This window comes from Thunnus maccoyii, chromosome 4 (genome assembly GCF_910596095.1).
Source record: "Thunnus maccoyii chromosome 4, fThuMac1.1, whole genome shotgun sequence".
NCBI lineage: Eukaryota > Metazoa > Chordata > Actinopteri > Scombriformes > Scombridae > Thunnus > Thunnus maccoyii.
The window spans coordinates 9,542,044-9,686,222 of record NC_056536.1 but is presented as its reverse complement, the minus strand read 5'-3'; the positions used below and the strand labels follow the sequence as shown (position 1 = coordinate 9,686,222).

The 144,179-nt window shown below is 39.5% G+C and overlaps 2 protein-coding genes and 4 long non-coding RNA genes across 8 annotated transcripts in view; 1 reads left to right on the top strand and 5 right to left on the bottom strand.

Annotated features, from left to right (window-relative positions):
• Positions 1–1,525, bottom strand: part of LOC121895991 — a 4,704-nt gene extending 3,179 nt beyond the window's left edge. Inside the window, exon 1 of the long non-coding RNA XR_006095884.1 lies at positions 1,200–1,525. This is a non-coding gene — a long non-coding RNA (uncharacterized LOC121895991). The remainder of the gene's footprint in view (positions 1–1,199) is intronic.
• Positions 1,526–6,488: 4,963 nt separating this feature from the next.
• LOC121896163 lies at positions 6,489–8,801 on the top strand. Its single transcript, XR_006095933.1, has 2 exons — positions 6,489–7,219; positions 7,385–8,801. It is a non-coding gene; the product is annotated as an uncharacterized LOC121896163 (long non-coding RNA).
• A 16,332-nt stretch (positions 8,802–25,133) lies between these two features.
• On the bottom strand, positions 25,134–26,391 carry LOC121896199. The gene is made up of 2 exons (XR_006095938.1): positions 25,922–26,391; positions 25,134–25,408 (listed from the first exon to the last, which is right to left on the bottom strand). It is a non-coding gene; the product is annotated as an uncharacterized LOC121896199 (long non-coding RNA).
• Positions 26,392–76,103: 49,712 nt separating this feature from the next.
• Positions 76,104–81,003, bottom strand: LOC121895116. The gene is made up of 5 exons (XR_006095681.1): positions 80,927–81,003; positions 80,712–80,828; positions 80,480–80,529; positions 79,638–79,689; positions 76,104–76,935 (listed from the first exon to the last, which is right to left on the bottom strand). It is a non-coding gene; the product is annotated as an uncharacterized LOC121895116 (long non-coding RNA).
• Positions 81,004–107,627: 26,624 nt separating this feature from the next.
• LOC121895315 (transmembrane protein 26) lies at positions 107,628–113,600 on the bottom strand. The gene is made up of 5 exons (XM_042408343.1): positions 113,328–113,600; positions 112,397–112,913; positions 110,089–110,299; positions 108,998–109,142; positions 107,628–108,368 (listed from the first exon to the last, which is right to left on the bottom strand). The coding sequence occupies exons 3-5, from the start codon at positions 110,280–110,282 to the stop codon at positions 107,628–107,630; spliced, it is 1,080 nt and encodes a 359-aa protein (XP_042264277.1). The 5' UTR covers positions 110,283–110,299; positions 112,397–112,913; positions 113,328–113,600.
• Positions 113,601–114,765: 1,165 nt separating this feature from the next.
• On the bottom strand, positions 114,766–141,316 carry gabrd (gamma-aminobutyric acid type A receptor subunit delta). Of its 3 annotated transcripts, XM_042408960.1 has the most exons (9): positions 140,917–141,316; positions 127,393–127,508; positions 124,373–124,440; positions 120,442–120,662; positions 119,030–119,112; positions 118,623–118,760; positions 117,977–118,132; positions 116,775–116,986; positions 114,766–115,882 (listed from the first exon to the last, which is right to left on the bottom strand). In XM_042408960.1, the coding sequence occupies exons 1-9, from the start codon at positions 140,982–140,984 to the stop codon at positions 115,559–115,561; spliced, it is 1,386 nt and encodes a 461-aa protein (XP_042264894.1). In that variant the 5' UTR covers positions 140,985–141,316; the 3' UTR covers positions 114,766–115,558. The 3 variants fall into 3 exon arrangements, with proteins under 3 accessions (XP_042264894.1, XP_042264893.1, XP_042264895.1); XM_042408959.1 differs by lacking the exon at positions 140,917–141,316 and having other exon boundaries at positions 114,768–115,882; positions 127,393–127,803; XM_042408961.1 differs by lacking the exons at positions 127,393–127,508; positions 140,917–141,316 and adding an exon at positions 126,097–126,175 and having other exon boundaries at positions 114,772–115,882.
• Positions 141,317–144,179: the final 2,863 nt, after the last annotated feature.

The window sequence follows — 144,179 nt, the reverse complement described above, 5'->3', positions numbered from 1 at the left end:
AAAAGATGGCTGAAATGTTTAGATCTGGTTGACATAGTGGGAATAAGACCAGATAGAAGACAGTGTTTGCCCAGTTGGTGATAAAATTTGCTACTTTGCCACCAGAAAGGCAGTAGGTTACGGCGCCAGGTTGATCCACAAATCTGATAATGGAATCACCTAAACCAGAACTTTGGGCTTATAATGTTTCCAGTGCCACTGTACACAGAGAACTGCAGTGGAAACTGGTGATTAGCAATAACCACGCTTGCTATGCTAGCTGCATTGACATTGCCTGAGAAGGTGGCTTCGTGGTCTGACAGCGGTGTGGAAAGGGAGGCGTTGGCTGTACTAGCAGCGTTACTGTGTGCCCGAATGGAGTTAACTCTGGGATTAATACTACACACGGATACTGAGGCTGATAGTTGGGGATGTTTGCCAATGGGCAACCCAAGGGCTATCCCAGGAGTTGGATGTGTTAGGCAGGTAGCGCCTGTTGGTAATTCAATTTTCTTTGAGAGCATGAGAAAATGAGGAAACTGGGTCGTTAGTGACCTCAGCCAGAGGTGTAAAGCAGTTGAAGAGCTGAGGAGAATCATCTTCTCCATTGGGGTCGTAAATAGGAAGGGAAAGCTTCCTCTGCCTTTCACCACCGTTAACAGCCAGGTGCGGGGCTAATGCCACCCCCTTGTGGCGTTGTTGCTGAGACCAACGGGTACTGACAGCCTGGCTGTTCTAGATAGGGTAACCGAGAAGAGAGCTCCATTTGTCGCTGGAGAAGATCCATGATAAGAAGCTCAATGGATTGCAGCTCAGTTTTTATGTCTGTGATTGTTGATGTCATAGCCATTCTTTGGGAGGAAACTTCCGTCGGACAGCCAGAAAGACAGGATCGTCAAAGTAGGTAAGGAGATTGACCCAAGTTATTCTTCTAGTAACGTCAGCTGTCCATTTAGGTCACAGACTCACAGTCAGTGTCAGCAGGGAAATGGGGTATATTGTAGTATGTTGCATGCAGTTAGGCTGAAAGCAGAGCACAGAAAAAAAACTGCAGGCAGCAGTGTTGAATTGTACGAAATGACTCAGTTGTTTACTTGGTAGCAGCCATAGCAGTCAGGAAAACAACCACCATAAAATAAGATGCTGTGGTCCACCTTCAAGGACAGCAATAAAACAACAGGACTGGAATCCCTGAGAGTGCTTTCCAAAACAATACTTACCGGCAACAGACCCAGATGGCCTGACTGCGGTGATCCAGCTCCATGTTGGTGTAGCTTGGTTCCCAGCTAGCCAACAATAGACAATAACTTCTACTTAAGGTAGAGGTCTGGTGGGAGTGTAGACAGTTGGCTAAAAGAGTGTGAAGGACTGCAAGAACGGTTAATGGAAGCCTACTGGCCGATTAAAAGGATAAAAACACAGCAGAATGCTAAGCATGGCAGTAGACAGGAGATACTGGCAGCAGCGATCTTCAGACTCGTGTCATGGATGGTGCCATGCATAGATTTAATTTTCTTGCTTTTTAATTATCATGTTGTCTATAATAATAATAATAATAATAATAATATGTATTCATACTAATAATAACTACACTTAGAAATGATATTCATTTATAATAGAATATATACATTATACAGTATATACTGTATGGATGGATGTGTACAGTAGTTATGACTCATAAACTGAGTGATAAGGATACTTTATTCATTCATTTATTTATTTATTTATTTGTGCCATTCAAGTGTTAGATTAAGCCAGAAGATTCATTGTCATCTGCAGTCCCTGGACAGATTGATGATTTTATTTTTATAGTATTATTTCTAAATGTACTGTATTTCAATGTGCTTATTTCAATTGAGGGGTTTGAGTGCATTTTCTAAGCCTTCAGTGTCTTACATGCTCTTTAGAATAAAATGGACAGACACACTGACAGCTTTAAAGCTGCATTAATCATTTTTTATTTGGTCATTCGTTTTGGCTCTTTGGCTGTTAAATGCCCCACTATGTTCACCAGCTTGTTGCTAACTTTGTCTGTTTGTGTCTGGTGCTGAACAAATAGTGTACAGTGAATTTCAATACTTTTATTTATTAATTTATTGTGAAAACAGCTGCCTGCTGCTGCTGGAAATAAGGTTGATAGAACCAGAGATTGCTGGGCGTAAAATCAGAAAAATTAGCAAAAATAGGCTAAAAAGCTCCATAGAACTTAAGGGCCTGTTTCTATGAGCAGACTTTATCACATTATTTATAGTCTTTTGGTCCCTTGGAAATATGAAAATATTGATTGGTGCAGCTTTAAGGGTAAGAAAATGCCCTTTCAGTTATGGGATTGTACTGGCAAACAACAGACTTGTCTCCCACTTCCATGCAGCAGAGATAGCAAGTGCAGTGCATTGCATTTACCAAAGGAAAAAACAATCCTGAATTACTATCTCATAATTATGAGAAAAGATCTCATAATTAAGAGATCCAGATTTCATAATTACGAGATCAGGATCTCATAATCACGAGGAAACTACTGTATCTTATAATTATGAGACAGTTTTCTCGTGATTATGAAGAAAGATTAAAGTGGTTGAATCATCACTATTGCAGTAGACAGAGGCATGATGGCATTATCTGATTTAATTCTCTTTTATTTCCTCTTCGGTTTGAGATAGTGAGAGATATCAATGTCACTGAGTAATGTGGATGGTATTATATTGTGTGATATTCTATGTCTTGAGTGAATAACCAATTACATGGTCCAAATGGCATAAGGCTGTTATGTATGTGAGGTTGGTATGTTTAAGGACATGAAATAAAGCAGCATATCCTGCATATCCTTGTCAGTGAGTTCATGTAAGAGTGACAGTACAATTAGCAGAACAATTAGTATGTCAACATTGCATATCTAAGTCCTTGGGATTGATCAGGCGGACAGCAGTCCATCCAGGAGCAGCTTCATGTATAGAAAGTCATACATCAGAAATACATCCAAACCATAAAAACCGTCTGGTAAAAGCTATCAAAATAAAGTGTGCTATGAAGTATGATAAAAATGTTTGTAGTTTGCAATATAGCTGAATTCCTAATTAGATCACAGAATCTGATGCGTCTCAGAGTATAGTTTAACACCTGTTATCTCATAATTATGAGAACTTTTCTTATGAGATCTTTTCTCGTAATTATGATGAAATGCAATGTGCTTCCATACTGATGCTGTCTTTTTTCTTTTAACCCACAGTCAGGGTAAAAACAAGACAACCTTTTATTTATTCAGTCAACAGTGGTTTTAATATATATGAATGACATTGCTTGATTATATTGATGTTGGAGGTACATCTTTTTAAATCTAATAATATATATAATAAATAACCATCACGTCATTGGTTTCAGAGGCCAGAGGACTACAGCTGAAAATCAGCCAGATTGCTATATGCTGTCCTTATAAATAAATGAAATTAAATTTTGTCAAGTACATGAACAATATGAAATATGAGGAAGAAGAATAAAAACTGCAAGTATTCTCTTGCTGACTACCAAACAAATAATAAATAAAACTTCCTTTACAGTAAATGAAAAACAGAGTACAGAGCAACTTGACAATGTTATTGAAACCTCACCACACAGTTCCACAATTAACAGATACATTAAGAAATGTCTTAATGTTTAAAATGTAATTATAGTCATACAGCAGCTCTCATTTTTCTAATCTGCAGTTACATAACTGCAGCAGCAGTATTATACTATATAATATTACTATAATGTAAACATAAAGTTTTGGCCATGTGGCCATGTTGCATTAATGAGACTAAAATCTGAGGGGATGATTTCATCTAAAAGTTAAGACTGTCACAAAAAAGTTCCGTTGGATGTTTAACACAATCAATGAGTTGACACTGGGCATATTTTCAAAGGTATATTAGGTTTGGATATTTTTTGTTAAGTTTGTTTAAAAATTTAATTGTTTAAAAAATTAGTGGGGAGCTTTTCAAATTTCATGCTAGACTATGTAGTCTGCTGTTACAACACTGGATTAATCGAGCATACTCAGAATATATATATTTACTGTAATTGAGTTAATTCTTGTCAAGTGATAACACTGTTAAGGGTCAGTCCATATGCTTCCATTATAAAATCACTTAATCTAGTGTTTTGACAGCTTTTCAGTTTTGCCTTTGCTTGATTACACAGGAGGCATCTACACTGTTTATGCAAAAACCCATTTAACCAGCCATTGATACATGTTTTAGTCAAACATTTAATGTATGATGTCACTCTGTAGTGTTCATGCTTTAAAAGGGAAAACCACATCTTCCTTTGAAGGTTAGTCTGTATTTGTGAACAAAGCAAGATGGCCCATGATAAGTTTCATATATAACACTTTACATATGATGAAATTTAATCATATCAAAAATATAATGGTAGATGAATATGACATGGAAAGTGGTTCTAAAAACAAAAAAATACAATTAGATAGTAAATCTGAAGCAGGAGTTGCACTAAATTGTTAACTGAGGCAGTTCTGGGTTCATTACAAGTGGAACTTAATCTTTTTGACTTTTGTCTTCATAAAGCAAAGCAATCCCTACTCAGAACTCTGTCACTCACTACTGTCACTTACTGTAAACTACAGTAAGTTGTTCAACCAGAGTGGCTTTCATATTTTACTTTTTTATTGAAATAATTATCAGCGGAGATCAAGAGTCTGAAACCTATTGTGAAATAACTAATATACATACAGTATGTCCCACAAATCCTTTTGCAACACACAATTATTCTACCACTGTGTGATGGGTCCCTTGCCAAAAGTTATGAAGCACAAACTCTGAGAACTTATTCTCAGGTTTCCAGCTTTCAAAGTCATTGCTAGTGGGAATTTCAAACTGAAATCACAAGCACAGATAAAATATATTGCAAAAGGCTGCAATATGAGCGTTTGTTAATTTCCTCTTCATGCTACTAGAGGGTAAAGTAGTGCCAGTCAGAACAGGCTGGCAAGACATGTCTCCCCTAAGCCCAGGAAAAGTAGTTACTATCAGGGGAGTCTGTATTTCTGCAAGCTACCTATTTTGAATCATAAAATGTGGTGTGAGAGCGGGGGTGGAAAGACAAAAATATCTTATTCAGGTAGTCACGTTGCTGAAAGTTTCTGTGAGTCAAAGTTGCATTAGTGGAGTGAAAATGAAAAAAGAACATTTTATATGAAAGAGAATGAATGTGCAATTTCCTCTTTCAAAAGTAGCGCCTTCATTTCAGTGTTGTTTCGGTTGATAACATACAATTCTCTTTTTTGGGTGGGGGTTCAAATTCAGTCTACGACCACAATAACAGCATGTCAAAAAATGCGCTGCTGTTGTTGATAAATGTATTTTATGTAAGGATGTATTCTGCAGTTATTGTACTTGCAGAAACAGGTGAACTGAAAAGTGCTTTCTGGGTGTGTTGTGTATTATATTTCTGGTGGAGGCTGGCCTGTATAATTCCTTGGAATTTTATGCTTACTTGATTTCTCCAGTGCTGATGAAAACAAATACATACAGAAAAAAAGTCGAGTGCAAGTGTAACGGATGACCTTTCCATTTAATTTGATTTATTGTATTATTTTGTAGGAAGCGTCACACTGAATAATGGCCACTTATTGATTTCTGTTGAGTTCCTTCAGTGTTTAAAGAGGGGGGGGGGGGCAAGCTTGGCTGTAGCCACAGTTTACATGAGGCCAGTAAAAAGGATCTTTAACTTAAACTGATAGACTGGACATACATACCGACATCAACACTCTTGATACAGTCATTTGCCATGGCAACTATACAGCATGTGAAAATCTGACATAATCACTATATCTAAAAGGCCAAAAATGTGGAGCATGAGACTGAGAAAGCTGATGTGTTGCTATGGCAACAACATCATTTGGATGAACATTTCAGTAGCTGGGATAAATATTCTTCTAACTTTCTGTGGATCTTTTTTTTAAAAAAAAAAAATTTTAACACATGAAATTTGTACAGAAATTTCAAGTAGGTGTATAAAACGGATACGGAGTACCATGAGACATTAAATGTACTTTCTATCCATTTGATCCTAACACTACTAAGAATGGAGGAGTCATTCTAAATTTATATTTCTGAATACAATTATAATTTGGAAAATTTGTACATACTGTACATTAAAGACATAATATATAACTTTTCCACATTAATATGCTCCAAAAACGACCAGACCTATGTTATATATTTTGTTGTGCTGATGTTGAGTTGTGTACTCACATTATCCCAAATGTTTTCAACAATGTTCAAACCCAGAGAAATCCTTAATTTTAATCAAGGTAATGGTCCGTTTCATTTGGTCGCCTGTTAATGGCGTCATATCCCCTTTACCCCCTCTTCTTTCTATAACTTCTGGGGAAACACGGGAAAGACCAGTAACGGTAAGTTAACGTTACGTTAGCTAACATTACTTGCGGCTATTTCATTAGAATGAAATGACATAATATTAATATAAGTATACATTACCTCTACTACTGTGAACACGATTTTGCCTCTCTTCTCTTTCTGTCTGAGTCACATCAGAACTATTTACTAATAAAATTTCAGTAATAATGTTACATTTACGGCATGATAAATCTGTACCAGCCTGTTGACTCTGATTCTGAACCTGAAAAGGAAGGCCTGGCTGAGGATGACAAATAAGTTACATTTACTGACATAACAGAGGCACTCTCCAATTAATGTGATGATCAGTTTTTTCTTCCTCCTCATCACAGATGTGCATCACATACAATCAACCTTATCTCGTCAATGATGCTGAAAAGTGGTTGTCAGCTAGTCCTAATATTAAAGCTATCTGTAGAAGTGGTTTTGCCAAGAGCAAAGTACCCTGGACCAAGGCAAGCCACTCCATAGTGGCTTCAGAGCTTGTGGAGGACGTCAGTCGAAGAAAGCTCCTGGTGACCACATTCACAAGGTAGAATTTTTCTATGAAGCAGTGTCCCGAATCACTGAGATCCCCATCAGTGACCTGAACGGCCTGTGTGTCAAACTGGGAATAAAGGGCTTCACCGACAAGGAGTACCAATTCCTAGGGGAGTATTGTGTTGTCATGAAGCCGCTTACTATTGCCTTAGACATCTTACAAGGGGAATATTACTGTTTCTATGGCACTCTCCTACTGACCCTTGAAGTCTCTGATGTCTAAGACACTTGCCCTGAAAGTCAGCCTTTCTAAGATGACAGCTGGCCTACCTGATGTTATTGTACAGGTGGGTCAAACAATGTGGTGTAAGCTAATGTAGTAATGTTACATATTTTGTAGTCAATTAGGACATGGTCATATGGTCATAGGTCATGGCAGCCTATAATTTGTTTAACGTTAGTCATAGGCTATGACTGGTACCTATTGAAACAAACTTTATTTAATATTTCAGGCAATCAAGGCCCGGTTTGCTGACACACTTGATAGCAGAGATGCACTTCTGGCTGCTGTAAGTTTGCAGAAATTTAAACTGAGGTGGATGAGAGAGGTGGTGAGGAGAGAACGCATTAAAGAGCTGCTGATGTTCAAGTGTTGCACACTGCTTCCTGACCCCATGGACACCGTCCTGGCCACTTCCCCACCTGTGCCCATGGCCAGAGTCAGAGGACATCAACTCAGCAGACAAAGAAGTGATGGACTATTTGAGGGCAGGGCAGGGGATAGAGACCCTCAATCAGTTCCCAAAGATCAAAAACATTTTTATGAAAGACAACACTCTCACTCCATCCAGCTTGCCTGTGGAAAGACTATTCAGCTTAGGGAGTTTGGTGCTTACTCCAAGAAGGAATAGACTATCAGATAGAAGATATGAGAAGCTTCTCCTAATGAGATATAATCACCATTTCAGTTGTGAGCAGTGAAATAGGCTAGTGGTGAAGCAATAGGCAATAAAATGGGTTCAGATTAAGTGTTTAAGCAGGAAGGCAAATAGCATATTGCCTATTGAATTTAACTTAATTGAAATCCTACCATTTTGATTTGTTCATTGTCTTGTGTTTTCAGTTTTAAAAGGCGGTCATACAGCATGCACTACTATTTTTATAAGTGAAACTTGAGGCAGTGCTTTATTTCATTCATGGACATCCCATTAATTGTTGTCGCCAGATATAGACCCACTGTATAAACTTATTTGGTCAGTGGACTGTATAAATTAAGCTATTCATCTGTTTAAATTGGGACCAGACAATTGTGTTAGTATTAACCCTCTATATTTCCTCATTAATACAGAATGTTTTGTGCCTTGATGCACTATGAAATAGCCTAGTATAGGTCTAACGGTTTTAGCCTACATTTTAAGTTAAATTATTTCTGTTATTATTGTCAGGTTAATGTTGCAGGGCAATTGTGACAAACTTAGCATGCAAACATGTACATTTGTGTATTGATAGAAATGTGTTGGTACTTGTTGGCCTCTTTTTCATCCTGCCGATGTGTGTTTGGGTCTACCCGTTTGAGCGTTTTAAAGATTTTATTTTGGTCTTAACTGCATTATGAAATAACAGAAGTTGTTCAAAAGATTGTGTCTCATCATCAGTTTGAGCCAGTTGTGCTTTTCATCTAGCCAGGAACCAAACTTTTACGGATTCATAGGCTGCAGAAAAAAAACTGCTAGTCTGAAGCCTTAGCTGCACTTGCTAGCAATTACCCTGACATTTACACAGAGGTGCACATGTGAAGTCTGAATTTTGAGGAGAAAAGATGCAATTAGCAATTTTGTGGGGTGTAATGGAAAAGTAATATAATGAGTAGTGTAATGAATTACTGTTTGCAGGGAGTAATAAATAAAGTAATAATTTTTGATAGCAGCAGAAACTGCATACTGTGCTTTTAAATTTTTAATATCAGGCTGTTACTGTGTGGATGGTCAGATAGGCAATCGTATTGCCCTGTAGGTCTTCAGCTCTTGGGTATTAATGGAGGACTGGGACCTGCAGAGTGGAGCGCTTGAGCCCATTTGGGAATCAGCTAATGACTGTGGGAGATTCAACTGAACAGAGTGGACTCGAGGGATCTGTCCACTCCACTTTGCACCAATGAGTGGCCTGTCTGGAAAAATAAGGATATTTAACATGAAAGGGGTTTTCAACTGCTTTAACATGAAGGCACAACGTCCACCTTTAGTTCAAATAACATGAAGCATTACCTGCATCATCTACTGCCCTCTCACTGGTCTATAAGAGAGACTAAATGTAGCTTACTGACAGTCTAGTCAGGAAGACTACTTCATGTTAATACTCCCTCTAAGCTGTGCTTCTCGGCTCACATCCATTCATATATTTTTTATTTCCTTCTACATTCCTGTCAGTGTACAATTCAAGTGGCAGCTCACTCTTTGTTAAAGGTGTAGTATGCAGGATTTATTGGTTGGTGTTTGTAAACACACAATATTCAAAGTTTGCCCCTCCTCCCAAGTGAGCAAGCGAGAGAGAGACAGAGAGCAGCAGTGGTCGAGCGAGCTATAGAATGAATTAAGAGAGCTAGCAGCACTGGTGAGAACAAAGCCGTGAATCAAATAAATAAAACGTTATTTTCTGATTGTTTCAAAGTGGTTACATTCTAAAGCACAAATAAACACGCCCACACCTCCACACAACCCTGCCTGAAGGTGCCACATTGCTGGATTTGGTGTGAATCTGCTCTGCCTGTGTTTAGCTCAGCCCCGCCCTCGATCAAGCAGACACACAGACCTGCAGCTCTTTATACATCCATGACACAGAGACAGAGAGCAGAGCGGAGCAGAGGAGAGAGACAGAGACAGCAATGTAACCTGGCTGCTACGCTATGAGTCCAGACCTCACACCCTGCGCACTCCTATTGACTCAGGGCTACACAACCACTGCCCAAAGGTTGACACCCAGAAACATCCCGAACATGGCAAAATAATGAATTACAGGCAGAGGGCAGGGTATGTGCAGATAAATGCACCACCACACACTTCTAGTGGGTCATAAGTGATGAATGAGAGGGATTACTTTTGTATGAGTCTATACATTGTTTTACATATACATACATTTTTTAGGAAAATCCTCCATAGTATACCTTTAACACTATGAAAACAAATACTGTACACTTAAAACTGCTCCTGTCCTCTCTACACAGAAGCCACAGTTTTGCATATCAGTGCACTCTTTGTTAACCTAGTTAGATGCACCTGACACTGCCAACATGAAGCACGTAGCATGGGTGGTTGTCTGTATAATGCAGTGCACTGTTTAAAGTGGTTGGGGTTTGCTGGAATGCATTTGATTATAAGGTGTTTAAAATTGACTTTATATATTCAAATTCATAAACTAGCCTTTTGCTTGTTGGGTAAATCATACATAATTTCTGCAATCTTCTTTATGTATTTATGCTGATTATAGTGGTTACCGCAGTTGAGGTTGTGCAGCACAGCTTATGGCCACAGTGGATGTGAACCGATTGTGATCGTAAGAGAATTAAGTTCGACCCTTTAGCCCTTCAAGTTAAGTTTCACCCTTAAGCATCTGTATGAGATGCACCAGGCTCTCAACACCAATGTAAACCCATCTGTGTCATTATTAGATTCTCAGAGCAACTGCTCTGGCCATCCATTCACTCCAATATTAACCAGACTGCGGCACTTTAAGATGCCGTGAGCATCAATCAGTGGGTGGACAGCAGGACCTGCTGCCAAGAAGTATTTTCCTCACTGTGTTAAGATTTTCTTTGAATATCTTTAACATTTCTCAACACAAAAACATCAAAGTGTCCTTGATAACTCAGCAATATGACAGGTTAATGTTAAGGCCATCAGTTTTAATTATTTCACCTTTGATTCTGAGAAAAAAAAACTTTTGTCAGTTTTTGATAGCGGAAGGCTAGGGAAGTGCATTGTGTCATGGGTTGACTTGGCGTATTCGACCCCTGTTTTGGCTAAAATATCTGAAATAAGCCAACATCTTTACTTTTTCTTAACATAGATCATCTAGATGCAGTGTAATTACTAATTCAGCTTTACTAGATATTTGATATATTCAGTAGATATATCATTTTACGACCCTATTTGCAACCCTGCTTTGCAAACCGGAAGAACTACAACTGTGGTGCTGTTGTATCAGGCTGCACGGTGCAGCTCTGGGGAATTGTAGTTTTTAAAAAATATTAGTGTTTTTCCTAGAATTGGAAGTTGTAAATACTGAATTGTGAGTACACTGAGGAGTTTAAGGGAATGGTAAACACATTTGTGTAGTCAGATTTTAAATATCTAATTGTTAAATGGGTGAAAATTCATTTTAACCCTATTTTACCCATATATGACAGTGCCCCCAGTCGTTGACTATACTTACATGGTAGCTGAGGTCAAGAGCTCTCTATAACAGTTAGTCTCATGTCTGAAGCCCCTTTGTTGCTGAATTATACACCTTCAAACATGCACCGAGGTCAAGGTTCAAAGGTCAGTATTTCAAAGCAGGTGTCATGTAGAATCTTCATACTGACATATGTTACTCTCCAGGTCGAGACCTTTCCAACGATGTATTTGGTTTAGCTCTACGACAAAGTTTTAATTTTTTAAAAAAAAATTCTTTAGTGGAAATAGTGACCAAAATGAGTCACCGTCCAACCCAATTGCCAGAAGAAAACGTTGGCATTGAAACGTGAAATACATGTCATATCAACATTTCTACAAACGTAGCACATTTCTACCCGTTGAATAATGATGTTTTATGGTGTGACAATGCTGTGGTTAAGGTCTGGTTAGGTTTAGGCACAAAGACCACTTGGTTAGGGTTAGGGAAAGATCATGGTTTGGGTTAAAATAAAAATAAAAAATAAAATAAAAAGCAGAAGCGGACATTGGTTTCGTGGTGGTCTCTAACCGTACTCTCTGCTGATTTCCAACTTGCTGTCAAGAAACTTACTAACCATCCACCGGCCCACAGTCACTTTGGAAATGTTGATATGATATGTTTTGTTGAGATGTTGACATAATATGTTTTGTTGACATTTTGATATGATATGTATTGTTGAAATGTTAATATGCTACGTATTTCACATGTTGAAACTTAGATATTCAATGTTCCTGTGGTTTGCAGAAATGTAAACTGCCAACATTTGCACCTTCAGAAATTACAATACTGCTGACAACCTAGGGCATTACTACAGACTTGGAGGAAGGGTTAGTGTAAGAGTTAGGGCTGAAAAGACCAACCCATTCCCAGGTCCTCAAATACCAACACATACATCAGCAACTATTTACACGACGCTGGAGATTTTGTGTATGTTTGTGATTCTTGGTTTTGGGATTTTATCTCTGAGTCAAATATACTCAGCCACATATTCTAGGAAATATAAAATTAAATGAGCAACTTCACATTTTACAATCACAGGCTATAAAACATCTTTTCTTGACAGAGATAGTAGCGTTTTGATTTGGGTTACGGCCAACTGGCAGCAATTTGAAATGGAATGAAGTTGCACGCGCCAAGTTCACCACAACACAATGCACTTCCTTAGCCCTCTGCTATCAAGAACTGAAAAAAAACTTCATTTCTCAGAATCGAAGGCGAAATATTAAAACTGATGGCCTTAACATTAACCTGTCATATTGTTGATTTATCAATAACACTTTCATGCTTTTGTGTTGAGGAATGTTAAAGATATCATTAAAAGAAATTGCACAGTAGATCGAGTGGAATAACAGCACCTGCAGATACGCTCCATTGAATAGGCTTGTTTTGCAACCTCTACAATCTGTGTTAGAGGATTGTACAACTCAATTCATAAGACTGTACAATCTTTATTCTTTCCATTGAATGGGGGATTCATAGTAGATCATGTGGTCGGTATCAGATATAGAGGGGAGTCACGCTCATAGCGTCCAATGTTGATGTGAGTGGAGCATGGATTTATTAATTTATTAATAATACATCCAAGAAGAAACTAAGAAGCACTCAGCATTCAGCACTTTAAATCACTTCACCTTCAGATACTGAATCATTTTGAAATAGATTATGTTATTACAGTGCAGGGTTTTGTAATGCAAAATGCTCTGAAGTTTTCTGTATCTATTCGCATCCAGGACTGTCTTTGTCTCCATAGCAACAGTGACTGAGGATTATGGGTAGTGTAGAGTCTCCTGTTATCGAATACTGACAAAAAACCTTTTTTTCTCAGAATCAAAGGAGAAATAATTGAAACTGATGGCCCTAACATTGACCTATTGTAATGTTGAGTTATCAAGGACACTTTTGTGTTTTTGTGTTGAGAAATGTTAAAGATATCATTAAAAGAAAACAGTAACACAGTGACAGCAAAGAAATTACTTCCCCCAGTCCACCCACTGACTGATGCTCACAGCGTCTTATAGCACCACGGTCAGGTTAATATTGGAGTGAATGGACGGCCCAAGCAGTTGCTCTGAGCATCTAATAATGGCATGGATGGGTTTACATTGGAGTTTGTTGAAAGTCTGTTTTGTCTTATACAGACACTAAAGGGTGCCTTATGCATCGGTATAAGACACCGAGGGGCATGACAAAGCTTTGGTATTTGATGCCCTGGAATGAGAGTGGGTTGTGGCTTTGAAGGACTTGTTGGAAGATACGTTTATTATGCATGGGAAGTACTATGCAGCCTTTAAAAACATTTGGGCTTTTACCAGGCAGGGAGGATCAAATGAAAGATTGGATGTGTCAAGAGAACTGTATGCTGTGTTCCTCAAGCTTCTGCATTTGGGACTGTAAAGCATTAGTACAAGATTTTTTTCTCTAGCTGAGCTGTTGACATCCTGCTACAGCTCTTTTCAGGCTTTTCAAATTTTATCAAACCTAATGGATCACATGTCAGTACAAGGAGTCATTTGGGGGTGTTTGTAAAATTGAGAAAAATGTATTTGTTTTACAGCTGTTCCTTTTATAATTATGTATGATTGTGTTTTCAGTCCAAATAGTATTTTTCAGCCAGTATGCATCACGTGATCCAGCAATACGGATTCTGACCACTATACCAAAATTGCCTTACAGCCCAAAAGTGAAGGATTCAGTGTTTTTGGGGCTTAACCCACACAAAAGACTATATATCAAGATATCTCTGCCTCTAATGGACTGATTTTAGTCATCGTTTTTTTTATTAATCTGTCTTTTCACAATTCCTTCAACCTTTGGAAATGCGATAGTAAATTGCTGTAGTAGCCCATACAGTCCATTTTTCACACATATTAATGAAAGAATGATTTTCTTGAAATTGTAATAATTACCTGTGACATCAGACTAAATTTAAAGCACAGACCATTGCTAATTGTGATTTGTTTGACATTATTTGTGTGACATTATTTGCTTACAGGGGCTGTGAGAGACAAGATAAAAGTATGAGCAAGTGTAAGCAGGGCAGCTGTTAGAGTCTGTGGATGAGCCACCTCCATTGATCTCCTGCCATCCAGGGCTGATGCTCGACTCTCTCCAGTAAGACTCTGGCATTAAGCTGGACATCTACTGCATGCTCTTATTCTGTGTCTTTGTAAGTACAGGCCCACGCACACACATACACACAGAAATAGACAAAGGCGCCCTGTCAGCACACTAGGCCGGTGCCCAGGGAAATGTCATATCTTCTCAATTCAAACACATGCAACAGATTTTTTTTTCAATGAAGTTTCAACTCACATTCACCTTAGTTTAAACGTAGTATTCGGTGTGGAAAGGTAAACAAAAAAGTATTTTTATTGTGCTGCACACAGGAGCAGGAGAAGTCTGTCTGAAACAGAACTGGCAGTTTATGTCTTGACAGATAGTTTGAAGATGAATGCTGAAGGAGGAGAGGAGGAACGACACCGCTTACAAAATGTACCCATTCACCTGCTGCGTCTGTCTGTAACAACTAGTATCTACTTGATACACTACTTTCAACTCTCTCGTCTGCTTTCACGCAGCTGTAGAGAAGTCGCGCACATTTTTCACATGTCAACCTGAGAGGCAAACAAGTTCAGACTGACACCCTCGAGTTGCAACTGTGACACTGCAAGCAAAGTTTTAAGTATCTGGGCCTGCAGATGGAATTAAGCTCATTTTAACGGGTATGAGAAAAAAAAAAGACAAAACAGGGAAAGGGAAAAGCTGACATGAAGAAGACTGCGAAAAGGAATATACAATATAATACAATGAACAATACAATAAACAATTGTTGTAACAATTGTTGTCTTTGAGCCACTAGCATATGTTTTCTAAAGCAAGCAGGATCTGGATCCTTCATTTGGCATCTATGGAAGGACATATGCCTGGAATAAGCGAAGAAATGCGACAACAAAGTGACTCGATCCATTTCACAGACTGTGTGGTCCCTGCTGGAAGTGGGAAAGATTGGCACATGATAAATCACAACAGTGCTTGAGTGTTTTACATGATTAGATGGTGGAGGGAACATTAAATCAAGCTCGATTTGCTAATTGACTAGCCGCAAGACCCTTATCCATGTGCATTCCAGAAGCAAGGATTTACCATGCACAAATGAAAATTATTGTCCGAAAAAAATGGAGCACATTGCACAAAAAAGATAACCCTTGATCACATAAACTCTATCATGAGCTTATTGTTGTAATGCATGGCTTTAAAGGCTGTTACAGCACATCTCTACAGCTGCAGCTCTGCGCCGCCTCTTACATTTTGTCATTCTGTTGAATCATACAAAGGCAGCCAGATAAATCAGTTAGAATTTGAGCAACGTCAGCAGAGCCGGTGGAAGGGAGAGCAGTGATGTGAAATGTGGGGAGCTGACCTTGAAGAAATGTTCAATTTGTGTTAGCGGTAGGGGCTAAATTCTGGTGAAGCAGGGTATTCTCCAACCTAAGAGGATGCCAATATATCCAGTGGTAAAGCATAATATTAAATATTTTGACGTAAGAATGAAATAATTTGAAGTGACAAAATGAAACAAAAGCATATTGAAACGAACTGCTGTCCTTGATCAGATCTTCCTCCTTTCCTCTTGATTTTTATCGCGTATAAAACCATTCCAGTCTGTTTTGCTCTACTTTGACCCTTTTTTATTCAGCTTAACACACAGAGACATAAGTATAAAGCCACTCTGGTAATGTCGAAAGTTAACACCTGAGCCTTTCTATGAGATATCAATGGAAATTTATTGAAGCACACTCAAGGACAATTGACTTACTGCTAGAATATCTCTTTTTAGTCTAGCAGAGGAGCTGTAATGATGAGAAATTCTTCCATGAAGCACTGTCACCCCGGCAGTACCTACCTGGAAGTAGAGACTGTGGGAGCACGGGAGTCATCGCTATGGAAACAAGCATAACACTGACAGAAAAGAGGCATATGCGTGGCATAACTTAAAGCAGGAACTGCGCCGCGGAGAAAAGCATGCTCTAATTGATTGGTCGATAGCACCGACGGAAGAGTAGAGAAATACCTCGTTGCATTTTCCCAGGTCATGAAAAAGAAAAAGGAGAGACATGGATAAAAGCCTGAAGGGAGGAGCACTGTCTGTGCAGTAGCTTCGAGCTACAGTCTGGATGTCCAACAGTCCAGACAGAAGGGTTTCTCTTTCATTTGATCGATCCTGTTATATTACCTTAAGGAAAATGAAACACTTCTAAGCATATAATGTAAGCCTCATTGGGAACTTGAACTTGACTTACCTTGTGAAAGTAAGACTATACAAAATGTTAGAAAGACATTTTTTTCTCCTTTAACGAAGCAAGGAGGATCGACAGACATCTCGGTTTTTTTTTGTTTTTCTGTTTTGTTTTTATTACCAGAGAACTCTGTGAGGTAGAACACAGGTCAGGGAGACACGCTCCTCACCTCCATCATGAGAAATAGAGCATGATGACCAGCATGACCACAAGGGTAATTTGATCTATTTCAAGTCACTTCGGTACCCTTGTCACCTGGAAAAATGCTGTCCTCTTGTGAGAAAATTTGAGCCAGAATAACCACAGTTTTCTGACTATTGGTGAAACAAAATACAGCTGGAGAGCAGTGGGTGGTGATTGGGAAGCCAGCACAGCCAATATCACACATGGTTGGCTTTGGTATTAAGTGGGAATAGATATCTATGGAGAGAGAGTCAGGGAGCAAAAGTGGACAGACCACAGACTACCAGTTATTGGTATTCTGAGAGGAAAGCCGATAAAGGACTGGCTTTAACTTACAGAAAATGGTACAGACGATAGAGAGATTGTGCCTACATCAAGAGAAATACATTTGTAGCCACTAAAAGCTTTACGAAGCTACGGGTGTAAGAAGTTGCGTATCTTAGAAATGGATCTTTAAAGCTACACTGGGAGCAATTTGGAACTGCAATATTCCTGGTTTGATGCCAGCTGAGGATGTTAATTACATGTCAGTTACATGTCTTTCTGTCTTAATTTCTTGTCACTCTCCATTATCTAACAACTTATATGATGCAGCTTCACCTTTTCTTCAACTCTCGTGTAGCATATGGTCATACTCACCCAGCATTTATTTGTCTTGTCTTTGTCTGTGTTAAAAACCAGGTTAAATTTTAATTGTAATTTTAAGAACAATTTGACCATAAGGTCCATCTAATAGCTATTCTGGAGCATTCAATCATATCACATGATCTTCATCAGCAGACGGCGTTTGTCACAGAACTGTAGATGTTTTCAGAGCACTTTACAGGCTTCTCTTCCATTTCTACCTGCTGATGAGGATTATGTGATATGATCTAAAGCTCCAGAACAGCTAATAAATTGATCTAGTGGCGTGGCTGTTTTTTGAAACTCCTTTTCCAAGGTCAAGCTGTGTACCTCAGTTTTTAAGCCAAAATGGACGATATTCATTTCACAGATAACAAATTGTGGGATTTTGTTGTCCTTGCTGTCTATTTAAGCCACCAAATATTGTCTTACCTGCTTATTGTTTGGATTTTGACAGTAATCTGGCTTCAAACATTGCTGTCATGATGCCCGTTCAGGACACTGGGCTTTGTGCTACAAACACACACTCTCAACTGTTGGCCACTTAAGCAGTGAGGTGATCAGAGGGAATGGGTTTACCCAGTGTGAGAGGTTTGTCACTGAAACTGAATCAGGGCAAATTGATGGTATTACTCCTCAGGCTGCACTACTGGGATGGTGTAAATCACTTTGCTGCTGAGCAATAAAAAAATGTCAGCCAATGGATTAAAGACACTCTGGCAATGAACTTTTCTTTTCTCTTCATAAGCTACGCAAATATGACATTTGGAACTAACGGGACCCTTGAAGCAAAAGCAGCAATCGTCCTTGTAACATATCCGGCCATACTATACGACTACTATTATCTGCCAGGGGCTGAATAATAGTGTGTTTTGATAAGAGCTTGTGTGCTACCAGCGTATTATGAGGCAGTTAATAGGTTTTACTTGCTTTCATCTGCAATTCAAAGGATTTTGCTGTACGAACATAATAATTTGCTTTTTCTGTCCTAATGCCCTCATTCTGTCTCATGGGTAAATGCAGATTTAGCGCACATTCAGTCATTCTGGATTTGGAAGGGGCATTTAAGGTTGTGTTATTTGTTTGATCTCGTCTTGCCCTTCATCTCCACACCTATTTTCCTCTTTAGTACTCCCCTGCCTCCGTAGGTTATGCCATGTTAGTGAAATGAGGGTCACAAATCCAATAAGATTCATCACAGGCTCAAATCAGATTAGTTTAATCTGGTGTAAGGCAGGAGCCAAACCCACTTTCTCTCAATATGGAGCATCAGAACCCTGACACAACAATGACAGCACTTAATAACAGCTTTTTATGGTTACAGACTGTAACCATAAGATGAGTTTATTAGCCAGAGTTTACAGTATGTACAGTATACATACATACACTGATTGGCATGAATACTCACTTCACTCATCACTCAACTACTAGTTGTCAAGGGGCTGGAAATCTTGGATAAACATCTAAAAAGTATTATGGTATTATGTTCAACAGAACCAGTTAGTCACAATTGTGCTAACGAAAGCCCACCAGCATGTAGAACACTTTCTATCAGATACTTCACAAATGCTAAAACGTAAAAGCTGAAATCTGCACATTCTGAAAAAAAGAGAGCCTGCTTCCTTAACAAACCAGGGCAAAAGATAGCCTCCTGCCTTTTTTTTTTTTTTACACCCGTGTCCGTCATTGTGCGCCAGCCTCCCAGAGTAGCAATTCACAGAGACACTGTTTTAATCACCTTGTAATATTGCCCTCAGTTTCTTCTTCCTCTGCTTACTCTTTCCCCTCTCTGTGGCATTTAATTTATCCTCAATGCATCGATTTAAGATTAGAGTGCCGGCCGCTCTTAATGACTCTTTCAAAATTATTCATATGTTTATTGAGAGGCTTGTGAAGCTCGCTCAGACACCCCTGCTGCCACCACTGCCGCCGGCACCACCTTCCCATTCTACACTTGGCAATAAATTCCTTCAAGATTTCAAGATAGGTGATTTGAATGATTTATATCTCCCCTTATTTACACATTGCTTTAGTTTCCCTGTTAACGTAAAACACTGTGGTGTACTCTGGCACTTTGCTGATTGGAGATCCACTTCTGCTGAATACCTTTGCTGTGGCTGGTGTGTGGGTTATATTTTACCATTTGCTAATTGGCAACTGAATATCTGCAAACTTCAAGCAGGCTGTGTGACTCTGCTGGTATCCTACTTGCATGACAATGGCATTTGATCATCCATAGCAGGGGGAAAAAAAGACAAAGAATTATGAAAAGCCTTCGGTTATGACTTAAATGTCACGCTGTATGCATGTACTAATGTTGTTATAGCCTGCCAGGACACTTACATCACCACAGTAGTATGGTAGCAATGAGCATGGCACACGGTTACATTAGTTTTGTCCTTTTCCTCTCTGGTATATCCACTTCTGGATGACCTCAGGGCTCCCTTTGTATTTGTCTCACATAGGGTCCACTTGTCAGAAGGGCGGCGAACATACGGTAATGATGCCCAGACAGGGTTTGGTAAGTGGTCAGACGGCTGTGAACTGCAAAGCAGATGGACTGATGTACCCTTTACTGAGCTGAATGTCATTGGCTGGCATTTCCCACCATGCCTCATGGATAAGACTGCTGAAAATGGCCTCGAGCAGGAAGAAAGGGCCCACCTTAGTTTAAAGATGTTCAGGGAAAGAAATAATTTGGGTTGTGATCAGGTTTTCCAAAGGGAAGTGCTTAAAATCATATTAATTACATTTCACACTGATTGCGGACTCCTAGTAAACAGCTTTGAAATAAAGTGGCTGGATAAGTTGGAGAAGACAGGCTGCTTGTACAAGGCTGCTCACTTTTTGTTTTCTGAAAAAGATCCAATCAGAGTGACTATAAATGACTCTAAATGAAGCACTAAAGTGTGGTTATTGGCAGTGTGCTTTTATACTTGTAACAGTGTAGAACATAGTCCTGATGGTGACTGCAAGAATCACTGTTACATTAAAGCTTTACTGGAAGTATTTTTCAGGGAATGTTTATTTATTGACATTTATCTCAGCCTATCACAGTCAGCTGTTGTGGTTGTTGCAACCCCCAAAGTCACAGAGGCTTCCTGAGCTGAATCCAATGTTTGTACTTGTCCCACACTTGCAGACTTGTGGATTTAAGCGGTCCATGCCTGTGAAGTCCAGAGTGTCGAGGACTGTCCAAATCCACAACTTGGAAGATTACCCATAGTTCATAGCAATAAGGATGTGACAACAATGCTCTTAAAAAGAAGAGTATAAATTCTTGGAAATAGCAGTTTGAAAAAAAATAATCAAATTAATAATCAATTCAAAGTCCACTTACATATTTTTTCAGAGCTTTCACCCAGATGTCATGGTCTTCATCAGCATATAGATTTAGTCCGAGTGATATGACAGGTCTTAATATCAATCTCAATGAGACTACCTGATTTAATAATACCTGATTAATAATAATAATAATAATAATAATAACTTTATTTATATAGGTCTATTGAAAACACAGTAACAAAGTGTTTTACAATAAATGCAGAACACATTTAAAATGCAAAAACAAAGCAAATTATAAAACAAAAGCAAATTATAGAAAAACAGTAAAGTAAAATGAACTAAAATGCCATGAAATATAATAAACTGAAACACAGAAAAGCAATTTTAAACAAGTGGGTTTTTAACAGTGATTTAAAAGACGAGACAGTTGGCAGCCCTGATCTCCTCAGGCAGGTCATTCCAAATCTAAGAGCTCTGACTGCAAGGGCTCTATCCCCTTTAAGTATCGATCTGGACCTTGGAACAAGAAGAAGCAATGCATCCGATGATCTCAGGGAGCAGAAAGGGACAAAGGGCAATAAGAGGTCTGATAGATAGCTTAGGACAAGGCCTCTCAGGGCTTTGTAAGTAATCAAAATCAAAATCTATCATAAAAAAATCTTAAAATCTATTCTAAAAGCATCAGGTAGCCAGTGAAGGGAAGCCAGGATCGGTGCAATGTCATCATGTCTCCTAGACTGAGTTAAAATCCTGGCAGCAGAGTTTTGGAGGAGCTGGAGGCGGGAGAGGGATTCTTTTGCTGATGCCAGAGAGCAGGGAATTACAGTAGTCCAATCGACTGGTTATGAAAGCGTGAATGACAGTTTCCAGATTTTTGTCAGAAAGAATCCTTCTAATCCTTGAAATGTTTCTGAGATGATAAAAACAGGATTGAACCATTGAATTAACACATTATCTAGGATGAGGTTTTGATCAAAATTGTCACCAAGGTTTCTGCAATGCTGCGTTATTGAATGGGATAGTGAACCAAGACTGTTCAAAATTTGGTTGCTTGCACTATCTTGACCTATGATTAATATCTTTGTCTTATCATTGTTTAGCTGCAGGAAACTTTGTGACATCCACTTATGAATGCCATGCCTGCAGTTTAGCAGGTTGGCATTGTTTTGATAATTGTTTTCAGGGTCACAGTTTAGATAGATCTGAGTATCATCTGCATAAAAATGGAAACTGGTATTATGTCTGCGTATGAGGTAGCCTAGAGGGAGCATGTAAATGGAAAAGAGGACTGGACCTACACCAAACCTTCGCTAAAAGCTCAGAAATAGGCCTAAAATTGTTAAGATCAGCAGGATCAAGACACAGCTTTTTTAAAAGTGGTTGAACAAGAGCAGCAAACAAAAATTCAGGAACAGAACCTGGCAACAGAGAGCAGTTAAAAATTTGCAGAATAGAGGGAGAATCTGTAGTAAAAACGTCCTTTAGAAATTTTACATAAAATAAAATAACATTACTGCAGTTGAAAGCTCCAGAAAAAGCTAGCAAGTGGACTTAATTTTTTTTTAATACAAATAAGTTAGATACAACTAAGATGTACAGTATATAATACAAATGTTCCATATTTATTTACAGTCAATTCCCTAGCAACAATTGAGGTCTGAATTCCTCATTTTATCCCCTCAAGACCCGATGCTCTTGTAGACTTCAGACACATATAAGGGCTTTTTTTTGCCCTTATTTGGATTTTTATGACCCTGGTAACTTGCTGAGATGATGGTAAATAGTAAACCCAAAGCCATGCTTTAAAATGTTTCTTCAGAAGCTTATATCCAAAAATCAAAAGAAAGCCCTTTTTGATTCTGATCTGGGTCAATGAGATACTACTTTTTCTCATTCACAAATCTTCACCCAATGAGGAGCTAAATAACGCCACCTGCAAGGTCTTACTGAAACACAGAAAACAAAAAGTGGCTATAACAACGAGAAGTGGAGAGACAATAAGGTCTAAGTGTTTTTTACCCTTTCCCTTCTTTAATTTGGAGACTGCCGTTGGCAGTAGCAATAACTGTAGATTAGCAGTGGGGGGATTTCTCTGGGGAGAGAGGCTACAGAAGAAATCGTTCCAGGCTGTTCCTCTGCAAATGTTTTTCTTTCCAAAGGCCAGATCTCTCTGCTTCATTGTCTTTGCAGCCCCCGTATTTCCCCCAGTTTTACGGCTCTTCTGAGGGACAATTTGTGTGTTGGGCCCTGGTTTTATTTGTTGGTGCTCGGCGAAGGGTAGGAGAAGATGTCAAATGAAACCCATTAATCACCTCACAGGCTATAAGAGATAATTGTGAAGGGAGAGAGAGAAAGACATTCAGAGAGGGCGAACGAGTGAGCAGGAAAGGAGAGGTAAGCGAGGGAAAAGAGTCAAGGGAGAGCAAACAAAATAAATCAGAGAGCGTGCTGTGGGGATTCTTACATATAATAGCCTTTGCCTTCAATTTCCTCACTCACTTTTTCTCCCACAGTGCTGGAAGAGGGTTGATTGAGTGCAACAGAAAAGTGAAATATTAGAGTAAATACATGACTTTTCAAGCCCCAATGATGCTCAATTGATGGCACCTTGTACCATTTGTTTAAATTACATTGCAGCATTGAGCCTAAATTTAGGAGTCCACTGACATGGCACAGACATGTACTTTATGAATGAATTGTGACTCTGTGGACTCACTGTAAAACAGAGCAACAATAAACATGTCACCTGCTGTGAATGATACCGGTACTCTTTGGGACAATCAATCACAATTATGTTCAAGGGGCAATAACTTCTTAGATTAAAACGTACTGTATATGAAGCACATACTGTACATGAAGTGCATGTATCTTTGTCCTATTGCCAATTATGGAGTTGAATTGAGAAAAGAAACAGTCTTAGGGGAAATTTATTTAAGGTACAAAATGCAGAACATCATACATCGTTCACACATTTTAGAAAAATCTGTGGTGTAAGAATAGATAGATGTAATCTTTTATCTAATGTATGCATGCTCAGTCAGTTATATATAGTGGCAGATGTAGATTATTTTACCCAGAGTGTCTGCTATGTAGAAAAATCAAACAAATGAGAGGATGAACGGATGTGAGTCTGATCTGACAGCAGGGGAATCATGAATGAATCATGATTATTTCCCATGACGGGGAAGTGAATGGGTCATGTTGTAGACCTCGAATGAAATTCAAATGACTGATAAAATGAATGATTTCTCAACTGCCAACTCTCGCTGAACTTGTTATAAACTAAAACTTTCATTTACATAATTAGTCAAAACAGCAGACAGGCACATTCTGCACGAGTCCACGCAGTTCACTAGATCAGTTACAAAAATATTTTAATGCACACCACAAAAACATTTTTCATTGTTTCTTTATATTCAATATGGCACACGATTGACTGTGGTCATTTGCAGGATGAATTAATATTTACGCGATGCAATGCAGACCATCAATCACTCCAATTTAATTCTATAAACTTAATTCTAATAACCCTCCGGGGGCATGGGTGGCTGGCTTGAAATCACACAATACATGCAGGTCATCGGTTTTTGGTGTTCCACTGTCCATGTTTCTGTATTTGAATGTTTTGGGGTTTTTTTTAAGTTGCAGTGCATTCATTCATGCCATATATACACTGTCAGTTTCTCAAAATGCTTGCGTTTTATTTATTTGCTGCTTTTTTGTAAATGCAAAGTATGTGCTGTCAGAGTGGTGTTCACTTGCTTATTCTTTGTCTATTTGCAATGGATTTCTTAAGTTGCAGTGCACTGAGCTGTAGAGGACTGGCAACTGCGAAGGCCACATTCACATGATTCACATTATTTTCATACTTATCAAACCATTCAGTGACTGCTTGTGCCTTATATGGAACAATGAGCATTTGTTATGTCTTTCCATTAATTTATCACTTTATTTCCTTTAATCTGTCATCAGTCTGTATAAATTACAAATTCCATGTTCACACTGCCATTTCCATTGCAAAGGCTCCAGATCCCCACTGAGTACAAAGCTTGGATGTATTATACAAAATGAGCTAAAAATGTTTTCTAGCTTCTGGTTTTGTTCCCTCATTGTGCAACCCACTGAATATGTGCAGTATTGTTTCTCCCACTGGGCCCGCCCATAAGTTCCCACTCATCCCATAGACATCAACATATACATCCATGGTACAAAATTACACAGGTGAGATGATGCCCCGCTATTTTAGCTAGCAGTAAAAGCTGGAGTTAGCATTCTTATACAGAAAGTATCATCTTTGTATTTAATTCCTGTATGAACTTATCTAGACTGGCAAGACAATACACAATGAGAGTTCCACTGGATGCTTGTAAAATGTTTGTGAATATATTTGTGTTACAAACCTGGCTCAGGGCTTGCAACAAAGGAGGGAGTCCACACTGAATAACGGTGCAAAAAGGATATTTATTTAACTAAACATAACAATTCATACTTAAATATGGGAATGTTAGTATCAGTGATGTAAGGTGGTATCTAAAGTGCAAGCCATGTTGGCCTCTTTTTCCACAATGGAGTAATTCAACTGGTAAGAGTTGAATTTCCTGGAGAAGAAACTGACCGGATGATCAATACCATCAGCACCAGTCGGCAAGAGGACTGTCCCAGCTCCCATATTGCTGGCATCTACTTGCAACTGGACTGGATCACCCAGACGGGGAGCTGCTAGGACAGTAGCAGATGAAATCAGACTTTTTACATTTTCAAAGGCACGTTGACAGTGAGGGGACCTGTCAAACTTGACCTTTGAACTTAACAGGTTAGTAAGAGGTGCAACTACTGTGCAACTAACTGGTCGAACCTGACCCTGACCAACTACCTTCCCCAAATAGGTAACGGTACCCTGGGCTAACTCTCATTTAACTAGATTTACAGTGAGGTTGGCCCATGCCAAACGGTCAAACAGAGCTCTGATGCGATGGACATGCTCTTCCCAAGACTCACTATAGATGACAACATCATCCAAATAGACTGCACATCCCTCTAACCCACTACCTTATTCATTAATTGTTGAAAGGTAGCTGGTGCATTTCGCAACCCAAATGGCATTACCTTGAAGGAATAAAGGCCTGAAGGTGTTATGAATGCTGCAATATCTTGAGCCCGTTTGGACAGGGACACCTGCCAGTAACCCTTCAAAAGGTCAAACTTGCTTACAAATTTCGCTGTACCCACCTGATCAACACAATCCTCCATACGGGGAAGTGGATAGGAGTCTGGCTTGGTGACTTTATTTACTTTGCGAAAATCTTTGCATGGTCTAACAGTTTGGTCTTGCTTGCTCCCTAGCACACATGGGGATGCCCAACTTGAACATGAGGGTTCTGCAATGTTGTGTTCCAACATATATTTCACCTCTGACTCCAACTGAGTGCGTTTTTCTTGAGAGACATGGTAAATCCTCTGGCGAATTGGTTCAGCATCCCCCACATCAATGTCGTGTTCTATAAGATGGGTTTGAGAGGGAGTGTCTGAAAACAAAGAAGGAAATGACAAAATCAAGGTAGACAATTCTTCCTTCTTAGCATCAGGCAAATGACCCAACAACTTGTCCAGGTCACTCAATTAAATTTTGAATCAACCTTGCATAATACAGTCATCTGGGGAATTTAATGGTTCTTCATCACCTTCCTCCACCAAACATGGAGAAGACACTGCACCCACAGAAGCCACCAGGGCCACTGGCTTTAATTCACCTGAAAATTTCACCCCACTGGAATGAGAAAAGTAGGGTTTTAATATATTTACATGACATAATTGGGTAGACCTCCGCCTGTCAGGAGTGGAAACCAGATAGTTCAAGTCTGAGACCTGTCGAAAACCTGGCCTGAAAAGGGGAATCCACCACTGGGAGGAGTGCTAGAACCTGTACATGCAGTACAGCTCAGCGATTGTACAAGCGCTTCATTTTCCTTTGAGAATTTTCCAGGTTTGTTTTTGCCATTTTTCCTGCCTCATACAAACATCTTTTGAACCCATTAACATAATCTGTTAGATGTACTGGAGGAGGAGGCTTTTTCCAGTCAGCCTGGAACACAGCTAATGGACCATGAACAGTGTGACCAAACACAAGATCGTTTGGGCTAAAACCAGTACTCTTTTGTGTTGCCTAGCATTAGCCAGGGCAAACCCTCCTCCCAGTCACGACCCAGCTCAATACAATAAGAGTGCAACAATGACTTGAGAGTCTGATGGAACCGCTCAATAGCTCCCTGGCTTTCTGGATGGTAAGCAGTTGACTGAGTATGTTTGATATGGAGCTCTTTCAGAATGTCTGCAAACAGGCATGATGTAAAGTATGTTCCCTGATCACTTTGAATGAGCTTGGGAATGCCGACAACAGAAATGAACTGGGTTAAAGTTAAGTATACGTGCGCAACACTTTCCATCTCTTCCACTGGACGCACCTGCTGAAACAGCTCTGTTAGAGTAGGGTCCTCCTGTTGTTCCTGTATCAAATCAGTGCAAGACACAGAGAAAGGAAAAACAGGCATGGGAAACATGACATTTAGAGCAGGTTTTTCATGCTTTTGTCTTCTGCCTGATTTTTGTCTGAAGAAGCCTGAGCTCTAGTTACGACACATGCTGAAGAAACCTGTGGATGGTCTTTGTCCTCAACCTCAGCCTTATCCACAGAAGGAGAACAGGTGACCACTGGAGAAGGGGGAGAATCTGCCTCAACACAGCCATGAACTAACTCGTTTCCCAGAATTACTTGCACTCCATCAACTGGTAGAGCAGGCCACACTCCCAGAGCTACCTCTCCTTTAACCAGATCTGATCATAAGACAACCTTATGCAAGAGAACAGTTAACACAGTCATGCCCATACCTCTAGCCAACACAAAGTGTCCAGTGTCAGTGTCAGCTGAGACTGGCAACACTGAGGCCAAGATAAATGAATCCAAAGCACCACTATCTCTTAAGATCTCAACAGGAATTTTTTATCACTCCCTGCTAAAGACACAAACCCACTGGTGACATAGGGCTTGTAACCTGGATGAACTTCTATGGTTTCGTCAGCCTGGGATGAGTCTTCAGGGGAGAACATAGGAGAACCCTCATGAGAGGGCACAGGCTTGGATAGCAAGGAAACATGAGCAGCTACTGCATTTGACTTTGTGAGCTGTTTGACTGCAGCAATAGCCTCAGCCTTCTCACTCAATCATGCTGGAGCAGAAAGGGCCACTAGTTTTACAGAATGATTACCTGGTTGTGACCTGTGCTTTGATTTCAGCATTGGACATTCAGCTTTCCAGTGACCTTTCCCAAGGCAATAGTTACAAGTCCGACTTGAATCCACTTTGCCACCCCTATTTCCTAACTTGAAAGAAGGAAGCTCACTACCGGAACCTTTCAGGTGACCACCAGCACTATCTCGGCGTCCACAGTCACTCCATACTTTATGAGTCAAGGCATATTCATCTGCTATGACAGCTGCTCCAGTCAAACTTTTAGCATTTCTCTCACTCAAGTAGGTAGCTATGCGCTCAGAAAGAGTTTCTTTAAACTGCTCCACAAAAAATAACTCACACAACTCCTCAAAAGTTGTGTTCATAAGCCTTTAGAACTGCTGTTTTTACCTTGAGATAGTTTTCACTATCTGTTATAGGCAATGCAGAATATGCTTCCTGAGCCTTCCCAGTCAACACACACTGTAGCAGCAGGGTCTGGTCAGAATCACTCCACTTCCTGTTTTTGGCCAGCCTTTCAAACAAAGAAATATGTATCTGGATCCTTTTCTGAAAATTTTGGAACCAAACACAAGCAACCAGAAACATCAAAACCTGAAGAACTAGCCCCAATAGAGTCCAGCTCTTTACCTGCTGAGGGATCAAGAATCTTACCCTCCTTGATCAAATCCAGCTTATAATGCTCTAGAAGCTGACGTTCTTGCTCCTGCTGTAGCTCAGTCTCCCGTAGCCGCAGATTGTATTTTAGTCTCTCTATTTCAACAGCTTGTTCCTGTGCATGAATGGCCTGTTCTCATTCCAGAGCCTTTTCCTTACATTCCAATTTGCCATCTACTGGAAGAGCATCCCCCAGCCACGCCAGCAGGTGGAGTATCTGGGTGTCATGCTTGACTTGACCAGTCTGTGAGCCGTTCTGTCAGAACAGACAGCCCTTCAGCAGGCAGTCCTCAGACTGCAGCAGTGACAGCTTTGACTGTCATGCAGGCATTGAGGCTCCTGCACATGCGCTGCCTGCAAAGGTGGTTCACCAGTCTGCGCCTGGATCCCTAGAGGCACAAGCACAGTTTGGTGAACATTCCCACCATCAGTGCAAGAGGACCCCGGTTATTGGGGGTCCCCACAGCATCTATCAAGGGAGACACAATTGGGTTGAGTGACCTCCTACATAGCGATGTTCATGGATGCATCCCTGACATGGTGGGGGGGGGGGGCACCTGCCTGGGGAGAATGATAGGTGTTGTGTGGCCTTCAGGGGAAAACTGACACATGAACCCCCTCGAACTTCAGGGAGTGCTCTTGGTTCTCCAACATTTCCTGACCCTGGTTCAGGGGAGGCATGTGTTGGTGAGAACAAACAACCGCACCATGGTTGCCTACATCAACAGGCAGGGTGGAGTCCAATCTTTATCTGGTTCTCCCTGATGATCCACCCCTGGGGGTGAACACGTTTGCATGCACGTCATGGCCAAGGAGACTGCTTTATGCCTTTTCTCCTCTTCATCTCATTCCTCCTCTGCTGGAGAGAGTGAGACAAGAGCAGCTGTTGGTCATCCTGATAGCCCCAGACCGCCGTTGGGTGCCCTGGTACGCAGAGATGACTCCACAGCCTGAACCTTACTTCATCTTCACTCTGTTTTTGGAGAGACTAGAAGCACGATGGATAGTTCAAAGGGCCAAGAGTGTGGACCGTTTCCAGAAATACACAGAGCCAGGCCAGGTCAACACTGCCTGTTTAGAAAGTTTTAAATCTTTGCAGCAACTGAGGTCATTAGAAACACTTCATTAGCAACACTTGCAGGAGCAGCCACTGATAAATTAAGGCCATATAAAATATTACAAATTGCGTCTTTAAGAATACTACGGAATATATTGAATAGGCCTTTTAGGGTGTCAGAACTGAAAATCCAGCCTCTTTATCCTAATCTGCTCTGTAAATGAGGGCAAGTTCATGTATTGACAACTCACACGTTGCTTACCTTGTACAAGACACTGTAACTGTATTCAATACACTGTCATTCTGTTTTAATCCTCAGAATGCTTGACTGATATTGATCATTCTGCATATGAGTCAATGGCAGTGTTATTTGGTGATGTAAGAGTCAGTCTCCCACTTACTGTGCTATGTGCCAAGGCTCAGCACATTTGATTCAGATAGAGATGTTTCACAACAGAATTAGAAGGCTGTCAGTGGCTGCCAAACTTTCGCAAGAGGATACCTAAATGTGCTGATGAGCTGAAGGTGGGGAGGTGGAAATTATCTTGAAATACAACACTCAAGCAAAATAAGTGTGAACTGTCACAGCTCGCCCCAAGAATCCCTGTTCTCATGTTACTCACATCATTCAAATTGGCTAGAGCCTTGCGGTTTTCTGCCACTTTTATGGTGTCTATTTATTGTTGGATGTTGAATCATTTTACTTATCCACCCTCCAGATATGTAGCTTTATTCACTGTAAGGCCTTTGATTTAAGGCCCAATTAGCAAAAAAGCACCACAGTTGCTTGTTTATAACTTTGGGCATCAATGATGCATTGACTTAAAGGGTCCATAGGATTTTTACTGTTTCCTCATAAGACATAATGCATATGGTACGGAAGCACATTGTATTCACCAGATTGGACTGAGACCAAATTAGAGACCTTATGTCATTATTATGACTTCAATGTTATGTCATTTTAACTGTGTATCTATATAAATAAATGTAAAAACATGAAATTAAAGCTCTGAGATCTGTATCTTGTTATTATGAGATTCTTATCTTGTAATTATGTAATTATTTTGATAAGCTAGGCCACTGATTTAAGGATTACGAGATCTGCATCTCGCATTAAGATATCGTAATTATAAGATACTGGAGATACTAACCTTGTAATTATGAAATAAGAACTCAATTTTCTTTCTTTAGTGAATGTAATTCTCATCTGTAGTTGCACTGTGTGAGATGGTGTATTTCTACAATATTTATTACAATGTATTTTCATAGACAGTGTTATTCGCTATCAACTATTGGCTATTAGCGTGTATACCTGCTAAAACCTAACAAGTTAGTTAGAATAGTTCAGACATGAGAGTGGTTACAATATTCTCATATAACTCTCAAATAAATGCATTTCTTTAAATCACACAACATAGATGAGTACAGTAAACTACAATCTAAATACACACATTTTCTTGTAGTAGCATTATTTTATAACGATAAATGTTATAATTAATATTTTATTATTATTTACAAAACTATTAAAGGATGAGTCTGATTTATTACAACTTGGGTCTCATTTTCATAGCGTTGGGCATCATTACTGATATATATGAACAAGAATACAACAAACTTTTGTTTTCTCTTCTGAATAAGTCTGGCTAATGTGGAATTTAAAATCAAACATCTTTGTTGAGTTCTCAACATTATTATTAGTGATGGGAATAATGGCTGAAACTATGACGGTAAGAGTTGTTTGTACAATTGGAACTCAGCTGCTATGTTCTCCACAGAATATTAAGTAACGGTGTATGAAGCTAAGCACAGGACTGCTTAACTTTTGTCAATGTACATGCATTGATTTGGTTTACCATTATTCACTGAGCTTTATTGTTGTGATGTTTTGTCATAGTTATGTCATTGGGTAGCCACACGCTTATGTCTTGCATGTATACTAATCTCTTTCCTAACCTGGCACCGTTATGCTACACAGATCACATACATATACTTTGAATTGGCCTTGAACAGCCACACAAATGGAGAGGAAACCCCAAGCTTCCACTTCACATACTTTGTTTGTTTCACACGTGTTCATAATAAAGAACATATGGAGGCAGAATACACATTCTTTCTGGCACGCTTAGAGCACGCATAGTCACACGCATACTTTATTACATACACACAGACACACACTCCCTTTTGTTCTTTAGTTGAGTACATTGAGTTAGATTACATATTGTGTCTTATTTTACTGTCTTTTAAGTAAACGCTTTTGAATATACATACTGGTCTATTTAATGTTGCACAATTTAATGGCAACTACAACCAAAAAAGTACTGACTCTTAACTTTTTAATATGTAAATCTGTTTTCATTGTTTGCAGTGCAGCACCAGACTGTACATTAGCATGACAAATCAGAGATTTGTTTCAATATTGTCTGGCTCTAGGGAAGTTGTTGCTGTTGTGATGACCCCTGTCATCTTTGGTTTGCTGTTTATTTTCCTGTCTGTCTGCTCTGCTCTACAGGTGGCTTGTTACCCTAACTGGGAACACCTGGCACCAGTGTTACCAGGTGATAAAGTCTGGCCACAGCTAGCAGCTTCTCTCTCCTCTGACTGCTTGTTGCTGCTGCTGTTGTTTACAGCTCTCCACACACACACACACATATACACACATACACACCACACATGCGTCACATACACCACCGATCCCACTGACTTCCATGCCTCATACTTAAATCATTCAGTAAAAGCCTTTAATTTGGTTTAATTTGTTTGAATAAATTATCTTTTGTTAAACTTTGACATGGTGTGTCTCCCTTTTGTTGTGGCCACTTAAGCTGCGTCATGACAGTGTTATGCTTATAAATACTGATTGGGCATTCAAAGACCATCAGAATGTGATTTTTGTTTACTTCAGTTTTCCGTTATTCCACTTCAAGTCCTCATGCCTCCTCCACGGCTGCGGCAACATCTCATTTTAAAATTTACATCACGTGTTTTGTGAAAGGCCGAAAGCTGTGATTAAATTCTTTCATTACCATCACTCTCTGACTGAGTACCACAGCGTTATTTTTCACAGGTCAGGCAGCCTGAGAACAATATTCAAAAGAGAATAATTTCTGTGGTGCACTCATTAAGAAAAGGACAGACATCACCATTTTCCCACTTTTAGAATTGTAAAGACTTTCTTGAGGGGTGCAGGATCAAAAGCATATTAAAAGAACACTCTGCCAGCGCCAACCTTTTAAGTAATGGCCAGGATTTTTAAGGAGGCCAGCTGCCGGGCTCAACAAGCACGAGACTGGACTGTGGTTAGATGTACCAGCTGCCTTTTATGGATGTTAGTTGATTTAGTTTCACTGGGGCACGCTGATGTACTTGTCATCTTTGTTTTGCTTTAATAGGATATGCTTTCTTCCCTGCACCATAAGATGAACATAGAATGTAGATGTGACTCTTCCACGTTTTCAGCTTTGGGTGTGGATGAAATTCTAAATGAAAGATGATCATCTATCACTACCACCTGCTTCATTTGTGAAATTGGGAAAAAATATCTTAAGGGTATCAATTAACTGGAGTATATGATGATAAAAATGGTGTATTTACATATTTGGTTTAACTTGCACGTCGAAGGATAGGTTCACATTTTTTCAAGTCAGGCGTCAATATGTACATTTAAACAGTTTTCGTTTGCTTCTGTTTTAATTGATACAGTACATTGCTGTCTACACAGGGTGTGTACAGCCATAGACTGTAAAAAATGACCACCAGTGTTGTTGGCTGCTAGCTTGGTTGGCATAGTGCATTTACAATCTATGGTTAACAGTGATAACGCTAAAGCTAATGCTAATTTCCACTAGCGCAAAACAGGCCTGAAACCATTAAACAAAATGTACTCACCGAAAAAAACTTAACATTCGACTCCTTTTATCACAACCAAATGTTGGACAAGACTTTTTTAGGTGACCAAAATGTTACAATTAACTTTCATGAACTGAAAACGAACTGAAATAGCAGAAGCTATGCCTATACTCTGTGAATCTGGGGTTATGCTATGGTTACGTTACGTAATCAACATTGCCGCCGTAGTACCGATTTGTCAATCACAACATAGCCACATCCTAAAGCATACACTGCTTTATCATCTATTTTGCTCTAAATGGGGCCATAATTTACTAAATGAACATCATGATGCATTGAAGAAGACTTGAAACTAGTGATTGAGACCATAAACTTATTAGTTACTAGGATCATAAATCAAGTGAGAAGTAGGGTCATTTTCTCATAGACTTCCATCCAATCTGACTTCTTTTTGCAGCCAGCGGAGTCACCCCCTGCTGGCCATTAGAAAGAATTCAGGTTTAAGGCACTTATGCATTGGCTTCACTTTCAAACCAGGAGTTACCAGCTTGGTAACAGCTTGTGTTTTACGTGCGGTATATGCACTTAACTGCTGTTTTACACATGTAACTGGTGATTATGTGTTGGGCTTTGAGCGCTACCAAAACGCAGGTGAACTACACTAAATACTGTTTACTGTGTTAACATGCTCCTTTCACTATACAGCCTGTGTAGAGATTGTGTTAACATATGGTTACAGCTTGTTACAAATTGTGTCTTATTTTTGTAGTTTTGGCCATTGTTTTATTAACAGTCATGATGACACTGCACTCAATCAAAGTCAGATGATGCAAAAAAGAGCCTCAACCAGGTTTCTAAACCACTTTACTGAGAAAAAACAGATTAAACACAATAATCATCAAACACATCAAAATGTGTGAGCGCACAGGTAACAGTAAATTGAACCTGAAAGTTCACTGCTTGGGTCATTTTTATACCATTCACCTTCATTTTCTCTTCCAAATGTCTGACCTGGGAGGTTTTTCACAATCTGAATCATTATTATTGACTGCTCATGTCTCTTGTCCCTGTTGCACTTCTTTTTAGTGATATGGATGTGTTCCCAGATCTCAGCAATTGAAGGTGCCCTGTGTTCTCCTTTGGAAAAACTTGTTTTTAAATTCAGTGTTTCTCACCAAAACTCAGTGTCTATCCTTGAGGTCTTAGAAAACGTGTTGAGTGTTTTTCCTCCTAATAAAACATTTGCAAATCCAATTTTTTAAAATACTTTTTAATCGTGCGTTGTTCACACCCATGTTTGCCTGCTAGCAGTCGTCTTCTTACCTGCCTTTGTTGGTGCATTGCTATATTTGCATTTCCACTACCAACTGTTGACCAGCGAAATAGAATAAAATTGGCATCATGATGTGAATCTCGCCATCCACATGTTGCATGTGCGTCCCTGTGTAGGTGCATGATGCAAACAAAACAGGGGCCTACTTTTAAAAAACATTACCTTAAATGGTTTTGGTGACCTCTGACCTTTTATTGAGTGATCCTGTCAAATCAAAATTTACACTATCCATGAAACATCTACATCTAATGGGTATATCACACTTTGTTTTAAAGAGGGAGGTCATTGTAGTTTGTTGTTAATCCATACATTTCAAGGAACATCTGTCTCTCTTCAGATGTCAGCTATTTCAAAGTGTAGATCTCTGTCATACTGACCACAAAGACAAGGAACATCAGGTTTATCACCCCATCTATCTTACAGCTGCTTTGGAGTTCAACCTCTGAATAATACTATAGACCAGAACCTGTTGGCAGTAATCAAGTAAAGCTGGCTGGCAGATATATCACCACCATGACCTTGTGGTGCTGCAAATCATCAGTGTGGAGGTTGTAGAGGTGACACCAGATATTTCACTGTGACAAGAGGTCATTAAATTTATCATGTGCCGTACGATTCAAACCCTATCTAACAGCAAGAGGGAAACCCCACTTTCACTGTCAGTGCCTCTGCACATTTAACTCAAGTCTCATTCATACACAGTAATCACTCACCTCATTCCCCCCTCAGTCCATGTCTCTATTTAACTCAATCACATTCTCCCACTTCTCCACTGACGCTGAGTTTAAAGTCATCAACTGGAAATGTATGCCCTACCATAGAGCAAGGTATGTGGCATGAGCTTGGTTCAATAATCAAGTGTTATCAGAGTGAGAGTAGCATTGGTCTCAGGTGGAATTAGATGGTGTGCTGTCCTGTCTGTGTGCTGGCAGTATCAAGTACTGTGTAAAGAGCTCAGCGGCTTGGAAGAAAACGTTCAGCCCCACTGGAATAGCAGGTTTTTCAGGTTTGGCAGACCAGCCAGGAATTCTCACATGTTGAGGAACTGTTTGTTGTTTTGTATCTTTCCACAGAATCCTATAAACTGCCAAAATCTCAATCAATAAAATGTATTTTTTCCGTGATTTTCCCAATTTGACACTTTTTGCTCTCTGGTCAACTAGTGAGACTTGCTGATGTCACCAGCATGATTTGTGCTATTCTTGGACACACTGTACTGTACTGTAGTATATTAGTAGATGGGGTGACACTGCACTTTGTTCCTCCAACATCAATCCCAGAACCCATTGGTTACCTGTCTGACAACGATTTAGCCTCTGGGGGCAACGGCCAATATTTCGGGGCTTTCAGTGTAGCCAGCAGATATCCAGATAATGGATAACGGATCAAGACATCCTCTTCTGTGTGCCAGTCATTGTTTATAGTCCAATTAGCAACTTGAGACAGTCTAGACGACATTTCAGCTAATCTCTATAAACAGATATATGCATATGAATGCAGATAATTTTTTTAAAAGGAAATAAAAAGCTAAATCCTTGTCAGACGGTAGCCGATGGGTTCTGAGATTGCATTTCAACCAATGCATTCCGCCTCTTTTGCTCTCCACATGGACTGTTTATCTGCATGCAACCAAAACTGGCTGAAACATAATTGGTCAATACTAGTCAGACTATAAACAGACTACAAACGGACTACAAACGGAAACCAGAATGCTTCCAGTACCAGAATCTTGTTCCGTTGCCTACAGATTCTGCATTCATATGGAAATATCTGTTTATAGAGATTACTCCAACACATATTTAAATGAATGTGCATCTAATCTGCACAGTTTAAATACCAATGGTGATCAGCTTTGTAGCTTTATAGGCCTCTCAGCTGTGAGACATTGAGAGGAAAATGCAGCATTCAAGGTCTTTTTGTCAGCTCCTTTTTTCAAATATAAAAAAAATGTGCAATCATGTGAATTTACATCGTTTAATACATTGCTTAAATTTTGTCACATGGTGATCTGCAGAGTCTTTTAACACTTATGAACTTGAACTGAAATAAGGGCCTAACATCAGGATCTCCTCTGGCCGCATTATAAGGTATTAATAATATCTTGTATTTACTGTAAAAGTTGGTGCCCAAACCCAGCACAGCAGATTATTCAAGACCTTTGCTGACATTACTTACAAAATTGTCTTCAGTCACTCAAAAGAGATTATAGACACTGGACTGACAGGGATTAAACAACTAGTTTCTTGTACTTGTGGCTACATCCGTTAAGTGAATGTGATGGGTTGCAACTGTCTTTTACTCACATCAATTCAATTTTCACTCATTAAGCTTAAAAGAGCATTCCACCTATTTAGCATTTATCATACATTTAGCAACACTGTCAGACTCACAATGGACAGTTTTAAAAACAAAGATGCAGCAGAACCAGAGATGTTGTCTTTTTTATTTCACACATTCTTCTTCCCTGTCAAACCTGACACCTACATCACCAATTTAACCACCAACAGTTCGGTTGGAGTTCCGGGTGTGTTGTGCTAGTAGTGGCTAATGTAGCCTCAAGCCTCTAGCCTCAAGCAGCAATGTGGAGCAATTGCAGAGGGCTGGTAACCTAACTTCTTTCTAACTCCACCATCCATTGATTTTTTTTTTAATTTTCTAAACTTGTTTTATTCACCCTTAAGTGTACCATACATGCACGTGCACATGTATGTGCTTATGCATGCACCATGGGCCTTTTCATCAGGATGGGGGACAATTATTTCAGTGCTTAGCACACCTATCAAACGCCCCTTTCAGCACCATGGACAGCACCTCAGCAGACGAAAAATTATGTTTTGTCACCCAGAATCCACCAAGGTATTTGTCAGCATGCATAAGCACAGGCTGCCAGCTAAATGGCCAACTGTGACATATTCTCTGTAAGCTGTAAACAAGGTACAAACCTGTTTGTGGCCTATGAATAACATTATAGGCTATAACATAAAAATAATTTTAACTTAGAGCTACACTATGCCATGGGCTGGTCGCAAGTTTAAAGATTAAAACATCAAAAAACTAAATCTCAATTGCGCCTTGTTAATAACAAAATTCTGAGAAAGAGCCTTTAAAGAAAGTTACCTTTAAGAAGATTGATGGGCAGTTTAACGCTTCGCAGTCTGTCCTCTTAATTTTCAGTTTCTTTTCTGGAGTTCTCAGCTCTCAGGAAAACCACTGCTTATGTTTATGATCTTTTATATCGGCATTTCCATCATGCATGACCGAAAATGTACTCTTGCAGTGTGTGCAGAATGCAACATTTTCGTTGCCAGGTACTTTATGAAGGTCGGAGTAAACCTCCTGGCACTCTTTAGAAAAGACTCACTCTCTCTTCGGCATGATAGCTAACCTTTAGCATAGGAATGTATGTACCACATGTGAATGTAGGTGAGTTTTTACTAAGGTTTAGCCAAAACGACGATAATGCAGTGCAGTATTCATTTTGGAGAATTTCTGTCCCCTCAGTGGTGAAAACAAATTTTACACAACTTTAAAGTGAGTGAAAAAAGACAGTGTGGCTTGTTATATAATGGCCAGTTCTTCTTTTCATGAAGGCATTCAATTTAGGCCACATGATAATACTGTCATAATAAATTTTATGTTAATCAATTTCACTATGGATGCTGTCAACTTTTTGGCCACTTTGGGAAACAACCTGTAAACACAATGCTGATATCGCCTTATAAGATACTGTGGTGAACTAACAAACAGTTACATATTTACACAGCCCGTATATTTGAAGCCGCATTAGCTTTTTTTTTAGAGTTGTGTCCAACTGATGAATGTAAGTCCAATATTCACTCTCCTTTTAGTTGTGTTTTGCTCTCCTCCAACTCCTGAGGGAAATATCTAGCTCTTCAGCTTCTAAATGCTCTACTATGTTCAGTAGCTAGTCGCTAATATTGAAACAAGGTTGGTGAGAGTGGTGAGAGTCAACCAAACAGTAAAGCTGCATGCCAGAAAGCCAAAAGATTGTGCTAAAAGACACTGAACTGCAGAGTTGGGTAATAATTATCTATGGGTTCCTCACTATAGTGACACCTTTCACACACATGTAGTCATTTGATCCATTGTTAATATAAAAATATTGATTATACGGCTTTAGGGCTACTGTCCTCCCTTTAATTGCTTCATATCACTGTGTTTTTTAAATATCTTGATTTATACATTGATCTTAGTGTCATTTTTATTGTATATTGTTTGTATTACTGACATGTATTTACGGTTAAGTATCAAGTATCATTGTAATATCATTGGATGGCACATTCTGACAATTACCTTTATGCAGCTATAACAGCTGCTGAAATTGTGCTGAGATGTTTACCTGTGTTTGAATAAACAAAAGACAGCAATTTTATCTGATTTCCATCAGAAGTATCTTAGTCTGCCTCTCTCCAAGTCTGCCTTAAGTGTCTTCAGCTTGTGTTACTACAATGAAAAGGTGTCTATGCATTTAGCAAAGTGAGTACAGAAAGCCCTCAAAACATTTTAGCATGCATCGTTGATATCCTCAGCTGACAGAAAAATTGAACAACTGCCTCTGAAGTTATATGTCTGTCTTTGTCTTCTTTGTTCCAGGGCGACTGACGTTGTGTATAGTCATTGCAGAGAGTTCAGCTGATGAGAACAGTCAGATCTAGGAGAAGATAGCTCCAAAACCTCCACCTAACCCTGCTGGAATATTCATGAGTGTGGAGGTAATTCCTTCTGCAGTGTAGGCATGTAATATTAATACTCATTTAATGGGCTGAAATGGAGTGAAAGCCAAACCAAACATCTCAGTAAATACCTCTAAATATCCTATATGAGCCTAATGAAAACTTACAAAGGCTTATCATGGTGAATTGATTATGACAACTGTACAGAAGTTTGTATGTTTGCTTGTATATTTCACCTCTTAATGAATGTTTGGCCCTTCTAACAGTGAGGATTGAGAATTGTAGTGTCTGCCTGTCCATCCATCTGTTTAAGACTTAAGTAACTGTACTTGCACTTGATTGAATGGCCATTATCAGTGGTTACCAGCCTCATAGATATGGGTTAGAAGGGGCCTGCTACACCTGCTAGTAGGCGTATATCAACCCATTGGATAGGACTGTGGCATCTACCAGTAGGTAATAAGCCGTTATGTTACATTACATTACATTACGTTACAAAATAATAATTTTTTATGATGTAACAATGCTGCGGTTAAGGACTGGTTAGGTTTAGGCACAAAAAACCAATTGGTTAGGGTTAGGGAAAGATCATGGTTTGGGTTAAAATGATCACTTGAAACGTGATTAAACGTGGAAACTGTTGGTTTTAAATGCAGTAAAATGCGCTAAAAATCTATCCAACCTGCCACCTCCTGATAAGTGAAAAATCATCTTATCAAGTCATCTTATATTCACTTCCCCAGGTCATAATTACCATGGCTGCTGGATGGCATCTGTAACTCAATGGTGAGCTCCACCTTACCAATGGATGATAATGTCCTTCTGAACCTACTAGCAGGTGTAGGAGGCTCCTTTTAACCTATATCTATGAGGCTGATAACCACTAATGACGCCCATTCAATCGAGTGATAACATTCAAAGCGGGTAGATGTGAATCATATATACACTGTATAGCACCACTATCAGGCCAAAATGTCAACTTCCCTCTCAAAATACCTCATAATCTGAAACAGGATTCATACTTGTTGCAAGGGGATAACAGCTGCAGAAGATGTATCATACTATACATCAGCCATAACACACAGATAGCCCTGAATTTTGCTAATAACATTTATGGTTATTTCATCATTTCATATTATCAAGGTCAAGAAACCTTTTTATTTAAATTCCTCACTTTTTCTAGTGCCAGACAAAATTTACATTTAGCTGCACCGTTTAAGGCTGCAAATAGCAAAATCATCAGCATGTTATTGATTCCTTCTTCCTAAATGGAAATGAGACATTGCAGTTATCAAATATGTCTCGAGTGAAGCTAACCAAGCTACCCATCCATGCAAGTAGTCACTACATCAGACCAAGACATAACAGCACACCTGATGTAAACTTACAGTAGGAGGTTGATCTCCTTTAGGTTCTTTAAATCTGTCTAGGAACTTTTAGAGAAAAGGGACCTTTTATGAATAGCAATAGTGTTTTTAACTGCTTCCAGTCTGATTTTAGAGCACTCCACAGTACTGAGACAGCTCTTCTTAAGGTAACTAATAGAAAACAATTACAGCTTGAACTGTCATAATTAGGGATGTCAGCCAGTTAGTTAGTTAGTTGTAATAGTGTTTTCTGTGTATTATCTTAGTTTGTTAAAATAGGTGAGTAGTATAGAAAACTTAGCAAATCAAAACAGGTACAAGTTTGTCTTTCTTTATGCAGTTATACAACTTATGTTGAGTCTCATGCCTTCTAATGTAGTCCATAAAAAGTTAAAGTGTTTCCTCTACTGCTACTACATTTGGATTTGATTTTCTGGTCAGAACTTTTCCTACTGCAAGACTTTCTTCACGCTGTTGAAAACACATTTCTACTCTGCCCTTGCCACATATCATGTAGCTTGCACAATAGTAATTCTCCCAGCTTATCGATGTTGGCCGTTCTGTCCACATTGATTTTGTCCTCTTTTCACATCAGAAAGATAAATTATTTGACTCTCTCAACAATGGCACAAGCAGGGCCTGAGGTGTTTTAATAGACACCTTCTTCATCCGCAGCTTTGTCAATAGACCACGTAAACACTCAGACAACAAATCTCTGTGTACACCTTGCTTCCCCTGCCAGCTGAGAACTGAAACCAGACGAAACAGAAGGTCATGATAATATACCTCAAGTCTTATCCCTTATTTTCTGCTGACTTGATATCCAGTGTTGTTTGCTGCAACGTCTCGAGCAAGTCGGCATGTTGACAGGCCCTGAAATTACTTTTGTCAAGTTTGTTGTTGCTTTCTGCTTCTTTAGATGATTTCTCTTTTGTTATCACAAAAAGCAGGAATCAGTAATAGAATGTCTGGTAGAAATTTCACAAGAGCAAGAGGACATTCTGTACATGTGCTAACAACTTCGTGTTGGGGGGGAGGAAAAAATCTAATTAACCAATACAAATCACAGCAAGCGTTCTTGTTGTAGTAGTGCTACCTGCTTCTAAAAGAACAAGAGTGATCAAACAAAGACAGACACAGCGCTCTGAAGCCCACATTTCTTGTCTGGTTAATTAAAGAAGTGTGTTTTCTGTTCAAATAATCTCAACTACCATGATCAGTTCACACAGTAATACAGAGAGGCAAAGACTTCAAACAAGGATTTTGCTATTACAGTAATTGGCGATGCAACTGGGCTGAAAAATGTGTATTTTGCTAATTTCTTTGAGAGAAAAGAAAGTTAAAACATCTTGGTACTTTTACTTTTAATATATTGTCTGAGTATTTTTCTGCAGTGGTGGATCATAACCACCACTTACAGTATATTTACTCAAGCATAATTTTGAAGTACTTCTTGGTTGCTGATTATTTGGTTCTTTTTACTCCACCACATGTATTTTACAGCTACTGTTACTCTACAGATTAATATTTTTCATGAAGTATTTCTTATTTGGAGATCAAATTATCCAATAATATTATTGCAAAATGCTGCTTACATGTTAATGCAATAATAGTAATCAAACATTATGACATGTAATACTACTAACACTGACAGGAGGCAGCCTGAGAGAGAGGAGTAGTAGGCCAGACGTGTGTTCATGTATTGATTGACAGCCATGAGCTCCCACCTCTGACTTTGGCTTTCCTTGATAGAGAGACGAAGTCAAATCGGAATTTCAAGATTCCACTCCAGAAGTAGGAAAACCCCATTAAAAATCCTACTGACATTTGTAAATATGCTAATAACTAAAAATCCAGCCTTGGAACATTATTTTTTCTCAACAGTGTGTCATGTGACTTGCTTCATATGTTTGGATAAGGACAGAAGTTTTATGAAAAATGATCTAATACGATTGTTTATTTAATATGTATCACTTTAACAAACATCATTTCCCATAAGTCCTACTTATTGGCTCGACAGAGGAGAGTCCAAGAGCGAGTGGAGGAGCCACGGCTAGTTCAGACATGTGTGTAAAAAGAGCAGGCCAGAGAGGAGCAAATGTGTACAAGTCTTTTACACAGCACAGATTACAATAGAAAGTTGAAAAATGACTTTAGAAGAAAATGTTAGGAAGTTTCATGGATATGGACAAACCAAGTTACGGTGACGCAAGTTCCCATTCTAATTGTGAGGAGGGTGAGGCTCGCTTAAAACTTGAGAAGGGAATATCTCTGTACTGCTACCAGACTGTTCAATGAGCCTGGGTCACAGAAGCCTTTCACAACACCTCTCCACATTAAGACATACATACATACTGTAGCTTCAGGTAAAGTTTTGAATGCCGGTATTTTTACACTGTGGTATTGCTAATTTTACTCAGGTAAAGGATCTGTATACTTCTGCCATCACTGATGTTCTGTGTTTCCCTGTTTTGTTTGTTTTATGGTATTTTACAGGATTTAGATTGAATCCAATGTATTGATCTCCTTCATGCTATCATACATGTTATGTGTTAGACTTACAGTTGATACTGTATTTCCTGCGTTAAATCCTGTCAAATAGACAGCTCTTGGTTTATACAAACAACAGGGGGACATGTTTCAAACTATGTGTTTAATAATGAGCAAATAAAACCATTGTGACAGAGGAATACAAATACCCTTATTAGCTGAAGATTATCTTTAAGCAGACACTATTCAAATAGTTTCCCAGACTGTGTTCAAAGTAATGCAACAACAACCACAGGCAAGCTATTAAAACACTGATACACTTTTTAGCTCCACGAATGCTACCAGGCTAGGGACACAGAAATTCATTTTCTTGTTATTGCAAAATTATTCAAATGAGAAAACCATCAATAATAAGATTCCCACAGAGAAAATCCCCCATAACAGGTCCAATGGGATGAGAGATTTGATAAGAGGCCATGTCCCACTGGCACAACATAATAAAAGGATTTTTGGAGCCCGACGGGTTCGGTGTTATAGATGCTCAAGTCTGTGATGGATACAGAAGATCAAACCCTTCTTTCTATGCACATGTTTTTCATAATTTTTTATGATGGTTTTAACGACAAAATAGCCCAGTGCAAACGAGGTGATTCGCTAACCCATGCTAATTTTTCTCACACCTCTTCAGGCTGCAGAGACAACCCACTTTCCATTGAATATAATCTGGCAGTTTAACACTAACTATGAAACCCAGTGGGGCAGAGACAGGTATTGTGCGGGTTTTAATTATCTCACCGATAGCCTTCAACAGATGCTGTGTGATAATTTCTCTTCGCATTTAAAGGAATGCTCTCTATTCTCCTGAAACTCCCTTCTCCCATCTGTATTTTCCCTATAGACACCCCAATGTCATGTAGTGTGGATTTTCCTAATATCATTCCTTCCTGTTATGTTACTTTTTATCCTGTGAAAAAAATAGAAAGAGCCATAATGATCATCATGCTCAGCTTGCGACTGACCTCATTGTATCACATTGTCAGAGCTGCAGGCAGGATTGAAGGGGTCTGCAATACCGAATTGCAGATTTTGTTGTTGCAGCTTTTAATTGGTGTGAAATTACTTTTTTGGTGGAGGCATAAGTATCTGACTTCACTGGGAATAATTGAGTTTGATATGGTCGACAGACACCCCCATGAAAGTTGTGCACAGTTTGATAGCTGCATCGGCCCAACATAAACAAAGAAATGTCAATGGATTCCAGCAGTGGCACTATGAGGATAGTGGGAGAATGTTGCTTATCCAGATGGGCAGTCACAGCCCAGAGTGTCCCATTACATTTGTAGGTAATAAACCAGACCAGGCAGCCTAAGCAGTCGTAAATATTTGATTACATGTTCACCTTTTGTGTATAATAGCATGTCTAACTGCTGCATGAGATAAGAAAGGTTGCTTTGATTCATCTTTGTCAGTGTGACTTGTAGAAATCTGAGGCCTCTGGCCTTTCAGTAGTTTGATAATGACATCAGTCAGATGTCTAAAGACAGCTATCTTCTGTTAGCAGTGAATACAGGTGAAAATGCCATATTTTGACCTTCACTGTACATGTACTGAGCTGTACTTAAGTCAAGTTTGACTTGAACTGCTGCTGCTGTGAGCACATCGTTTTATATTCACTGGTTTATGGGAGGTCCTTGACCTACAGTACTGAATAAGTCTGAAACACTTGTTTGACAAGGCTCAGACTCAGTCTTCTCAGAGAATACAAAATCACTGCTGCTGCTTCACTCAGTAGCAACAGAAAGAGCAGTAAAATGCCCTGCTTGTGGGAAATTGGTGTTTACTGAAAGCTTTCATGAGTTGAAGTAAGATAAATACATTGAATATTATTTTAGCACCAGGTGCTGACATTTCTGGCTTTCAGAGCTCACGTCTAGTCTAAACCACAGACATGAAGAGGTGACTTTGTTATTTTAGGTCAGTTTCAGGCCACTATAAGTTCAGCCCAATGCTCTTGGACTTGAAAATGTAGCCTTGTGAAGCTCTCACGTGAAGAAATGAAAAGCCACAAGAGCACCATGTGCCAGGTCATGTACTTAGCATGACGACAAGTACATCTGTCATGTTCACAATAGTGGGCAAGTGAAGCTCATGCTGGATTTCATTTGTACTTTTTTCAGTTTTTGAAGCATAAAATTGAGACAATGTTGTCATATCAGAAACAGAAATTGAGGCAGTGTATCCCCATGGTGGCGTTAGCATAGATTTTCACTGTCAGAATAATGGAGTAGCCTGTGGAGACTGAAATAGAGCGAGGCATCGAGGGAAGCCACCTGGAGATCTGCTTGGCTAGTATGAAGAGAAAGATTGCATATCACAACATTAACTATAAGAGAAAACACTGTGCCACTAATCAAACACCCAGTCCAGGTGGCCAAATGTAGGTTACATTTACAATCCTGTATATCTTTTGACACCTTCAAATAGCACTGAGTGTAGAGAGATATAGTGTAACACCAGAGTACTCCTTTATAGGGCTTATTTTGTGTGTATTTATTCGTTTTTTTCACAATGGAATTGATTTTTTTAAGCATTAATGCCTTTTAAAATTCCTACGACTAAAGAGTTCAAGTTCTATTAGGGGCCCACATAAACTATTACAACACAATATAAACATACTTGAAAGAATCAAAGTGGTTCTTCCCACAAGTCCTCCAAAATAAATCACAATCTACACAAAGGTATTTTGTCATTGCCTAGAGCATTTTCTGATCTGACACCCATTTTGACAGGACAACATTGTTTGTCAGTGCCTTCCAAAACTATTATGAACAGCCATCAATATTGTTAATATCTGTTCAGGTTTATGCACAAAACTACTTGGGAAAGTGGTCTTGGTTAAAAGAAACCAATGCTCATTGTCAATAGGAAACAAGATACAAACAAGTCACACTCTTTGTATGCGCAACCATCCACCCCATCCTCATCCCTAAGAGGTTTGAAGGCGCTATAATAAGATCACAGAACTTCTGCCTTTGCTTTTGGGAGATAAAAGTCATGATTTGCACAGCCAGGTAAATGTAAACAATTCATTTTAGACATTTAAATAAACAAGCAGTTCTGTTTTGTTTTTTTCATGAGGACTATCTCATTCGTCCCCTTAGGTGCATAACTGTACTCAGCAAGTTTAATTACAATGTTATGGGATTTTCTGTGTGTGGTTTGACTTTTTGGACTGAGAATGGGGCCAAAAAGCTCATGGAGTTTCCAAAATTGAAGGGGTTCATCCTTTGGGGGGCATAAATTTGCTCCATTACTTTCATGACAGTCTACATTTTAGATTTTAACATTGGCATGATGGTGTCACCAGAGAAAAGGGCCAAAGGAGTTGGACAAAAGGAAACTTTGACCCGAGAGGTGCGCAAGATAAAAAGTCAGCAAGTCACCATCTTATGAGGGATTTTCCTCTGCGGATATACACAGCAAATTTCATTACATCTGGCCACTAGCAGTAGTACTGTAGTAAAGCATATCTTGATCCATTGCTGGTTGGACATCACCGACCCCAAAAGCAAAGTTGGAAGATTTTACCACTATTATTTTATGTCTTTTTGTAAAGAGCATCATTCTTTACATTTTGCAATACTCATATGGCTACAAGTGACTCATTTGTGAAATACGTACTGTGTTGCACTTCAAGACTAGAGACGTACTTTGTTATCCACACATGATAAACAGTTCATTTATGGTTGATTGAAAGTACTGTTGTTGTCGTTGTTGCCCTAGAAAAAATGGTATCAACACACCATTTCTGTTAGACTGTCACTTATTTGTGTTTAACAATCTGTTATGTTTGAATAGTCTGAAGTTCAGGATTGAACCAAATAAGCCAAATATTTTTGCTGGAGGGCTGGATTTGGCCCATGGGCTGTCACTGCAATAGACTGCTGAAAATGTGGACATAGAGTCATTCATGTTACCCACTGACTTGCTTCAGTAAGTACCCAAACGGCACTTAACGGAGTTAAAAAACCTAAACATGCGTGTAGCGGGCAGTTTGTATGGAGCTAAGGTGAGATGAGCAACATGCAACCACCACAGCTAAATATGATAGGCTGGGACACCTGTCAGTCAAGGAAATCCCATCACACATGCCTGCTGTTAAGCTTTATTACAGTCTTAACAAAACTAAAAATGTCCAAAATTGCCATTGAGACACACATCTGTCAAACAGTGTGAGTGTTTTTGGAGCCAGCATTTACAGTAGTGACCATTCGCAGGACCACATCTAAAGACATTACTATATTTACTTCAACTCTCTTTACTCTAGTAGTTGTCACTTGATTGAAACATGTCACACATATGATATTTACATATTCATCATCTATATAACTGGTCTGTTATCTTAAGTCCTGATGTCATTTTAATCCAGCGTTGATGCCACTGAACCACCAGCTACAGTGCAGAACAGACCTGCCACATACCCGTTTAGCTAAGCCTTTTATCTGTGTCCAATCAAAAATAATTGCCTCCTCCTTCCAGATCAAGCCACCTATACAGAGAGAAGAGCGTTAAAACACCCCAGCGGTTGGAAGCACATATATGAATATGAATATATCGATGTTAAATAGCTGCCAGAGATTTAACACAAAGCGCGTTCACACACACATAAACAAAGAGGTCCACCTCCTCACACCCACTCCCGCATGGATTCCTTTATAAACAACATGAGTCAGTCAGGTTGGCTTTTTATTGCTGCTGTAGCTCTCCACATCCCCGTCCTTGGACCAGACTCAGCCAATCACGCCTGCAGGAGGGAGGAAGATGGAAGCAAGCCGCAGTCATCAACAGCTGACCAGAAATGGGCCGAGGACAGACTGACCAGGGGCTGTGTTTCTCTCTGGTAATTGGCTCAGTTTTAGATCTTAATACATTCAACAGATGTTTGCCTGAGCCCCGAGCCACGGAACAGCCAACTGTGGAGGAATTTGCCCTCTGTGCTGTGGTGTCCTTGTTTTCCGCTGCTCTGGCGCCTGTCTCTCTGCTTGACTCGATTGCAGTGTACATAATGTACTATACATCACAGTCCAATTCAGCTGCATGTAAGTTTGGAGCAAAATAAAACCACATTGGCATCATAGGCTCTCAATAAAAATAGATTGTTATAGCAGTTATTTTCACAGTGGGGTACTAGGACTTGCAATAGGTTCCCCCCTGCAAAATAGATGTTTTTCACAGGAGTTTAATTCAGTGGAAATAATACCTTAGAATGCATAAGCACTACCATCGCTCAGTTTCACAATTCAATAAATCAACTACTGAAACCTTATCATACACAAATCTAGGCAAATGTTGGTCCACAGGCTTATTCACTGTAGTTCTATTTGGGTATCCATGACATTAAAATGTTATATGACTACTGTACAACTTTCCACTTCTCTGTATGATATTTATCATCAAATATCTATTAGTATTAAAGAAATACTTCAACAAAAATCTAATGAATATTCAGCCCCTGAAAATTCAAAAGGTGGCACAAATTGTTTGTAGCTGACTACTTTCTGGAGGCCAGTAGCTGTATTCAGCTTGGATTCAAATCAGTTACAATGGATTACAATGGAGCCCCACAGAGATCCCCTTAATTCCAGTCAAGGGAATCTTAATGCAAAATACAATTATGTTTTAGACAAGCGCTTCCAACTTGTGGCAACAGTTTGAGGAGGCACAAAGCCAGGTCCATAAAAAAATGGTTTCCCCAATTAGGTGTGGGAGAGCCCTACTGACCTCAATCAGGACTCTCTGTAGGCCCTCTCTGTGGAAAAGCAGATTATGTTGCAGTTTCTATGGACATTATGACATATTTCTGCCATGTCTCTGATCCAAGCTGATGGCAAGTCCCATCGTCTGCCATGGAGCAAGCTGCAAACGTACAGGCCACGAATATTTGATATTCAAAAGATAGATTTTCAGTGGAGTTTTTTTTAAAGGAGATTTTTAAGAAAACCACAAGGGTACTTCATTCAAATTGTCAGATTTCTGAAATTATTGCTGTTCAGTGGAGATCAGTGCCATAACCGAAGCACCCTTGAGACACCTTTCTGTTCCTGTGTTCAGGGCTGTTGTTAATGAAGTGACAAACTCTTGATAAGGGCAGCCACTGTTCAAAGTGTGTATCTTTTAAAACCCTATAAACACTCTCCTACCAACAAAAGACACAGTTGTTTTGTAGCTTTTTTTCAGAACATGGCCTTCTCAGCTGTGGGTGGTAATTAATTCTTCATGAACACACATTTTTATCAGTGCCACAAGATCCATTAAACAGGACCGCACAAATGGAGTTCAGTTATCAACAGTGCTTGCTTATTTCTTGGCTGTAATGCATATTTTAATGACAAGCAATTATATCACGCTCCCTGCAGAAGGACTCACCTTGATAATCTTTGATTCCTTTGAAGTCCACTACATTTTCCTTTCATTCTCTCTTCAGGCTTTTGCCTAATGTTCTCTTGTAACCTTGAAAACGTATTTTCTATCCTATCAGCATATTCCACATCTCCTTATCGCATAATGATGCTTAGGTATGACTGTTGCAATTGTGTTTCCTTATAATTGCTTCAAGAAAGTTAACCTCTTCTATTAATGGTGACTCCATTTTCATTGAGGCCAGTCTCTGCGGGTCAGTTTTATTGAATTGTCTGTTTGAATCTCTGTCTGCTCTAAATGGAAATGCATTCAGCTTATTTCATTCATCACAAGCCTATAGTCTCAAGCAGTCTCTGCTTTCCCTCCCATCGCTCATCAAGAATTGAACAAATCATTTTATCCACAGTGAAGGGTTTGTTAGCTGGCACAGGAGTGGGCTGCAGTTTAAACTTCATTGTCTAAGACACAATTAAATAGGTAAATTTGATTGCACACAATAAATAGGAAATCTTTAGAGCAAACATAGCTGTTCTAGATGCGAAGAGTCCACAAATGTGAACATCATGTATGCACTGTTTAGAGATTTCAACTAGTAATCCATCAGTGCAATTTAAAATGCTTTTGATCTGTTGAATATTCAAATAACTTTTTGGGAGGGGAGGGGGGGTGCTAAACTTTTCATATTTTCATTCTGCATATTGAAACAATATGCAGAATTGTGTTAGAAATTCATTTCTTCCACTAATGCTAATTTTATCAAGGAAGCTCCTTAGGCTAAGTAAAAATGAAACTGAGAGGGTCCCATTTTCCCAATTTAGATGTTGTAGATTTTCCCTCATTATTATTATGTTGCTATCAGATATGGTAACTGGAGGGGATTTTTCTTGGCTCTCAGGGAGACGTGAATTGAAACTTCACTGTGAAATCCAAGAGTCTTCAGAAACGATCTGAGTCAATCTGATCACCATTTCCTCCACATCAGCCAATAAGACTTTAGGTCTTAGAAGTGCACAGTTTACTTATGTAACTTGTCTTGATTTCTAGGCACTGAGGTGCTTGTGTATGCCATGCAAAAGTAGCGCATCAGCAGGTTAAGTGTCCACACTGGACACTTAGTTTCTGCTGTGTACTCACAAGCATGTGACACTACTCAAAGCCCCAATACACAGTCGTGTGCTTATGATCATAATTGGAGAAAATAGTGAGGAAGGCACAAGTCGTTACACAGCCGGTGTAGTCAGCTGAATGTTAAGATGGAATAGTATTTGTTAATGTACATCAGAGGGCTGAAACTGGATGAGAAATGTGGATGAAATGTACATCCACATAGACAGTCTAATACCCAGATGGAATCTAATGTCTACAAAGCCTTACCAGTAGTGGGGCTAAGAATGTAAAGTTTGACCTCCAAATGGTGCTAGAGGAGACACCATGGAGTCATTAAAATCAAAAGGATTCATACTCTGGGAGGCATGAATGTGCTCAGCATAATCTCTGCTCTAATATGCAACTAGAGTATAATATTTGCTGTATAGTGGAGGTGTATAGTGGCAAAAGGGAAAGCTTGTGGACTGTGCAAACTGGAAAAGATTCATCCTCTGGGAAGTATGAATGAATGAACTGTAATTTGCTCCCTAGGTATTGATCATTTTTGTGTAAAAGTTGATATTTTAACCTGCAGGTGGGGAAAGAGGGTCACCACATTATGGATTCATCTTCCATGGACCATGATTATCAAAACCAGGCCTTTCATTTTCAAGATAGCTTTCAATAGACCTAAGTGTTGGTTAAGGAAAACCTTTAGCAATATGGTGAAAGGTCAGGAGTGCATCATAGTCATTGAGAATCATCCTGTGGTGATCATTAATATCTATATCAAAATTCAAGAGAGTCTTGTCCTGCAGATGTCAAAATGTCAATAACAAACTGACTCCCCCATCCTCAGACCCTGCCACTAGCAGAGCTAAAAAAGGATAAAAGGCGCCTACACAAGGACTTTCTTTCTGTCCTCTTAGAAAAAGAAAACATACTCACTCCGTCAGACATCTGTGAATATCCAGTGAACCTGATAAAAGAATCTCTTACACATGTTGCAGTCTGGTCAGCAGGAAAAAAAGAACTGGGGAGAGTATGTGATCCCTTTAATAGCAAATCAATGTTCCCCACTTAGGTGCAGGTTACATAGAGGTGAAAGTTTCCCAGCTGAATTGTGGTCCAGGATTTATCACAGTGCCTCTGTAATCTGTATTTAACAATCCATTTCTCACCGTGACCATTATGGCGTTAAGATCTGAAAATGACTTTGCAAACCTCTTCACAAGAATGAAACTTTGACATTATGAAAGAGCAGAGCCATTCAGCCATGATTTTGTGCAACTTCTAATGGTATCAAGACTTCAGAGGCTGATATCCATTTTACCTTTTAAAGTCTTTCAAATCATTAAGCAATTCATAGTCAAGTTTTAAGTCCATTCTCACATATTACTCAGGGGCATGTAATCAACGTTTCTGGAAACTTTCCACACCAGACTTTCAGTGCCAGTCTAGTTCAGTGCTGGAAATTCTTTTTTTCATGTGTATGACTGTGAAAAAACATAAACTTAATTATCATGCACAGCGGACTTGAAAAACTGTGGGTGTATTCAAATTTGAAACCTCTTGGGGTAACGTTAAATATATAATGCCTGTAGCAGCTAAAGTCAGTCTGTGAAAGGAAGGAAACAGCCTTGTGACTTGCCCATGTTCCCGCCACTGCAGTTGGAGGAAAACAAAACACAAATTGTCCTACTACTCCACCAGTACTTGCTTTAATTAATGTCCGCCCTCCTGGGGATAAGTCCAACAGTCTTAGTTTAACCTTGTCATTCTGGTTCTGTGTGGGCTTTTTGTAGAGGACTGTCTGTCTGAGGTCCAGTCCAGAGGCTCATCCACCATCACCTGTTAGAAAATAACATATAGCATACTAGCTTTATAAGGGGCAGTATTAAATTGCTTCCATAATGGGTTGCCCTTGTCACAACAGGTGTTAGTAACACATCATTGTGTGAGGAATTACTTAGTAATGTGATTATTTTTTTCAGAGTAATGTAAGGAATCACAGTTTTAAAATTTGGTACTGTCCCTAATCCCAGTTACTTTTTACATTTCTGGGTTTGGCTTGTTTGCTGTCTTACAGTCGTTGGATGGGAGGATTGATATCAGTCTTGCCGCTGTGTGTTCAGTGGACAGAGTAGCAACACATTACTGGTCTTTCATGCATGTACAAACAAATCTTTAAGCTAAACTGGTTGTACTGAGTCATCATTATCACTGATCCAATCACTAGCTTTTAGCAGTGGAGATTCCCTGACAGGTGACTGAAAGAGCAGTTGTTCAGCTGAGCCGTATGTTAAGAGCTTATAGGGAGGAAAACAAGAGCAACAGTTGGAACACAACCCAATCGCCAGAAGAAAACGTTGGCATTGAACGTTTCTGCAAACCACAGAAACGTTGAAAATACACGTTTCAACATGTAATACGTATCATATCAACATTTCGACAAGGTAGCATATTAACATTTCTACCTGTTGAATAATGATATTTTATGGTGTGACAACGCTGTGGTTAAGGTCTGGTTAGGTTTAGGCACAATGACCACTTGGTTAGGGTTAGGGAAAGATCATGGTTTGGTTTAAAATGAAAATAAAAAATAAAATAAAAATGGCCGATGTCTCCCTAAAAACACCCAGTTTTCTCGCCAGAAAAACGGCTGCAAATGTCCTGACATCTCGCTAAAGACACCCGCTTTTGTCGGTTGAAATGGGAAGAGGGCACTGGTTTCGAGGTTCCATGCTCTCTGCTGATTTCCAACTTTCTGCCAAGAAACTTCCTAACCATCCACCTGCCCCTTGTCTTCTATATAGGAAAGATCAACTCATATAGATCACATACGTTTTGTTGACATTTTGATATGATAGGTATTGTTGAAATGTTAATATGCTACGTGTTACATGTGTTGAAACGTAGATATTCTATGTTTCTGTGGTTTGCAGAAACGTAAACTGCCAATGTTTTATTCTGGTAACCAGGCTGTTGAACAAGCAACTTGACTGAACTTTCCAATGAACATAGTATGACTCTGTAGCAAATGTGATTGCTGGTGTGTGTACAGATATTGTATGTTTCTGAACAGTCATGTGTGAATGATTGATTTATGTGTGAAACGGTCAAAGTTAAACTAAGATGTTGGTCTGTAAACTGTGGTGGATATTTACTACAGACAATTTACCATTCACCTTCTCTTCCAAATCTGTTTGGCTAACCAGGGGTGTGTCAAAACCTGTCAGATTTTCAAAAGTCTAAGCAATTCGCTTGGGAAGTACAATATTATTATAACTGAATATAACTTTTCAAGTAACTTTCCCAACACTAGTTACGACCGATGCCAAAACCCTGCCCATCCTTGCCACATGCCCATTTGTTGGTTGCATAACAAACAACACTTTCAAAACCTCTTTGGGTTCATTAAGTTTCTGTATCAGTGTATAGATTTACTGTAATTATATATTTTTTTCTTTTTCTATGAATACCTCATCCCATAGGGCTTCATTTTACAGTCGCAAATTGTCAGATAAAGTTGCAGATCATTAGCAACCCAGTCCTAGGCTCATAATGAGAAAAAGCAACACCATACCAAGGGACTCTGTGTAATATCTCTCCAGCTTGTCATTATGTAATAACAGGTGTTGTTTGGGTAACAAAGCTGGAAAAAACAATTGATGTTCTGGGTGTCACTGTTCCCTACAACTAGTGCTTGGGTTGTACCCATGGTGCTTTACTAAATCCTAATCTGCAGCTGGAGGCTTTGGATAGAAGATTGATGCTGTGTTCACATGGATTCAGGCAGACGGTGAACGACCAACCGGATATCATTTTCATGGACGAGAGCAGGAATACCGGTAACGGTAATAGTAGATGGCAATGCCATCAAAAGTTAAAATATTTTAACTTTTTGCCATCCTCCGTGACAGAATTTACAACCGGATGTTACAGAGCTCCTTCACACAAGGAGAAAACATGGGTCATTTGGACAACAAGAAGCTAATAATTTTAAGGGATACACCAAGTGCAGTCCACCTTTCACTATGCATGTTGGAAATGAATGAATGACTTTTTGGAGGGAATTTAACATCAATTAATTTAACAATACAACATCACAATAGCAACATATCATCATGCGTGTTTCATTTTGCCGTCCCGCCATTCCGTCACACTGTTTTCCTCGTGCTGCCCAGAAGGTGTTGTCCGTCTACCGTCTGCCTGAATCCATGCGAACACAACATGGGTGTGCTCTTCATCTGTTGCTTCATCAGAAGGAAAACACTTTAGTGCACATTAGAAAACGATTTAGTGTAAAGTTAATTAGGGGCTCTAACATTTTGACCATAAATTGTTGAATTTTGCATGAAGTTTGGTATGTACCCATATGTGCTCAATATGTGTGGGTCTTTTCCTTTTCACAGCAAGTGGGTGGGTGGGAATTAAATCAGGGGAATAAATAATATCACTGCCAGCTGATAACAGAAAAGTTCTGTCTGTCTCACTTCCTCCAACTAAAGCCCGAACAGAAAGAGAGGAGCTCCAGCAGATGCGAAAAGCCACTCTGCTGGTGCTCTTGCTCCCCCTCAAGTGACAAGTGACAGATCCTGCATTTACATGAGCTTTACATATTAATAAAGCTGCTCTGGAGAAAAACATGGCTTCTCCATCAATGTGTTTGGCCTCATCACAAGGCTTCATCGATTGATTGTTGTTGTTTTTTTCTCCTGTTTGAAATTGCTCCAACCTAGTTATTGCTCAGAAGGCTTAGTAGCAAAACTTGAGAAATTGTGTTCATCTTATCAGCTGTTAACTGCTGCAAAAATGAAATGGAACAGCAATCAAACATGAGAAACCCCTGTATGCAGCCAGACATCACACAAAGGTTTTACAGTATCTTTTGATGTTTGCAATTTGCAACCTGGGACTGCTAAGCAATGGTGGACTGGGTTGATTTATAGAGCTTATTATATTTTTGGTTGTTGTTTTCCCCCCAAATAAGCTTTATTTTATAGAGATAACTGATCCAACTGAGAAAATGAACCCATTATCTCCCCCCAAGAATTTTTCCTGTGGTGCTCGCAGTCACCTTGTCCATCTTTTCATATTCATACTCGTTGGTACAGTGCTGCAGGACCTCTTGTTTCTCATTACTGACTGAACAGGAGGGGCATGAATGCTCACCAAAATAAATGGATCAGTCTGAGGTCATTTTTAAATCAAACATAGGTAATAAATGCAGGAGCTGTATCTGCTAATGCTGCTGCGGACTCCTGTTATTACTGGCCTCTGACTTCCACAGGGACATAAGAGGTCAATTTTATCAATTTGGCACCTTTCACTGTATCTCAGTGATTTTGTAACTGGAGCTCTTAGATCCATAAACTCAATATTTTGTTCAGAGAGTATCTGAAGCTCAAACAACACTGCTCGAATACAGTAGAGCTTTGATATTAACAGGTGGATGGGTACATGATGAATGCATGGATGAATGTATGATTTGAGAGAGTGAAACACAATTACCCTCAGCCCCTCCTTCACATCTCCCTGAGCACTTAGCAAGGTCAAGCACTCCTGTATGAAAACAACCAGCTCTCATAAATAAGTGGCTGTTGAGGTCATTCCAAAATAAATTCGTTACAACTGGCCAACCAACAATCGCTCATTAAACCATGAGTGTAGTTTGGATTGATTGCCCTTGCATAGTAATTAATGACTGGGAGACTTTTAATATGCAGGTTCACTGAACATTGTTTCACCGTTAATAAAATATGAAGGTGAAACTTGAAGACAGGCAGAATAAGCTAATAGCAAAGGAGTACCTCAGATTATATTTAACAGTGAATATTTAGATCAGAAAAGTAGATCAACTCTTTAAAAAGAACAGTCCAACATACTGGAATATACACTTGTTTAGTGTCTTATATGCAAATTAGAAGATGAGTTTCATTTCTGGTCCAAGAAGTGTTTAGTCTAGCTCAGTACAAAGGAACCAGCTAGCCTTGCTCAGTCAAAAGTTAAAAGATGGTCCATCCAACTACTTCATGTCCAAATGTCTTATTTATATGTTGTTTCTTGATTATCTACTTTATGTATAGTAAGATGATGAAGGTCCCCAAACCTAAACAAAGGAGTATCTCAGGATTTTCCCTGACCCTAAGTTGTTTGTGTGCCTAAACTCAAACAAATTTTAACCATAGCAGTGTAAGTTCAGAAAATTGTTTTAGTTTTGAAACTGCAATGTTGTCCTGTAGACAGTGGCATCAGATCAGAAAATACTTATGCGTGGTACTCTGGAGCGCATGGACCAACGACGTACAGTATTTTATCATTTAATTTGAAGGACTTGTAGGAAAATGTTCATGAGGCCCATTATTATTTCAGAAGCAGTCACATACAGTGGCCCCCAAAGACATTAACACTTTTAGAGTGTACAAATAGTATTTAGAGTATGATACACTTAACAGATATTTTTAATTAATCCCACATACACCATCCAGCTGCCATTGACATTCAGTAGTGCACTAAATACGTATAAATCCATGGCTGAAAATAGTCCCCAACAAATGCACTATTTACTTCTGTTTGAGTAAAGTTGGCTAAAAACTACAGTGCCCAGCTGTTTACTGAATATAGTATAATTTAATATAATATAAGGTTTATAGCCTTATCATTTCATGCACTTTTGCTGTTTATTTTTGCAGTGTTTCTGGAGTTAGAGCACATTTTCCTTTGTGTTTGTTCTTTCACTCTTGAGATTTGTTTGTCCTTGGAGCCACTGCAGTTACATTGTTGGTGTCACAAAGCAGGGAAAGCAGGCACAAACTAAGCTAATATGCAGTAAATTGTATGTCAGTAATGTCATAAGTCAGATTATATATGGGATAATTGTCAATCAACTACAGAAAAATATACATGCTGCTAAACACTTTCAGGATTCAGAGTCAAAAGACTATGGATGTCACTCTTCGAAAACCCACAAATCCTTAGTCACTGTTTAATTTGTGCACTTTGAATGGGGGGATTTCAGCAATAGAAACTACCATAAAACTGGTTGTCCGTCCACACACTGATTGGCCCTATCTGCTGTCTGCACCTCAGCACTGTACTGTGATGGCAGACTATTTAGTGACAGGATTTTGGAGACGAGAGCAAAAGCCTAAGCTGTTATCCAGCAGCTGTCCGATGGAACTGAATCACATATTGCACCAGGGAGAGGAGGAGAGCAGCAAAACATTTTGGCCTCTTCTCTATACTTGTTTGAGAAGGAACACTTTGGATCCAAGCCTATACTTAAAATAACTATGTTCATACTGTACCTACACTCTTTAGTCAGTGGCAGTATAAAAGGAAACAGCAGTATGCAGGTGAACAAAAATCAAGCATGTATGACATACTGGTGAACACAGGCCAACTCAAACACTGTCAAACTTTTGTGAACAGAGCTATGAAAATTGTGCATCTAGAACCTTTAACTGTATGCTTCAGAGCTCGGTAAAACCCCAAAACCCCATAAATAATATAGAGGGCATGTCTTTGGTGTCCTCAAAGGTAGAACTAGAGCTCTGCTCCCATGTTATTTTACTGAATATTTTACACACATGATGGCTGGATGTGCAACGTTTGAAAATGTGACAGGCCTCATTACCCATCTCTCTATAGTAGCGTGACATGAGTGAACTTAATTGCAACTCTGATCCCAACTCTGAACTAGAGCTCAACTGATTTTAGCATATCACAGATATATCAGTATCTGTATATGTCAGCGGGAATAGTGACAAGAAATTGCAGTAAAGAAAAATTTGAGGTAATTTGGAACCAGTGTCATGTGGTAGTTTGACCACAAGAGAGCACTGACAAGTGTATTTTTTGCCACCCTACTGTTGTGGTTCAAGATATGGCAATGTCGGTCTGTCAGTCCCAAGCGGGTAGCTCTTGGTTTGAAAAGTGAAGCCAATGCTCAAGTGCCTTAAACCTGCATTCTTTCTAATGGCCAGAAGGTGGCGTCTGATTGTATGGAAGTCTATGAGAAAATGAACCTACTTCTCACTTGATTTATTACCTCAGTAAACACTTTCCTAATAAGTTTATGGTCTCAATCACTTCAAGTCTTCTTCAATACAACATGATCATTTTGTAAATTATGGTTCCATTTAGAGCAAAATAGATGATAAAGCAGTGTATGCTGTTGTGATTGACAAGTCAGTGCCACAGCGGCAACGTTCATTACGTAATGTAACCATGGTGTAACAGATTCTCAAAGTATGGGCATAGCTGCTGCTATTTCACAGTATGTTTTCAGTTCATGAAAGTTAATTGTAACATTTTGGACACCTAAAAAAGTCTTGTTCAGTGTTTGGTTGTGATAAAAGATCCTCTAAGAAGTCAGATGTCCAGTTTTTTCGGTGAGTACATTTTGTTTTAATGGTTTTAGGCCTGTTTTGCACTAGCGGAAATTAGCATTAGCATTAGCGTTATCACTGTTAACCATAGATTGTAAATGCACCATTCTAACCAAGCTAGCAGCTAGCGCTATGGTCAGCTCCACCCTCTCATACAAATATGGTCGCTTCTAGCTCCAAAAATCAAACATGGCGATGGTCAAATCCAAGATGGATTTCATGTCTATATTTTTTACAGTCTATGGTCACTTTGGTCCAGACTGAAATGCCTTAACAATTGTCCAGTAGTTGTTGAGATATCTCAGTTGCCATGAAATGGTTTATTTATTTTATTATTTATTTATTAACCCCAGAGGATAAATCCACCTGATGTTGGTGATCCCCTGTATTTTATCTTTATTGCTAATTAGCAAATGTTAACATGTTAACACTAAGATGTTGATTATGTTGATCATTATACCTGCTAAATATCAGTATATGAGCATTCTACATGCTGACATTAGCATTTAGCTCAAGTACAGCCTCACAGAGTCGCTAGCATGGTTGTAGACTCTTTGTAGTCTTGTTGAACTGTAAAATGTCCTGTTTCATGTATATTGTGGTTAGTACAGCACATATTGTGTTACAATATGTATTATATTACAAAAGTGAATATTGGCCAGTATTGTTATAGTATTTCTTACTTATATAACTTATAACTGTACAACTTATAGGTGTTATTCAATCAGCCTCACAAATTCACTATTGATTTGACTCTGGATGCAACAGATTTAATAACTTGCTAAGATCTATATCATAGCACTTTTCCCAGTGTTGAAAATTTGTGTCTCCTGAGGAGATATCTATATTGGAAATTTGTTCTTGATAAATGACAAGTAGCCTGACAACTTCCAAGTGGAAGAGAAAAGAAAAACTTTGGGCACAGCATGAAATTCAGGGCTGGAGGTGCTGCCATCTGTACAAGTAATCAGAAAAAAATAACCATAAGTGTTTGTGGTAGAGCCACAAACACTTATGGTAAACTTAACTTGTAGTTAAGTTTATTCTAGCTTCCTAGAATAATTTATGATTTATGAATTCAGATAATACACACAATAACTGTACAACCAAGAAGTGTTATTTGTATTATTACTCATGAAGAGGCAACTGGTGAGACTCAGTATACTTCTTTCTTTATTTGTATTCATGAAGCGCTGTTTGAAAAGTCCTCAATAAGAAAATAAAAACATGCATTGATGTCATTTTCTTGCCTGGTGTAAAACTGAGAAAACAACCGGAGGGTGAAGCAGTTTTGGTCAAAATAAAATTTGTCAAAACACTGTGAAGCAGCCACAGTATTAGACACCAAGTGTTCAGAACAGCAAGTGTAGAAACTTTATTAACTATGTGTGATGTTTTGGTAGGTCAGACTTTCTTAGTATGTACTTGAACAGTCTCATGAAAGGAATAAAAAAGCAAAACAGCTGAGCATTAAAGCTGCAGGTGGTGAGAATAAACGGTGTACAGAGTAGGACGGCACCATGGCAGCCCCTCCAGGCCCACAAAGTCTACACAGCAGGGACGGCACTCAAGCAAAAAGCCATTTATCTGTTAAACACACCCTCTGGATTATTTATCGCTGTTGTACATGGTACCCATCCACTGGAATCTCAATGTCCTCCCAGCTGCCTGCACCACTCAGGTAAATCAAAGTGACTGTTTCACTGAATGAGGTATGTAAAACCATTAGGGTAAATTGCAGTAGCCAATAGGGCTTGCTGCTTCCCCACAGTCTGCTGAGAAGCTGTGGGCGTCGTGTATTACAAGAGACACATCAGCTTTGACGGGGGAGTTCATGCTGTTGAGGTTAGTTGTCATATAGGCAGCTTTATATTTAAGTGAGATTTCTCAAGAGAGGCCTGACTAATGGCTCTATATCGATGCACATCCACATGCCTTGTTTCTCTGTGACCTTTCAGTGTTAATGCTATATGCCATGGCTGCTGGTGGATCATGCATACTTAACTGTGGTTATTTAAGGTGCAGCATTGACGGTTCTTCTGTGGGTTTGAAAGAAATGTTCATCATTACCAGTGACTCATGCAGGTGCTGCTCACTTTGCAGATCATTCCTGTTTTGAAGTCAAACGTCTTTAATTCCCTGTTCAGACAGACACGGTGATGTGTCTATGCTGATGGTCTGTCTGAATGAATCAAGACGTTGCCTGGCTTTGGTCAACTGATGTCAGTTTGCAGACTCTCAAAATGAAGGAGAAAAAAGACAAGAGAAATAGAAAGCATGCATGTACAGATATTAATGGTGCCCAGAGGATGTATCCTACTAACTTTGGTGATCCCCTGGCTTTTCCTCCAGCATCAACATAATGTTGAAATTTGTGGTTTTGAGTGAAATGTCACACGTGTTCCTCAAGATGATTTGATAACATTGGTAATCCCTCTAAAACTCTAAATCTAGGGCCATCATGAGGTCAAACTTTCAATTTGTCCAATATTGGTTAATGACCACATCTCATAATGACATTCCAATCAGTCTCAGCTGTACTTTGTGTTTAGTGCTAATTAGCAAATATTAGCATGCTAACATGCTAAACTGCAATGGCGACTATTGTACGAATTATTTCTCCTAAACATTAGCATGTTAACATTGTCATAATAGGCATGTTAGCATATTGACATCCTTGTCTGAGTACAGTGTCACAAGTCTTACAGAACTGTTTGCATAGCTTTAGACTCTAAGTCTTGTTCGTGTATTGGTAAATGGAAATGTTGTGGGTTGACATTCATGGTGGTGTTGATACTGGAGTAAGTAATTGTTGCACATTTTTTATTAATTTGTGTTTGATCTACTTTTTATTTATTGGGTCAATAAATAATGTAGACCTAAGTCCGTGTTCATGGTAGTAAGTAGTCTAAATCAAGGCAGACACAGACCTTTATTTAAGGGTTTTTCAAATAAACAAGATCATTTGTTGGTTTGCAGGCTACTTCTATTTCCAATTCTACACATGACATGAAGGCTGGAAGATAAAATGAAATCAGTCAATAGACATTTCACCAAGGAAGAGGTTAAAGAGGCTAAAGACTCCACATAGCATACAATCTTGTGGATCAATATGTGATTACTTACATTGAAACACTAATATCTTTACTCCAATACAGGAAAAGTAACATGATTACAGTTTGAAATGACAAAAGTGATATTGATTCTGAGTGGCCACATATCTAATTAGCCACTCTTTCTGTCTCCATGCTGTCCATGGACGCTTTTTTGATTTCTTTGCACCAGCAGAATTGCCGCTGAACTTTACAAAGATTCACTCTAGCCTCCCTATGGCTCTCCTTTCATCTGTTCCGTCTGTGTTGAGCAATGCAAGCCTTACTCTGACAGACATTGTGGCTCTGTCCTATAAATGACCTCTCCTCTGGGAATTCTGTCTTCTTTTCACAGCAGGAGATCTGCCCTAGTAAGAACTTAGGGATCCAAGCACATTAGTGTTTTTATGTTGTAAAAGGAACCTGTGATGTGGTATTGCATTGGTAACAGAGATCATATTATCTGTCAGTATGCGGACATTCACTCCCCTGTTTGCTTTTCAGCACCCTTCAAAGCTAACAGAACAATTTAAAAGTTTAAATCATAATACAATGCACTTAGTTCAGTCATGTCTCCAAGTGTCTGGCCTTAATTTCTTACTTTATTCTTAGATGAGGCTAATTTTGTCTAAACAGCAGAAGTAGGTTAATGACTAATTCGTCAATAATTTACCCCAAAGTTTCTTTCCACTTGTTCCTCTTTGAAAAAACAGCGAATGATACTGATGAGACAAATCTTTTTAACATGTATGTTTCATCAAAATTGCCACAATGAATTTCACTTCTCCAACTCGATCTTTAACACTCTGTTACCTAACTTCAATTTGATTCTGAAGGTTGAGGTAAATGGAAATAAACAAGATGCATCAAACTGGAACTGTTCCATTACTTGCCTTTCTGGTTGGTTGTACTCCAGATGCAATGCCATATACAGCAGAGAGGGTAAAAAGAGAGGATAAGCAGAGGTTTTCATGTCAGTAATTTTACTGTTGTGTCTCTGTTGCATTTCTGTTTTGTTTTTTTTTTTGTTGTTTTTTTTTTGTTTTTTTCATGACTACCTGTCACATCCACTTAGACTGAGACGAGGTGGGGTGCTTTCTGAACCAAAGTGCCCTTCAGTCTGCTCGGGCAAGTACTCCCTGGGAATAAAACCAAAACCACAGGCTTCCACTCCATGAAACAATTCTCTCTGCCACTCCTCAGAGATCTGCCACTATAATCTATTGAATTTCAAAACAGACTGGCAGGGAGACAAAAGCTCAGGCCCTGATGCAACGTGTTTATTCTGGGTAATGAAATCTAGATTGTGGCGAGGTCTTTGGCCATTTAATCAATCCTCTGAGTGATTTTGTGTGGGGCTGTCCGCACATTTAGGTTCACTCCACAGGGGTGCAAACCCAGGAAGGCTGCTGACAGTTGAAGGGAATGAGAGTAATCACGAGTTGCCTTTCGGGCATTTTGGTGCTTTAGGCCTTCTCACGCTGACCCAGAACACACCACCTGCATTGGCAGATTCAAAATAAAGACTTATTCACAAGGTAGAGCATTCAAGTACGGAGAAATATGCTGCAAAATATGATGAGATCAGCGACAAAATCGAACAAGCAACACAGTAAATTGAGTCAAATTATCTCACATTCCCTGCTCCCTTGAAAAGAGAGCTGTTACCTCAAATATTATAATATTATGTTGTGGCAAAGCTTGAGTATGTAACACAAGGTTGTTCCTGCAGTCGACGTACTGTACAATTCCCATGCATATCAGATCAGTCTAATGCACAAGTACGAATTAGACATGGAGTTCTCTAACAAACACGGTGCACGCCGGCGGGCTGCAGAAGCCAAATCCGACTGGAGGAGATGATGGGGTGAATCCACACTGTGGTTCTTATCAGCACTGCAGTGTGTCTCTGACTGCCTAATGAGGCCTTATTAATTCAGATCAGGGTGAATGATTACCTCATCATTCCCATTCTCCAGAGAGCTCCCTCTCCCTCTGTACTCTGCCCAGTAAATTTACAGCACGGTAATCCAAAGTACGTCTCTCGCCCTGAGACTTTAATATGTAGCGTTTGGAGCGGGCGTTGAATGATACGAGCCAGGACAAACCTCTAATATGAACAAGTCATACATGTTCCTGTGGGATTCAGCAATTACTTAGAATTGTTTTAAGTCTGCACAAATGACTGGTATCTGTTTTATCTATTTTTTATCTATTCTCTTTTAGAGAGGCTGCACTCCCACTAGCAGCAGATCTCTGACAGTAAACACTGAACACCCTCCCCATCTCTGTGCAGAGACTAGTTGCCTAGCAATGAAGTCTCTGATTTTATGGTCTGTGAGGCTTACATACGAAAGAAAAGGAAAAAATCCATCAGGATTAGATTTAGAGTACTGTAACAGCCAGACTCTTACTCTGTTTTTGCATGTTTATGTGGACAATATCAGGCTGCTGGTCTTTGAATATTGACAACACAAACAGTACAGCAAACAATGCTGCATGACCACACTGCAAACTTAATCCTCAGCGAGTGACACATCGCTCATTGATCCAGCTCCATGGGTGATACTGCCCTCACCATCTTTTGACAGAGTTGATGAAATATTAAACAAAACTTAATCCTCAAGGCCAACACAGGGTTTGTTGTTAATCAAATTTACAGTGATTGAATTCTTCAGCGCTTCAGTAAAAGGAGAGGAAGGCACTGCTCTATTATTTCACCACCAGGATTTCATTTCCCACATCATCTGGGTGGATGTTAAAATTTTCATGGTGCTGTTGTTAACAACCTAACGACTGAATGTGTGATTCATTGGACGGTTGATTGTAGTGCTGCTGTATACTCAAACTGAAAAGGAATCCATCAGAGTCGGCAAGACTGTCCCCACCAGAAAAACAGCATTGGTTGTTGTGTTCAAATACCTAACATGATCTATGTTTACATTTACCTGACAAGGACCTCTTGTGGCTGTGCAAATTATTACTTTTGAGTCTCGAAGGCGAAGGCAGACCTTCCCTGGTGTACAGGTAGGTCTTTATTAACCATGATGATGAAGGTTCCCTAACATTACCCACGTAGTTTTTATCCAAACCACAATCTTTCCTTATAGTTCAACTGAAATTAAATTGACTTTTTTTGTCTACTACAGCATACATATCTGATCTGTAAATGACTTGCACTGTGTTCTCAGAAACCACAAGTGAGAAAATTATATTTTAAATTCTTTGGTTTAATGATAGCTCCCCCTAGTTTTGCATTAATTCAATGAAATGCCTTTCTGTAATCTGTCTACATAGATGAAGACCTTATTTCCAGTAAATCAAATCTTGCATAAAGCGATAACGTGGCGTTCACTCACTGGCAAAGCGATTTGGTCACACTGAGCCTGATAGCATCCTGCTACACAACACAAGAGCCACAGACTGAACAACAACCCACATAAGCTCCTAAGGGAAGACAAAGTTAGCGACTATAGCTGGTGAACATCACAGAGCATTTAACAGGCAAAGAGCCAGATATTTTTCTCTGGAGCTGGTATAGACCAAAAGAGCTGAAAGAAGAACGAGTATTGAACTTACATTTCTGAAGTGGACACAAACACAACTTCAAGCAGTTGTTTGCTAACATATTAGCCATAACAACTTTAAGGTTACATCAGGTCTGTGTGCCTATCAGATGTTTTGGGAATTATTCTGCTCCCAAACAGTCAAAAAAAGGATTAATTTAGCTTCAAAACACGTGCACCGAAAATGTCCAAGTGAAAGTGGGGAGCATATTTAGCTTCTAAAATGTGATGTATTTCAGAGTGAAACAAAACAGCTAGCTAAGTGCAGTTTAAATCTTTTTAATCCTTTTAGATCACATATTGTTCGTCATACTGAGCACCTATTTAACAATATATGCCAAAAAAAACAAAAAAATTACATTTCTTTGTATTCTTATATCAAAATCCAACGACGTTTCCCTCCTGTACAACAAAATATGACGTGCTTTAGGGGTGTGCCCGAATACAAATACGTTATTCGGCAAAGCAAAAATAGTGGGTTTTTTACAAATATTTGTATCATACAAATATTTTAAAAATTATTTGTTTTCGGGAAGAAAAGAAAAAGAAGTCAAATACCAGCGCGCAGGTCGGTTACATCGCTATCTCAGTCTCTCTCCTCTGCTCCACGTCTACCAGCAGGTCTCAATGAGGGGAGTCACATCCACCTGCTACATGATGCACATTTCCTTATTTGGACATCATTCCTAGAGTTGGAGGTGTTCCCCAGAAATAAAGCTGAGCTACTGACACATGCGAAGTGCTCCCAAAGGACTCTCCATAACCTGTTGTTCCCCCTCTCCTTTCTACAAAGTTAAAAGCAAAGCAAGAATTGCCTTTGAAATTCTTCCCTATACGTTACACGGTGTGATGTGTTATGGGTGTATAAATAAGTAGAGGTCTGTCTGCAATGAGGCAAAGAGTAAAGTTTCAGCTCAGTAGTCAGCGCAGTCGTCTATGATCTGGGAGACTCCAGTTCGAGACCCAGTGTGGGGACTTCCCTCGTAAGGTATTTTATTCATGAAAACTTATTGTAACTTATTGTATTGTAAACTTATTGTAATTTTCTAAAACTAAAAGTGTAATAAAAACAAAAACAGGATTTTTAAGCCTCTTTCCACTTTTATTCGAATACAAATAAAAATACAAATAATTTTGACGCCTCAACAAATACAGATACAAATACAAATACTGGGCCTTCTGCACATCCCTAATGTGCATAAGTAGGCTTGAACCAACCAATTTCAACCAATAATATCATGACATCCACTCATCAATCAATCATCAACTTTTAGCGGCACAGAGCTAAGATTCATTATGACATGCCCAATTTTCAATGTTCAAATCAAATTACTCCCAACATTATTTCCCACCTGTCTATCCTGTTTCACTCAGAAATATGTCACAATACGGAAGTTAGATAGTCTCGAAACGGCGTTTCATCTGGACTTTAATATGAAGGCAGGGGTTAGCATGTTATCATAAATTACATTGGATTGGATAAATTCATCTCAACTGCAGTGTGAATTCTCAAAAATATTTAAATTTTTTACAGGGAAGGTGGAGGGGGTTGATATACATTTTGGCATATATTGATAACAGCACAATTAGGGACACAAGAATATAACTTTGAAAAATGTATTTTTTTGTTCTATGTCTTTAAGACTTGAATTTAATCAATGAGACCATTTAATTTGTGAGTCAATAAGGTTATTTTTGGGTTGTGCTGGTATTCCTGACAACTGACAAAAAAGCCATGGGAGTGAGAAAAAAGGTCAAGATCATGTCATCAAGAGAAAGGTTATTTCTCAGGATTTAAGAAGTTTAAAATAGATAAAAGCTCACACTGATGTTAAAAGGAGCTCAGTTATGTCTCTTGAATTTTCCATTCCTTTGGGTGATGATTTAGTAATCCACACTAGAGCTCATAGCTCACTAAAGGACTACAATAAAGTTATTTGGCAATCCTACAAAAAAGTACTCTGAAGTTTTTAAGATGTTCCTCCTCTTCATCTTCTCGCTCCTACGTCAGACAGAACAGATGACAGTGAGTGTGGTCAGCTTGTAATGCCAAATGAGTACAGCGGTGATATATTCGAAAATGCACTTTATATGACACATACCAGGAGAGAGCGTGAGAGCGCCTGCTTTGAGAAAAGAGTCTGCTGATGTTCTCCTGCATTTTTAATTAATTTCATCCTTACACTTCATGCCTGCTGCATCTCCCAGTTGCCAAAGCTCTTTAGCAAGAGAACCACTGTGAGAAATACTCCACGTCATATGGCTCCTGAAAAAGCTGCAAGACGACACAGCCCCTTTTATCTGGAACCAGATATAGTCAGTGGCGTGTGTGTATTATATACATATGGTCGTCTGTGTGTGTGTGTACTTTTTTGTTTCTTTGACAGCTAAAATGTCTTTATTGAAGAACAGAAAATAAAAGAACCCTTTTACAAGAGGCTGTTTGAGTGGTCGTACTGAAATTAAATTGCATGTTTTTTTGTCTGCCTCAGCATACATATCTGCTCTGAAAATCACTTGTTTTCTCTGAAAATCTGAAACCAAAAGGGAGAAATTTATGTATTATATTATATATCCCCTTGTTTTGCATTAATTCCACTGTAGCTTCTTGAACGAGCCACCAAACAGTCACCGGGAAAAGTGCAGTGCAGGCTAGATAGATAATTAGATGCTAATTAGATATGTGCAGCTCATTAAAAAGCATGTTAACATACCTGAAAATGTCACATCAGTCTGTTTATATGCTGGTGTGGTCCTTGTGACCCATGAGGGTCCGTGTGGGTCCATGCTTGTGAGGGTCCCCTCTGCAGACATTTGCACACAGCACAAAATTTGAAACTGCAAGGACTGTCCGCACTGTCAAGCATGCCAACTGCACATGCGCTAGAAAAGCAAACAGGAATGCCCGTCTCGTCTACTGTATGTATGTACTGTATTCATGTTCTCATTAAGCTCTTGCACACACCACTTTCTTTTTTCAACTTTTTCTTGTTGTTCTGCAACATACAGGAACTCCTCAGCAGCATTCAGACTGAAAACACCTCTGTGTAAAACAATACAAGGAAACCATTATTGGCCTTAAGACTGACACTCAGCCACCAGCTATTGCAGACCCTCTAACCCCTTATTCTACCTCCAGGTCCCTCAGGTCGGCTGATTTGGGACTCCTGGCTGTCCTGCAATCCAAACTTAAGTTCAGGGTGACCGTGCCTTTATGGTTGCAGCCCCTAAAGTGTAGAACAGAATTCCCTTCCCTATCAGATCTGCTCCCTCCATTGATTCGTTTATGTCCAGGCTCAAAACTTACTTTTATTCACTAACGTTTGAATTCTCTTGATTTTTGGCTTGTGCCTATCCTTATGTGTCATATATTTGTGCCTACAAGCTGCGTCGCTTGTTGTTTATGTCGGTGTTTCTTGTATTTGTGATTTTAACTACCTGCTCTGGTCTGTACAGCACTTTGGCCAATGTTGTTTTTAAATGTGCTTTATAGATAAATTTGACTTTGACTTTGACTATTGTTAATCAAAACTATTTAAAAAAAAGCTGACATTAATTTTGACTGCAAAGAGGGATGACTAAATGTGATTTCAATTGGACTTAATAAGGAATTACAATTTTAAAAAATATATGTCAAAATAATAAAATGTTCTGTGCTGAAATTAGACAAAAAAACAAACTTTTCACAACATAACATGGAAGACATACAATTTTGAAGGAAGGGAAAGTAGTTTTGTATTTAGCCATTACCAAAGCCATATTATTGCTTTGGTATGTTAAGCCCATTAACTACAAAATGTGAATATTTTCAATTACTGCTGTCCATTTTCCAAAGCACTGAGAGCCACATCACTCACTCTTTAGAAAAATATACTGCAGCTCAGCTCTGTTTATTTACTAGTTGAGAGACAGAGCCATATTTTTGCACGGAGTAAATATTGTGCCTCCTTTTCTCCTCCTTATGGTCTATTTTTTTTGGCAGCACCACGTCTCTAGCTATTTAAGCTCAGAATTTTTGGATCATTTTCCCAAACATATACCAAAAGTTTTCAGATTCATTTCCTTCCTTCGAGGTAGCCCTATTTGAAACCTCAGCACTCCATATGTTACTCTGTGAATTGGTGACATGCTGTAGCTTTTGGAGAAAAAAATCAGAAGTTTATTTTTACATTCTTTCCAGCTGCAGGGATCTCATCTTCAAAGGTATATCCATGCAGTTCATCTGGACTTTACAGTTTGTGCTGAGTTTTCCCATCACAACCACCAGCATGGCTCCACAATTTGGTTTTGCTGTACGCTACATCCACTGCCCCAGCCGAATGGCTACTAGCTGCCACTAGGCCATGAAACTTGGCATAGTCCGTACCAATATAAGATTCAACAGTTTCGTTTTGACCCATGGAAAGATTACAGTTACTGAAATTACATTTCAGCTGGAAACATTGATAAGATCAGAGAATTTCGTGGTTTCAATTAAATCTTAGTCAATACATTGTGTCTTGCACTTGAAGACTTTTTCTGTATTAAACCTTAACCAAGTGTGACGGCTCTCTGGCATGAACCGGGGGGTCGTCAAAGTAACTGGCTGCACCTTGGAGGTGGTGCTCTCCCAGACCACTCTCTTTCCAGGCAGCCTGAACCTCCACATGACGTCCACACTGCTGTACTCCTTTTATGTTTGCACTTTATATTACACTGCACACATACCTCCACTCATCCAGACATGCTTTACACCACTTACTACTTCCATATCCCCACACCTTCTATTTTTATTTATTAGCTGAATAAACTAATTTTGGTATTTGACATGTTTTGTGTGTGAACTCCCTATTTTGTTGCAAACCTGAGCCAAGTTTGTAACATAAGTTAATATCTAAACATAACCAAACAAAAGTGTGAAGTTAAAAAATTTTAAAGTTAACAATGCTGTAGTTGCAGGAAACAAAGGGAAATACGTTGTGAAAATTTTACTGATACGTTCACTATCAACATTTTATGACTTGCCAGATATATTAATCAACAACATTAATTCGTATAAATTAGTTGTATGTATAAAAGTGTTTTCTAGATGACAGGGTTGCTCTCTGTAAGCGGCCTGTCATAAATGGTCACGTACCAGAACTTTGCAGGCAGAATATTCACAACACATCCACATCAGGATAGCCACAGCGCAGCAGTGTGTGTGCATGCAAATGACCATTCCTGTTGTTTTATTACCATGGAACAATAGAAGCATTAATCTTGCTTTGGGAACAATTGCTATTTGCTTCACTTTTTCTGAAATATGTGAACACATAAAATGTTACAATAATAAGAGGGATCTGTGTTTACATGATTACCCCTTTTTTTTTTTGTCTGGGCCATTTTGTCTATGTAAAACCACTGACCTGTTTTAGTCTAATCATGACTAAGGTATACTTTGCCATAATACGTAATTTAAGACAAAGTTTCTCTGCTTGCCTTAACCTTGTGTTTAGAAAAGGAAAAAAGGTAACCTTGTCACATAAGGAACAGCTATAAAAGTCATGTACAAATCTTGTCACATAATCCTGTGTCTAGTGAATAAATGTAATGTTCATCTTTTTATTCATCTGTCAAATTCCGTTCCCATCTCACAAAATCTTATGAGACTTTGGAAACAGTGGAATGTCCGAAATAAGGTTGGAAATTCATTAGGAAAATATGGTTACTGGCTGCATTTCAGTTGAAGGTATTCACAAATATCGAAATACAAGGTCAACTGAATGTTGCATAAGTGTGTGTGTGTGTGTGTGTGTGTGAGCGTGCATGTGTGTGCGCTGTGTCTTAACTAGACAATATCATGTCACGTGACAGTGAGAGAGCACATATCTGGTCTTCACACTGCAGTAGATCCTCAAGTGAAGAAAGAATCTCATTTCCTCTCGGCCAAAAGGCTCGGGGTGAATTGATGCGCAGAACTAGAAGCCCGTGTAAAATTGACCATGAAAGTCGCTCAATTCAGATCAAAGTCAATACAGATCCTCTTGCCTGTTCAATAGCTTCAGTGCATTAGAGGTTGCAAGATGGCTTAGAGGGCTTTCTCCCCTCTTCCAGCTCTAACCAGTGACCAATGTCACTTAGAAGAGGGCTCCTGTGTTTCTCTGAAAATAGATGAGTTGATGCATGAATGACAGCTGATGTACAATTTTAGTTGCATGAACAGTCATTTAATTCTGTGAAATAATTTTAATTTGTGAAATTATTATTTAACATACTGCTAATTATTTCTGGTGTATCTTACAAAGCAGTGTTGATCAAAAGAGCAACATGTGGTCTATCTTCCTTCAAACAGAAAAGGATTCAGAAGAGATTCATAGGCAGCACTGTGAACATCCTTTAGTCCTTTATGGGTGGTTTGATGTTGTCAAAAGAAAATGCCAGTATTTGTCTTGATATTTTTCCTGCTCTTTCCCCTAACCTAGATTGTTGTTCAGTGCACAGTGTGTTTTTTTAGCTGTCATTCAAAGCTACCAACACTGTCATTTTACTCATTGCATCGTGTTCCATTCAGAAATGTTGTGTTGGAAACTCTGAACTGAGCAAAAACAAGAGTCTACTTTGAACTGACTGATATTGCGTGTTGATTTGCCAACATATTTTGTCACCTTAACATTAGAGACCTTGTTTTTATTTAATTTTAACTCTATAAATAGAAGATCAGTGAAGGAAAATAAGGCAAGTCTTTTTTCAAACAGTAGGTACTGTTGCCACAAGGGGCGTTAACAGGTGTTGGCATTGAATTTCCCTATATTTCCCAACCTTCTCTTCAGTTGTTTAATTGACATAATTTACAAGCAAATTCAGAAAATGAAATGAACAATACCAAATGCAGGATTCAACAACCATATATCCTAGAAAGGTACAGTTTGTTTTACTCTTGTGACAAAACCATTGATATTTATCGAGTTAGCTAACTTTTGCCACCAGAACACAACCAAGTTTGACTGTAGCACAAAACCCCTGGATGTGGTTAATGGGTGTGTTTTATTGATTATAAATTCAACATTTCATAAGACTCTTCCCGCGGTAGTTTCATGAGTTCACAGCTCTGTTCAGGACTTTCTCATCCACTGGAGATGGTCTCAGAGAGTTCCCATAGGAAAGCTTAGGAATGTGGCTGTGCACTGCTCTTTAACAGAGGTGGGAAAGTTAACGGGACAGATATTTGCCAAACCTTAATCCTTAAAGTCTGTTCTGCTGTAAAAGTTACAAAATAATGTCTGAAAACACTTCCAATAAAGCATAAATCTTATCTTTGTGTGGCTTGTCCAAGTCTGTCAGAGCGTGGCCTCATTCCAAAAAATACTTTGACAAGCAAGGTCAGGTTTAAGCTGTGTCAGAAGTGTTTTCAAACAGTTTTTTTAAAAGAGAAAAGACCTTTAAGGATGAGGACTAACTTCTTGTTTTTTGCAAATGTACATAATTTCTATGAGAACCATCCGAGACTGTCTCCGTGCAGTGAATAAGACAGCAGCTAACAAAACCAAACCATCAGTGTCTGTGGTCAGTGATTTTTCCAATCAAATCTCCATATAAATAAAGCATACATACCTTTGTATACTGTTACTGTTGTACAAATATGTAATTTAATAATGCAATATTAGACAAAATGGTCATACCAAGTTTTTTCAGGTGGCTAGTTCATCAATATCACCAATGAAGGAAACTACACCACCTGGTTGTCATGTTGGTTGATTAAAACGTCAATGCTAAAAACTAGGAAAAGGGGGTGGTGAACAGGCTAATGATACCTGTCCAACACACTGTACCTCACACTACTATTGGAATAAGCACTGGGCTCACCATTGACCTTGTAAAAGATTCTTTCAATTGGAAGGATATTGGTCATCTATTCCAATAAGATTTTCATGTACCGCAGTACCTCCTGGGCCTAAATTTAACTTGTGTCTTGTGTTTCTTCTTCTTTTGTCCAATCAATGAAAAAATAATTTATGGGTATTTTTTACCTGAATACATGCTGCTATTATTTCCTGTCTGCTTTTTTTAATAGACTGGATAACAAAGATCCTAAGATGTGTAGAGACATTTTCTGTTCATAAAATATGATCATGTGGAAAACTGTATCAGTCATTGCTTTATGAAAAAAGACCTTTGAAACTTCCTTTAATGCTTATAACACAAGCTGGCCATGAATGACAACTGACACGTTGACTCCCTATGGTAAAATAAAGTGACTACTTGATGTAAAAAACAAAATGAATAATTTAGAAGTGAGAAATATTTTGTACAAAGAAATGAGGCTTTTAATGAAAACATATGAGGGGCTGTTTTGAGCCTTTTTTAGCCATCTGTATTAAAGTTTTATTGCAACAGACTAAAAATCACAAAATATTCCTCGGGGTAATAGAATCACTTTAGAAACCGACATGAAAGCTGTTATAACTCATGAATGTCTCAAGTGCTGGGTAAGACTAAAGGAGCTCAGTATGCATGCTATACTAAATGTCGTAATATATTTGATAGCACACAATGGGTTTGTTAGACTGCTGAGGTCTTCCTGCTGTATTGATTGAACTGGAATCTCTCCAGGTTCCTGCAGCCAACTGTATTTCTCTTCCCTCCATATAAGATGAGCCCTCTCCCATCTCAAGCAATTAAAACACAGAGCAATAAAAAGTATGCCCCCTTAATTGCCTGAAACATTTTTGTTTCATGGTAATGTTCTAAATATCAGGAAATATATAAATTGCATTCAGCTGGCTAATTAACTTGAAATGTATTTAAAAAAAAATCTCTATTTCAGTGTTGATGCAACACACTAAAATATGCCTGGCTTCAGAAGACCTTTGAGAACTTTTCTACAAAAGCATGTCTGCAATGCCTCACTGGTTTCAATACTTATTTTATGTGCATTGAGCAAACTTTATTTCTGCATCACTGACTCAATCAGCATTTCGTTTGTTTCCACTGTCCAGAACATTAAACAGGAGGCCAGATTGATTAATGGCATTTCATTTTTCCCAGCATGCAGTGTGGGAAACCCTAGAGTGTTCTGATATATGTCCTCTAATTAGAGTGAGCCAGCTAATGAGCCTCATTTGGGCTCCAAAAACTAATAAAGGAAATCTAACGCAGAGGTGATGCCCTGTGGCAATTAGATAAGTTACCAGACAAGCAGTATTTTTCCGAACGCTTCTGGGGGCGCTTCAACGTCAGAAAAACATTGTTAAGTGTCTTCATTACCTGAGATTAATTTGTCTGTTACAGTCCCCAATTGATCAAGATTGATTGGGCTAAAAACACTTGTGCCAGCTGATGAAAGCAAGTGTGTCTGGCTCATTAAGAGCAACCTTGTTAAGAAGTAAAACAATGAATAAAATGTCCTCCTCGACTTATTGTACTTTGTTGAATTTTACTGCAGCAGAAGTAAAATTGATTTTGTGGACATCTAGTTTAAAAGTTAAATGTTCTTTGTCATTTTTCTGGCTCTGGCACGTTCTCATTGACTCTGCTGTCACAGTGCCAGATGTATGCGAATCACTGTTTTGGAACCAGGTTATGCCTGGTACACTACTGGCTCATTATTACTCTATTAATTTGTGATTGCTCTCCCCTTTTAAATGAGAAGCATAATGAAAATACATTTTTCAATCTGTTTTTATATGGAAGCATATCTAATATTCTATTATCATGTAAATAATGATGGCATCAAACCATTTTTCTCTGTTGTCCACATGAAAGGATCATATTTATAATTGTCTTTTGTTTTTCTGGTGTTGTCTTCAGCTGTATTTGTGTTTCCTGTAGACCTCTATGCCCCCAGTGAGTCTCAGCAGGGAATGCTGAATTTAATAATCAAAGCAAGAATAATGGTGCTTAATTGATAATAACAGAGGTACGAGGCATGTATAATAAGCATTATATTCCATTTTTCATGGAACTGGATACAGTTTGGACCAAAGTGGAAAAACAAACTGATATGACAAAAGTCCTATTTTACATATTAAAGGAGAGGTCTTCATAAAGGGAAGGGGGGAAGGAGAATTAGATTTTAAGGGTTCTTTAGAGGGTAGAGGGCGACACTGGACAACCAAGGAGCCGGACACTAAAAGGTGAGTAAAATAATATTTTATTACAAAACTTTGAAAATACAATATGTTAAAACTACTAAAACCCAGGTAATATTACAATATAACAACAATCAAAGGCAACTATAAAATGTCTAAGAATCCTAAAATGTCTCTTAAATAAACAACAAGCTTAAAAGTCCCCATACAAGTCCATTACGGTTAATGTCTCTCCACCAGTCCAACACGAATGCCAGCAGCTGCAATGTCCTCAGTGGTCCCTTCCCCTTTCCACGCATACAGTCCTTGGCTCCTCATGTCTTGTGACCACCACGGTCCTCTCATCCTGAGGAAAAAGACAACCACCACCAGTATCCTGCAGATACACCAGCTCAGATTTGCCACCCCTTGCCCCACAGCCGGCCCTCCCGGTGTCCACCGCAAAACAATGGTGACAGATACTCACAGTTTTCCTGTGAGGTAACAACAGGCTACCAGCCAGGCTGAAGTATTCACGCCAAATGGACACGGGCTGCTGCACTTCAGACTCCTGTGGTGGCTCATCTTCTGGTCCATGGGGTCAGCGGAGGATGCCTTGTAGTGCTGTCTGGCCCTTTGTGGTTCCCTGCTGTGTCTTCATCGGCCATGCCTGGTGAGCGTCACCCTGCTCGTGGCTCCTGGTTGCCATGGTGGGGCAATCTCTTGGCCTCCCCCTTCCCCCATGGTTCCTCTACGGTATGCCCTAGGTGTGCTGAGTGAGAGAGAAGTGCTAAGTCATGCATGACTTGAATTGCCACACCTGGTCCTTACCTGAACCACAAGCAGGGTAAAAGCTGTTCCCCATCCCTGCCGTTCCCCTCCTGTCACATGTTTCTTTCTCTGCTTGCAATCTTCTGTGTCTGTCTGTCCTTCCATTTTCTCCCCTCCTCTTTTGTGCTCACTAGGCTCTGCAGGGATTGGTCAATTGGCAATACGGCACACGGTTGTGTTTAGGGATGATCACAGAGAGATTCGACAAACACATGCAAAGAAAACACAAAGCAAACTAACATGCAAAGCAAACTACATAATCAAAAGATAATTCAAAATATATGCAAATAAAAGATAAAATATTAACTCAAAATCTCCCCCGTGTGACATGTTCATAACACAATGAATACGGTATTACAGTAACATGCCATTTGTACATTGATAGAGTTATTGATCACTGAAATCATTCCATGTGTTTATATTGGCTGATGTCTTCCCTTTATAGCATGAAGTTATTTATTCTATGCAAAAATGCATTCCAAAATTTAGCCGAAGCCAATATGAGGCTTCAGCAGGTAGTTATATAAATCAAGTGTGAATCTTCCAAAGTTAGGGTCTTTTTAGTAAGAAATTCCCTCCTTGTGTTTCCACAGTGAGTGTTTTCCTGCAGTGGAGGAACACGTCCTGGCATTCGCATGTAGGTTTTCTGCCCAGACAAAACACCACCAAGAAACCCGTGTGTAGCTGCCAGGATGAAAACTGCTTTGGTGAACTAAGATTGCTAAGATCTTTTTTTAAAAAAAGACTCCTAAGACTGTTTTCTGATGTGCCACCCTTATGATTAAGGGTTGGTTAAAGAAAACTATTAGATTAAGGTTGGAAAAAGAGTGTGATCATGGTTGAAAGAAACCAACGTTGGTTTTATGATGTTATTTGCACTTCAAAATGTAAACATAGGTTGTTTTTCAGTGCTCGATTGAATGACCGATGCTGTCGTTTTGCCATTAAAGTCAGTCTCAGCCAATCTCAGACACAGGATAAAGCTGAAGGCCACAGGAAATGTATACTAGTGTGACACACCTGCTGTAAATCCCTGACAGATTACCATCACTGCACAGGCAGGTCTGATGTGTTTACACTGTGTGACACCAGTGAAAAAGTCCAAGACGTCTTTGAGTTTTGGGAAGGCGATGCTAAAGCATCCTGAACTGATTGCTGCGGGGCTCACTGTTGCTCAGCCGATGGCAGTGAGGGACAATATAATCCTCTCAGTGTTGAATGACTCAGTACATACTTCTAAATGTGTTTGAGTCATAAAAATAATGGATACAATGTGCAGTCTTCTGTGGTGTTCACTTTCTTTTGCTCTAGGGCACAATATGCTTCTCCCAGCACCATTTTGTTTTGTTCATCCTCAGAGCAATCATAGTAGAATCATAATTTCTCCACATCTGTTCCTCCTGCTGCAAAACAATATGTATGAGTTTGGGAGGAGGGTCACTGGGGTGCACAGTTTTGAAGGGAAGGAGAAGTCTCAGGAATGTAAAATGAAAGACAGATAAAATGACCATGAGGGAATATGAGGTGAAATTAACCTACATCATGTGTTTTTTCTAGATGACTGAATGTGTTTACTGTAAAAATGGGTTAAACAGTATACAGGGAACTGTACAGGCCATCTGTAGATTGCTTTTCTGTAGCTATATATTAAAGAAATAAATGAGATCTGTGAGTGTAAAGCTAACCACTCCTCCATTTCTTAATATAGAAAATTATTTTCACACTACTGCTTATTTTATTGAACTTAAACTTGTTTTCTCAACAAAGCTAAAATGTCTTTTTCATTTTTAGAGCCCTTAAAGCTGCACTAATTGATTTTTGGCCACTAAGGGGCAGATACAGTACAAGCCACAACCATATCCCGAGGTGTATAAAGCTGTTATGGATAATTGGATGATTGATTAGTTACTACTTTACCATCCGGCGGACACATAGCAGCATTAGTATTAATTTGCAGTCATATTTCTTTCCACTTACAAAACCAAAGATCTTTCTCATTTTAGCTCTGGTTTGGTCCTGACTAACGCCTGAGGAAATGTTTTGGGTTTCAGCTTTTGGATGTGTAATTACTTAACAGTCTTGACTGTTGAAATCCCGTAAGCTCTGGTCAGCTGATCTTAGAGTCTTGCCGTATGGGATCAGCAGAATCTTGAATTTGGTCCTGTGTTTCAGGACAGATGTGGACAGATGAGGCTGCAGCTTCTAAGCTAGCCGCAGTTTCTTCAGTGAAATTGAGTTGTGTAAAAGGCATAAATAATTGATTCAAGAACACAACAGACTATGAATTGGAAAGATATAGAAAGAATAAGAAACTTTGTCGATTTTGTACTCTCTTAAGATGACATCTACTAATATCTATCTAATATGATTTTGATAGCATGTGAATCTAATTAGATTGACAGAATGTTGAAAAATAGGCTCAAATTTTACCCCACAAACACAATTCTGCCTAAAGACAATCAAGCTGGAATTATGGTTCTCCGAAGACACAATAACCAGATCCTTTACTTATCATCCTTGGCTCATCTGAATCAATGATGAATCTGACTTCAGCCTAGAAATTGTTTTGTTCTTATATCCTTATTACAGCAAATTATTTTAAAAAATACTTACACATTGGAATAAAACTAATGATGTGGCTGGACGACTTAATTAACACCATTAAGAAAAGATCCAAGGATGTTATGGGTAACCATAGGTCACAGAAGAGTGTGTGGACTTGCATGTCAAGCAAGTTTGTTGCTGGATTCAATTTCTAGAAACAAACATAAACATGCTGCATAAAGTATAACAGGAACAGACACATAAACATCTCCAAGCAACCCCTGTACACATTCACCTGCATGCATTCTGGAGAATCGAAGTCCAGCTTCACACAGCGACTGAATTTCCTGTATAAAAAAAAGTGCTCATCTTCAACAGATGACTACCAATACACCTCATGTCACCACCATATCAAATTTTATGCATCGGCTTATGGATTAAGTACCTAATACTTCTAATTACACTTCTTATAATCTACCACTAAGATAGAATAACATTGATTTGAAATGCAGACTACTCAAAAGAGACAATTTATGCAATCACTAGACATTAGATATGGCTCTAAGCTGGCTTAAGAACACATTAATGAATTAAACAAATAACAATAGAGTATTGTACAGCAGATGAAATGAATAATAACATGTAATGTGTTCATGTATAACTAATAAGGACTCTCGTCATAATTTAATAATGATGGTATTAGAGTGATTAAACCTCATTACCATTAAAAGTAATCACTAAGGGTCTGGTGAATTCCAGTGTAATTAATTGTCCAAGATGTAGCCACCTCTCCCAGTGACAGTCACAGTGTAAACCAAGCAGCTGCAGTAAGACCGAGACACACCGGGAACAAACTGAAGGTTGAACAACACAGCAATCAATGCTGCACTGCCTTTTGTTAAAAGCGCAGGGGGAAAAAAACAGATTACTATTTTATATCTGAGGAAGAAACCTACATACACAAAACTGAGCATCATGCTGTGTTTTTGTTTCGCTGTTGCCAGGCGACTACAGAATAGCTAACGATCTACTGTCAGTCACACGGCCAGCTGTTGTTTGTTGTGCTGGGTCAGTGTGATTTGGCTGCACAAGTATTATATAAAATAAGAGAGTGGTTACAAAACCGCTCTTATTCACCTCCGAGCTGCTGTAGTTCCCCCACAAGGCCCCTCGCTGCATTAATACCACTGGTGAACAGAGAAAAGACAAACAAAAACAATGAGCTGAATTTGTTTCAACTCTGGGTGCTTAAGGCACTCTTCCAAAATGCAAGGTGCTTAAAGTGGAGGAATACAAGATGCAGCACAGGCAGTGGCAAACACATTGTTTTGGGGGCCTAAGGCAAATGTATACTAAAGACCCTCCTTACCCTGTATTCTCAAACTTCATTTTCCCCATCAGAACTTCTTTTATTACAAGTTTTCAACAAGCTCTGTGGTGCTGCAAAGCATAGCGTAAAGGTTCAGCAATCTATCTTGAAATTTATCTGTGAGAAAAGAAATTTGTTCTCAGTTAAAACAGCATAATGAAGCCTGCTTCCACTGTCATTTAAATTCAATGGATGTAAGTGTTTATCTTGTTTACCTTCAATTTTCCTCATTTCGTCACTTTGGCCCTGTTCACACCTGGCAATAACATGCGTCTTGGGTGATCCAATCACAAGTGGACAGCTCTAAGTACGTCAGTTCACACCTGGCATTAGAATGCGTCTCCACATGCGTCTCGAGTGACCACTTGTGATTGGATCTCACTTCCCCGCTCTACATGCAAATAAACACGTACATGATTTCCATTTACAAAGACCAAGGGCGGTGCAGAGGAGAGCAAAACTCAGGAGACACTCAGCAGCCAGACATTTCTCCATTAGGAGCAGCTGAAATTGTCACTAAATGAGAATAACTGGACCACCTTAAAGGTCAGTCCACCTTAAGTGAGCATGTTCAGGTTAGGCTAACCCATTGTCGCTAATTTCAGGGCTAACCCCCTTCACTTTAATCAGGTGGCAAGCAAGACACAGGGACTTGGCTTGGGTCTTGAGGAGTTGTAACCTGAACTGTACACACACTGCACTGCTACATTCATACTGCTAACGTCATACTCTCTGCTCCGGTCGCCAGCCCCTTTGTTGTTTCGCACTTTAATATGACGCTGTTGGTGTGCGAATGAGTATGCACATCCATTTACGCAAAGGATGTCAACTGAGTAGGTGGTCCTTCAGTGTGGCCCAGGACACGTTTACACACTGCTAAAAGAATGTGGCTCCGACCACGTCCTAATGTGATCTGAGTGATCGGATCTCAATGCATCCTCAGTGCATCTTAGGGGCATTCACATCTGTACATATAGCTGTCACTTGTGATCAGATCACCCAAAACGCATTTTAATGCCAGGTGTGAACAGAGCCTTTGTCACCATCACAATCATCACAAGGGGAAGATGGGTTGCCACATCATTAAAATCAACAACAACATTATTGTTGCTGCAAGAAAAACAGCTCTTTTGCAGGCATCAGATTGTTCTTTTGCAGCACTTTAACTCAGAGTTTGCCAGTTTGCCTCTTGATGTATTCTGTATTTCTGCCCCTTCAGTGCTCAGGATGGCCATGCAGTCTGTCCGTCTGTTACTTGGTCTGTTGTTTTGGCCAACACTTTGGTTGAAAGCAGCATATCAACATATACTGGCTCACCAGATTGATATAAAATGTGGTATGAATATTTATAGTTCTGGGAGATTGATTGCTATCTGATTTTGATGACCCTCTAATCTTCAAACACCACCATCACCACTTCCTTCCAAAATATAGTATCTAGAAAAATAGAAGTCAGATTTCCATAAAATTTGGGTAGTAAAACAGACGTTTTGGTGACACCATAACATTTCCTCTGGTGTTAGAAAGTGCCTTTTACTTTTCATTTAATGAGCAATTTCATGCTCTTCAGAGGATGAAACCTTTCCATGTGATGACACTCTTGATTTTAAAGCTGCACTAATGAATATTTTTATATTAAACCATAAGACTGGTGATTCTCTATATTTCTCTTATTGTCAACAAATCTCATGTGCAGAGCCAAGCCAACAATGAACTCATCCTACTTACAAGTATCATGTGTGTGTGTGTGTGTGTGTGTGTGTGTGTGTGTATGTATGCAAAGCCTGATATAGCGTATTCCTCTGTGCTTTAGAGGAATACGGGCTACTGCAGGGGCGTCGCTAGGCCTATCTCCTTTAGCCCCCCCAAATAAATATGCATTATTAGTTTAAATCGTCAATAGTTTTTTTGTCATTCATTTTTCATTAAAGTCGATCAAATTGTGCCATTGCGTCTCCAAATTCACAATGTACCTAAACGCCAGGCACTAGGACCTGGGAGAGGCTGCTGCTGCTCTAATCCAGCGTTTCCATTGGCTGTGCTGCCCACTCAGAGCCCACAGTAGAGACTGTAACGGTAGTCGGAAAACACTGAAGTTGTGACAAGATGTTGGCTAAAACTTTACCAGGATAAACATAATATACAGGGTGAAATAGTAAGTAGTTACAGAGTGAAGATACCAAGCTCTAATATGGATTTGTGGCAAACGATGGTCAATGTAGCGACCTATCAAGTTGTTACTCATTTGTCACTTGCTTAACGTTAGCTAACTTTAGGTTTAAGTGAGGAAAAGACGAGAGGATAGGATATATAACACTAACATTATACAGTGGAAACCGCTTCTATAATCACAGTTACAATGATCAACCTCTTATATGGATCAAAAAGTTCAGGACAGAATCATTCCTATACAACTGCTTTGTATAGGAATGCAAATTGCAAATTACGGTGACTCTATTATTTATTTCTTATTTTTTACCTTACTCCCATGATACACATATGATATTGTAATTAGTGGCTGCTGCACCATTATCGGGGGTGCACAGGTGCGGGGTGTGGGTGTTTTTATTTGTAACCGCCATGAAACAATCAGAAAATAACTTTTTCTTCCTCTCATTCACCGGCTTTCACACTACCACTGCTCGCTATCCTCATCCACTCTCTAGCTCACTCGACCACTGCTTCTCTCTCTCTCCTCTCTCTCTTCCTCTCTCTCTCTCTCATTTTAAAATGAGTCAGGAAGGCATCAGCAGTGAAACAAGCGTTTGAAACAGCTGTACTCTATTTTGAAACAGCTACAGTAAATAGTAAATTTCATTACTTTTTAATTCATGTAATAAATATACAAATGTCAATTAGATGGTTATCTGCATGAGAAATAAAGAAAAAGAAAAAAAATGGTTATAATAATCATCTGCTCATAGTGATTAATTTGACCCAGATGGACGTGATCACTATAAGCTGTTTCCACTGTACTAACCAGCTGACAAGCCAGCCAGTCAAAGTGTGAACGAGTGAAAGAGACATAAATAATGTTATTGACAGCTCTCTACATACTATGCTTTCATATGCCTCTTAAGTATTTGGAAACAATCATATCAGTAGGCATAGATTATTGTTAATAATCAGTTAATGTCAGTGAAAAAGTAACATTGTGTTGATCTTAAAGCAATTTTATATCCCTCAATTCCTCAACACGTAGATGGATAAATGACATTTCTTCAAAAAAGGAGGCAGCTCCACTGAAGGGCAGTCAGGTGAGAAGATTTTGCCAGTTCAGACAAATACAAATTTAAACTGGTTGATCACTCATTAAGCTTTGAGTTATTGTAAATCTGAGTTTAATAAAATAACGTGTTACTGAAAACAGGCGTGGAGAGGGAGAGGAGGAAGATGGATGAGACTGACAAGGCTGAAGGAGCAGGTCTAATGGAGGTTAGTGATCAAGAAGAAAGTGAGTGGGAGTTGTTTAAGCTTTCAGTTAAAATTAAGACTGAATTTTATGACGTAGGCCTATTACTCATACAAGGCATAAACTTTAAGTTTTAGAGGTTCACACATTAAACATCTGTCTGTATTAATAACATACTTAGGACCTGCAATTTATCTAAGAGAGAAGAGATAGCATTCCTTGACTTCAATACCTTTGCTTGATCTGTGCCTGTTGTAAGTGGATGGAAAGCTTTTAAGTCATATTAGATCCATGCCTATTACAAACTATGAAGAGACAGATCTATTGTGTTGATTTTACACCTATTGCTACTCTAAAAATTCATGACAAACAGACATTTTGGGGCCATTTTAAAAAAAAAAAAAAATTTCCTCCTCCAGCCCCCCCGGTAAAGGATTAGCCCCCCTATCCATAAATCTCTAGGGACGCCCCTGGGCTACTGTCATTAGTTTAGAAACGGCTCCAAAGACTAACAGCAATACAATTTTCAGTTTCAGTGAAGAGGTTGTGATACATAGCACAACAAGCTAGCAAAGCTCTGTAAATGGAAACACGTCTGCCTTACACAGAGCTACTCTCCAGAGACTGAAGTGCATTGTTGGCTTGGCTCAGCACATGAGATTTGTTGACAACAAGAAAAATATAGAAACTCGCCAGCTTTATACTTTAACAATGGGTCAAATGACTATGTGTAATGTGAAAGGTGGCAGCTGTTTTCAGTGAAAAAGCACTAATAAACCAATTGCACGCTACCTGCCCAGTAACAAATGGCTTACAATGTTAGCCACAGGCTGGTGAACAAAGTGGAGCATTTTGCAGCTAAAGAGCCAGAAGTCTTTCTAAGGAGTTAGTGGAGATCAACTAAACTAAAAGGAGAGTGAATATTGGACTTACAAGGGGATAATATGTCAGTGTTGATACAAGAGTCTTGTTCCTCTGACCTTATAGTGGCCAAAAAAATAAAGCCGCTTTAAAGAAAGACACTTTTTCTTCAAGCATGATTCTCAGGCCAAATATTACATTTTTAGCTCCACTATTAAAATACGTTGTTTGTTCTGTCCAATACATTCATATTTTGAGGTGTAATGAAAATGGCAACTTGTAGGGGCCACAAGCAGGAAGTTTAGTCTTGTTCTTTTCTCTGGCCCAATCGTGCAATTATTACAAGAAGCTCCATGAAATACAGCATTGTTTCCCTGGACTGACCCTAACAAGTAGTAAAATGGAGTATGACACTGTTGGCTGACCCCATGGGGGGGGCTGCATTGACGCTGACAAAAGAGGCGCTCAGGGTGCAAATTTGTGCATGAATTTTTGGGGGTGCATAAATTTAAATAAAAATGACATTTTTCACAGGGCCCCTTTGTGAGCTTCAGGCAGTTGTCCTTAAGTTTCCCTGTGTGTCACTCACATAGTACACGAAAAGTGTCACTCACACTGAAAAAAAAGCAGCTCTGTTGCTAAAAACGTCTTGTATTATCAGTCCATGCTGAAGAACTGCAGGCACCAAAGTAATGGCTGTGAACTAAAAGGCTCTAGACCATTAGTGACCAAAGAGGCATTAAAGTGTTACCGCTCAGTTGCCTATATGTAACTCAGCCTGGGGAAAACTTTGACCTCAGTTCGTAAATGCAGATACACTGTAGCGCGTTCACATGTACACGTTCACATTAAGCCATTAAAGTGGTTATCAAATGCACAGAGGGCTGTGGAGGCGTATCTTGCAGTGTCTTGTGTAAAACAAACATATCACCCACAAACTCATGAAAAGATTGCTGTATTTGTGAAACTCTGTTAGTCAAAGGGAGTTTATCTCATAGCAAAGTGATATTGTTCCATCATGTCAAAATGAGCTCAAAATCATGATGATGGGTGAAGAGACCAGGCTGCTGAAATTATGTTATTACCCTATAGGAGTTGTTTGCTCTCTCAAATTGTCCTCCATTTTACTCAGTTTTAAACCCAGGTTGTCAGCAGAAAAGTGCTGGAATATATCTGCTTTAGATATTGCAGAATGAATAATTAAAAACCCAAGCTTCACACGTCGAGAGGGTGATGTGTACATCGCTTTGAACAAGCTGCAGCAGAAATGAATAAATACATAAATTGTGTGTGTGTGTGTATGTGTGTGTGTGTGTGTGTGTGTGTTTGCGCAGCATGCAAGCAAGGAAGCCACAGAATTGAAATTACACAGGGGGATGAAAGCGAGAGGTAATTTTAACATAAAGCATGAACTATCAGAAAAGCTTTTTAACTCCTCAACAGTGCGGCCTGTTTAAGCAGAGCATTTGTGAAATGACAGATCCAGCCTATCGTGACAGAAAGCACCACAAACAAACTCCAGAGTTCGGTGGTTTCCTGTGACAACTTCATAAATTACATTTGATAGCATGTTAACACCCATATTAAGAGCAGCATTCAAGATGATTTGCTAGAATAGCAGTGTGTAAATGTGGCAATGTGCTTTTTTTTAAAAAAAAATACAAAACCAATTTCAGTTTCAAATTTCAGGATTCAAAGTGCAATTTGCCCAGAAGCATATGTTCAATTCCAGTAAACGACAGGCATTTTCACCTCTGCATTCAAAGGCAGAAGTAGTCCAAAAAGATGAAGCAGCTCCACTAAAATCTTAACTTAATAGCATTCCTGCTCACAAATATGAACTCTGACAAAGATCAAGGTAACAAGAGCTTGTGTTTCACACTTCCAACCAGAAAACCGTTTTGTGTGTATATGTGTGTGTAAATACACATCCATGTCCATGTCAGTGTACGTGTGCGTTGATGCGTTTTGTTGTAGTCATTTAGCTCTACAGCAGATAGCTGTGTTGGCTTCTTCATGGCAACTTTCCCTCTCTAATTGGATGCAGTTCAACTTTGTTGTAGAAGGCAGTCTGTTCTCTCTTGACTGCAGGTCAAAGTTTCCTGTGCGATAACAAAGTGAAGATTTTCTTTCAAAAAGGAAATCAATTGCATTGTGTTAACTTTCCCTTTTAGTTTCCACACACACAAAGCAAACACAGGAAAGACTGAAGATAACCCAAATGAGATGAGGGGTTTACTAGTCTATATAAATGTGTTTGTTATATTTATCAGTTTCATTTGAAATGGTGATCAGAAAAGGAGGTGTCATTGGTAAATATCCGCTCAGCAACTGATATCAATCAGTTTTTTGCTTCAGTGTTTGCATTTTACTTTCCCAGTTAACTGGATTCAGTTATTATAAGTAGCATTATCAGTGATACCCACAATGTTGGAAAAGAGAAAGACATGGCTAATAAGCCTGTTTCTGATTCTGAGATTCATACAGAAACTCAAACTTCATTGGCAAAAACATCAGAGTCCTGATTACTATTTGACAAGTTTTTGACTGACAGGAGTATTCTGGGATATGATGTGCCGAAAATTAACAGAAGTGATCAATTTCTGTACATCCCCCATGGTTACTCTGATATATAAAACATTGCTAGAAGTGTTAACCAATGGATCAATGAAACCCATGATCAGTAAAAACTGCATTACCTCTAATATTAATATAAACCACAGACTGTCTGTAAAAGACTATCTAGCGTCTCAAATGGCAAAATCAAAAAATATTCACTAGAACTGAGAACAATCCGATATTTTAAAGGTGGTAAATGTGGAGGAAGAAAAAACTTGCTTTCAGACATTGTTCTTCCAATTTATTACAACTTGGGTTTTATTTTTATAATGTTGGGTTATGATAACATACTCACCAAGTAAATTGGTGAGACATCACTGAGAAAGAGGCCTGAAAATGTCAGGTGATCAGACAAGTTCAACCAGATTATCTAAACCACTTCCATTTTTAGGTAAAACTGAAGGAAACACACCTGTAATGTCGATAATAATCCCTTTTTGCACAGGAAAACTGTGTGTACACAACTGTGGTAAGAACAGCAGATGAGAGTTGAACCAGGAAGTCAGTCTGTAAACTGCGGTGGATGTTTCAGTGGAAAGTAATAATTTTAGACTTTGGCTAACCTGGGGTTTTTTTGTTTTTGTTTGTTGTTTTTGTGCTGATCACCCTGGCGGACTTTTTGTGATGTTGCTGAGTTTCCAGATCTCAGCAATTCACTTGGTGAGTACAATGTTATTGCTACTAAAACAAGACACCAGTTGTAATAAACAGAATGATCCTCTAAGTGTGCTGATGGTGTTAAGGGATATAAAAGTGTCATTGCAATTTTAGTTGCAATGCGAAGTTATATTAAAACCTTAATGATTTGTTTTATTAAAGCACAGCTGTAGGTAACAAAAATCAAACCAACAGGTTGGTAGTGAAATACATTATTGGGTTGTTCAGTACTTTCAGTGATGCTGAAGAAAGCCAAAGTAAATAGATAATATTTCTTCTCCCTGCAACAATTCTTTTTGTAATACTTGAAGCATTACAGCTTAGAACTTTCTTCTTCCCCAATTTGATGCAAGGATGGATGTTGCATACTTATTAAACATTTTAGCTCACATCTTTAACAACTCCCAGTAGATTTGCTTCATTTAACCTACTCTTTGGCCCACTTTCAAAGAGCTTAGTACTGAATACAAAAGAAGGGCAACATGACACCTCATATAAAGCAACTCCACCAGACTAAGAGGCTGTTACTTCTGATTCTTTTAAATTCCACCTTGTTTGAGCAGGCGTCTGGTGTACAACAAAGTGAAGGCCAGGGGACTGTCTCTAACAATGTAGCAGGCCTGTCAGTCACTCTGTGCATCTGCGTGGCTCCCTTCACCCAAGGGCCCACCTCCTTCCATTAGACTGAATAAATGAGGTGCCAATCAGGCAGTTGGGGTTTTGACTCCACACAGAGCACAATAAGTACCTCTGTCTGCTGTTTGGTTATGGTGAAATCTTGTTGGAGGCAGGCAGGGGGATTCACTTCTCACTTAATGCATTGTGGGAGCAACAAACAGAAGCACTCACGGTTGTTGCAAGGAGGGATTTGGGTGTCTCTGGTTATTTTCAGGGTGACAGGGCTGCAAAGCAGAGAGGCAGATCAAAGGAGGAGCGAATAGGGAGAAAGAATTGCAGAAAAAGACTATAGCAATAACCATAGCAACTATATGTCCCATACAAAGGACGCAGTGCCCCTCTGGGCCAATGAGTGTACTTTTGAAAATGCTTGAGATGTGTCATTTATACCATCAAATGGTATCTAAATCCAGTCAGTCCAGTCACATTACATGGCATTGCATCATTTGATGAGTGTTAGTTGATGCGTATAGCACACGCTGGACGTGCCATACAGACAGAAGAAGTAGTCAGGGTGCAATAGCCAAGATGATCTGTTCTAGGGGGCGAATGTGATAAAACTGCTCCTTTTCTGGAAAGTTGACGTGCATAAAGACCCTGCATGTGTGTCGGCTTACAAAGAAAACACTTTTTTTGATGTGTTGTCTGTAACCCCTTAGTTTGATGTCATCATTGCACACAAAAAGCCAACAAGTCTCCAGATAGTATACCTATGGAGACACTGATATTTCCCCTGAGAGTCTTCCGTCTCTCTATTCTATCCTCAATAAACACAGTGGCAGGATATTAACTATAAAGAAAGGCCTCTATAGACAAACGTGGACTGATAGTAAACAAAGATTACCTTTACCGGTGTACCTTTTCTTTTGATATCTAGTTCTAACTCCAGCAAAATTACAGCAAGTACAAGGTACTTAAACACCCTTTGTGCACTTAACATGAGGGATGGTAAGACAATCTCATGTCAGACTGCAAGGCAAAACTTTATAGCAAGGTGACAGAGGGAAATCATGCGAGGCAAGTGCAATGTACTATCAACTGGCCTCTGGCCTGCTTGGGTCTTAATTCATGAAAAGCCCTGCTGAGCTCTTCCCATCCACAAGTGGCTGGGGGTGCTAGCCGAGTGTACGAGAGCCACAATGATTAATGTGGTTATAAAACCAGTCGGCCGACTTTTAAGTGTTACACTAGATCATCTACTGAGGGAGCTCCACCATGTGCACTGGAGCGGAGAGAAACTGGGAGCTGTGAGAAGTGCATCGGAAACAAATCTCTCATCAAAGTTTGATGTACTCCCACTTGACAAAAAAGAAAAAAAAAAACCTTTCTCCTCTGTCTGACCCGGCTCTGAAAATCCTTATTGCCTCTAAAGCGTCGTACTACTGAGGTAATATTTGCTGTCCATCATACTCTGATACTGTCGTGCTGCTTGTTTCACATTAGAGCTTTAATTGGTATTTTCATTTTAAAGGGGGCGATAAGCACGAATTTTACAGTCCCATGACACTAAATGGCTATAATATATATGTATGGGGTTTAAATGGTTGTGGATGACTCACTTTCAAATGGCTCTGGAATTACTCAAAACCTGCTTGTTAGTACATACTGAAGCAAGAATCCTACCCTCAACCTCATATTTCCGACAGCTCAACACTAACATTTAACATGTAGAGGCCAAAATAGCAAACAAAGAACATAATCTTTAAGATGCTTGATCGTGCACTGAGACTTGTGTGCCAACTTTTGCTATTTTTCCTCTTTTGGCTGACTTACATTTTGACATGCTGTCAATCAACTCCCCACCATGGTGGCCACATGAGTCTGATGATCATGTAGTGTTAGGATGCTCAAAATGCTGCTTTTGACTGCACATGCTCCTGCACATGATGGTGTGAAGCAGGCTGCTGGCCAAAGACTGCACTCCTTGGCCTTTCCCTGCAGCAGCCTGGAGGGTGGGGTCAGGTCATCAGGGGCTTTCAGCTCACCTGGTCTGACTATCTGATTATCCTCTATAAGCTTGTGGCAGTTAACCAGTCTCTCTCTCTCTCTCCCCCTGCCTTCTAGCCTTTTGGTTTTGTAGTCTTAGGTTTGTCTAGTTTCATTTCTCTTTTAGTTCAGTAAAATAAACCTATTTTGTGAAATGTTGAGCCAGGTGGTGACAGTGCAGTTTGGAGCATTTGTTGTGCACGTCCTCAAAAATTAATGCTGCACATCTGTAAAATGCAAATATGAATGGTGGGGGCAGTGAAGTTGCCTCCACCGTACAAACAACAACAATGGCATAAAGCTTTGAAGACAAACCAAAAGAGCTTAGGGGTGTACTATGAAGCGAGATTAGTGGGTTAGTGAGGTATGTTGTGGGTTTTTAATGTCGCGAAGGTGGTTCTCTTTTAACCCGGATAGATCACCATGGTAACTTATGCTGCAAATTTAACCTGGTCAGGAGCAGGTTATGTTCTGAGTTTTGGCTTAAATCAGCTATAAAAAGCGTCGCCCTTTCACTAGCTACCTGATTTGCTGCCAAGTCCATTTAACACTGCTGCTACTGCAGCTATTAGAACACCGATTAGAACATCGATTAGTGTATTGGTATTTATCACAGATAATATTCAAGCTATAAAATTAATTTCACTTTGATCTGGCCAAAAACTAAAGTGATTTCCACTTATCTTTCATTATGGGACAGAGTCAGCCTTAAATGCACTTCTTGAATATAATACTTAAATCTGCTGCATCACGTTTATAGTTTAAGAGCTCTGAATGTGGGAGGCATTGAGAGAACATTGAGTGGTAAAATAAATATATTAACTTACGAATTTACACAATCAGCAATTTTCCGGCAGCATTGCACTCGTGCCTTATTTGAAGCAACAGTGTTGTTTTTTGCTGTGATAACGTATTTATATTCTTCATAGCTCTCCGTTATAATGGCCTTTCCCTCCTGACTGAAGAGGGTGACACGCAATCTGTCAATTTTGTGCAGAAGGAGAGTCAATTGACGCACCAAACGGCCCCCTTTTATGGGAATACTCACAGAATCTGAAGCAGAAAGTCTGAGTTAACAAAGAAAGTTGATAACCACCGTTGTGATACCACTTATCTCTGATTGTGGGTTTAGGGTTTGTCGAGCCAGCTCACACAAACAAAGCCTGGGTATGTTGAACTTGCTTCGTAGTCCAACCCTCTTGTCCACTATTTTTCACGTGTTTGATATTTCTGCTGTGATCTCAGCATTAACAATAGAGTACTTTCTCAAATGTCACCATGTTCTCTCAAGCCATGAAAGTTTTCTATCAGATTGCTGTCTAAAAGGTTTGCTATCTACAGAGAAATTCCTGAAAAATAGAGCAATGGGAAAATGCTTGGAACTGTTTCTCTTCATCCTACAGTCTGACAGCAGACTGCAAACAGTGAAGACTAAACAGCAGGGAACTGTTGCACCTGGGCATGCAATTAGGAGCAGCTGTGCAGGATTCCAATTAGTAGCGACTACATGAGAGCAAGCAAGAAATCTGCAGCATGCTTAATGTCCAAAAAACTCAAAGGAGAGGCAACAAAAAGTTATTCAAGACATTTACTGCACTGTGATCAGATGCTGGATTCCCCCCAAGGCAACAGCCCATGAAGGTGGGTCCTGCGGAGAATCGGAAAGCCACACCAAGTCCATGCTTCCTCTCCAAATGAGATGTCGATGCCTCACAGAGACAAAAACTGTGGTGCCTTCAGGCGATGCTTATCAACTTCCAAGTGAATAATTTCCAAGTTCATTACAGGAATCAGGAATTTGCCAGTAAAGATAATGAATGGACGAATCACCAGGAAATGCTGAACAAAGAACCACGAAACAACAAATTGACAAATTTTATGTTTACCAAGCTTACAGTGTGTCACTTTAACAAATTATGGACAAAATGACAACTAGTGTACCAGGTTAATAAAGATATGTCTGTATAACTTCCATTTATGTGGAACAAACTATACATACTGCTAACAAGACAAAATGGTAAAAATGCAAACCTCAGAGGATCCAGGCTCTGAAAATAGATACAGCAACATTAGCAAAATACAACGGATGTGACAAAGCATATTTTAATGCTATAAAATGTCAAGGTTTTCCATATATCCAGACTGTTTGAACACCTTTATTCCCACCTGGAGTGCAGTCCTTATCTATTAGAACAGTTTTGTCTACTCCAGCACATTAGATTTGACATGAAACAGTGGCTATGAGATTAAAGTACTGACTTTCCTGCACTTTTCACTCACAGATGCAAACTCCCTTACATCCTTTAAGCTGAGGGGTGAGAGCTGTTCCATTTCAAATCCAATGTGCTGAGCCAAAACAATAAAAAACATACAGCATCACTGTCTTGATACTTACAGACTGCACTGTAGATATTGAACTTTGAGTGGAGTTTGATATTACCTGAGGTTCAGTGAGGTTACTGATTAAAACAAGATTCAGTTAATGAAAATGTTAATGCTAATCCTTGCTTACCTCTTTTTTCTATGGTTACATGTGTGCCACTGACTGAATGTCTGACCAGTACAAAACCAGCAATGCTAATGCTATATCCTTTTATAGTCCCAATTATATTGATGTGTATCCCCCTCTTCTCCATCTTCCTTTCTTCCTTCTATCCCTGAGGCATTAGGTTGGCGAATACAATTATTTGTTCAAAAACAAAGGATCAGCAAAAAGGATTCTGTTCTGGATTAAGCAATCTTTTAGTTTGCTGTGGGGCACATGTCGCAACATGTCCTATAAGGAAACAATTCACTTTGTAAGTAAAGCTTAGATGATGTTTTCCTGCTACTTGTTAATGCAGGTTGTGTATTCCTCTGGATATATTGTGCTGTGCAGATTTATTCCCCGTATAGAAGAGCAGTGACACACTGGTATGCACCTGCACTCTGAGCCTCTTTTCTTGTTATCCAATGCCAAATAATCTGTTTGAACAAAGTCTCTCATTTCTGTACATACATTGGATTCATGTGGGCCAGTATTGACAGTGACATATGAGGCCTGGTTGTTTTTGTGGAGAGCCACAGCCAGAGCAGGGATAGATGGGAGGTGAGCCACATTACTGAGTCTGTACAGTAGCTACCACTCCCTTCCTCTGTGCTCTCCACTCCTGGCAAGCACGCTGGGGGAATGTTGGAGAATCTGCCTTCAAAGGATTTTTTTTAGTATGTACCTGCAACTCAGTACATCAAAGTGAGTCTATCAATTATAATTTAAGTAACACATTTGAATTTGTATTAATCAGTGCAGAACACTACACCACCGCCCAAATGGTTAATTGTGGATTTGTGTACACCTGTCGTGATGTCACGTTAAAGAAATCTGAGCATAGAACATGAATCCCTCAAATCCATTAGCTTGTCAAATTGTTTTTGACTGGCTTTGATTTTGCTTTTATCCCAGTCTGTCGCTCGGTAAGAGTGAGGCGAGGCTGTTATCATGCGATGGAAATGGAAATCAGGTCTTAGCCCACAGTACAACTGCACGGGAGGCTCTTTGAGTGGGGAGTAAAAAAGAATACGCTTTATCAATTCACAGTAAGTGGGTTTCAAGGACAAGTCCAATAATACTTCAGCGGCACATTAAGAATGCAATGACTGAATTAATGTGGACAGATTATTTGGGTTTTACATCACAGGGACTTCAATCTCAACCTAATTTTAGTTCACTTTGATGGTTACTAGTCTTGATTAAACTAAGCTGCAAGTTTTCTTGACTTGAATATAGATGCATTGAGTATAGTGAAATACTTTCGTTTACTTTTCTTTCCAAGAGTGAGATGAGACGATAACACTCTCATATCTGTGCATTAACTACAGAGCTGGAGTCTGGATGTGGTTAGCCTAGCTTAGCATAAATGCTGGAAACAAGGGGTGAACAGCTAGGCTGGCTCTGTCCAAAATTTTAAAAAAGTGTGCCGAACAATTTCTTCCTGTTTGTTTTTAACTAAGATATCAAGAGAAAAGGGGGAAAAAAAACTTTTGGATGCTGTGTACAGTTACAGTGCTAAACAGTTGTTCACTAAGAAAGCGGTCCAACACATTTTTGTTTATGTTGGGTTTAAACAAATGAAATCCAAAATGTTAATTAGTGAGCTTTAGAGGTGCTGGATGGTGCATTTTTTTCACACTGGACACTGAACAGAGTCAGCTTAGCAGGTTTTATTCTAAGTTATGCTAATCGTGTCCTGGCTCCAGCTCCAAAACTTAATGCACAGACATGAGATTGATATCGATCTTCTCGTTTCACTCACACAAAAGAAAACAAGCTTTTTTTCTTTAAAATTCCTCATTTTCTAAATGAGCCTACCCTATATTTCTTAATCCTGTTATTGTTAAATCAAATCCAAAAGATGGAGCAACTATAAGTGAAAACAAGGTGGCCGTTAAGCCGTCCACCATATGAGTCAGAATACAATGTACAGCAATTACAGCAGTAAACATACAGCGTACTCTCATTCAAGCCGAGATATGCCTGATATGGCTAATCTCACCATCTACAGACTCAGGAACACCAGGGGCTGCATGGTGCAATAACAAATATCCTAATGTGTAAAATATGTGTTTATTCTCTGAATCAAGCCTCTTCCCCTCACCACTAACCCACTTCCTGAAATAGATCTGCTCCATTCACTCTCTGAAGTGTTCCAAAGAGAAAAAGCGCTTCTGGCTGCCCATGTCCTACATAATGTAATTATGTAAACCAAACCAAGAGAAAGAACCCGCACACCACACAATCTACCACGCAATCAATGGCAGATAATCATTGAGAGGGCTATAAATGCACATGAATGCACTGAAGCATACCACAGTTATGGGTGAATATTGTGCTGCTGTTCTTGTCCTGGGGATACAAGAGTGTTTTATAGCCTACCGTCACCATGAGTGTTTTGTTTAATATTGATTTAAGTGTGTTTTTTAATGGATAAAAGGAATCAAGAGTTCTTTAAGTGCTGAGCGGACCGTGTAAGAGAACCCTCAACTGTGTCTTCTCTGACAGCAGATTGCCTTCTTGAGACCAAAATGACAACAGCTATTTTCTGTCTGTTCAACAAAACCACTTGGTGCTTCAGTCGTCATGAAATGTCCCTTGAAAGCCTTGCTCATCATTTTGTGGTAGGCAGTGACTGCTGCCATAATGTTGTTACACACACACACACACACACACACACAGCCTTCACGTGTATCCCACTGATGCTCAGTATATTGCAGCACAAGCGGTACAGTTGTCACATACATGTTTCATAGGATACATCACTCAATTTAAAATCTATTTTAGAATGATGATCTAAATGTGGGAAGAGGATGAGAGATGCTGAGAAGAATAGAAAAGAGAAAAAGAAACAGTAGTGGTTTAGGGTGGAGGAACAGCTTTGCATGTCTTATCTATATTGCAGCATGTCTGTAACACAGCTCATTGGTCCAGCCATTAAAAGGAACAGGCTCTCCTCTTTCCATCTGCGATGCGACCATTGATTATATTGACTCACTTGGGGGACAACTTGTGCCATTACAGCGTGGTTCAATCTGCAAGTGGGTACAACACTCATTTGCCTTCTCTTGTTGTAAGAAGTATAAGGTGACAACCACATACACACTAGCATGCATACACACCTAGAACCCCAACATCATAGCCCATTGGTGACATTAAAGCCAGGGGCATTTTCCTCAGCTAAGGCTGTCAAGTCAATGAAGACACACATAAAGTGAAGTGAAGGGCATTTTCGCACTATTGAGCCCTCTTTTTGACACATTACATGTTCTCATAACAGATCATGTCAGAGCCTCACCTCCTTTAGAGACACACCATGTAACTATGACTACGTCCACACTAATATGTTTTTGTTTTAAAACGAAAAAAATCTCCATCCACACGAGCATTTTAGCACCATTACAGAAATAATCTCGGTCCATTCTAACATGCCTGAAAACACATATCACATGACTACTCATGTACACTGGGCATGTGCGTGCCGGTGTAAACAGGAAGCGGATTGTCTACGTTGTGGTTGGTTGCTTACTTGCAGAAAATACTACAGACAAAGAACAGCAATGGCGAAAATTAAGATCAGAGATTTCTTTGCTTGGACTGACGACAAGGTTGAACTTTTACTGAAAGTAACACATTAGCAAGCTTCAAAAAACTTGTCTTCTTTGACCAACACATGAACTTTGAGTGTCACACAAAGAAAGTGGTCCAATCCTGTTTCTTTCATCTAAGAAACATTGCAAAAATCAAAGCCATACTATCCTTTCTAGATCTGGAAAAAATAATTCATGTTTTTGTCTCCTCCCGTCTTGATTATTGTAATTCACTGTTCACTACCCTGAGTCGCTCTTCTGTGTATTGGCTCCAGTTGGTCCAAAATGAGGCCACGAGACTGTTAGCTAATACACAACGTAGGCCACACATCACACCAGTGTTGGCCAACCTACATTGGTTATCAATAAAATGTAGAATTGATTTTAAAATTCTTTTAATTACCTATAAAGCACTACACGGGTGGCCCCACTTTATATTTCTGAATCATTGTGTCCCCTGGCCACAGTGACATCACTGAGGTCTACTGACCAATGCCTCCTGGCTGTCCTGAAATCTAGGCTTAAGACCAAGGGTAACCATGCTTTTGCAGTTGTTGCCCCCACCCTCTGGAACCGTCTTCCCCTAGATATAAAAAACGTAGAGTCTGTCGATAGTTTTAAGAAGCTGTTCAAAACTCACCTGTTTCATAAGCACTTTGTGTCATAATATGTGTTCACTCACTGTGTTGCTTTCATTGTTTTTATTGTTGTATCTGACTTCTGTGTCTGCCCTTTTAAATTGATATTTCATGTTTTTAAACTTTTTATTTTATTTTATTTTATTTTTATTTTATTTTATTTTACTTTATTTTTATTTTTATTTTATTTTCTCTCAATTGTTTGCATAGTACAGCACTTTGTAACTCTGGTTTTGAAAGGTGTTTTATAAATAAAGTTTACTTACATACTTATTTACATTAGTGACTGATAAGACCCAATCAGGAGGCGAACGTGGGTGTCTGCATCATCATTTTCAAAAGTCTCTGTTTCTGCCTATTCAGACTAAAACGCAATCCCAGAGTTTCAAACTAAAACAGGGTCAGCAGCATTTTCAAAAGTCTGTTTTAGGGGTTCAAAAATGCCAGAGTAGTGTGGACGCCAGGCCATAGCAAGTTATGCATTTTAAAAAGAAAACGTATTAATGTGGATGTAGCCTATATGTGCTGCGTTGACTGCTTTATACCAAACCCTTTCAAGTCCAGACTCACATTTAGAGCCAACGATCACCATTTCATAAGTTTAGTTAGTTCCTCTCAGAAAACTGAGATAGTATTGAAGTTTCTGAGAAAATTCACTGCTTCTCTCAGGTTTGATTCTCAAAAGATACATTTCACTTCTAATGTCTGTTTTATGAGTTTTATTTGGAAGATAATAAAGCCCCTATGTGTAGGATTTGATCATGCATGACTATAGTGACCCTTGTAGTAGTATCAAAAAGGACACTCTAACAGGATTGTTTAATTTTTTTACAACCCAAAATTATTTGAATAATTTGAAAGATGTTGGCCTAATTCTAGCTCATTGATGGCTGTTTTCCCCTGGTTGGAGAAGTGATCAACCGATCAGAGGTTTGTGGGCAGGATTAAGAACATAGCTGGTCAGCTACCTAGCTACACTGATGATAAATATTGACAGAAAAAGTGTGGATGAGATCAATGCAGCTGCACAAGCTGTGGTAGGTCAACTTGCAGATACAACAACTCTTAAATCAGCATATTTCTTCACTTCTGTGTCAGCTGAAAAGGACATCAACGGGACACACACTCACTACTGTTTCAAGTTTCAAACCATTAACATCTCAGCACTAGATAAAATATTTCCTCAAATGAAATCGTCTACCTCTGGTGTAGATATAATCACAACTTTTACAGAGATATTCCCCTCTGTTGGTCATTTTATTCTTTTAATTATTAACACTTCTCTAACTTATGGTAATTATCCCATTTGTTTTAAACATGTAATAATTCAACCATTACTGAAAAAAGCCTAGTTTGGATCCTGTATTGCTTAATAATTACAGACCAATTTCTAAATTATCATTTTTATCTAAGGTGCTTGAGAAAGTTATTTCAACTCAATTAATATCTTTTATGAATAGTAATAATACTTTTAATAGTTTTCAGTCAGGTTTTAGAGCCTGCCATAGCACAGAGACAGCCCTCATGAAGGTTTCTAATTATCTATTTTTAACAGCTGATAGAGGTGACTGCATAGTTCTGGTGCTTTTAGATTTAAGCGCTGCCTTTGACACAATTGATCACTGCATTTTCCTGCACCATCTAGAAACCTAGGTTGGTCTTAAGGGAACTGCTCTACAACTACTCTGTTCATACCTCTCCAATAGGACCTTCTCTGTTGTCATAACAAAACACCTGTCCCTCTGTTGCCCATTTAAATTGTGGTATTCCTACAGGCCTTATCCTTGGCCCACTGCTGTTTCAATATACATCATTCCTCCCAGCCAGATCATTCAGAGCCTTAGTATCTCCCACCACTGTTACACAGATGACACAATGTTATATGTCCCTCTTCAGACCAACAACCCCAGCAGCCTTGATAATCTGTTTGCCAGCCTCAGGGATGTTAAATGTTGGCTGTCTCAAAACTTTTTACAATTCAACGACAGTAAGTCTGAGGTCATAGTCGTTAGTCCCACGAATTCTACCAGCCTGTTTCTCAGTAAGCTTGGTTCCCGGACCAAAAACATTAAGCAATCTGCTAGAAATCTTGGAGTTATTTTTGATGCAGATCACTGTTTTGATGCTCCATCAAAAAATGTTGTCCAGTCCTGCTTTTTTCAACTCAAAAAAGTCTCTAAAATCAGATCAGTCCTTTCTCCTACTGATTTATGTAAGGTACATACATGCATTTATTTTCTCCGGCCTTGACTACTGCAATGCACTTTATGCCGGCGTCAGTCAGAGCTCCCTTCACCAACTCCACCTGGCACAGAACGCTGCTGCCCAGATTTTAAATGTCACTAAGAGATATGAACATATTACTCCAGTACTTGCCAACCAACACTGGCTGCCCGTTACATTCTGCATTGATATTAAAATTCTATTTATCACTCTTAAAGCATTAAATGGCCTTGCTCCAAATTACATCAAGGACTTATTAACCCCCTGTGCGCCTGGGTGTTCACTTAGATCAGGATGGGGCACTCCTGGTTATTCCTGGGTCTGCGCTAGTGACCAAAGGTGACCAGGCCTTTGCTGTTAGAGCCCCCAAACTGTGGAACAGGCTGCCTATCGAGATCAGACATGTAACATTTTTAGTGTCTTTTAAATCTCTTCTTAAAAGATTATTTTATCAGAAAGCTTTTATGAATGTTTGATATGTTGCTGTGTTTTATTATCCCACTTCTGACAGTTTATTTTCTGTGTGTAACTTCATTTTAATCCCCTCTGTGTTATGATCTCTGTTTGTTTTTCTTTTGTTTTTTATTGCCTTTTCTTCTTCTTTCTGTTAAGCACTTTGTAACTTTGTTAAGAAAAGTGTTATATAAATAAAGTTTATTATTATCATATATTACTGACTGCTCAGCGCAATTTCCCAACAAGATATCAGATAACATAAACATAATCACATATGCTATAATCACACAAAAATGTATACATGAGGGCTTTAATGTTGAAAGTAGATTGCATTTGGGGTGTGTGATTGACAGGTCTCTCAGCCTATCACAGTGAGCCATGCTGGTTGCAGCTCACTTGTCTGTACAAAATGCAGATTTTACACAAATTGTGGATATTCTGTTGGTAGTAAACCCAAATGCAGTCTTCAAAACATCTCCTCAGAAACCACCAAATTGCCACCTCCACGTTCCTCAGTCTTGAAGTCCCATATAAAAAGAAATTCAATCTCGTATACTATTTACACTGTAAGTGGCAGAATAATAGTAGTAACAGCACAACATCTTTCTGAAGTGAACATCCCTCAGTCTTTCACCAACAAGCAGTTGTAGGCTGCACTGGTAAAAAGTAGTCAGGAGTGGACAGCTCTGTTCGAGGAGGACAGAATTAGAACATCATCATGTCACTGTGGGGATATCACAACACATATGGCTAAAACAACACAAGCTAAATTCAAAAACGTGTTTCTTCATCAAGTGCCCTCAACTGTCTGTGTTATGTTGTCCAGTCAGACAGTCGACTGCATTTCCTCAATAGAACTGGCAACGTGGCCTTGGCCCGTATAACCAGAGGCCATGTTGTAGATTGGAAATGGGTAAAGTGGCAGCTCTCCCAGCTCGGACAAACTGGGGGATGGCAAAGGAGGCAGCCAATTAATATTTCAACAATACATCTTCTGTGGCCTAAGATTGACTGACTAAACTGCTAGCTGTCAGGGCAGTTATCTCCAAAACTGCCATGCGGGTAAGAATTCAGAATGCTTTCTTTAGAAAAGAATTTCATATTCATTACTTACTTTTACATTCTGTATAAAATTGGTTACGGAAGCAATTAACACTGGGGAAAAATGAAATGAATATAAATAAGGCTGAGAGACAACAAGTCAAAGTTATCAGACACCTGAGGTGCTAATAGTCTTTTCCGGCTTTGGTTTGTCATGAATTCGCTGAAAGTTAGACCAAGCACTGCAACACTCAGGATCAGGAAAAATAAATGACTTATATGCCAGGTAAATAATGAAAGGTAATTCTTGACCTTGGAACACTAGTTTGACAATTTTTTTTGCTAAACTATCTTAAATTTGTATGTATTTGAAGAAATGCATCCTTCTTATGTCTATTCCTTACAAAGCAGTTTATCTGTAAATGTGGAAGATTGTTACTTGATGAGGATGGCAAACGTTACAGCAGGGTTACATCATGGGCATCTCCTGGGATCTCTAATGCACAGTACATGTGTGGCAAACACTGAGTGTGAATAGCTATTCATTTACTGGAAAGCTATTCACACCCCATGTTTATATGCCCTCACCAGAAAAAAAAGCATTGGTCATCTGTTCAAACTAGTTCAAAGACCTATATTTATACTTACCTATCTTTTTATGGTGCAAATAATGACTAACGAGGAGCTTGAGGAGGATAGTTGGGTCAACAAAGGGAGGCCACAGTTTGCATTCTGTGAATGTTGGTCTTGTCAATCTAAATCAGGTAGTTTTAGTTGTCTGAACCAGGAAAAACCATAGAGGTGGCGGATCAGAAACTGTTATTTGTAACTATTTTTAAACTTTTGAGACTGTTTTTGAAAGCACTGACAAAATTAAGTGTTGGGAAAGTTACTTGAAAAATTTAACAATTTACACATTCCATATTACTCCTTTTAAAAAAAGTAATCACAATACTTTTCTAATTACTCAACTTTAAAAGTAATTTTACAATTGTTACTCAGCCCACCTCTGTCAAAGATACTTTCTAAACTACTTCAAAGCCTCATCACCCACATGTTCCATCTTCTGTGTTTAACACATGTAAAAATAGAAAAGGAGACGGTGTGGTTCAACAAGCAGCCAGCCTACAGTTTGGAGGTATTTACTGATTCTCTCAGCCTCCAACTCTGAACTAAAGCAGTTGATTCCTGACTGTAGACTTAACAGAGGGTAATGTTAGCAAGCCAGCTAAGAAGACACAGTACAACTTTCCCAATATATAGAGGACATAATGGAACACAAGTCTTACATTAAAAATAGGGCAGTTTGGAAGCCAATGAAAAACAACCAATTTTGTCATTTAGCTGACAGGATTTGTCGGATCTACCACACTAGCTCAGGTTCTTTCCCCCCCAGGGAGTTGCTGTTCCACGGTCTAAAAGTCAGTTTCCATGTTTAAAGGTGCCTAGATCTATCACCCTGATCTTCCCTGATCCAACAGGTGTTGACTTGACCCCTGTACCTCTTGCCCTGGTGTGATGGTGACACGCAGCAGTTACTTTGAGACACAATATCAATGCACAGCTATGTGTCATCACCTTGTGCAGTTTGAGGACTCAAGGGTCGTATATCTATAGACTGCAAGATCTCTGAGACGCATTAGAGCGGTATGTATGAGTGTGACAACATCCGAATGAGTTCACAATCTTCTCCAGGAAGAGAGTTACTGTAGTCCGATGATGGACTAAACACCCCCATTGAAGCTGATACGTGAACTCCTCAGTTGATTTTGAGGCGTTCATGTGTCTTCAGATAGAAGGGATAAAACGATTTCACCGTGCAGAGTACCTGAACTCCTCAGCACAAGATGTAGAGAATGACCCCTGGGTGCCTTGTTTTAGATGTGCACAGGGTGCCACTGACTGGGAGGAGATCACATAGCAGACCAGGCACATGTTGGCCTCAGCTGGTGTGAAACTAACAAATAATTTAGCTGATAAAAAGATACAGTTTAAAAGTTTTGTCTGCAAATACACTGTGATTTGCTAGAAATTAGGCATTACAGGCACCTCTATATCACGCTGTTGCCTATCTGAGAATCGTGTATTGTGTGAAGACAAGGCCGTATACCACAACCAGTGAAGTAAAGCTCATTATTTTGCCATCCGTGGTGTAACATGCCGGATCCTCAGCCGCCTGTCAGAAAGTTGTGAAGTTCAATTGAAGTTTGCCTTTGTTTTCACTCTTCCTCTCTTGCTGTAACATTTCATGGCATGTTGACAGGTTTATCTGTAGGACTGGAGGCTGATGAGGCACACCTTGGCGTGTTTGGACTTCCTGATTAGTTGACACAAAATAGGGAAATTGTGGCATGTGGTGAAAACACTCCCGCTGTCATGGAAAATGCACCTGCTCAGGTTGAGTGAATTTCTCTCTCTGCCTTTCTCTTTCTCTCTCTGGCTTCATTATAACTTCTGCAGCCTTAAGGTTCTGTTGGAAATATCAACACCATGTTTACCATGCATGAAAAACAAAGTGGTATATATGTGTGAATATGACAAGCAATAATTTTCTATTATTCTTGACAGCTAATTCGAATATTGCTAAATAGACCTCCTGTTCACATGATGGAGAAGTATAGCTTACTATTTATTGTTATATTATTATTTAGTGTAAGTTATTTGACATTACACAAACACACACAAGTAAATTTCTGGGCAGACTCATTCCTTGATCTCTACTCATGCTCAATTTTTATATATTTATCACATTTCTGAATAAATCAAGATATCAATTACATGCTTCATCTTCTTCATTCTGCTTCTGCTAGGTTGTTTGTGCCATTTAATTTTTTTAAAAATGAAAACTGCATCCACCACACAAGACTGGATTACAAACTGGGGAAAGTGAGCAACTGCTCTCAGACCCTCAGGAGGCCCAAAGGCCCCATGTTCAATGTGTGACCATCGGTTTGTGGTAACTTGATTCATTGTTAATTTCAGAGTCAAAGTTCATTTTTCACAGTGAAAACAGAAGTCTGACAAAACTCAATGTCAACTTACTAGCTCTTACTAGCGCAGAAAGAGCTTTCTCAGTTGTCATGGAAATAGCTCATCACTTCTCATATGACCTTGAGTTGAGATTTTTTTGTCAAATTTCACATTTGTAAGAGTTATGAACCAAATGTTGAGCTTCAAATCTGGTTTTAATATCTGTATTTTTACAGTTTATTCAGTTGATATTGTGCCTACATGGTGCATATATCCTAAATAAATTTGTATTTAATCAAATAAACACTCAAAATGACACACAGCAAACCTGGTTGGTTTCTGGGTGCTGAGGGTGAAATGTAACAAAGCTGCTGTTTGAAGTCTGCTGTGTGCACTGTGCCTGATGGGTCGTTAAAGGTAACAAACAGGATACATACACACAGCAAAGAGAGAGGACGGATGATTTAACCTATCCCAACCACCACAGGGGACACATTTTGTATTTTATTGTATTTCCAAAGAAGACACACCCAAATGTGCAACAAGTTGCATCTATAATTTCAACTTCTACAGCAGGGTGTGACTGTGTCTAAACATGAGAGAGCAGCAATCAATCAAAAATCAGTTTGAGTTCCGTAACTAAAAATATAAGAGCTGTTAGTCAAGTACCTTCAGTATGACTAATACCCTCATCAGTCCAAATAAATGATATGTTGTCTTTTATCAGTCGTTCCACTTTGTCCTCAGAAACATGATCATATAAGCATTTGAGAGTGGGAGAGTATATCACACGCTGGGACTTTGCTTTCTTTCTTAATTAATTGATCTAATCAGAGATGTACATGTAGGAGCTTTTAAGGAGCACCTGAAAGCAGCATAACTCTTTTCATGTGAAAACGTCTCTTACAGTCAAGTGCTTGTGAGGGTTGATTTTTTAATTTTTTTTTTTTTTTTTGTATCTGTGTGCACTGGAGTTTCAGGCTTTGAGTTTCCACGCTCTCTTCCTCTCACTCTATCTATGTAGGGCAGCCCGTGGATCAGCTGACATCCCCATCCTCCCACATGCCCACACAATCTTGTTAAAGCATGCAGTTAATCTGAAGAGGAAAAGGACTCTCTTCACAAGCAAGCGGCTCTTTCATCACCCTATTGTATTGCCCACATCAGGTTGTCACATGAATATCGGATTCTCCCGACACTCAGGTGCTTAGAGAAGAAGCTGTGCCCTCATATTGGCTCTGTGCGATGCCATTTTCCTGGGAGTGACTTTTTAAATTGGGCATTATCTAGCACTCTAGGAGCATAGGCGACATTGTGCTGCTAGAAGAATTAACATCTCAGTAGGAACTCTCCATTAATTTTTCTCTTCTTTCTCTTAAAAGTTGGCTCCACCATCAATAATTTAGGCCAAAGTGCCGCCACAAAGATGAAACAGAGGAAGTACAGTTGTGCTCTCCAGCACATCCTCTGGAGGAAGCCTAGTCGTCGATTTTGGAAATCTTCCTCATATTCTATGCATTTTTATACTGAAGCATGCACAACAAAGGGATGAAAACACATAAATGCTCTCTTAGTCTCTTCTCTGGCTCTTTATGTCTCTATCTTTCTTTCATCGTGAGCTCATTGAAAACAAAGAGTCCCACCTCATTCAGAGCCTTAGATTCTATCATCATCTTGCAGGCCATTTGAAGTGCAGCAATTTGATGGACACAGATACAGGCCAACGTGAGAAAGGCCTCTGATTGAATCGCCACTCGTTGCTTTTGCTGCTCTTCATTCCCAGCCTGTCCAAAAGAGTGTAAGAGACAAGGAGGGAGAGGGTCATCCATAAATGCAGGAGGGCTATATCCCAGCCCTCATTTGACAGGAGAGGTATTGTCTGGACCAGTGGGGTGGGGGGTGGAGGGGTATTTTGCTACGGCAATTGTCCCCACCATGAAGTGGCTCGAAACCTTGAGACCCCAGGCTTCCACTCAAACACTTCTCCGTCCTTGTGGGCTCTCAAAGAGTCTCTCACTTTTATGTGCTGCAGAGAAATATTTGAAAAGCACCTTCCATCTCTCAAAAGACAGAAAGTGAGAGCACATCATGTCGAACTTGAACGACTCCCACATAATCACGAGTGTGCTTTTTCAGACATAATAAAAATGCACCAAGCTCTCAAACAGGCTTCCATGGGCTGATTGTGCTCAAGAGGAAAATGAGCCTTGAAAAATGAAGCAAACCTCTTCACTCTCCTCCTACTTACTGTGCGAGGTGTCTTTAGATTGACTACATCAGACTATTGATTAAAGAGCCCGAAGGTGATTACATTTTTTAAATTCATTCACCACATGGATTCCCTCTTCCTCAATGTATTGTCAGGTCTTACAGACTTAGAGACTTAAAGTGGAAATTTTCTTACTGAATCCCAAAAAAGCTCAAGTTCAGTATTGCTGCTGTGCTGCTGTCTCACTGTTGTTTTGCTCTATGTAACCGGCATGTATGTTCCAGTCAATTTAAACACTGTATAGATATATATATATATATATATATGTGTGTTTGTGTGTGTGTGTGTGTGTGTGTGTGTGTGTGTGTGTGTGTGTGTGTGTGTGTGTGTGTGTATGTGTGTGTCTGTGTGTATGTGTGTGTATGTGTGTGTCTGTGTGTATGTGTGTGTATGTGTGTGGTGCTTTGGTTGACTTGGCAACACTGCCATCTCATGGTGATCAGAGTAACAAAACAGCACTGTACTTTGCTGAAACATCTTCATTATAAAAGGTTTATTAATTAAGCAAGACATGTTATCACCATCTTAAACTGCCATGCTAATTCAATTCATGTGATGTCTCCTGTCAAGGTCATCATCATTTTCATCATGATCATCACAACACAAAGAGAACTGGCATTTTTATTACAAACATAATGAAATTACATCATTGCAAGCTGTCTCTGATTAAAACAAAATGTGTTGTACTGTAAAGCATAAAGCTATGTTCATTTGGTTTCAGCTACCCTGTTAATTCACACATATATAAAAGAGGTTGACAGTTCCTGTTAAAGTTGTTGAACTGATTTTAATCATTGGAGGAACCTCCTCTGACTGAAACACCACTTTTTTTAAAGGTTTTATCACAGGAGTTGCATAAATTAATCTCTGATCTTCTCAGTGGGGACTTATTCTCTTCTCTTGTGGTCTATTTCTAGTCACTGAACAAACTGAAATGCAAGAGATGGCGGCTTGGTGTATGAAACCCCCCCCTCCGAGGGCCAAAGTTATGCCTCATGGCATTTTAAGCCTTTCTCTACCTGGACACCTCTCTGATCTACTTCCCTCTCAGTCCCCCCGTCCGTGTCTGTATGACAGCTCTGCTCTGCACAACACTCCTCTCTACCCTCTTCTTCCTGTTTCTCCTCTTCCCCGCTGCCCCTCTGGGTTGGACACTGGAGCACCCGAGCAGCACACCTCTCCAACCCCAATTCCTCGGCCTGCTGCTTGCACTGCACCACAAAGATTCGATAAAGCTCCAAGAGGACGATGAGGATGTTCTTGCAGGTGAAGAAGATCATCAGCTGGTTGAGTACCTGCTCTTGCACCATGAGGTAAAGTCGGTAAAGCAGGAATGGGCCATCTTGGAGTCCCACTGTGAGCAGCAAGCTCCACACTTCACTGGAGCAGCAGGAGACGAATGAGGATGGAGAGGCAGGGCAGCAGGGGTGACCACCCTTTGGGGGTCGCGTCTGAGTGAGCACCAGAGGAAACTGCATGAGCGCCCAAGAGAAGAGAGACAAGCCGATGATGACAACTGCCCAGTTGGTTTTGACCTCGGGTTCCCTGAAGGTGTCGAAGATGTCCAGGATGTCAGCACCCAGTCCAACGTAGACCATGAGGAGCTGGGAGAGCTGGTCCCGGGACATGTACCCCTTGGGCATCAGCCAGCGACCAAGAACCAACACTATGAGCATGGTCTGCTCCAGACCAGCCACCCAGTTTTCTGGGTCCAGCTCCACGATGCCCTGGATGAATGAAACAGCACGAAAACATTAGAAAACACATTTTTCACAGTTTGTCATAGAGCAGAGAATTTCCTCCAGTTTCTCACTGAGTTTTCCTGCTATTTCAATTCTTTTGTACCATGAAAGTAAAACACTGTCATATCTTGATATGTGAAAAAGTGAAATGTATGAACAAGGAGATACATTGGCAAATATCTGCACAACGAGGTATCTCCTCTCTATTCTCGATGTAATTCTGATGACTTGTGAGTCAGCCCCTCATTGTGTCGGGGTTCATTGAGTTTATCCTGACAGCACCCCTTGACATTCCACAGTGTTTCCCAAAACACTACATCTTCAAGTTTCAGAAGCTGCCACCCAGCCTCAAGCACAGCCATGGGGCAAGAAAGCTCCCAAATCCTACATGAAAGAAACTGCACTAAAACCACCCCAGAAGGGGAGAGATCTGAGAGTTTTTCAAGCAGGAGCCTATCTGGACTTCATCTCAATGTGTCTATTACACATTTCCTGCATCTAATAGTTTATCCACCCCCTTACTAGATTAAAATCTTATCTGATATCAGGTGTTGCTTTAATGTGGCTGCGTGGAGGTTGAGGCGGGGAGGGCAGTTTTGTGGTGGGACGCCTACCGCTGTGATTGGGATGTGAGCCAGCAAATGAAGTTCAGGGCCTGAGGAATTGTTGACAGGAAGCTTGGACTGCAGCAGGCTCAGCTCCAGAAACCAAATGGAAGGGATGACAGTACTGAGGTAGAGGAAAACCATGGGGGAGAACCTAAAAGAGGACCGCCAATGGAGAAGGAGGGGAGGGGAGTTGGGGGGGGGAGGTTATTTTTAGTGACACGCTTTTTTTTTTTTTTATTTGCCACCCAATAAAGAAGAAAGAGGCCCCCTTTTTTTCCAAAAGAAGCATCGAATTTCAGACAGGCAATTATTCTCATCATATATGCAAATCCCACTTGACAGTGTAAAGCCTTCTCCATGAGGAGAGAACTTCAAAGTAAGATTCAGTGAGAAAGAGAGAGGCCTGAAGAAAGCGTGCGTCAGAGGATGTTCGCTGCGTATGTGCTGGAGAGCTACAGCTTTTGAATGAGACACAGCTTGGTGTTGACTGAAGTGTGACACTAAATGCTCATATCCTTTTGAGGCTTGCATAATAAAGGTTGACCTTAGTGTATATTTACTCAAGCCAAATTTTTTTTAAAGAAGAAAGCCAGCTGGTCAGAAACGTCTCGAGCCAGCAGGATAAATTTTCTCCAAGACAGGATAGGAAAGGCTGTGACAGAGATGTCATAGTCAGTGAAATACGGAGCAATAACACTGCAGAGGAATAGATTTGTTTTTGATAGACAGTTAAAGAGAGAAAGAGCTGCAGAGGATAACAGAGAATTTAGTGGCAGAGAATATTACAGGCCTTGCACAAGCTGCCTCTCAACGCCCTGGGCAGATGGGCTGTAAAGTGTTCACACAGTTACAAGTTCAGGAGTTATTTACTCCCCACTCAAAACGGGCTTTCAAAGTCTGGCTACACCTCAGTCCTCATGTCACCCCTTTAAAAAGAACAAAAGCAGTGGGCAAATAGGTTTGTACATGCCAATTTAGCCCACAAACATGTTTCTTTGTTCATCACATCACTATTAAATGAATGAAATTGTGTTTCTCGTTTAACTTTGAAAGGGGCACTCCACCCATCCATTGTGTTTTGACCTACGAAGTGTTACCATTTCCATTCTGCGTTGCGGGTGCACTTCAGTGTGATGGCCATTTCCACACCCAGCAGAGCCACGCCCGTCAGCAGCAGCCAATAGAGCGGCTCTCCTTTAACAGCCACCACACGCCACACTGTCACCACCCCGTGGACCGCAAACAGGAAGCGACTCAGCAAAGCCAGCAGGATGTTCAGAAGAGAGCACATGATGCACCGCAGAAAACCTGCGGAGAAGATCATTTTCTTATGTTATATATATATATATATTTATATCTACTTACTTATCTTCTTACTGTGAATTATGGACATTTTGTAGATGAGTAATAACAACACAAGACTGTAAATAAGAGTTTACCTATTGGGGTATTTTGAACATAAACCATTTTGCAATTGTAGCATTTAGTGTAACACAACCAGAAAATGAAACTTTAACTAAAAATGGATTACATTGTTAGAAGTGTTTGCAAAATAACATCACTAATATATACAGTGAAGGAGAACAGAGTTAATTAAAATTAATAAAATTCAAAATAAATTAAAATAAACTGTTATGCATGGATGGAACAACCCCAGACTTTACATATTGATGGCAACCAAGAACTAAATCTGATTTTAATACCTAAGTAGAACTCCCAGTTTTAACTTCTGAAACTTTCTTCTTCAGATAAAAAGGCTATAAACTGAATTTAGGTGGGTTTCCCAACCAATACATCCCTGGATTTTACTCTTGTCTTAATTAAAACTAAATAATTAATAGTTTTTGGTCTTGTTTGATAATGATTGAACCACAGATGTCTACACAGATGTTGATTTACAGTTTGTCAGATTGTGGGACATAGTATTAGGCCGGCTGTGGTTCAGGAGGGTCGTCCGCTAATCAGAAGTTCAGTGGTTCGATCCTCGACTCCTCCTTTCCGCATGTCGAAGTGTCCTTGGGCAAGATACTGAAGCCCATCTGCCAACGGTGTGTGAGTGTGTGTGTGTGTGCGTGTGTGAATGGGTGAGTGAGCAGCAGAAACATTGTAAAGCACTTTATAAATTCAGCCATTTACCATTTTACCATTTAATATTAAATGACTAAAATCCTTTCTGTGTGCCATATAAGTGCTTTAACAGATTGTTCTTGCAAAGTTGATGAAAGTTGAGGCTGATTCAGCATTTTGGCAAAAAGTGCATACAGTATACAAAGGAATGGCCAAAGAAAGGCTGACAGTAAATATAAACTGATGAAAAATGTTTGATGAAACTGATTATATAGATTGTCAAGAGTCAGAGAAAGAGAAGATAAATGAGAATTACTTTACACTTGAAACTTTAGTGAATAATGTTGTATAAGTCGCAACAATAAAGTGCTTTATGATGTTTCGAACATAATATAGTTTTACTGATGTCTTTCGGCAATAAACTTAATGCCCAACAGTAAAGGTTCCTCGCAATAAAGAATGGACAAGTGCCAAAGGCCTCCTCAGTTTGATTGCATTTTGCAATAAATTTAAGGAATAAACTCACACAGATTGGTCTGCGTCAGACTGCCACAAACTAAACCAAACATGAAAAATTAGTAAAAACTTATGTAACCCACTTCAACATTACACATCACATCCCCAGTTCACCTCTCAGTATCAATTATTGTTGCATGATGTTAGTGCACAAACAGTTCTCACTGTCAATTAGTGAGCAGGATTAAAGCTTTTGAGCTTTGGGGGAAATCAAAGCAAGCAGTGATTAGAAAGCAAAAGTTAGAGACATGAATCTGCAGTCAATATTAAAGGACTCCAGGAGGCTTTGCATGAGTTTGCTTAAATCTGATCTCTGCAGATTATTGTGATGACTTGATCTAGAGTTGGCTAGAAATATTGGTACCAATTTCCAAAATTTTACAAATGTCCAATCTGCAAAATGTTAAGCTTTGTCAATTTTAAATGTTGATAATTCATCGACAATGGTTTATTGCAATAATCCATTTAGTCTGCAGTCATAAATGGTAAAACTACATTGGAGGCGTCTTCCTGATGAACTGAAGAGCTAAAAAGCCAAAGCAATTTTTCACAACCTTTATTAATGGCTTATAACTGATTTATAACTATAAATAACTATAAATATAGCAAGTAGTTAAATCTTATAAAGTAAACTTTATATTACAAGTTTTTTTCTTATTGAAATTGAACTGAATTAGACATTCAACTCATGTCTCTCTATGATAATATTATTTTCTGTCTCAAAAACAGTCAGTCTTGTGTTGCTGTTATTGTGAATGCCAATACGCCTCAAACAGAATTCATGCAATATGTATGGTGCAGTTGCATGCAGTACAAACCCACAATACAAGCTGGACTCCTCGCTGAGAATGGTTGAGATCAGTTTCGTCAGTGTATTTCCCAAAAGTTCTCAGAAGCTGTGCTGTAGAAAGTGACAACACCACAGCAGTCACACACAGTGACCTGGCCTCTATCTGTCTGATTTTTCCTTTTAAATGACAGCCACCTCCTAGACCCACTGGATGAGTAGGCATGTCAGCAGCGTGTGTGTGTTTGTGCATGTGTTCAATGGGGAGTAACTACTGTTCACTGGAGTAGAGTGTCAGTGTGCAGTAGTGTGTTCCATAAGTGTATATGTGTGTGTCTCCGTCCCCTTGGTGCCATTGTAAGAGATAACGTTTCCTGCCCCCAGCGCCCACATCTTCATCGTCATCCGTCATGATGTCATCTCTCCTGGCCCAGAACAAAGTTATCTCCCTGGGAGAAGCCAGCCCGCCGCACTCCCTGTTCAGAGAGCTCCCACCCATGCCTGCTCTGCCTCTGCACTGCTGGCCCTGATAACAGCTTCGCTCCATGGCCTCTGCACACACAAAAACATGGACTAACAAGAGAGAAAGAGGATGCTGATGGCCCCCTGAGCAATCACTACAGGAGTGTTTGGGTATGTTACTGCTATTGCATCAGAATGAGGATGCTGCGCCGGTTGATGCTGTCCAGGAATGTCAATCTACTAAAATGCTAAAGGGGAGCAAAGACAGATGACTGACAAGATGTTTTTTATTGTTTGGTCAGTGTGTAAAATTCATAAACATAGGTCAGCAATTTATCTGCAGAGTGGACATTGCTCCTAATAGTATGATAATGCCATTTAGGCCTTAAACATGCATTATCTGATTTTCTGGCCTCTTGGGAGGGGGGACAGAAATGAACTGTAAACACACAAATGTATTAGAATTGTCACATCCAGCAAACATGGAGCACAATTAGCATTTACCGGTGTCTGTCCAGCTGATGAATCCAATATTCACTCTCCTTTTAGCTCTGTTTTAGTCTCCACCAACTCCTGAGAAAAATATTTAGCTATTTAGCTGCTAAATGCTCCACTATGTTCGCCAGCTAGTAGCTAGCTTTGCCTTTTGGTGCTGGACAGGTAAAGTACAGCTGGTTTATCAGAGCTTTTTCTCTGAAAACTGTGTCTGCTAACTGCTACTGGAGACAATATGTCTGTAATGATCATATCCAACCATCTTTCTCTAACCTTAACCAAGTGTTTTAGTTGCCAAATCTTAACCATAACCCATAGACTGTAAATAAAGATGGACGTAGCGAGGTGTGACATCACCTAGTGGTTTGCACTGGAGCTGGTCTGAAGCCCAGAGTTGCAGCTTATGGTCGGCGCCATCTTTTCTGGTTGGAGCCAGGACCCTCCAAATATGGAATGCGGGGTGTTGCCTTTCACACTGTGGATACACACCCCGCCACCTCAGACCAATGTGAATACTAGCTTACTAGAGTTGTGACTAAGATACAGTTTAAAATTTGAAAAATGGTGGATAAACTTTGTAATGGTGACACTATTTGTGATTTAACACAAACATATCTTTGGCATTTCTGTTCTGCAATTTCTTGCTATCTACCAGCCACTGATGTATTGGTCAGGCTGTCGTTGGTATATTCCTTGTCCCCAGAGAATGAATCCTGATATTTTGATGATCCTCTAACCTTTTCTGACCTTTCCACCAGAGCCACCATCAGGTAGAAATTTCTCCTTGTACACAAGAAATATCGCAATCTAACAGACAGATTTACATGAAATTTATGGAGCACTTTCATGCTCCCCAGAGGATGAATCCTTTACATTTTGGCTGCTTCATGATCATTCCTCTAATGCACTAATGGTAGATTCATCTAATGGTAGATGTAGCTTTAGACTCTGAAACTTTAAGTTGCAGTACACAATATCCGACTGTACATTTCTAAAAATATTTCCTTGAACTTAAACATCAAATTAAGTCTCACTGACAGTAGAATGCAGTAAGACAAGACACCTGAGAAGCTACAATTATCATACAGACAGTGCTGTGATGTTGAATCTAGTAGGAAATCTATGTAATTCTTTGACAGGGGACCTGTGGTGCTTTCTCATCCCTAAATTGCCTGAAATCATTTTCCCAGTTCAGACAAAAAATGGACAACCTTTGAGAGTCTGAAATTATTAATACAGCACAGTTATTGACCTCTGTCAGCTGGGCATATGCTTCAGTTATTTATAATACCTCAAATTAAAGTCTTCTTGTTGAAATCATATTCACTGCAGCTAATATTTTTGTTTTAGGAGATTAGGCATTCATCATTTCACATCTCAAACAACACTGAAATAAACAGACAATCGCTTCAGTGCCAGAAGGGATTTCAATGTTTTCTGTTTTTTTTTTAAATCACACCCAACAACTGTTTGGATTTTAAGTTCAAGTGACCATCTGAAGCCAGGAGAGAAGCACACACACACACACAGGTAGTGGAAGAAGTCCTTTAATGGTGAGGAAACAGGCAGAACTGGAAGAAGGAGATAAGACACTCCTAGCTGGTGTCCTAAACGAAAAATGAACTGAAAGAAAATGGGTGGAGGACCGATGGAGAGAGAGGAAGAGAGGGGGTGGTGATGGCAGGGGAAGAGGGTGAGTGATTTATCAGCCATGCAGAATAGTAGTACAGCTCATCTTGTTATCCTCTTGTTTGGGCGGCACTATTACTTTTCAAGATAACAGGCGGGTCACTCCAGATTGTGGCTCTGAGTTAAGTTAAGCAAACTATGCTTATTTGTGTTTGGGGGATATGTGCCTGTGGTCAGTAGTGTTCGAGCAGTTGTAGTGTCCTGTGTTGAGTTCTTTCATATAATAACAGGATGACGTGGAAATCTGGATTGCTGAGTATGTGAACCTCCAACAGGCAACACAGTCCTTTGCCTTTACACAAAGCATTTCTGTATTTGTATTTGAAGATATAGTCCTGTTAACACTTTTTAAACCCTACTTCCATTAAATACCATATTTCCATATTCACAGGCTGTAACACTTCATTTCCTCTGAAGTTTTTTTTTTCTTTACTGAGGCCTGCGGTATTTTCAGCTGCACCAGTCTGCCAGCATTTAAGTGGCGCAACTCCAGCAGTTTCTTATATACAGCACTGGATGGCAGCCATTCGCACGGACCTGCTGCCTCCTTCTCACATGGTATACGCTACCCAGTAGATCACATTCACCACAGCGAAAGTGAAAGGGAACACAGCTCTGGCGTAGATGTCAATGGTGTCAGCATCGATTGGCTTGCAGACACACTTGGAACAGCACTTCTTCTCCTCCTCGCTCTCATCCGCCTGCCTGGACCTTCTCCTCCTCGACTCAGTGTCCTCAGAGCCGCCCTCTCCGGGGATTTCGCTGCTAGAGCGCTGGACTCGGCCATGGCGGTTGGAAATCATCACTCCCTGGTTCATTCCGGTGACCGACAGAGAAAACAGAACCATAGCCTGTTTGCCGTTCTTCACAATGGACTGTAGGGAGACAGAGAGAGAGGCATGAAAGCACTTTCCAAGTCTTTACCTGAGGGAGTGCAAAAGACAAAAAGAAAACTTTGTACTTTACCATAAAAGCATTTGGTACTTTTTATTTGTGCTTTTTTATCTCAACACTTGGTGTTGTTAACTTTCTTCATTTTTGCAGTAAAAACACAAAGTCCTGGGCACTTAATAATGACAGATTACAGGCCAGAACTGCAAAGAGCCACACAAAACACAGCAGATTATGATCTCCAACATTATTATAGGAGGTATTATAGGAGTATTAAGGGAAGACTATGGTTTATTATATCTTGGGTTATATTTTTGTACCTGTGGTCATTGGATCAGTTTTAATAACATTGTCCTCACAAAGTAATTGCTGAGATTTCGGACTGTGGTGATGTTGCAATGTTGTTAAAGTCATTGTAGTTTTATACACATCAACAATGCACGTTGTGTCTCAGTTTTACTCACTCATTGATTAACTGCTTATACATCTTTGTATAATTTCTCTTTTGTTGTCAGTATAACCAGTTCTTGGTAAATATTTCTTTATTCATAAGAAAGTTTACTTTACAAAAATACAATCATGACAACATTTCTTATTGTGAAGGTATAACTCAGTAAGATTTACATCAACAGCAAAGAAAAGATAATATGACAAGATCCCTATTACTCCCTGTAGGGAAATCGTCTCTCTTCCCATTATGCTCTACAGAGATTCATTGTCTTGCTGAAGGTCAGTGGGATGGAGGCTTGTCAACTCAGGGGTTTGAAGCGCAGCCCAGGTCTCAGTATAAAAGGCATGCTCATTATAACAACACCCCCCTTGAGCTCCATATTGTTATCTGCTGATGGGAATACATGATGGGAATGATTTCCTCACCTCAGAGCTGAGCTTGCTGGCCTTCACCTTGGCCTTCTCTTTGAGTCGGTAGTCAGCGTTGTAATGAGCAAAGGCGTACTCAATGAGTGCCGCGAACACAAACACATAACAGATCCAAAAGTAGACGTCTAACGCCTTGATTGCTGACGCTCGTGGCAGGGAGGAGCGGGCACTCACCATCAGCGTGGTCATGGTGAGAACAGTTGTGATACCTGTAAAAGGAAACAGGCACAAAGTACAGATAGTGGTTCTGTGGGGGTTTAGTGATGCTATCAGAATTTTATTTTTTTGTTTATCCAATCTTTGGTTTGTGAGGGTATACCTCAGTAAAATGAATGAATGACATTCCCATCAGCTTAGCTGATGCCTCAGCTGTACCTTGTGTTTAGTGCTAATTAACAGTTGTTAGCATGCTAACATCCTAAACTAAGGTGGTGAACATGGTAAACATTATACCTGCTAAATGTCAGCATGTTAGCATTGTCATTGTGAGCATGTTAGCATGCTAGTACTAGCTCAAAGTACAACTTCACAAAGAACAGCTAGCTTGTCTAAAGACTCTGAGTCTTCTTAATAAACAACACAGGCTGTGAACTGATAGTCAATATGTTGTGTTGAGTCAAACTTAAGTAACCCAGCATTAATTCAGCATTTACCTGGCATTTTCTGCAATTTTTATCTTGACAGGACGAACTGATCATAATGATCGTAATCATCATCACTGCCTTCACAGGTTAAGAATAAACTAAATTATATTCACAATACTGGAAGAGGGCAGTACTTGCTTGCTAATGTTTTTTTGCTGCTAGCTGCCTTGTTGATGTCAATTTGTCTGACCAACACCCCACTCCAGAGCAATAAATCTTAACAACAGCTGACCAGATTTAAACTCCAAATTCCACATCTACACATGTGTATTTATATACATATCAACATCTAATGGCATCTAGGCCTAATTGCCATTAAATTTACTGAACATATTGTGCATCTGAGTGTGAAGAGTATGAACTCTTTCCATTTTGGACTATAGCACCACCCTCAGGTCAAAATGTCAATGTTGTACACAAGATCTCTCATCATCTGACTGCCTGATTGTCATGTGTTACATGGTTTTACTCTACTACAGATGATCAAACACCAATTTTGTTCCCCTTTTTAAATGTGCAGAAAGTTGAAACAGGCCTCATCAAATTAATACCAACCTAAGGATACACGAGCAGGGACCGCAGATTGGCTGATCCAAAAGGACACCCAGGACATGGCGACCAGTAATATGGAAGGCATGTATGACTGGATGATGTAGACACCTCGGTTACGTCTCAGCTGGAAGCGAAGGCTGAGTCTAGGAAATCTTCCCGCTGGGAAACAAATAACAGACAGTGTTTAATTGCTTTCTTGAAGAAGATAATTATCCATTATGAAAATATCTTGTGAATTAAAATCCAATTGTTCTTCAAAAACGCTGACGTTGGGGAATGTCTGTCTGCTTGCTTGTGCCCTGAAAGCTTTAAGATGTAGGACATAAAGTAGTGTTGCAGACTGCATCTTTCTGGCAGCAACTCCTATCATCTCCTAAACCTCCTGCCTGGCTCAGCAGCAAGCCAGACTTCATCCATTCCTTCTATGCATAGAATATAATCACAGAAGTGACGGGAGTTAAAATATATATATATCTTGCTTCAAAAAGAATCATGACTTTTTCAACACTAGAGGCAAGTCATGTCCAAAAACTCAAAATAGTACATAATGCATAACACTCCAGAAACATACAAGGGGATTTCAAACTGACTGTGCGGGCGCCAACCTTGACAAGTGAAACAAAAAGAGAAAAACAAGATAGATGCTCACCAGATTTGAAATTCATCATTTCGGTGACAAACCGATAGTCTGTGATGGTGAACTGGGAGAGTTCCAGTTTGTCTAGTCCGTGGATGTGTCTCTGACTCTCCGACCAGTGATACACAATATCCTCTGAGGAGTAACCATCTATAAAAATAAATTTAAAAACAAATGCAGGCAGACAACCAGACATTTTAACAGTCAACTCAAGTCAGTGAACCTACAAAGATGCAGTCATAGCTCATAGTATTCTTATCTTAGCACTGAGGAATGAAAGAGGCATGTAACACTGTCACCTTTTCTAGATGTCACTGCACTTTGGAAAAACTCATTTTAGCAGTAAATCTGGTCAACAAATTTCTTTGAGGATGTGTTTAGGAAGAAAAACTGAACATTAAAGATGGATCAAAACTCACAGCTTTCCAGGTCCAGCATACACTCCTGTTCATCCATGGGATACTTGGTCAGGTCCATGTCACATGCCACAGTCGAAGTGATTCTGGGAGCACAACAGCCCAGTAAATCAAAACTTGATATATACCAATATAGTTGTTTCTTAACCTTTACTTATATATGGAAACTCAACTGACCAACATGTTTTTAAAAACCATATTTGCAGTGAAACCACAATCCTGTATTATTTGCTGAGAGCTGTCTTATCTGTGATGAAAAAGAGCTTTGTAGTTTATTGGAGTAGCAGGTGAAAGATGAAAACTTTGATCTGCATGAAATGATTTTTTGGCAACTTGGGGGAAATGGAAATAAGCTGTAAACCCAATACTGACATACTATTTCCATATAAAGTTAAATGTCTAAACTTTTAGCAAACTCTTACTTATCTATACATCCAGCAGACACAGAGTAACATTAGCATTAGTCTAGCTGACGAATGTAAGTCCAATATTCACTCTCTATCAACTCCTGAAAAACATTTTTTGACTCTTTCTTCCTGCTGCATCTAAAAACAATGCTAATAAAAGCAGTAGGCCTAAACCTGAACCTAAACAGTTAAGTTGGGGGCCATAAAACCAAAACAGTGAAAACATTACTGTTTTTAGTGTCCTTTAACGAACACCATTTCCCATAAGCCCCAGACTATCACAAGTAAACATCACAGCTAGACAGACAAACGGTCCAGATAAGTCATTGGGCTGCAGGACAGAGAGGACTGAACGGTGTAGATGTTTTAAACAGCAGAGATTACAGCTAAAAACCAAGTTATGATCACATAACTTAACCAAACCTTAACCATGACCTTAATCTTTTTTGTCTTACTTTGTCATTTAGGCTAAAAAACATTTTTATCATAGCAGCAGTTGGAATGTAGTTGAACCTGTGTTGTTTTTCTTTAAAATTTAATGGATTCTGCTGAACTACAAACAACAATGCCTAATTTAGCTCTTTTGATGATTCACTTCAGATAACTGATCCTGATCCACTTTAACTTTACCTTCACCTTCACCTCTCAATAGTTCCCAACCTCACTATCTCTCTTGATCAGCCATGTACAAGCACATCAGAGATATTTTTTAAGTTTCAGAAGTTACCATTTAGAGAAAACTGTTTGCTCTCAGATCGTGGTATGGATCATGAGGGATTTTCATGTGCAAAGACAGCAAGTAAGAGACGTCTGTGCCCTCAAATGTCTAAATGTTTCTGAAGTGCACGAGCACATAGAAAAATCATAGTTTTGAAACTACCAACAACTTTCTCACAGAGGAAAGAGTTCAATATCACAGCACCCAGATATATTGTAGAAGTAAAGAATCTCACTGGTTACTGTTTGATTACACTGTCTAAGAGAGGACAATGATATGTTTGCTCATACCTGCTGCTGTATAGAATGACTCCGTTGGGCTGCAGGCGGATCAGCTTGTTCTCCACGGTGACATCGTGGAACCAAGCAGATTTGGCATTAACGATGAAGGTGTCGGGCAGCCACAGCTTGTCCACAAAGCGACTGTCCAATCCCAGAGTCTTGTTGGTGTGATTGTAGGAAAGGCGGTCATCGTGCCAGCTCTGCCGCAGAAACACGGTCATGGTGTATTCCTGACAGAAGCAACACACACACACACACACACACACACACACACACACACACACACACACACACACACACAGAATCATAGAGGCTGAGTCATGGACATGGGCAAACAGACTTTATTTAAAGAAAATGAAGAACAGTCACAGAGAGTATCAAAAAAAAAGGGAGGAGATTTTTTTTTTTCTAAACCCCACTATGTATCAAGAATAATTGGTAACCCTTCCTTTTACAGTCCCCTAATTACTAAGCATTTACCCAGTAAATATATGGTAAATTATAGTATATTATTGGGTAAATACCACTACTAAATAAGTAGGTAAATACAGAGAAACTACAGCTGAAATACTAAGAAAAACTTCCACTATTACCCATCAACTCAAATAAGTACTGCAGACCTGCCAACCTGTACACATTTTGCATAGCAGGTATGCATTTTGACATTAAAGTACACTGGTATAATTTGTCACTCTAAACTACGCAAAACGCTGATGACGTCTGTGAGTTCAGTTGTGCACGTGCAGTACTCAAGTCAAACAGCGAGAGGCAGCAGTGTCCAGCCTGCTGCAAAGCAAAAGAAGAACAGCTAGGTTGCATTCATTCCCCCCACCGTCACCCAAATATCAAGTGGGGATGAATCATGATTGACAAATGCTTAATGTCATTTCAGGAGACTGCAATTTGACAGCAACACAACATGGATTTTTTCCCTCTCATTCCCCCTCCTCACTCCGGCTGGCTGGTTCCTCAAGGGAGGACGCTTCGTTTAACTCCTTTGCAAAGGTAAACAGACTGGGGTGAATGTGTAAAGTTAAAATTGTGAATTGAGTAAACTTAAGTTAATGCAGACTTCCCGACCTTGGGTTGGCAAGTCTGCACCGCGACCACGGAGTGGCCCAGGCTTTAACAAGGAGTGCAGACAGACCCCTGCAGAAGCTGGCTTATGCTTAGGGAAAGTCAGCGGCACCAAAATGACTGTCAGCAGCCCCCCGCCCCCCAGATATGCTGATGGAGTTCACCACCACCGCGCACCACTGTTTAAGTTCATTGTGTGTGTGTGCAAATGTTGAAAATGTTTTAAGAAAAACAAATTACATTTTTCAAAGGGTACAATCCTCCACCTCTCCGGTCTTCTGTGATGCTAGGATGATAGCGGCTCAAGCTGCTTCATCCAGCTGGTCACAGAGGCTGCGTAATGCAGAAACTTGCTCAGCTGGCGACCCTGCCTCTCTTCCCTCTGTCAGAGAAGCAGACAGAGGGCGGCCTTATTCAGCTGCAGGCTGCGCTATCCAACAAAAAGGCCAGCACTGAGCACATCTATGAGCGCTATGTTAGGCGCGATGTGGTGACAAAGATACACATCCTAAACACTAAAAAGCAGATCTGCGTCTCACTGGACAGATTTGGGTACCTAATCCGGTTAGGTATCAACTGGAAGAAGAGCGCCTCCCAGCCGCGCCAGCAGGTGGAGTATCTGGGAGTCATGCTCGCCTTGGTCAAGCTGCAAGCTGTTCTGTCAGAACCCAGATGGACAACACTGCAGCAGGCAGTCCTCAGACTGTGGCAGGGAGTGGCAGTGACAGATTTGAGTGTCATGCAGGCATTGGGGCTCATGGCAGCAGGCCATCCAGTCGTTCCACTGGGGCTCCTGCACATGCGCTGCCTGCAACGGTGGTTTGCCAGTCTGCTCTTGGATCCTAAGAGGCACAAGCACCATTTGGTAAACCTGTTGGTGTGAGCCTTAGAACACCTCCTGTCTCTATGAGCCCTCCACATTCCGGGTCCAGAAAACAGGGGCGCCGACCTCGTGTCAAGAGGCAGCCAAGTGGGTGCTGCACCCCAAGGTGGTGCAGTGGATTTGGAACCAGTTCAGGAGAGTGGAAGTGGACTTTTTTGCCAGTCGAAACAACACCCACTGCCAGCTCTGGTTCTCCATGGCCAAGAAGGCTGCTTTACTCCTTTCCCCCTCTTTGTCTCATCCCCTCGCTGCTGGAGAGAGTGAGACAAGAGAGACTGTTGGTCATCCTGATAGTTCCGGCCTGCTGCTTGGTGCTGTGGTCAGAGGCAGCCAAGCCCTGGTCCATTCCCCAAGTGTGGGGGGCTCTGTCCCAGGAGGCAGGCTCGATAGGTGCGCTGTCTATGTTGGGCCAACCCCTCCAGGCTTGGCTCCTTAGAGGGACAGGCTGATGTGGGCTGGACTGTCTGCACAGGTCGTGCAGACCATCCAAGCAGCAAGAGCAGGATCCGCCATTGCTTGCTACAAAGCAAAGCGGTTGGAATTCCAACACTGGTGTGAGGAGAGGAGGCTGGACCCCCTGACATGCCACTGTTAGGGTGTATGCAGCAACTGTTTCCTCCTATTATGAGGGTTTTGGTGACAGACCTGTCTTTGCCCACCCCCTCGTAAAGTGTTTCTTACAGGGGGATAGGAGACAACGCCCGGTTATGAGTGTCTCTGCCCCCCAGCGGTAACTGCCATTGGTGCTTAAGGCCTGAGTGAGTGATCCCTATGAGCCTCTGGAGCGCTCCTCTCTAAAGACGTTGTCATTCAAGACAGCTTTGCTGCTGGCGCTGACCTCAGCTAAGAAAGTGAGTGAATTGTGCACCCTGTCGGTTCACCCCAGCTGTTTGCTGGTTTGTGGTGACCACAGCAATGCTACTCTCAGACCGAAGCCCTCCTTTGTTCCTAAGAACATAAGTAGTTAATTTAGGTTGAGAACTATTCAGCTAGAGGTGTTTTGTTTTCCACTCCATGGGGGTGCCAAGAAGGCAAACCTGCACCTCTTGTGCCCAGTACGGGCATTGGCATGTTATGTTGAACGCACAGCCCCCTTTCGGCGTGCTGAACAGCTGTTTGTGTGCTATGGAGAGGGAGTGGCTGGTAAAGCCCTATCCAAGAAGCGCGAAGCTTGTTGGCCTTGTGAGTGTATCTCCCAAGCTTACAGGCAGGCGGGTAAAGATCCCCCGACTTTGGTCTGAGCACATTCCACACATGATGTAGCAGTGTCTATGGCCTTATTCAGTGGGGTGAGTCGAGGACATGATGGGCTCCTTTTTCAAACTCCGTGCTCACAGGTGTGACTCAGGACTTGTGAAAAGGGTAGTGTGTGTGTTTCAGGTGTCCCACAGCTGTCACACACACTACAGCTGTGGGACATCTGTCTGTATTGTACTGTGTGAGACACATGGAATCGATAGGTGCGTCCTGATTGGCCGGCTACGTACATGCGAATTTCAGTGGGCAATTTCTGATAATTGATACTGTCTGAAATAATCCTAAAGCCATTCTCGTTCATAGTATTTGGCATCCATATGGAGACATATTTCATAACTGTAAAGCAGTAACACTGATTCTGGTATCATTTCTACTGTACATTTGTATCCCAACTTATTAGTCACCAATTTGTGACAAATAAACTTTACTGAAATGGTTGTTTTTAGATGGATTTTCACATTTAAAGAAAGGAAAAGTTTTTTTAACTTAATGTGAATCATCCCGCCAGATTTGGTTTTAACATTCAAAATCCATGAAAATATCAAATTATCTAACAACTCAGCCAATGCGTCACACATGTTCACACTGAGTACTTTCAAACCCTCAAGTGGGATAAATCAGGATTATGCAAATAGCAAATCTTTGATCTTTGCTGCAACAGTGAAGTTAGGGGATGATACAGAAGCTCACTGTAGAAGGAAGAAAAAGGACTGTATACTTTACCATGTTGGCTTCAGAGATGTGGTCAATGCTGGCAACTTCAATAGCCATGGCCACATTCACTGGTGGACCTGCAGGGGGAGAAGTGAGAAAAGAAAGCAAACCTGCCCACTACTCGATACAAACACCCCCTCCACACACACACACACATAAACATCTTCTCTGATCACTCTGAATCCATCAGTCCCTCCCCTCACTCCATCAACCATCTGTTTCCCTCCCACCCACCATCCTCCCACGACTCAAACACTCCTACAGTGCATAGAGATTAAGCATTATCCAGTTTAACCATGCTAAGTGGCACATCACACTGTGGGCATTCATAAACAGCACTGGGCTTTCATGGACTCGCACAGAGAGAGCTTCTGCCAATATTCACATACACACACACACACACACACACATACACATACACGGTAGCGTTCTCACTCAACAGTTTGCCATATGATTAGCATGGAGTGTGTCTGTGTGATCAGATGCTAGAGGGCAGGAACTACAGGGGAGCTCACTGATGCAGAACAGAAAGGCTATTTATACTGAACATTAAGGAATCACATATTACCATTCCCCCACCATTCAACACCTTCCCATAATCATTTATGGCAAATCATATACAATTGGCCATACACTGGATGTATACTGTGATGTGATTTACTTTGGCATGTTTACGGCACACCAAGGTCAGCAGAGGAGAGTAAGAGGCTCTTCACCTGATGCAATAGCAGACATGTTTTACATTCTCCAGTGGAGCTGCACCAATTAATGATGTACTTATAATACATACATTATTTATGAATGTATATTCACTAGTTATAAAAATGGAAATTTTTACATTGGCCAGTCTTACAATATCCATACTGTAATGGTTATGTTAATGTATGACATTAATTTTGTATCATAAACCTTCAAACAAATAATATAAATATTACACAAATACAGTGAGATTCACAAATATGTTATGTGCCCTATGAATGCAATAATGTTACATTTGCAAATTACATTCACAAATATGTTTCACACTCTATAAATAATGCTAGAACTTGGTGGCCAAGAGAGCTAAAATGTGGTAAAGATGTTTTCTTCATTTGCTTTTGTTTTGTCTATTTGAATGTGAACATGATCTTAGTTGTTTGTTTGGAAGGGATGAACTTGGAGGAGAGGCAGTTTTAAATATTTTGCTTTTGTGCTATGAAGGTTGAACACACTAATTGTAAGTTGCTTTGGACAAAAGCATCTGCAAAATGAATGTAATGTAATTTTTTTATTTTTTCAAAATTCTATGGGATTCACAAATACCTTTTGTATTGTACAAGCAATTCAGTTTTCAATTTTGAAATTGCAAAAATCAAATTGTGTCCATTTATGGATTTTGGAGATGTTTCCCACAGCAAGATTAGTAGATTAGTAGAACACAGATCCACAGTTTGTATTTTCCAAATCAAAATAACTGGCTACCAACTACATTTTTTGCATATTATCAATGACGCTGAGATAATATGTTGACATTATTTGTGAATGTTATTTCATTTTCAGACAAACTGAGTCTGTTGAGTCCTTAAAACTCATCTTTTTGCCTTAACGTACAATTATTGCCTTTAATTGAGTACTTCATGACCTTGTACTGCATGGCGGGTCAGTTTCTGTCTCAGTGAATTTACTATGCACCGTCCTGCCGATGAGATTATTGATTATTGCATGTGTTCTGATAAACATTGCGTCTCTCTAACCTTGTGTTTGTTTGTTCCACAAGCACATGAGCATCCGAGCTGTGTGCCCCTCTCTCTTCTCTCCCTCTCTCTCCCTATTTTCTCCTCCTGTCCTCTCTTGTCTCTCAGGCACCTCTTGCTGGACCAGCACCCATCCTGGAACCGCTCTGCCTCCCTGGCTATCGGTGCCATTTCCTGAGGTTTTGGATCTGGTTTCCCATCCTGCATGACTTCAGTCTCACCTCATGTCTCTCTCTGTGAATGATGTCTTTATCCTTCTCTCTCTCCTGTGTGAACAATGTCTTTTCCTGTCTTTTCACCCGTGTATGTGAATGGTGTGATGTGAGTCTCCCCTGTGTGCATGTGTACAGTAGTCTGTCATCCCGCCAGGTCTCCATGGTGATGGAGGTTGTGTGACTCTGGTCCTGTTCTGTTCTGGTGGCACCTGGAAGCTGCTTCACATTCTTCATATATATTATAAATCTGTATAATTTTGCTATCCTGTTCCATGCTGTATTTCAGTAATTTCTCTTTCTTGTTCTATTCTTTATACACATCTATTGCATGTCTGTCCATCCTGGGATCCCTCCTCTGCTGCTCTTGGTTTCTTGTTGTTTTGCTGTATAGACCATAAAGTCCCCTGAGCCAAATTTGTGATATTAGGCTATACAAATAAAATTGACTTCACTTATGGGATGTGAGTTGAATGAGGGGAATTACCCCAAATAACAGACATGATTCCCCAGTGGTCATAACAGCCCTTCATTTTAGCTTTTCTTTTTCAGCACATTAAAATATTACATCAATAGGAAATGCTGTGACCACATGATGCAGCGTTATGATGGTCTGTGTGGGTGTGTAATGCATAGGACAGGTTTGTAGTGACAGCGGCGTTCTTGCTCCACATTTTCACCTTTGCTCAGCTGAGTTAAGCTGTGAGATTGAGAAATCTATCGCTGTGGTCATTGGATGTTTCACATCTTGCAGCCATTCTTAGCAAGGTCTCAAGAGCGATGCTCGTTGTTTGCACCACCCATCTCCCTCTTGTCCTTGAAGAGCATCGTCCTTAATAATCCCTTCAGCAAAGCTTTTCTTGACTGTAGTGGGTTTTTTGTGTCCTTAACAAACCATTCACCTTACTGAAGAGTCAAAGCAGGTATTTACGTAAGGTAAATACATCTTTGTCCTAATGGAATTGGAAAATGAAATGTAAATAGCCATGTTGCTGTAATACGGGTTGGGTTATGCTAAGGATGGCTGTAAATGTGAGGGGGTGAAATGCAACCCAATTCCACAAGCAGTAGATCTCATACTCACCTCCTATCCCAGGGCGAAAATTTCTGGCATAGCCTTTCATTAAATCATCCAGATTAGGTAACCAGGATATTTCAATGTCTGTACCTACATAGTCCCCAATGTCACTCAGCATGGCCCTAAAGGAGACAAATAGCAAACAGCCTTCAGCGGTCGTCCAGCCACAGCAAGTGTCCAGAGAAAAACCTGCAAGAGCCTCAAATACAGTCAGGAACATTCACAGATAAACAAAAACCTATAAATGTCAGTTAACATTAGATAATGTTAAATGATATACAGAGTTACTCATGATCATGCATGACCTCATCTTCAGGTTCTAAACATTTTGTGAATAAATATTCAAGTTGTCATTTAAAGCTGCATCATTGATTTTTCTCTTCCTTTTTTGTTCACTTGGGGGCAGCAGAACCAGCTGTAAACACAACATATTATCACATTTTAAAGTTGTAATTTATTAGCAAACAGTTGCCTATGGACATCACCAACACATCCTCATAAAAAACAACAGTATAGGTCTAAAATTCAGGTTGGCAAAAATGACCTCTATTTATATTTACACCATCTAGTGGCTGTAGTAATGCGCTCCAGCTTTCCAAAACTGTTACAAATCACTGTTAAAAAATAATAATGTTTTATGGTGTGACAACACTGTGGTTAAGGTCTGGTTAGGTTTAGGGAAAGATAATGGTTTGGGTTAAAATTATCACTTGAAACGTTACGCAACCTTCATCATCATGGCAACAGTAAACACCATGACATTACAGTTTTAAAAAAATGTATCGACTCGTGGTTAGAAACATGATGCTCGCAGTCGGAAGTGGTTAGCAAACACTGACCTCCTGCCGCAGAGTCCACTATCTATCCAGTCTGCTGCTAACAAAGTAAAATCTCCTTATCAAGGCATCTTATATTGATGTCATCTGAACTGCATCATGTTCCTGGGTCATAATTACTACAGCCGCTTGATGGTGTAAACGTAACTATAGATCATTTTTTTCTGGCATTGATTTTAGACTTATACTGTTGTTTGTCTTGTGAGGACGGGCTCTAAATTACACATCACATTACACATTGTGATTTAATACATTGTTGATATAGAAATGTTGATTAGCATTAAATTTCAGTATAAGATATATACATATATTATACGTATAATTTTTATTCTGTTTTCAAGAATATGGAGGTGTCTCCAACTCAATTAAAAGGGAATAACAATACTTCTACAATATTACAAATATATGTAATTTGTTTTTTGTAGATTTCTTTTTCTTTCTAGATGTCCTCAACAAATGTGATTTTTGCAAAGTTAAAGTGGACACAAGAAACATTTACTGTATGCATGCAATATCACAATATTATTCTGGAAGAAAACTGAATATAGCACTGGAAGCCAAGAGCGTCATTTTATACCATGGAAGAAAGAACAAGAAAATACAAGTTATTGTCAATTTACTAATTTGATTTGGTGGATTTTATACCCATAAGTACAAGTTTGAAATTGTATTGCATATAAATTATATTTGAAATGATTATTTATTGAATTTGAAAATTCCATTGAGTCTGTCAAATTTACAGTATCAGTAATAAGAAATAATGTGTACATACTGTGCTGCTTCAAAGTATGTGAACCTCTTGAGCATCTTCGAGTTTTCTGTTGTTTCACCATTATTTCTTTATTTAATCAACCTTTATTTTTTTTTAGGTGTATGTTTATCAATTCCATATACTTTTTGGGGAAACCAATTGTTTTGTCAAAAGACTGAATTAAAAATATTTTTTGTAGTAAAGTTAGTGAACACTGAGCTGCATTGCTTAAAACGAGCAGGTAAATACAATCAGGTAGACAAAACTGGTGGCTAAATTAACCAATGAAATGGACCAATGAAATGAGAGATCTTTAGGGAAGAAATTGGGCAACACTGGTTTGAAACAGAGATCAAACCAGGTCAGTTTAGTCTTACCAAAGTGAATCCATACAGGTCAATCATGCCGAGAGGAAAAGAAATCTCAGAGGACGTCAGAAAGAGGGTAGTGATAGAACATTGGTCTGGGGAAAGTAATAATAATTTCATCTCAAAAAGATTTGAGCTCCATCGGTCCGCCATGAGGCAGATCATCTACAAATGGAGAGCACTGAAAATGAACTTTGCCAGAGAGCACCTGGAGAAACCTGAAGCCATTGGAAGTCCATTCTGCGGACAGATGAGTCCAAAATTGAACTGTTTGCTCACATACCACCAAAAGAACCGTCTCCCAGCAGTGAAGCATGGTGGTGAGAACGTTAAGATCTGGGCCTGCTTTTCATCCTCAGGACCTGGAAAACTCCACATAGTCCAGAGAATCATGAATTCTGAGGAATATTGTAAAATCATACCTAACATAACCTCAAGCTGTCAGTTGTGAAGTTAAAGCTTGGTCGAAAATAGATCATGCAACATGATAATGATACGAAGCATTCAAGCAAAACAACCAAGGAACGGCTGAGGAAGAAGAAGATTCATGTTCTAGATTGGCCCAGTAAAAGTCCGCACCTGAATCCTATTAAAATGCTGTGGCAGGACCTGAAGCAGGCAGTTCATGCCAGACGCCCATCCAACCTCACTCGAGTGGCTGCATTCTGCAAGCAGGAGTGAGCAAAAATCCCCCAAAGCAGATGTGAGAGACTGATTACCTGCTACAGGAACTGCTTGGTTGAGGTTATTGCTGCAAAACAAGGTGTAATACCCTGTTAACTGAAGGGGTTCACATAGTTTTTTACCCATGAAATCCAAGTTTTTGTTAATTCAACCACTTTCATTAAATAAACGATCGTAATGTATAATTTTCTTTTGTTTGAGTCCATTAATGGATGTCAGTATTATGAATTGGGGCATAGATTAACATTTAATAAGGTTATTTACATATTTTTTACAAAAATATTGACTATCTCTAGGGTTCACAAACTTTTGAGCAGTAGGCTACTGTATAATTTAAAATGTTCATGAAATATTTAAAGACATTTTAAAGATTTATTTGTACCCTCTTCTTTCATTGGTACCTTATTTATTTAATAACTAATACTAAGTACTGTATTTAAATACATAAATATAAGCATGTGCAGACATAAGAAATCTGACTTCTAGTTGGGGATTGCATGCATGAGAAGTGTAAGATACTCAATTTTTATACAAAATCCAAGTCATCGTTTGCAACATTCAAAAATCACTATTTATATCAGCATTAAAAAAACAGATTTGTTAAACCACCTAGCATATTTTTCCTCAGTCATGTTTCCACAGCATGTGTTTGTCAACGAGAAGGCTGACAGCAGATCCAAATCTAGCCACACCGCTCCGATCGCCAGGTCATTGAATACCGACATTTTGTCACGCCGCTCGGTTGATCGAACAGTATAGTTTCAGATTTCATCACACAGATCAGAGTGCCCATCATGCTGTCCCTCAGTCCACGAGCCTCCACACCTTTTTTTTTTTTAGTGAAAATAAGTTCCTGTTAAACTACAAATCCCCATTTAATAAGAGGTTTAATAAGAACAACTTTGCACCTTTTTACATTGCTGTCTCCACTTTGTGAGAGTGACACCTTAATTCAAACAATCCTTTTTTCTGTTCTTCTCCGGAGGGGAATAACTATGAAATCAAAACTATTCTTTGGTATAAAGGGACTCCCCTGAGGCCCCTGGAACCATCAGAGACCACTGCAGGGTCCGGACCTCACACTGTCAGCCACTGCCTCAGTGCAGGATTTAATAAGAGCAGCACAGCTCAGATACCACCAGATGGCAGCTTTGTATTCTAAAACAGAGAGCCAGTAAACAGTCATAATATCTAATGCAGATATACAGTGCAGTCTGGATCAGTGTGTGTTTGAGGTTGATGTCAAGTCTGTTACACTCTGTCAGGAGAGGAATATTTCTAATAATATGTTCAATACAGGGAGCTTTATCCGAAGATAATCTCAGATACACACTGTGATATGGAATCAAATTCTAGAGGCAATGCTATCACGCGGTGTCGGAAGAGCTGACTGGCATACTATGAATAAATTGAATAAAATTAAAGGTTTCACTGACATTCAAAGTCACACAGGCTGGTGGTGGCAGTGACACGGAAATGGCCCACATGAGAGTTTGATAGAAGTCGTTATTATTGACCAACAATGAAAAGCTATTCAGTGACCTTTGAAATAAGGCTGACATTTGAAGAAAGTCAACTTCCTAGAGAGCAAAGCATTACACGTGGAAAACTGTCTTCCGCAACAAAACAATGTGCAGCAAATAAATATCTGTGATCGTTGCTCGTCTGTACAAATAGCAACAAAATAATGTATTTCTGCCATGTCATTAACATTTCCTCAGCGAATCCATTTTGTAGTGGCAGATGTATTTTTAGTCTGGCAATCACTGTCATGTCTGAAATAAATGGGAGCACTGAGTGAATTAATTAATCACTATGTGACTCCTGGATTTCTTCACTAATTGGCAGTTTCTAAATCTGGAAATAAAGAGCTTTTCCTTCAAGAAATCCGTTAACACGCCAAGGTCAAACAGGGCTCCTCGCACGGAGGGACAGGACAGAGAAATCTGTGAAGAACCAATTCCTCCATACTTTTCATTTTACTGTAATTTCTAATGTTATATGTTATATGTATGTATGTATATGTATTATATTATATTATATGTTATATTAATGTTAAGTCTAATGTTATAGAAGACTCCTGTTTCATGTGTCTATGGTGATTGGATTAAAGGGTTTATAGTGACTTTATAGTATTTTCATGCTTAGTGTTCTAATCCTTTACCTTTAAAAGGACTATATTCTGTGCAGTTTTCCATAAATCAATGCCAAGATCATAAATGTAATTCCAGTGTGAGCTGTTTCTAAATTTGCAGAGAAGGTACAGATTATAGTAACGTAACTTGTATCTCCTTAATGTCACGTTGTTTGTGGTAGCATCAAATTTTTTTCCTCTGTCTTGCAGATGAACTTTGACTTTCTATAGAGGTTTCTGTTTATCTGTTGGTGGCTACTGCTGCTCATGCACAGCTTTTCTTCAATTTATTCTGAACACATCAGAAATTTATCACTTTTAATCCGACGGACCAAGCAGACGCTAAGAATGTCAAAGCTTTTATCGACCGAATAAATCTTGCATCCTTGATTTTTATCAATAATTGATACCAACTGGCAAAATGGACATTTATTTAAAATGTCACAGATTTCTGCTTTAATTAAACGCTGCTCTCTAAAGAGCAGTTCAGCTTCGCAGAGGATGATTTTCTCTGCCGTTGTGAGTTGATGTTGCTTGAGAGAAATGTGAATGTTTATTTCTTAATTTCCTGACCTGAATTAGCATTTTTATGACCACAGAAATCCCTGCAAAAAAAAGCAGCTCACACGCAGCTCTCAGAGGAAAAGGAAATATTACTGTACGCTGTTAAAAGACATGTACAGGGTTGAAACATTTGATTGCTCTCTGGGGAGAATCGCTAAACATTTGCACCCCTCAATTTTCTCACTCCTCCATCCATGACAAACAGTTCAGAGTGTTTATTTCCAGCCGCTCCTCTTCCTTCTATATTTCACTTTCATAAAACGTCTTTCCCGAGGCCTGGATCTGCATCCGTCTGTTTATGAGCTAACATTTAAACAGATGGGGAGAAGAGACGGAGGAGAGGAAAGACAAAGAGCGACAGCCCCTCTCAAATTTATGGAGTCTTTTTGTGAACGTAATGTGCGGCACGCATTAACAAGCCTAATTAGTTTTATAGGGTGACACTGCTAGTTACCTGAACATGAATAGAGCGCCGGTCCCCCGATCCTCAATCTGTGACTCACTATTTAATTTGTTTTATTGCCATCGATGTGGGTTGAGCAGCATTGCAAAAACATAAAAATACAATTGGATACATCATAATAAAACATAAATAAGGAGTACATATTAATGAAAAGCTACTCTTGTATGACTGTGTGTGTCTGTGTGTGTGTGAGTGTGTGTGTGCCGTTTTATAGTGATAATGAATAATAGGTTACTCTTCATTCAGCAAACAGATCTTTTCATTGACTACATTAGTATTTTAATGTTTGACACATAAGACACTTAAATATGGAGTCCCAGAAGCAACATATTTCATTATCCTTGTCTTATGTTTTAAAGGTTTAAATGATTAGCTAATCATTTAAAGAATAAAGACAAGAATACTACACGTCTTTCTTTTTTGTATCCAGCGTCTTGATATGAATGAGAATGAACTGAAAATAGATTTTAAATTTACTCTCATATTTATCTTCTACTAGCTTTTGATTTCTTGGTCTTAGCACACATTTAGTCATTTATCTTTCCCATCTTACCCACAACCTTCACATTTTCATTAAAGCAACAAGTAAAATGGGAAAACTTGTCAGAAACATAGAAGATACTGAAGGGGGAAATGAGAAATGGATAAATGATCAGTGTGCTATATGGTCAAAGGAATAGGAGGAAAAATGTCAAAATGTGTATTTGTGGCTGCTGGGACTCCTGAATTCTCTCTATTAAAGGCTGTTTAAATAAGATAATATATAAAGATAAAAATATCTAGGTAAACTAACATAACACCAGTTGAACAAGGATAAGCTGTCAGATCTGATTAAATCTACGTTAAGTTATCCCAACAATGCTGTCCCCTAGAAATTACATTTATATACAACTACTTTGAGTTGTAAAGCATGTTTTTAATTGTAAAATAAAAAACTGCTGTACTGATTATGTTCACTGGTTGAGAAAAAAAAAATCCAGTCCAGGAAGAGCTACTTCTGGCACCACATAGAAGTCATAGGGAGGTGATTGTGGTGGATGGTGGGCGTTCGAAGGTTAAAGGTTAAAGGTACCCTGTGGAGTATTATTGTAAACAAAATAAGTTATGTTTGCATTGACTGTTCAACACCAAAACGCATTGTGTGCATGCCTCAAGGCCTGACTAGATAATAAATAATAGATAACTGATAGTTAGATAATTCCTTGTAAAACTTTTACTTCATAAAAAATTGCAAACTCAATTTTTAGAAGAATTTAAAACATACAAATAGTTTACATCTATGTTTGCTTACTAGCTGTCTTCTTCACGTATTGCTACATTATCTTATTGCACATCAGCTGAATAGCGTGAAACCATCAACAGAACTGTGTATCGCATCACCCACATGAGATACTAACAAAATATTTTTTTTTAAAAACATTGCTCCATTGCGCTAATAGTGGCTAAAAACTTCACAGGGTACCTTTAAGGTTTGGGGAAAAAATTGTGGTTTTAGTTGAATACTTAATAAGTCACACACCATCTTTCTAGGCAGTGTTCACTTTTTTAATATTTAATCAACACAGCAATGTTTTTCTAACATTTACCAACCTTCAAGTTGCCCAAATGTAAATACATGTATAATGACTTAGTTGATACGAGTAAATACCACAATTTTATGACTTTTCAGATACAATATGTACATTAATCCATATGTTGATATTAAGCACTACATTTCTCTGAAAACATATTGGATGCTGCAAATTATTAGTATATGAACAGAATTTCTAGGAGACAAGATAGTAGGAAGACGGGACATGCAGGAGTCCTCTGGAGGGTGTTTCAATGGTTCCTGAGGAGGAACTAGTAGGGCGCCATCCCACCCGACTCTTTAACTTCACTGTCAATTCATTCACAGAACTACAGCTCAATTTTTCATGTTTTACTTACATGATAGTGTTTGTGTGTGTAGACATGATACAGTCACTCAGGGGCCCAAATTATAACACTTTTTATAACATTTACAGTTGTATATTAATGGTATGTATATACTTATTTTTATCTTTATGATCTACCAGTATTCAATATCGAAACAAATTTCCGTGAAAATCTGTAACCAAATAGAAATGTATTATGCAGCAAATGTGTGCTGTCTGAGACAAACTTGAACAAACTGAGATACATTTTAGCAAAGTTTCCTGCAATGCAGAATATGCAGCCTTCCCCTCAGAGATGTTGAACAGGTTAGAGCCAATAAGTCCCAAATCCAAAACTCACTCCACTCTACTTTTTTTCAAATCAAACCAAATACATGAACTATTCCATTTTTCCAAACGTTACTCAGCCCTCTATCCTCAGCCAAATTAATATGCTGATTGTCTGAAACTATTAAATCCCCATTTTCTCAAAACTGGTCATTATGGACAGAGTGAGACTTTATAGTAAACACCCTCTTAAAGATACTCAGAACATCTCTCATCCAAATTGCTGCATTCTGCGGATTCTGGTTTAGTTTAAATGATGTTATAACACAATGGATCAAATCCACTCTGGAATTTGTGCAACTTACATGTTTTCTTGAGGCATAAGGCTTTTCTGGTTTTACAAAACCTGGGACCCTGTTCTTTCCTTCCTAGAAGATTATTTGATTCAGACTCTAAAAGGAGGATTTTCTCTGTTGACTTGTTTATTGTTCAATGATTTTTAAAAAGAAATACTCCTCCTCACTTTGAAAGCTAGCATAATGATAATGTTATTTGTTGTAACAGCGCATTATTTTACTCCTGTATTTTATCCCGTACAGGACAGAGCTGCTTGTCACGAAGCTTTACAAGCAGGTTTCTCCTTATCGGAGTGGAACATGCTGCAGGACTCATGTTCAGGTCAGTGAATATCCTCCATTATTTAAAACAGCCTGAAGAAACAGAGCTTCTCCGAATTTGAATAAAGAGACATTTGTCCTTGAACAGCTTTCATCACTGGACCTACTGTATGAGCGTCATGTTGCCACACGCCACACTGCAGAACCAGCTACAGTGGTTTCAAGATTTCAGTTGACGAATGTAAACTCCCAAAAGTTGCTAAATCCCCAACCTCAAAAAAGGCCCAATCTACAGTTTATGTGACATAAAAACTCAGTCATGAAATTAGTTTCAGAACATTCAAAGCATTTTATAATGCCAGTTTTGTCAGAATGGCATATGTATACTGTGCAAGGTCATGTAAAGAGGAATTTTATCTATATTTTCTATCATTTATATGTTTGTCAAAACCTACTTCCTGTACAAATCAAATATATCTACCAGTACCAGTCAAAAGTTTGGACAAAACTTTCCCATTCACTTGAATGAGTTTGACTGGTACTGTATGTACAGTATTAGTCATCATATTTAAATGTTTGTGGGCTCATTTAACAGAAAAGATTCAACTGACTGGAATATACTCCCTCCTCTTTTTGCTGTTTACACACGCTGCATCACCTTAAATTCAATACACAGTCAGAGGCTTTTAGTGGAGGCACTGACGTGTACTTGCACCACCTCAGCATGCAGCCAGAGCAGGAGTCATGCTTTAGAGCCAGTTCACGCAGCCAGGGGAACATGATCAAATCACTGTGTTATTGGGGAATGTACTCTATGGACAGTAGGAGGGATTTATCTGCTGACTCAGCCTCTTACTGAGATTAGTCAGGAGGACGGTGTCACCTGAGTGTACAGTAGGTTTAGGGACAAGTGTGACAGAGCAGAAAGATCATGAAATGTTGGGATTAAATGGTGCTGCAGTACAGTTCCACATCTTGCTAAACTATAAGCTGTCCACCTTCAGACATCATTCACATGTCCACATATAAACAAAATGCCTACAGAGCTTCTTGTTGAGCCTCGGCGTCTATTTTTCCTCTTTATCAGTCTTTCTTCTCTGAAGCTTCTTTGTCCATATTGTAAGATAAATTAGCATCTACAATTGGACTGGACAGTAAAATATGATAAAATTGTTAGCATTCAAAAACTCCCATGCAGGGCATGATTAACCTGCCAGGGGGCCACACGGCAAAACTGAGCTGTGTGTCCCAACCTTCCCTCCATTCCTCCAATGTTCTGTGCATTATCTATGTATCTTGTTTCCTATCCTCAGCAGACTACAATAGATTTATATTTTGTATTGTATTTTATTATAGTTTACAAAGAGCCCCAGTAACTAACCAGTACTCCTGCTGTCATAATTTGTTAAAATGCAAATTTACTTGGAAATATGCACCATAATCTACCTCTGCATATTCACAAGCAAATTTACAATCAGTGAAATGACCATAAACTTCCGTAATTGCCACATTGTGAACCTGGAGCCCTTCAGGCCCCTGAGGAGCCCCATAGATTTACGTCCTAAGGGTCTGGGACATCAGGGCAGTTGCTGTGTTAGTAATCCATTTTTGCTCCCATGAGTAAGCATTATGGGAGCTGTTGTTGTATAATGTTAAAATGCTCAATTTATTGTGTTATTTAGTATTTCGGTGCCATTATTTTACAAATTGAATCTTATTTGAGTTGTTTGTCCCTAATTCATGCTGTTAGTTTAGTTTAGTGATATTTAATCCAGATTTCTTTAGTCTCACGCTTCGCTTTAGAAATGCTACACGTTCTACTTGTCTGACTTTTAAAATAATACTAGATCCCTATGATCATGACCTGTAATATCAACCACCAAACTGACCCGTGATACTGCGTAAGGGCTCAAATCCTGTCTGTCTCCATCATCAATCAAACTGTGTCCACATCATGGTGAGGCGCTGTCTAACATGGTAACATAACTATGTTTTTAAAAGTCTCACTATGTTCAGCTTTCTCTGGTTGCACCTGCATATCGTGGGAGTTTATGTTGATAGGAGTTTTTATTTAAACCTGTGTACTTGTTCTCACCTTTGTCAACCAGACAGCAGCCTCACTGATGACTGATCTACTGCAATAAGAACTGAATAAACTGTAAATATATTGTCAACATGTTCATGCAGCGGCTCTACAATAAAATCTTACCACTGGCAAACCAGTGGAAGACTTCTATTTTTATGCAGCTGCAGAAAGTGTTTATGTTGTCAACAAGACTACCATCGAACTGTTAACTCATTCGGTGACGGCTGAGCTACATATAAATTTGGTTATCGGTTAATGTTGCAGGCAGTGAATCAATAAATGTCGCAAGAAAAAAAAACCCTGTAAAGTAAGATGTAGCCACAAGTGACCTGGTTAGACAAAAAAGTGCAGATGGCAGCTCCAAGAACATGATCTACAGATGCCCAGCCTGATGTATACCACCAATAAACCTTTCCACAGCAGACATTTTGACATGTCATAGCACCAAAGACACAGGTGTAATTAATAACATTAACGACTGCACCTAAATGGAACAGAGACATCGTTAATGTCATTAGTTACACTTGTGTCTGTCTGCTGTGTAAAAGGTCTACAGACATTAACGGATGCGGTTGGTGTTATTCTGTATTTTTCTTCTTGTAAACAAATCCCATGAAAAGACCAACGCTGCGTCTGAAATCATTCCCAATGCGTTCATCTCACTCTCAATACTTTCCAACACTCCCTACTACATCCTGCTGAAGACGAAAATCTATAAAAACAGGTCACAAATATATAGTTTCATTTTTCAAAATAAGGCTAAGACACTCCCTACAAGAGCTAGGCACTGTGGTGTTTTGCAAATGTTACTCTATAGTGTGTTGGTTAGGGACTATTTTCACTTGTGGATGAATAGACATTTGTTGCTCTAGTGAGTATTATCGCATCAGGACGATGTATGTGGGAATAGTTTTTGGACAAGAATGGAGGTCTATGGCACAGAAGAATAAGCACAAATAAACAATGTTTGATAGATCAATTCATTGTTGGTTTTGGGATTTTAAAAGAAATACATAAGAAAAATACAAGATAGCCTTATTCTTTAATGTCTACTGTATATTTTCATCATGGCCAAATTGACCAGAAACTGTCCTCTTTGCTGTTGATTAAGCTCTTTATTGTGTAAATGTTCTGACTACTGTTAAAACAACCAATGAGATTCTTTGCTTTCACTTGTAACCAAAACTAATCACATCCGTGTTTAATTTGTTGGTATGTCCTTACATTCTTAACAAAAGCTAAACTGTCCTCTACTACAGTATTTGTTGCGGCTATAATAAGAGCACCGACACCATCTATTACATGCATGTTTTATTTGGTGAAGTGAAGGGTAAGTGACACTTCAACTGGAAAGAAAAGCTGTGAAATTCACATAACGCCAAAGGTGGCGAGGCATGACAACTTTAGTGAAATGGATAAACGAGGAGCTAAAAAGAGAACCAGAGTAATTCTCCTCTGGTGGAGGGGGGGGCGGGGCGGGGGTGGAGGTGGCGGGGTGTAAAGGAAGCAGTTTGCAACTTTCAACCACCAAAGGCAGAACAGCGATGTGTGTGTGTCTGTGCGTGCATGATTGTGTGCGCATGTGTGTGTTTGTGTGCGAGAGAGGGAGAGAGAGATGACACATAATGAGGTGCAAGAAAAAGCCTACACTCTGCATTGTACTGACAACAAAATAATAATAACAGCAGTGACTAGAGGCAGGAAAATCCAATTACAATAGCTATTACTCCCTCTACTGGTGAACAGCCAAGAGGGACAATAGAAGTGATTTGCCCAAATTCAACCCAAAGCTTAAGTAGCTTCACCCATTGCCCTTTTCAGTGGAGGCACTTGCCAGCATATAGGCTTTGGGAAACTGGGACTCAGTAGTAGATGCTGGTTATCCTAACAATTGGATGCTTGTTAAAGCTTATGGACAAGACCATTTGGCCATTTCTACTGCACACATGGATGTAGGCCTCTATAGAAAACAAAACATACTTAACATATAAAGTTTAAAGCGCTAAAATTCAACATCTGGTTTAGATGATCCTGGTTTACCCGGCTGACAAAAGCATACTGTTGGTATTCAGGAAATCTGGGTAAGAAGGTCATTTAAGATCCAGCCGAAATCAGCATATTTATGATGATATACATTTTCTTCAAACTCTCCTCTCCTCATTAGCTGCTCTGTGTAAATGTATTGGTCTTGTAAATGCATGGGCTGAGAGGCCTGTTCTTATACCATCTGACCCCTTATTGAACAGGCCTGGAGGTAAGTGACATTATCTGCCACACAAAGACTCCCCGACTCACCTCACCTGGCATTCATCTCCATAAAAAAAAAAACCTCCTCCTATGCATATGCATTATGCAAATAGTGTCATCAGGTCCATGTGCCCGGAGGTAAAGCAGAGGAGAAAGCAGACATCTGAAGTATTTTTATGTAAGCATATAGACTGTAAAGAAACGTAAATTCAATTTACTCACCCCCAGGCGTACAGTAGGCCTACAGTACATTAATATGTATAAGGTACAGTCGTGGGAGGCGATTCAAAGCAAGGAGAGACTCACGTTTTAGTCGGAAAAAGGTTGCCTGTCACTGTCTATTTTTCTAAAGTAATTGATTTTGGTGATATTGGTTGTTGACTGCTTCATGATTTACCTTCCATAAAGAGGTTGCAGATATAATGCTGTGCTCTTAATGTAATCTTGATTTCCGGTGTTTGCCTTTTCTGATCACTGACTTTGAGTTTCTGGCTTATCCAACTTTTTATACATCTATTGGTATTTTGAGCGCTCTGCACTAAGGAGCGACACGATTATTAAAACACCTGCAAGAAGTAAAATCAAGGCTGATCTCACCTGGTGAAAATATCCCCTCCGACAAAGAGCAGAGCAAAACTCGACAGCAGGAAAGTTGGGATCTCCATTCCACCCGTTTTATGGTCAAATATTTTTCTGAAGAAAAGTTTCCTGGAGTGTAAATCGACGACAAAGCCACAGAGTTTTATTTTAGTGCGCTCTCCTCGTGATCCGGCGCTGCGGTGAAGAAAGTAAAGTGTGGTGCTGATGTTGCTGAAGATGCTGAAGATGATGGTGAAGATGACCCCATGATCGGCTCCCCAATTCCTTAGCGTCCAAGAGCGCACAAGAGGTGAGAGCGCACCGAGGAAAAAGGAAAACTCCCGGTCCGAAAGCAACAACGAGTCGATCCACCGCCGCCGCTGCCGCCACCGCCGCCGCCTGTCCTCCAGCAACAGAGCAGAGAGAGAGGGATGAAGAGAGAGAGAAGAGAGAGAGAGAGAGAGAGAGAGAGAGAGAGAGAGAGAGAGAGAGAGAGAGAGAGAGAGAGAGAGAGAGAGTCACTAATCTGTCGATCCCTCCGGTTGCTTGGTCTCTCCTCTCAGATTCAATCTGGCCACGGAAGGCATGTCACGAACATAGTACTTCAACATATTATGTAATGTTTGACACATTTGAATCATTTCCATTAGATAATTAGTGTCTCAAATAAAGTTGTATTTGACCCTAGTGGGAAAAGGAGGGGCCCATGCAGTGGAGGCCCATGCAGTGGGTACAGAGGAGGTCTTTGAGTTGGTCTGCAGGGGGGGTTTCCCCATTTAAAAAAAGAGCACTGTAGCAGGTAGTTCAGGTGTGTTTTCACAAAGTCCAAATACTTTCATGACATAAGATAAACAACTCATGTTAGACTGAGTATTGTGTGGATCATTATGGTGAGTTAACACCTAGTAAAAATTAAACACTTCCTCAGGGAACAGCTGACAGTTTGACAGCTATAACAGGCTTTTGGTCAGCAGAGTAATGTGAGAAAATGACAGGAACAACTACTCTGATCAGTGATTTCACTGTCGCCACTGTTAGCTCCACACTACCTGTTTAACATCAAGGTCCTATTAGTACACAGGTTACCAAACAACGTTTTATGTCAGGGATCAACGACCAACATTTGAAGTGATTTAGTCTCCACATGAATTCCAGTAGAAATGAAATAAAATATCACAAAGTACAGTAAGAGCACTAAGTCATATTAAAGAAGATTGTGATACAAACCAATCAGCTGAATGCCACACAGGATCCATAGTGGTGATACCAGTGGTACCATGAGATATTTGAAATCTGTATTCAGTGCCACAGACGCACTATAAATCTATTGTAGGAATATTTTATACATTTATTGTATAATAAGACTAGAAGATATTGCCTTTTGAGTGCTACAGACATTCCTACATGATTACATGAAACATACAGTAAATCAACAACACAAGTGATTATAAGGGATGCATCTTTCATAAAGTTATGGGAGGGAAAGATTTATAATAATAATAATAAGAATCATCAGAAGTGATGCAGCAGATAGAGATATTCTGACTTTTAGTACCTAATATCGGTCAAGATCCAAAAACACTGGATGTTACAGTTCCCATAATGAATTCAAAAGTGTTTCATTAAATCTTGAATCTTGAATCTTGAATCTAAATACTCTTTCTATCAAAGGCTTTAATGACATCATCAGTGCCAATTAAGTTGAGGGGAAAAAGGCTACAGTGTGTAATCCCAATACTGTAAACAAACGAATATTAAAGTTGTATATAAATGGATGAACTAGTAACTGGAGCAACTAGTCGGTCACCTATAATGTATATTAACACCATTTAAGCTTGCTAACACTGCTGTTTGCCAGTGTAGTTGTCTGTATTTGGCCTTTGGTGGATTTTCATCATTTTTCTCTCTCGAAATAGGAAATCGGAGTGGTGCAACTGATTTCTGTTGGTTGCTTCGTGTTGTGTTGACTAACTGCATTCACTTTACTGTGACCCCACACTTCCCGCTGTGTTTATATTGTGATTAAGTTATATTTAGGTCCCCGTGGGAATTATTCTATGAATTGTCAAGGGATTTATTCCAGAAGAATTATATGGATGCACAGGGTAATCTCAGTGAGGATTTTTTAATCTCCTCTCAGTCTGATTAAACAATCAAATAGGCCTATAGAATTAAGAACAACAATGTATTCTTTATACAGCCGAAATGTGTAGGCTTTTATTATTTCCCTCTTTTAGTGTGATGTGCTGTGAGGTGAGGAGAGCAGTTCAGAGCACCTGCCCTGGTTTCTGCTGCCTCACCCTGGGGAGCACAGACAGGCCTGGAGTCAGTGGCTGTGGATCTCTTCCTCCCACCGGACTCTCCACTTGGATTTGTGCTGCAAGTTCTTTCGACATGAAAATACAAGGCTACAGTACACACTGCATGTGATTGTATTCTCTTGTCTGTCTCAAACACAAATTATTTCTTATTCCTTTTATTCCTCTTACCCTCGTGTATTCTCTTTCTTCATCTCTCTTTGCTTTTTTTTCTCTTGATGATCTATACTTTATATCAGCTGGTGTCTTTGTTTCCCTTGCTTCCCTTCCCTTTGCTCTGCCTTTATATCTCCATCATAACTCCCGTCCCACACCTCAAACACACACACACACACACACACACACACACACACACACACGCACAACCACACTATTTATTTATTCATCTCCCATGGAGATACTACAGTAAACATTCCCGTATCACAAGATTTCAATATGTTATAGAACTCAATCACTTCTCTCATCTCTCCTCTCCTAAATGAATCTTCGTCATTACAGTGAATTGACAGAAAGCTTTATTATGCTAAATAAAGGAGAAGCTTTCCAGTAAAAACCCCACTATGCCTGTGCAATACTGATCAACTAGAAATTAATGTCTTTTTCCAGTGTAAATCAGATAGGGACATACAGTATTGCTCATGCTTGACAAAAGATTTTGCATAACTCACAGATTTATCATTGTTTCTGAACCAATTGAGACATTTTCTGCTGAGTGTGGCTTCACAGATAGCAGACCAAAGAAGTAAACCGGTGTTGGTGGAGGAAATTATAGCATAGTTGAAAGGTAACAACAGCTGGAAAAGTCACAAGATCTGTTTGACTGGATTAGAAAAAGCAAGTAAACCCACATAAAAAAAACCTGTGAAATGCTTCCTTCAAGATGAGATTTTTTTTTATTTTTATCAGTGCTGAGATTAGAAATTACAGCTTTGCATGTACTTTATAGGCCCTAAATCAGTGACC

What these genes read in the sequence shown, in the direction of transcription:
- LOC121895315 (XM_042408343.1), bottom strand. Translation starts at nt 110,282, where the DNA reads ATGTGCTCTCTTCTGAACATCCTGCTGGCTTTGCTGAGTCGCTTCCTG. An exon ending in CGCAACGCAGAATGGAAATG is followed by an intron (nt 109,143 to 110,088) that starts GTAACACTTCGT and finishes GTCCTCTTTTAG; the next exon opens with GTTCTCCCCCATGGTTTTCC. An exon ending in CTCACATCCCAATCACAGCG is followed by an intron (nt 108,369 to 108,997) that starts GTAGGCGTCCCA and finishes TCATTCATCCAG; the next exon opens with GGCATCGTGGAGCTGGACCC.
- gabrd (XM_042408959.1), bottom strand. Translation starts at nt 127,606, where the DNA reads ATGTTCCTGACTGTATTTGAGGCTCTTGCAGGTTTTTCTCTGGACACT. An exon ending in ACATCTCTGAAGCCAACATG is followed by an intron (nt 120,663 to 124,372) that starts GTAAAGTATACA and finishes TGCTTCTGTCAG; the next exon opens with GAATACACCATGACCGTGTT. An exon ending in CCAGCAAGCTCAGCTCTGAG is followed by an intron (nt 115,883 to 116,774) that starts GTGAGGAAATCA and finishes GTCTCCCTACAG; the next exon opens with TCCATTGTGAAGAACGGCAA.